The sequence below is a fragment of the Pan paniscus genome, chromosome X (assembly GCF_029289425.2).
Source record: "Pan paniscus chromosome X, NHGRI_mPanPan1-v2.0_pri, whole genome shotgun sequence".
Taxonomy (NCBI): Eukaryota; Metazoa; Chordata; class Mammalia; order Primates; family Hominidae; genus Pan; species Pan paniscus.
This window is the reverse complement of record NC_073272.2, coordinates 22794970-22939148: the sequence shown is the minus strand read 5'-3', so window position 1 is coordinate 22939148 and position 144179 is coordinate 22794970.

Below are 144179 nucleotides of genomic sequence, written 5' to 3'. Positions count from 1 at the left end.
TGAAAGAGATTCTAAAATTGGGAGACGGGGCCAGACAGGTTCTTGGATTAAAATGATTAAGAGTACCATTGTCTGTTTATGTTTACATCCTTGAGCAAGCAACTCAATTCAATAAAAAGCAAAACATCTTGAGTGGAGGATATTTTTTGATATCCTGGGGAATAGATTTCATCCAGAGGTTGCACCAAGAAAAAGCGAATAGCTCTTTACAAAACAACCTCTAATAATATTTTATTTAATCTACTTCTGAAAGCCATCCAAGAGAGACTGGTTTTCTTTCCTTAATTGAATCTCATGTACCTTTGACCCATTCTTACCAGGATATCTTTCTACTTTGTGTTTACCTCAATTTTATTTTTATTAACTCTTAAAAGTTGTTTTAAAGTCAATCTCCTCACTTTTGTGAAGAGTTCTGAAAAACTGGTTCAACTCTTTCTCACCGCAAGATCTGCTGAGACACAGGTGGAATTGATGGATGGGCAATGAGAAGATGAAAGTTGACTACAAATTTAGAGCTTTGGACCAACAACATCAGCATCACCTGAGAATGTGTTAGCAATGCAGACACTCAGGCCTCACCCAAGAACTCCTGAGTCATAATCTGCATTTTAGCAAGATTCTAGGGTGAATTATATGCACACTAAAGTCTGGAAGGCACTGAACTACAACATTTGTGAAAAAGTCTCTCCTCTCTAGCTAACATCACGGAACAGTTAGGTACTTAATTTTCTTCCCCAAGTCTTTGTTCTTGGGCTAAGAACACTGCATTCAGTTTGCAATGCAAAAGACAATTATCGAACAAAGAATGAAAGAATAAATGAGACAAAAATCAAATAGCAAGATGGTAGGCTTAAATCCAAACATATCAATAATTACATTAAATGTAAAGGGACCAAACACTCCAACTAAAAGGCAGAAATTGTCAGACTGGATAAAAAAGCGAGATCCAACTGTAAGCCATTTATAAAAGATGTCCTTTCCAGCCTGGGTGACAAAGTGAGACCCCGTCTCTATAAAAAATAAACAAAATTAGCCAGGCATGGTAATGTGTGCCTGTAGCCTCAGTTACTCAGGAGGCTGAGGTGGGAGGATAGTGTGAGCCAAGGAGGCAGAGGTTGCAGTCAGCCAAGATCACACCACCATACTCCATCCTGGGCAACAGAGTGAGACCCTGTCTCAAAAAAAAAAAAAAACAAAAAAAAGAAACAAAAAACATAAAGTACCAAAAAGGTGACATTATTTCTTAAATTCTTTTTCCGGAAAATTTCAGGCAGGTCCTTTTTAACAACTATAGCAGTGGTAAATGGAACATATTTTTAAAGTTATGGATGCAAAATGAGAAATTAAACATTTTCCCCTGAAAAAAAGATGTCCTTTACATATAATGACACAGATAGATTGAAAGTGAAAACATGGAAAAAGATATAGTATATAAACATTAAGCATAAGAAGTCTGGTGTGGCTACATTGTCTGGTTTGCTACATTAATGGCAAAGTAGACTTTAAGATAAGATGTAATACCAGAGATAGAGGGTAATTTCATAATAATAAAAGGGTCACTCTACCAAAAAGGGTATAATGATCCAAAAATATATATATACCTAATAACAGAGTTTCAAAAATATATGAAGCAAAACTGATAGAATTCAAGGGAAACAAACAAATCCAGAGACGTTTTAACCTCTCTAAGTAATTGATAGAATAAGTACACAATACATATAATGTACAAAGATTATTAATTATAAGAATTGAAGAAATATTATTTTACTTTCTTTATCAGGAAATTCAAAGAGAAAACACCATTCAAAATCTGGTTAATCGATCAACACTAATTTAAGTCAAATATTAATATAGTTTTTACTGTGTGCCATATGCTATGTTGTCATTAGTGCAAAACAGTGTAGGGCATACTTTGTAAATAATTTTCAGACAAGGCTAGGAAGTTTTGTCTTCAATTATTTTGTTTTTAATTGAGAATTTGCACATCTAACATAAGAATCCTCTAATTCCCTGATTTGAAGACATTGTTCTAAGTGGGTTAGGTTGTCAAACCTCTCATAGAGGTTGAAGAGGCCATCTGAAACAGAGTCAAACTTTTGGAAAAGCTGAAATGGAACTTTTCATTCATTTCTTTTTCGAAGAGTCTAATTGGAGAAAAATATCTAAGAAATATATTACTGATGCAAAAATCTTCAAAACCAAACCAGTAGAAAACATTTTGAAAATGGTTTTAAAATGAGTCTGATAAAATGTACAAAACTCAAACAGTTTCTTCATGAAAAGAATGCAGCTGGAGGCAGCATTTACAGCTGGCAGGCAAGAAGTTTAGCTAGTCAGGGCAAACTTACCCAATTTCACATCAATGATTATTATATTATGGCATTTCAAAAACATTAAATGTTTCTCTTTGTAACTTTGCTATCTCTTCAGATATGAGAGAATATTTAGTATATCTACCACAATATGAAATAATGCTCCTGAAATGTAATCTACAACTTAGTCATCTTCAGCTGGACAAAGAAATCCTGCTGAAGCATTTGAGTCTCCTGTCTCTACCTTGAGCTCAGGCAGGTGGCAGGTCAACAGCAGCAGTGACAACTGGCTACTGAAGGGGCCATAAGTCCAAACTTATGATCATATTCTTTGCCATGGAGGGCCAGAGGCCTATTGTGCTTTTTCAACACAATCAAAGACAGCCAGTTTTCTGGGTGCTGCACTCGGATGGAATGAAGAACTCTTAAATGAACCATCAGTAACAGCAAAAATCCTGATTACATATAGAAAGAAAATAAGCAATGCAAGTAAAGACTAATTGGAACATAAGGCTCCGAAATAGAGTACTCTATTCTAAGGTATCATGCTTTCTAATTCGTGAATCAATTCTTTGTCACTCTGCTCCCTAGTTAATTGGACAGAATTGTTGTTTTTATCTTATAAAAGAGAGAAAGGCTAAATGACTTTCCCACATTTGCACTGCTTATCAACAGAAAAGCAAGTTGAATTTTAGCTTTTTGATTGCCCATGCAGCTGGCTGTATGCTTTTAATGTGCATAAATTACACATTTGAAGCAGCTCACTCAACAACTATTTACTGGAGCATTTAATGATCTCTTTATAATGCTTACTAATTGTTTCAAAATGTGTTGTTTCACAGCCCTCTCCCCAACTAGATGGCAAGCACCATGTGGACAGGGCTGGTCATATTTTACATGCTCTACAAATGCTGATTGATTAACAAGGAAAGATGAAATATTTGGAAAAGAAGAAAACAAAAGGAGTGGAACATAATGTAACTAAGAAAAAAGATACAGCTCCCAGAAGCTACCTCCTAGTCATTTAAATTTAAGGCATAATATGGAATATTATATTTGGAAGGGTCCCCAGAGGTAATCATCCCTAACCTTTTACCTATTGAGGAATAGTTTCTATATAACCCTTCATTGGTAATCTTGTAGTTTTATTAAAATACTCTACACTGAGGTGGAGTTTATTATATCCAATTGTGTGCACTGTTACACTGATCTATTCCTTTAAAAGGTTTTCTTTAACAGCTCACAATTATTTTCATTGAGCAACTGTGTCTCAGATGGCATGCTAGATACCAGGGATACCAAGAAGAACAGGTCAAGTTCTCCCTCATATAAAGCCCAAATAGATGTTACTGTTTGGCAAGCAGCTCTCTTCCAAGTGTTGCTTCATGTTGCTACCATCTTGTGGCTTTCCTATGGAAACTTACAGCTTCCAAGTTTATCATGCTCATCTGGCACAAGCCAAAAGTGTTGGGAAGGGCAAGAAAGATGTGTGTGGGCGTTGTTAGGAGTCAGGCCCGAAAGTGATGCACATCACTTTTGCTCATATTCCTTGGCTATCAATCACAGATCCACACTAAACATCAAAGGAGGATGGGAATAAGAAGAGAATGAAAGTTTGGTAATTGTGTAGCAGTTTCTGCCAGAGTGCTTTCATTATTTAGAGCCAGGATTTAAATATTAATAATATTGTAGTTAATTACAATATTAATGGCCAACTAGAAAAATTAACATTTAAAGTTACTTTTACTTCAAATGCAGCAATATTATTTACAATACTTTAGTTTTTAAATAATGGCAGTTCTATTATAGCATTGCCTTGTTTTAAGTGTTATTTATATAATTGTCTGTTTTCTCACACTAATTTTTAAGCATCTAGAAAGGTCTTGTATCTCCCACAGCCCCGAGTAATTTGCTTCCCCAGTAGCAGGCATTCAAAAACTATTGGTTTAATTGAATGCGAAAAAATGTGCAATAATGTTTCTCATTAAATTGAAGATATATGAAGAGCAACTTTGAATGGCAAAACTTTTCAATTATATATTTCATGACTATTAAAAACTTCACAGAAGGAAAGAATTAATATCTTCATTGTAAATAGATAGCAAGACTTAAAAACTGCTATTTATAGATGTGAAACTTTACAATGAGACATTTAAAAATATTAGTTACTTTAAAATCCACACAGCATTCTATTTTTCTTCCAGAAATAATTTTCTCAATTAGCTAATAAATAACACATAAACTGAAATGTATTAAAATGCAACTTTCATTATTGTATTTCAAAGGTTCTAACGGAATTTTAGAATATATCTGTGATAAGAACTCATAATTGATTAAGGGTTACCTTCTTTTCTCAGAGAACCATTAATGGCAAAGAACCCTGGCATGGCAGTCAAAAATACCTGTGTTCAAACTCTAGCTCTATCACTCATTAACTATAAAATCTTGAGTGAGTATTCCAATTTTTCAATGGTAAAATGGAGAAAACAATACTTATGCTTCAGGGGACTGATTTCAGGATAAATTATAAATATGCAAAGAATTTTAAAATGTGCATGATTAGCTTTTAATAAAATTGCAATTTGTATTCCTGAAAAAAAAAAGAATTTATCTGTAATATTGTGAAATACGGTTCTGTTTCCTGGTACACAACTCTTAAAATTCTTGGAATCTCCAAAGTGATAAGTGTCTTTTTCTTTGCTAATCAGTTGACCCATGGCTGGCAGTCCCTAGCTAGCTCCAGGATGAGGGGGCTGCTCACAGGAAAAACAAAGACATAATTGTAGGGCTGGGACTTTTAGCCCTACCCCAAAACCTCTTGGCTGGAGAGAGGGGATGGAGGTTAAGTTGATCACCCATGGCCACTGTTTTAATAAATTATGTTTAGTAATGTAGCCTCCAAAAGGACAGGATTTGGATGAGCTTCTGGGTTGCCAAACAAGTAGAGGTTCCTGAAGGATAATACACCTAGAGAGGGCAGGGAAGCTCCACACTTTTTCTCGCATACCTTGCCCTATGCACCTCTGCATCTGTATTCTTTGTAATATCCTTTATAATAAACCAATAAATACAAGTAAAGTGTTCCACTGAGTTCTGTGAGCTACTCTGGCAAAGTTGAACCTGAGGAGGGGGTAGTGGGAACCCCAATATATAGCCAATCAGTCAGAAGTGTAGGTGACAATCTATTACTTGTGATTGTCATCAGAGGTGGGGGCAGTCTTGTGGGACTAAGTCCTTAATTTTTAGGATCTATCACTCTCTCCGGGTGGATAGTGTCAGAATCAAATTGAGTTAGAGGACACTCAGCTGGTGTCCACTGCAAAACTGTTTGCTTGCTTGGTGTGTGAAGAAAAAAAAACCCACATCTGAGTCAAAAGTGTTCGGTACTATGAGAGTATAGTAGGAGAACCTGATTTTGTTCTTTCCTATATCCTGAGAATATCTAAAATAATTTTTGGTGCTTCAAGAAGTTATTGATTCTACATAAAAGTGTTTATCATGCAGGAGACTACCTTTGAAGAGTGATGTTTTCAGAATGTTGTTTACATGGCAGTGTCTCAGGTAAATTTTGCTGTTAGATGTGACTATTATTTTGTATATTTCACCAACTCCCTTCTTCTCTTACTCCCATAAATCAGGATATTGTGAAGATAAACAGAACACACTTTACCATGAATATATATGACAGCAAATAATCTCATCTATTTTTTCCATATTTCTATCTTCATCTTGAAAATCAAATTGAAGCATTTATCAATATAGTGTGGATTTCACTGGTGCAACTAAGCATTTCTTTATAACTAAATCAAATATAATTTGCTGTTATTAAATGAAGACTGTGACTCATGTGCTATTGACCAAGTTCTAATGGTTAATTAAAAGCAGTATATTATAGCCCCCACCCACCCACAGTCACTATTGTGGCTAAAGGAATTTTAATTAGCTGTGTGAGACCTTAGTCAAGCATACCTGTCAGTCAGTTCTTTTTTTTTTCCAAGTCCCTCCTCCTAGGTTTTGCTTTGGACTTTCTATTAGCCAGAGGTAGTAATTGCAGCTTTTACTGACTTACTTGTGCTTTTACCACCTTCCTTTCTCTTGCTTCTACTTCTCTACCTACATTTTCCTCTGTAGACTCTGACATCGATCACAAGTCTGATAATAAAACCAAAGGCTTTCAGTTTCTGAATGATAACCCAAACATGCCAACCTGGCCCCTTGTGAACCTGCTGAAGTTTCCCTATTTGTTCGGCCTTTGTTTGCAGTGGGGTTGCTAGAAAGGACCATTTTGGATATTGACTTGGATTTCCAGTTAACATGCTATTCATTGAGCCCAATTCTGGTTTCAAGGTAACTTTCTAATCCTTTCAAAGCAGTTATCTTTTTTTTTTGAGAAACAGGGTCATCAGGGTCATGCTCTGTTGCCCAGGCTACAGTGCAGTGGCATGATCATGGCTCGCTGCAGCCTCAATTCTAGGCTCAAGCAGGAGCGTAGCTAATCTTTTAAAAATTTTTTTGTAGTGATAGGGTCTCACTATGTTGCCCAGGCTGGTCTCAAATTCCTGGCCTCAAGCAATTTTCCCACCTCAGCCTCCCAAAGTGCTAGGATTACAGGTGTGAGCCACCATGCCTTGCCCAAAGCACTTACGTTACACATGGCTCGGAACAACGCACTTGGAATGATCTGGAGAGAAGTGGAATAGGAATGAGGAGAGAAGACCTCATCCTTCAGCTTATATTTCTGACTGTTCAGAAATACCTAAGCTGAGATGGATACATTTGTGGGTGAATAATAAAATTAAAATATTAAAAATAGAATGAGGTCTGGTTTGAGCTTAAGATGAGTGAGTGAATCATGTGCCTGATTAAATTAGCATTGCACAGAAGTGGAACCAGAAGGGGAGTAGAGTGTAACAGCTCTCTTCCCTCTGGGGTGACTTTTCCATCTGTACACAGCAGGCCTGCTACCAGATAATGAGTAGTGAGAGATCCCAAGATGACAGGTGGCAGAAGAATACAGAAGAATCCTATTAGCCAGCTTCTACAATATATATTCTGGGAGCTGCTACTTGAGCTTTTTTTTCCTTAAAGAGTACCTGTTAGCAGAAATTAAATATAGAAATAATCGTCTTTACCTCATGACCCTCTTGTAGGGCGAGGGGTATATTAAAGATACTCATGACAAAGTGTAAGGAAGCAAGGATAAAGTTTTTACTTTTTGGTAGCCAGGTTATTTATCATATCTACAAGGGCCTTTGGGAATTCTCCTATCTCCTATTTACAGCCCATGAACTTGAGGGTGGCACTGGAATAGATAACATACATGGCTAAGATTAAGCCAGTTAGCATATTGCATTTACCAGCACACAGTGGTAAGTGATGGTCCCATGCTCCTATGAATATTTTTAATAGAGATGGGGTTTCACCATATTGGCCAGGCTGGTCTCAAACTCCTGACCTCAAGTGATCCACCCACCTTGGCCTCCCAAAGTGCTGGGATTACAGGCATGAGCCACCACACCCAGCCAATCCGATGGTTTTATAAGCGTCTGGCATTTCCCCTGCTTCACTCATTCTCTCTCCCTGTGAAGAGGTGCCTTCTGCCATGATTGTAAGTTTCCTGTGGCCTCCCCAACCATGTACAACTATGAGTCAATTAAACCTCTTTTCTTTATAAATTACCCAGTCTCAGGTATTTCTTTATAGCAGTGTGAGAACGGACTAATAAAATGACCCAAGGTCACCCCCAAACTCTCAATTTCTGGTGTGTACATTATGCATTGTTTAAGCAATTTATGACATAAGTATTCTCATAGTAAGAAAAAGAAGCAGCACACTGACATTTATATGATATAGAATAATATGAAAAATCAGAATGTGGAACCTCATAAGGAATTGCTTAAAAAAAAAAGTAACTGGGAAACTCCAAGTATGAGGTTTTGGAATGTAACAATTTAATTGAGATAAATGATTTGCTTAAACAATTTTGAGCCAGTGACAGTAAAAAGATCAGTTGTTGCCAGGGGTTGAGGGTAGTAGGGGAGAGGGTTAAATAGGCAGAGCATAGGGAATTTTTAGGACAGTGAAAATAGTCTGTATGATACTATAGTGGTGGATACTCTCATTATACATTTGTCCAAACCCACAGACTGTACAACACCAAGAGTGAACCCTAATATACACTATGGACTTTGGGTGATTACAACATGTCAATGTAGGTTCATCAGTCGTAACAAGTGTACCTTCTATTGGGGGATTTTGATAACGGGGGAGGCTGTGTGTGTGGAGGAGCAGAGGGTCTGTGGGAAATCCTTATCGTTTCCTCTCAATTTTGCTGTGAACTAAAACTGCTCTAAAAATTGTCTTTAAAAAAAGATAACTGGGAAATGAGGCTTTGGAATATAACAATTTTATTGAGAAAAAAGATTTGCTAAATAACTTGGAACTCCTCTAAAAGTTGCAGTCTTTATTCAGAATTTCTTGTGCTTAAGTCATTTCAACTTTTAGTCAAATATTATGCTCATGTGGTAATAGATATTCATGATATATGGATTTAAGATATAACCATTGGAGTCACAGTGATTTTAAAGAAATGAATATTTATTTGACAAATACTGTATTTCTGAAAATACTGTATAGACTAGCGGTTTTTAGTTATTATTTTGCTTGGTCCTATTACTAAAGGATTAACCCCCAGTGGATGCATATGTAAGAAACCAGGTGCTATACCTACAAATAAAGAAATGTTAATGTTGCCCTTTCCAAGAGAGACAACAGACAATCATCATAAGAAGGTGGATTTCAATGTGTAAATATTGCAAAACTCCAGCAATCCAATAACTACCCAAGATATCATTTGAAGATGTCTTTTGAAGTAACTGAAATAAAAGGCCAGCCTTCAGTCTACAAAGCCCTTTTTTTCCCAACCTGGTGATTAAATGAGGGAGTTCCACCCTCTTTTTTGAGCAGTACTTCAACATTGATGAGATAATGAGTAGATCTGTTAAATAAACCAGAACATTGACATCATAATGAATCAATTATGTCCACAATACTTGAATGCGTCATTTCTGCTACTCTGTTAGCTCAGTTTAGATCTGCAAAGACAGTGCAGGAAATGAGTTGCTATGAGCTAACAACACACAGAAGTTTTGCTACATGCCCTGGAATCAAATGATCTCATTGGAAATCTCAACTCTACTACTTTCTGGCTACATGGCCTTGGACAGCTTACTTATCTTCTTCAAATAGATTTACAGATTCCTGATCTATAAAATGGGTCTAATAAATAATAGCAATTACCACCTAAGTTTTTTAGATTATAATTGTCATTTGTAAAGTTTTTCTCTGTGTCATGTGTTGCGCTAAGCATAAACACACACATGCACACACACATACATGCACACATACACTCTTAAAACTCTATGAGATAGAAAATTTTAATCCCCATTTTATAGATGTAGAGACTGAGGCTCAGGTAAATAAAAGTTAAATATCTCACTCAGAATCACATGGCTTGGAGGAGGTGAAACTTGGATTTGAGTAAAATTCTGTCTGATTCCATAGCCAATGATTCTAACCCACAAAAATAAATAACTCCTGTATGTAATAAGAAAAACAAACAACTTTGAACGTGCACTTTGACTCAAATAACAATTAATCCATAGTGTGGGGAGTGCTTGCTAATTTTGCCTATTTCTTAGATGGTTCAGGAGTGTATTAAAAAGAACTTCATACAAAAACTGTAAGCCACATACTGGCTTTGGGATGTAACTGAGATAGATCCTGTAGTTGTGAAACTGGAGGCAGAACAGAGAAGCTTGTGAAGTGTAAAGGCAAAGCAACGAGTCAACAGGATTGCATGATGTGGTTATGGCCACTCAGCAGACAACAGAACAAATCTCTGCTCACTGTGAAAAATTTCAGGTCAGAAAATACACCAAACTCCATTGTGACATTAGAATCCTCCTCAACCCAGAACTTCAGGCAACCACTGACACTGATTGAGATTGGCATATAATATGAAACTGGAGTTTGTGAACCCACAGGGGACATGAAGCTCCATTTATATGGGAAACCTTAACTCTGGTACAAAGCTGCTGAGCTGGCTGTATTGGTTCTAGAATTTTAGAAGCGATGATATCTAGGTGGATCCAAAGCTGGTATTGAAGACTGGGAGTCAGACTAGAATTTAGAAGAGGAAAAAAACCTGTGATTTCTGGCAGCATGTTATACCTTTGAGCTAGATATTCTAGTTTCATATTACTTTATGTTTATCTAAACTTTGCTATCCTTGAAACTTAAGTGAAATCTGGTTTAAGGAATTTGTTTAATTATTCTATAATTGTTTTCAGGAAGAGAGCAAAGTATCCAGATTTATTCAGGGAGTTAAATTCCATAGACCACATGATTGTCTCAGTGAGAATTACTAAATTCTCTGAAAGAAAAGTAGACCAAGAATAACATTGTTCAAACCTTTGAGATACAGTTGTTTCTTCCCATATGGAGATGTTCTGTGAATCAAACAGCACTTTTATTATGCTAGTCACCTCCTATTTACCAAACCAATAGGTTTTCAAATGTAATTTGAATCCTGCTTAGCATTTGACCCTGACAAATTCTTTCTCCTTCTTAAAATATTCTTCTAACTTGAATTCCTTCTCTCCTAGTTTTCTACCAAGTCTTTTTCAGACTCCTTCATAAGCTCCTCTTCTTCTGCCTGATGTTCAAATACTTGTTTTCTTTCAGGCTTCTCCATGCCCTGACCACCTTTGCCTTTATGTATACAGATTATACATTATATGTACCAAGTCTGGGTGATTCCATTGCTATGGTATTAATCACCTAAGTATCCAAAGGTTATATATTATCACGAGAAAGACACAAAACACTGAACCTTTACATAATGGACACAATGTGACCCTGTTGTTACTATACAGCAGAGGCAGAATGGCTGTTCCATCTAAAATTGGTTTGGAAATTTAGATTGATGACACCACACGTGTACCAAGTGGGTATGAAGAGATTTATTACTCATATAATGAAACTTTCTGAAGAGAGCAGGTTGGATTCCCAAACATGTCCAAAAATGGCTCCACAGAGCAGGAAAGAGTGACTGGCTTTGGAGTTTATTGTGGTTAAGTGGTGTGACTGTAGTGAAGATTCCCTTGCATGGACTGAGGCTTACATGGTTTGCATTTTCCCCTAACACCAAAGTAGGGGGCATCCAGGCTTTCTTTTCAACTTGCCCAGTTGTAGGAAAAGAGGGAGTGGTGTGGTTTTAAAGCTTTCAGCAGTCAAACATCAAAAGTGGAGTCAGACTCTTTATAATAGATTCTTGTCATAATTAAGTCATATTTAGTTTAGATTTGACTGCTACTTATACATAAATTCTCAAACTCAACATGTTCAAAACTGAGTTTTTATTCCAACTTAAGTTAATGACCACTCAATTTACCTAGTTTTCTAAATTAGAAACATGGGAGCTATCCTAGATGTTTCTCCCTTCTCTCCACTCCCCTGCTCTTTACTATTAGTTTTAAGGGCCTATCTTTGATGACCTTGCTGATTTATACCCTTCACTTCTTCTATGTGCCTATTACACTACTTCAATTCAGTCCCTTCAGTTTCTTAAATGGATTATTGCAATAGCCAGATTCTAAGGGCCACTGTGCTTCTAGTATCACCCTCCTTCATATTTAGTCCCTTTGCCCTGGACTCTAAATGAAAATATGACCATGTGACATGGTTTGGCTGTGTCCCTACCCAAATCTCATCTTGAATTATAGCTCTCGTAATTCCCATGTGTCCTGGGAGGGACCTGGTAGGAGGTAATTGAATCATGGTGGTGGGTTTTTCCCCTGCTGTTCTCATGATAGTGAATAAGTCTCACGACATCTGATGGCTTTGTAAAGGGAGTTCCCCTGCATACACTTTCTTGCCTGCCACCATGTAAGATGTGCCTTTGCTCCTCCTTCACCTTCTGCCATGATGTGAGGCCTCCCCAGCCATGTGAAACTGTGAATTTATTAAACCTCTTTTTCTTTATAAATTACCCAGTCTGGGGTATGTATGTCTTTATTAGCAGCATAAGAACACACTAATACATCATGTCACTTTTCTATTTAAAACTCTTGTTATTCTCAATCAGCCACAAGTTAATAAATAAATGTTTTAAAATGGCATACAAAAGCTTTTGTGTTTGGGCCTCTACCTGTTTCTTTGGCCTCATCTACCTACTCGTCTGTCCTGACCCCCATTCTTTTACATTTACTCTGAGTTTAAGCTATACCAGAACATTTTCAGTTCCTCAGATGATCTAAAACCACTTATTGTCTTTATTGCCTTTTCACATGTTGCTCATTTTGCCCAGAACACCCTTTATGCCCCTGTCTTCTAGGCAGCTCTATTTGTTTTACTGGTCTTAATGCAAATAATGACTCTTCTGTGAGATTTTTCTTGACTTTTCCAGGCCATGTTACAAGTGTAGCACCCTGTATATAATGACCATAGTCACCATTTATTCTATGACACTGTGCTAAGTTCCTGATATAACATTATTTTAGGCAATCTCTATGGTAACTTTAGGAACTAAACGTTGATATCATGTTTCAAAAATGAGGACATTAAGGTAAAGTGAGCTGCAATGACTTATCCAAGATCACATTGCCATCAAGTAGTGGATCTCAAATTTAAACCCAAACTATATCTCATCTAGACCAATAATCATCATCATGATGTTGCTTAAGTTTATAAGTTTAATGATCTATCTCCCACTGTAGTAATTTTTGTACTTCCTAGGTTTAACACACATAGATGCTTAACATACGCATGTTATATATTGACAAGACCAAAATCTGGGGAGGTGGGACTGAGCAAATGCCAAAGAACAATATTATGTCAGTACTATTTTCATATTAAAAAGTTAAATCAAACCATCATGTTTAAAATCTGGAAAAAAATTTAAAAAATACTGAAAATTGATGGTAATTTACCCTTTCTTGTTCAAATATAAATAAGGGAAAATGGCTATTACTTCTTCAAAACCATCAAATGATTGAAATGAAAACAATGTAACAGTCATATGTCATAGCATCCACCTCCCTCCCCTACATTTTGAATGGTACATAAAGAGAAATGACTTTGGCTTCTTCCACCTGTTCCCTGCATCAAAAATAAGTACTAGAAAAAGGACTGTGAGTGCATTTTATACAAGAACTGTTACACAAAGAGCAGACAGTAAGACTGAAATTGCAGCTCTCAAACTGAGTAGCTGAACAATAGCTAAAGATGGGAGAAATCCTAACATCTGGCAAGTCAGGGAAAGAAAGATGAGAAAATGAATTTCATTGTTTATCTAACTTCCAAAGATGAAGTCATAAAAACCGTACAACCTAATTACATCTCTGTTTTCATTCAAGTAGTATATTTTTGCCACTCAAATCTACACACCTGGGTTCCATTCTTCCCTATTGATCTTACTCATCCTTTATGATACAGTCCCAATGCAACCTCCTTTGTGAAACACCTCATGGTACTCAAGTCAGCACTGATAACCGACCATTTTTTGCTCACTAAGAACCCTATTTATACATTTTTTCCTTTTATTTTAGGAGCTAGGGGTCACACTATGTTGCCTAGTCTGGTCTTGAACTCTTCAGCTCAAGCCTTCCTCCCTCCTTGGCCTCCCAAAGTGCTGGGATTACAGGCGTGAGCCGCCACACCTAGCCCCTATTTGTATTTTAATTTAGCACTTTTTAGCTATTGGCAGGACCAAGTCTGAGCTTCCTGAGAGAAGAGAACAATTCTTTCATATCGTCTATGTCCACGACAACCACCTAGCACAGGGATGAGCTAACACTAGGCATTCAGTGAAGGCTTCTTGATATAAATCTGATGATGTTAAGGAATTACTCAATTATAAATATCTTTTTTACCAAATGACTTGTTCCCCTAAGGACAAGTTTGAAAGAATCAGAAGTCTCAAACAGCCTCTTTTGAGTCCTGTTTGTACTTGATTTTTTTTTTAACTGAAATTTTAGCCTCTGAAATTTTGTTAGCAAAAATGACTTTTTCATAGAGAAAGCACAGATGTTACATATAACTTTGGTTGAGTCATGCTTTAATGTCCCTTCAGCTTTCCCAATAGCCAATCTTGATTCTTTATTGTATTTCCTAGAAAGCATCTGCAGCAGCTACTGCTGCTACAACCACTATTTATGTTGCCCAGGCTATATTTGCTGCAACTATCAGGGGTCTAGGCAAATCAGTCTCTGATGGAAGAGAGGGCTCTGGTAGACGAAGCAGCCAGGAAGTGGACCTAAAATCTTGTGTGGGAAATGGAAAAGGAGGGGTTTGGGCAGAGAAAAAGAATGACAAGCTGATGAGAGAGAAAGACAGAGACAGATAAAGAGAGAGAAAAAACACAATTTGTTCTTTCCATCTTAAAAGTCTGTAAATTCTCATTTATTTATTAGCCTATCCATTTTAAACCTAAACTTAGAGATTTTCCTAAGGCCATTTTGAAAAATGGAAGAAAACTAAAATTTATTAATATTATGGTGGCATATAAGCACAGATAGAATGGCTTAATCAGCACCAGTTTTCAGAGTTATGTGCTACATTGTCACATACATTAGAATGTTTTGGGCTGCAAGTAACAGAAAACTGAACTTAAAATGACTTAAGCCACAGGGCATTTATTATTTCACATGATAAACTATCTGGAGGGAAGTTGGGTCCATGATTTATTATTTCAATTGTTCAATGGACCCAGATTCTTAAAGTTCTGTATGGTAGCTCCCATCAAGATTATAAAATGGTTGCAGTAGCTCCACCATCACCTTTTGGTACACCAGAGTTCAGAGGCAGGAAAGGTGTCTACATGTTTTTACTTTCCCTTTTTAAGAGGTAAGAAACATTTGTCAAATATATCTCTGCCCCACTTGACCACAAGATTTTCTTTCATATCTCACTGGCCAGTCACTGGCCAGAATGAGATGATGGCAAAATCACTATGTTTGGCTTTATCAACTCAAGAGTCATCCACTGAGGCTAGGGATGGAGCCAACCTTCTCTGAAGCACTGAAGCACCATGTGGAGGAGCCAGGTAGCCATGTACTCCTTGAAAGGATGAAGGGAACAAGTCTCCTACAGAGACAACCCAAACCGGATATTACATTTCCTTTCTTGTGTCAAAAGAAATTACCAGTGTATTCGAAGAGCTCACATAGACTTCATTGCCATTTAGGATAGCTCTAAACATGGGTGCCTTGATTGCTCATTGCCAGAGAGAAGATGAGAATGTTCCAGGATGATTGTGGGGGGAGAGGGGGATGATTGAGAGGGTAATTGGTCCTGGGAAGGGTAGGAGAAAGGAGTTGATAAAGAAATAAATGATCATCAGGAAAAGAAATGTAATGTGAAGCAGGAATAAACTGATGTATGAGGTAAGTAGGATCTTCATCATAATCACATAATAGAACAAGGGCTAGTTCTGAACTCAAATGGAAGTGTTGAGCATACTTTCCAGTGCTAACCAGATAACTTTTTAATTAAAAAACTTTTTAAAATTTTAATAGCTCAGAAAAAAAGAAATACCCCATTCTGCACAGTAGCTTCCTATAAGGTTAGATATAAGAAAGAATTTCCAAACAGTGAAAGTTGATTATTTTAGAATCTCCATTGGATGTATTTCCAAGTAGCAAACCTTGTTGTTCAGCCTAGATTGGGTGCTATCTAGATTGTTCAGCCTAGATTGTTCAGCCTAGAATGGAAGGTAGGCCATCTGAATTTGAAGGTATTATCCAGGCATAGGTTTCCAGATTGATTGATTGTACTTAAGACTAGTCTTACACCATACTTAAAATCCCACTATTCTATACTGATTTCTTTTAACTTTCCTGAGGAGAGTTACAATAGAAGTGGTTTCCTCTGTTTATCCTTATCCCTTTTCCTCATCTCTACATGCAAAAACCCAGTGCTATTTTGAGAAAAAAAGTATGTTGGAACATCATTTCAGAAGCTCTTTCTCAGAATTTTCCCAGGTGGAATGGCATTGTTTTTAACAAACATTACTCACCACTATATCCAAGGGAAAGGAAGAAGAGAGGCAAACATCAGTCGTAATATTTATTAGTTTCTGTAGAACTAAGGGCTAGCCCTATCATGCTGTTTCTTCCAATACTTCTTGCTTCAGGCAGGGAGGGGAAAGAGAATAAACAATTCTACTAACAAAACTATTTTATTGACTATTTCTTGTCATTTTTCTCCCACCAAAGATGCTATGTTGTAGACACTGTGAGGGGATAATTTTACTGTTTATACGGCAGTTAAGAGAGAACTGGGAACATCTTTACACTTAGAATACAGTGCAGAGTTTCTTTAAACAGCAGGATGCTATTGCTTTATGAGAATATATAGGTTTTTTTAAAGTAATGAAATAACTTACACATTTCTAACCTTCATTAGCAAATTTTAAATGTTATCATTTATTAAGATACAAAATAATTATAGGATTAAAAATAATGTATGTAATCCCTGTATCTGTGTACCCTCAAATTCTTCAAACTTTGGAGATTACCTTGAATTTAATACTTAAATAAAATTACTTGAGTTCATATCCCATATTGTGGGACACAGTATTTCCCAATATTTCTAAGAATTCTATAAGATGGACACATTTCTACATGTCATCAATTGATCTATTCAACACTGATTAATAGAAATATTTTAAATTACATCTGTGGTTTCATCATATGAAGACCACATATGTAATTTAAAATATTCTGATAACCATATTAAGTAAAATTAAAGTGAAATTAATTTTAATATTTTATCTTTTAAAACCCAATATGTCCAAAATATTATCATTTCAACATACAGCACCAACCACAATTCAAGTGCTCAATATCCACATGTGGTTAGTTGTCTGTTGGCCAGTGAAGCTCTATATCCTCACATGTCAGTTCCAATAAAAGGCCTCTTCCCTCTCTGCCAATCCTAACATGGAACATTGAACTGTCTCCTCATTTCCCAAAGCAACCATGAACTATAGCTTTTGTTTGTATCACACTTTATGGTTTAGGGAGAATACAAGATGGTTATATTACACATTTTACCCAACCACTAAGACTTGACTACTGGCAATCCCAGGTCTTAATGTCCTTCTGCTATTTTTGTTATGGAGAATTTTTTTCTGTGCAATTTTTCCTAAGCCATAACCTCCCACCAGCTTCTAAGTATATTAATGGTAAAGGATCATGGGCATGAGGTGAATGTGTTGCAGGACTTTTTTAAACAAACAGACAACAATTCTGCCCATCTCAATGTCACATCTCAGAGGAAGCCTTTTCTGACTCCAACAAATAAATATAAATCATTATGAAAACTTCACTGAACTTTTCTTAAGACTATCAATGTATTTTGCCTTGTAATCACTACATATTTATTTGCTTAGACCCTACCTTGCTCCCCAGGGAATTTGAGGCCTGCCTTGTTTTTAAGGAATGACTTCTATTACTGAATCATGCGTCCATCCTATTTATGATAGCTCCTGACTGTCTCTGACTTGTGCCAACACAGGAACTCTGATCACTCACATCCACTTCTATTTCTTGCTTTGGATGGTCACGCCACTCTTCACTGCTGGTTTCTTTAGCCAAACCACTGTCACCACCTGATTCAGATTAACCTATCTTGGTGCCTGCGTGTGTAAACAATCTGCCTGTCTCATGTCTGCACATTCTCCATACCTCTGCCATTCCATCCATCTTTCAGGGCACTTCGTAGGAGCCAAATTAGCTGAGTTTGAGCCAAGATTTGGTAATACTTAGCATCTTATTTATCTAAACTACAGCTGATATAGGCTTGAGAATAAACTCTGACTTATAAGACAAAAATCTCAAATCAACTGGAGATGAGACACTAGCTAATGAAAACCAAATTCTAAACTAAAGAAAATATTTTAGATGGTTGCAAAGCTTGGCTGTTCACAGCTCTGGATATTTAACTCTTCCCAGCGCCATATGCTACCCCACATGCTTGCCCCACTGCGCATGATGAGCCATTATAACTGTTGCTTTGGTGACAATTTTAATTGCAACACATTGAAGTATTTAAACAATAATCTATATCTGTAATTATGAAAAAATAAAGGAACAGATAAAAATGCAGGCATGGTAGGAGGCTTTAAAGTGTTTTTATGGGAGGGGTCTTTACTGTTCTTAAGGAGTTTGAAAATTCCCAAACCTCTTGACTTGCAAATACTATTATATGACCAAGATAATACAAATATGTTAAACATTTTGATAATCACTCAACATAAAATACAAAATTTTAAAGAGAATTCATCTCTTAATGATAAGAATGAGGCTTTTTTTTAATTTTAATGTGTGTTTAAAGATGATCATTACTTATTGCTGGAATGACGGAAGGGCCAGCATCAATCGTCTTCCAGTTTTATATGTTATGTATGTATGCACCATACAGAGGTAGATAAGATGAAAAAGAGTTTAATTACAGCAATGTCACTCGTTTTTTGAATATCTTCTGGATGCTATACCACAAACGTTACATGTGCTTTATCATCAAAAGCTACTTTTATTGATCTATCAATGAGCAACTTGATTAAGTTTTTTTCAGTTTTGTCAAAAGCACAGAGTTAGAAACTGACTTGACAAGGGATTTGTTAGCTTCTCATTAGAATCATTCACTTTGGCAACAATAAAATCAATATTTTGAATTATCCTTTGCTTGGCAATAGGAAAGTTTCCACACCCAGTGCAATCAGTGCCCAATAATCAGGTTCAGGATGATTGAGAAGTAAGCTTTTCTTTTTGTAAAATGGAAAAAGTATGATTTCAAAGCAAAAGTCGGAAAAGAACAGCAGAATTATGGCAGGCACATTCTCCATTAGATTGATTTTAGGAAAGAATACATAGGAGAATTGAGGATTTGGAAATTGATTTATTTAGTTACCCATGCCCACATTCCCTTTGGATATTTTTTGTGTACCTGAAGGGATCCATAAAGTCCCTAAGTCTAAAGCCCTCTGAAGTGCAACGCACAAGACTCACTCTAACCTTGGAGTTCCTTTGGCATTACTGAATAATATTCAACTGGTTAACTTGGAAATTTTCTTGTATTTTTGATTTAGAATTCTATGTATGTCATAATTGGTTATTTAATTTTTCCCCCAAGTATATATTAGCTCCTGTTTTCTTAAATAGATTATAAACTATTTGAAGATTGGGACTAGATATTATTTATTGCCTCATTCATCACAGTACCATTCACAAAACTAAAGTTTGGTTTGATTGGTTATTGGTGCCTGCTAACCCTGGTTTTGGCTTTGTTAAGCAAGTTTCTCCCTCCCCTATACCCTCCTTTCCTTCAAAGCACACTTCTGTAAGCTTGTTTATACCTAAAAGCAGTTTCTACAAAAGGAGAGGTTCAGGTCTCTATGATTGTAATTTGACTATCTACTTAGATCCTGTCTAACCCCAGTCTACAGGCTGATATGGCAGTCAAAGAGAAACTCTGGCAGCCTGAAGTGAATATGGCACTTTGTTTGGAGTATTTGTACTATTTATTATGACTTATAGATGGTCCACTGCTGCATTTTGGGGGTAGTTTATTAAACATGTACAAATTTTAAATTGTTATATATTATTGAAAAAGGAAGGCTTTTGCCCATATGTGGTGATGTAGTGATTTGAAATAACCTTCCCTTCTTATCTTACAGACCAGAGATCAGCAAACGTCTTCCATAAAGGACCAGATAGTAAATGTTTTCGGCTTTGGGGGCCCTACAATATTGTCAGAGCTACTCAACTCTCCCTTTGTAGCATGAAAGCAGCCATAGATAAGGTGTAAACAAATAGACACCGCTGGGTTGCAATAAAACTTTATTTGCAAAAAGAAGCAATGGCTAGATTAGGTTGTAGTTTGACAACCTCTGTTATCGACTGTTTGACTGATATTAATAGGACAAGCCCAGGTTTACTTTGGTTACTGTTTTTTATTTCTTTTATGTTCTTTTACTTGCACCCTTTCCATAATTTTCTGTTTCAGTTCCACCTCTTGCAAACAGCATACAGCTAGATTTTTTTTTCTCAGTTACTCTGAGAGTCTCTGTCTTTTTATTAGCTAACTAATATGTTTGTGTTAATGAGATTATTTATATATAGGGCTTACTACCACAATCTTACTTTTTATTTCTATTTATCCTACTGTAGTAGAGGAAAAATACTTTTTTTTCTGCGCATCCTAAGTTCATTGGTGGGGCCCCTTGAAAAAAGGATAGATTAACAAGAGAAAAGTAAACAGAAGTTTATTAGCATGTATATTTTATATACACATGGGAGATACCCAGGAAATAAGTAATTCTCAAATAAGTAGCTTAGAACTCTGGTTTATTTAGCATCTTTAACAAAGAATAGTAAATTTTTAGAGCAATGACAAGACAAAGAAAAAGGAGTTTAATCTCTAGGAGTGACAGATTGTGGGAAGGCAAATATATTAGGTAAAGCCTAGTTAATAAGTTTGCCATGTAGTTTCCTCTGGTGCCTTCTTCAGACTGATAAGCGTCTAAAGTTGTCTTTGGTGATCAACCTTTGTCTTTCCTGGTAGAGAGAAAAGACACTTTTGCCTTTGTAAATTTTTGTCCTGATTTTAGGACAAATGAAAGGAGAACAGAGGGCTTTTCTTGCATCTGTTTCTTCTCAATTGCCTTTAGCTCAAAATTATCCTTCTGCCAAAGGAACATATTTTGTGATGGATATTCTGGTTGCCTACACTACTTGGAAAAAAAGTCTTTTTTTAAATTGTATGACCCGTTTTTGAATAAAATATGATTGAGGGAATTCATACTTTTCTTTGTCTTCTGTCATTTTCAAACTCTATCTCTTATTCGTTTTGGGGTTACCCTTGAAATTTTACTATGCATATTTAATGTAAACTTTTATTTAAACACCAATGTGAATGATAATGGGAACTTTAGAAGTTTAATTTCAACAATCCCCCTTCCTACTTTAATTGCTATTACTGTCTAATATTTTAGTTCTGTGTTTTTTTTCAGCTCATCAAATTATACATGGCTATGGTTATTTTATAAAATAATAATTATTTAAATTTGGTTCATATTCACCTTTTCTCCTCTTGTGATTACTCTGCATTTCAAACTTTCCTTAAAAATTATTTTTCTTCTTTCTGAGGTACGTCATTTAGAAGTGCATTTGGTGTAGGTCTGTTTTAGTAGACTCTTAATTTTTCTTTCTGTCAGTATATTTCAAAGGAGTACTATTGGCATTTTGAGTGAAATAAGCCATTGTCATTCAAGAATGTTTTCATATTGCAAGATATTTAACATCCCTTGCTATCACCAACTAAATGCTGAAAGCAAAATCTCTGGATGTTTTAACAACCACAAATTCTTCTACACAAATCCCCTGCAGAGGTGTCAGGAAGTACCCCATTGTTGAGAATCTCTATATGCATACAAATGTCTTTATTTTTACCCCTTTCCTTAAATAGTGTTGTGTAGTATAGACAATTTTAGCTTGACAGTTTTGACTTTATCAAAATTAAAAACTTATGCTCTGTAAAAATCCTGTCAGGAGGATGAAAAGATGAACTACAGACTAGGAGAAAATATTTTCAAACCACATATCCAACAAAGGACTCATGTCTATAACTCATAAAGAACTTTCAAAACTCAACACTTAAAAACCAAATGATCCAATTAGAAAACAGGCAAAGACATCAAGACATTTCACTGAAGAGGATATACAGATGGCAAATAATCACATGAAAACGTGTTCAGTATCACTAGCCATTAGGGAAATGTAAATTAAGACCACAGTGAGATATTACCACACAACTATTAGAACAGCTAAATTTGAAAATAGTGACAACACCAAATTCTGGAAAGGATGATAGGAAAATATGGGTATGCAAAATGGTACAGCCACCCTAGAAAACAGTTTGGCAATTTCTTTAAAAAAAAAACTAAACATATATTTATCATATATTTATCATGTGACCCAGCAATCACACTGCTTGGCATTTATCTTAGAGAAATAAAAACCTATATCCACACAAAGAGAAAAATCTATACATGATTGTTTGTGGCAACTTATTTATAATAGCCAAAAATTAGAAACTGCCAAATTGTCCCATAATTGCTAAACAAACTATGGTACATCTATACCATTGAATGCTACTCAGCAATAAAAGAGAATGAACTATTGGTGCACACAGCAACTTGAATGCATCTCAAAGGCATTATGCTGAGTGAATAAAGCAAAACTCAAAAGATCACATACTGTACGATTCCATTTTTTATGACATTCTCAGAATTACAATGTTATAGAGAAGGAGAACAGATCATTTGTTTCTAGGGGTTAGGAAAGGGGCAGGGTGAGGGGATGCATATGATTATAAAAGGGAGTTCTTTGTGGTAATGGAATAGTTCCGTATCTTGATTGCCATCGTGGTTATAGATTCAATATCTTTGATTAAATGACATAGAACTTTTTATTTTCTTTCTCCCTGAAATACATGCTTTATACCAATATGAATTTCCAGATTTTGACATTGCATTATAGTTATGTAAGATGTAAATATTGGGTGAAATTGGGTGAAGGGACCCAATATGGGACGTCTCTGTACTACCTTCACTATTTCCTGTGAATCTATAATTATTTAAAAAGAAAAGTTTAAAAATCCGTTTTTTATTTTTCACTTCTAGAAGTTCTAGTTGGCTGTTATCATATCTGCTTTCACCTTGTTCTTTTATCTCTATAAACATCAATATTTTCTACTTTGTATTTGATAAATCTAATATCTCAAGCTTCATGGTGCCTGTCAGTTTTTCTGATTCTCACTTATGATACTTTGTTTCCGGTATATTTTATGATTTTTAACTCTGAAATGTTCATTTTCATTTAAAACTTTGTATTTGCTAATTCTTAAAAGTCTGGATTGAAGTTGAGTTCTTCTGGAACAAATTTCTATTTGCTCCTGCAGTCTGTTGGGAATGGTGCCAAACCTGTACTACAGTCAATTTAATTTCCCACTTGAGGTTTTTGGACAATATAAGTAGTATGAATTCTTAGGAAGTATTTTATGTTCTTATCAGCTAGTAGTAGTTTAATGATAGCCAAGTTTTATTTCTGTCCTTTGGAAAGGAGTTTAATTTTCAATTCACCCTTATTTCATGGGTATGGTGGGTGTAGTCCTTTGGAGCCCTATGCATATGTGGGGAATGAATTAGAGAAAACTCCATTTGAAACTGCCCTGGTCCTATCCTCTACATCATATGCAGTCCTGAAAAGAAGAAGCTCAAAGTCTCCAAAGTTTGGCAAAAACTCAAGGTTGAAAATTGCCTTTAGCACTCACTCCACTCCCATCTCCTCTGGATTCTTGGTGTAGCTTTTTTTTTTTTTTTTTTTTGGTTCCACTGATTTTCTACTTTTATTTGAGCTCAACAATGAGGGTGCCCTTTCTATTTAATCAAGAATTTTAGTGTTTCAGTAGAGAGGGTAGTTCATGCTATATAATCTGATATACAACCTGAAATGGAAGTCTGCTCTGCTAAATTATATTTTCTTGCGTATGTTTTTAAACACCCTGCTTTGTAATCTCTAGCCTTCCAAAAAACACCGCATCCGTAATCCCTCCACCCCCTCCCCCAAAACCCCAGGAGTCACAAAACAGTGCTTTTGGTCTATTCAGTGTATTAACTATTCCTTGTTTAAATTGTGTACCCCTAAAACCTGAAACTGAAAATGAAATTACTATCAACGGATAATGTGTAAAATACCACAATGACAATTATAAAAATATTTTTTAAATAGGTTGATGTGAGTATAAACAGATATTAACGGCAGGCAAATCTGAATTTTAAAAAATCTTTGCTAGCTTTCAAACAGGCTCATTGAGCATATTTGTACAGTTGACAGAATGCTTGGCTTCACTATTTCTGGGGAGGTAAATGAGGTCCAAAGTGCCATCATTTATATCTCTCTGGGAAAATTCTACCTGTGATTTTTCCAGGAGACTAATGTGGAATGAGATTTCTTACCAGGAGAATCTAGCAAATTTGTTTGATTCTCTGAATTATTATCTAGGATGAGCCTCTCTCTGGCGTGTAGTGAGTAGTGTGGTTGGACTTAACTGGAGGTAAAATGAATTATCATTAAGCCCTTTAAGAGGGAAACAGCATAAGTAGCTCAAGTTACTGGTTTTGTAGATCTTTCTTTTCTTAAAAGAGTTATTGGGAGTTTGATTAATGTCTTGATTAAAATGGTCTTCCCTTCTTATAAGAAAAAAAAGGAGTCTATTCATGTTTCAAAACAAAGATTGGACTACCTCTCCTTTTGCTTTCTTCCTTTTGCTTCAGGTACACGGCTAATGTTTGCTATCTGCTAGGAATTTGTTTGATTAATGCGAAACATTCTCTTTTCTCTGAGGTTCAGAAAGTCCTGGAACGTTTGTTAAGATTTAACTAACTGGGAGATACATACTGACATTACATAGGTCTTTCAGTTACATCACCTCTAATCACAATTCTGCTGTTGCCCTGAATGCCTCTTTTTCCTGATAACAGGTCTCTAATACCACATATCAGATGGCACTGTCTGATACTTGTGCATGCCCTCTCCCTGTGATGAAATGAGCACTTGTTTAATAATGGACAATCATGAAAAATAGTAGGGTTTTACAAATAGTAGTACATAAAGCAGAAAAGGAAGGTGTATGCAAACATTAAAAGAATAAGTAAACGGTGCTGGAAATGTTATTTAAAATTCCACACAACTTTAATTGGAATGGAACACTAAACTGAGAGATACTAAAAAAGAATACAGAAAGCTTCATGGGGCAATTATGTAATGAGACCATAATTGGCAACCCAGAAATAAATCAGAAAACAATGATTTAAAGACATAAACCATGAATTAAAGTTGGATAAAGTTATAATAATAATAAAATAACTAACATGTATATAATTATTTATAGTTTCCAAATAATTTACTACATATATTATTCAGATGCTTGAGTTACTGTGCTCATGAGATAATTATTTAGAAACAAACAAAAATGAAAGAAGTAAAGAAGAGTTGAAAAAACTAGTAAGTTAAATGATGTTAGAAACACATCATGAAGAGAAAGTGTGTTCTCTATCCAAATCACAGTTCTAATCATGTTATTTCAGGGCAAAAATATTCCTCTGAAGTCCTCTACTGCCAACAGGGTCAAGTTGTACGTCTTTGATGAAGCAGAAGGTATATAATCTGTTTTCAGCTTACCATTTTAGTCTTATCTCTAAACATTCCTTTCAGCTCAAGAATCTAACATCCAGCCACACATTTCTCTATTAATTGACCCCAGAACAGGTCATACTTTTTCCGTTTTCTTTGTTACTCTTTTTTTATTATAAAACAATATAGTCCTGCTGTTAACAAGTAACAATGTATAGAAGAAACATACAATAAAAAAAAGCATGTCTTCATTCCTCTCCAATATTCCCACTCAACCTAATTATCTAGAAGTAACCATTTGTGGCTATCAATGGTTTGTTGGATACTTTAAAAACATTTTCTATGCCTATAAAATATATGTAATAAAAAATACAATATTAACCCTAACCCTATATAATAAATAATATAATATTTAACACATATATATCCTACAAATTATATATATATCTCTCTCCTACAAATAAAACAAAGCCTTTTTGCTACTACCTTAAACTGGTCTCATCACAACGTCATATCCATAAGAAATCCAAATTTAACTAGCTAATGCTTTAAAATCTAATATCTGCTTTTACTGAAGCAGCTTGAACAGAGAATGAGGAGTGGGAAATAATACCCCCATACTCTCTATACACACAGGAATTTCCAAAAATTCCTCTTTAAACAATTCTCTCCTTCAAAGTCACCATGATGTCTTTTTTCCTCTCTCAAAAAATTCCAGCCTACCTATTTCTTCTTTCCTCAGGTAGCTCCGTACTCTGCCTATATGAGAATCAAATTAGAGTTTCTAAGCTACCCTTAATTGGCATTTTCACCTATTATCTCTAAACACCACCACAAAGATTCAGGATCAGAGAGACACAAACAAATAAAAATCCTCCTTAGGAAGGAGATAGTATTGTGGGGTGAGGTGGCAGGTAATGGCTTTTGTATTTACATTTTAATATATATTAAAGTCTAAGTCTATGTGTATGCATATTATAGAATTATTCTAGATTCTATAACTTTTATTCTACATCCTGAATCTTGATGTTTGATGTTTTGCTTAGCAGCCTTTCCAAGTTAGTATAGATATATACACTTCATTTTCTGAAAGCATTATATATTTGATATATTACCATGTGTGGAGGCCCCATAGTTATTTAACTTTTTCTACTGGTGGATGTTCAGGTTTTTTCATTTTTTTTTTTTTTACAATTATAAACAATGCTACTTCACTGCACATATATTTTGGCTCTCCTTTTTTTTTGGAATAGTGTCCAGTTTGTCCTTCTACTACTTCCATATGTCAAATGCTCCATAAAACTTATGTTGAAAAATATTTCTGTTGTCTGAATTTTCATTAGAGTTCCAAAGCTGAGGACCATAGCTGTTAGCTATCTATCCCTACATTCTAATGTCAGGGCCAAGATACTTCCAGCCATCCTCTCAGAGCTTAGTAAAAGACTCCTACTCCCATTACCCCAATCAATCCATAGAGAAGTAAGTTCACTAAATAAAGATCTTTTGTGAAGAAGAGAATATCTTATATATATTGTTTAAAATTTTTGCCATAGTCACCCTGTTGTGCTAGCAAATACTAGTTCATATTCATTCTTTCTAACTGCTTTATTGTACCCATTAACTATCCCCACTCCCCCCAACCCCACCCCCACTGCTTTTCCCAGCCTCTGATAAGCATCCTTTTACTCTCTAACTCATACTGCATTTTATTTATTCATTTGTCTGCTGACGGACAAAGGATGCTTCCAAATCTTGGCTATTGCGAATAGTGATGCAATAAACGCAGGAGTGCAGATACCCCTTCCATATCCTGATTTATTTTCTTTGAGGCACATACCCAGCAGTGGGATTGCTGGATTGAAGGATAACTCTACTTATAGTTTTTTCACTATGCTCTCCATAGTGGTTGTACTAATTTACATCCCCACCAATAGTATACAAGGGTTCCCTTTTCTCCACATCCTCACCAGCGTTTGTTATTGCCTGTCTTTTGGATAAAAGTCGTTTTTATTGGGGTGAGATGCTGTCTCACTGTAGTTTGATTTGCATTTCTTTGATGATCAATGATATTGAGCACCTTTTCATATTCCTGTTTGTTATTTGTATGTCTTCTTTTGAAAAATATCTATTCAGATCTTTTGCCCATTTTTAACCAGATTTTTTTTCTTATAGAGTTGTTTGAGCTCTCTGTGTATTCTGGTTATTAATCCCTTGTCAGATGGGTAGTTTGCAAATATTTTCTCCCATTCTGTGAGCTGCCTCTTCACTTTATTGTTTTGTTGTTGTTGTGGTTCTTGTTTCTGTGCAGAAGCTCTTTAATTTGATGTGATACCATTTGTTCATTTTTGCTTTGGCTGCCTCTGCTTGTGGGGTACTACACAAGAAATTTTGCCCAGACCAATGTCCTAGAGAGTTTCTCTAATATTTTCTTGTAGTAGTTTCATAGTTTGAGGTCTCAGGTCTCACATTTAAGCCTTTAATCCATTTTGATTTTGTTTTTTAGTATGGCAACAGATAGGAAGCTAGTTTCATTCTTCTACATAGGTATATCCAGTTTTCCCAGCACCATTTATTGAAAACACTATATTTTCCCCATTGTATGTTCTTGGCACCTTTGTAAAAAAAATGAGTTCACTGTAGTTGTATGGATTTGTTTCTGGGTTTCTTATTCTGTTCCATTGGTCTATGTCTCTGTTTTTATGCAAGTGCCATGCTGTTTTGGTTATTATAGCTCTGTAGTATAATTTGAAGTCAGGTAATGTGATTCTTCCAGTTTTGCTCTTTTTGCTGGATAGCTTTAGCTATTCTGGGTCTTTTATGGTGCCATATAAATTTCAGAATTATTTTTTCCATTTCTGTGAAGAAAGGCATGTGGGTAATTTGATAGGGATTGCGTTGAATCTGCAAAATGCCTTGGGTATTATAGACATTTTAACAATATTGATTCTTCCAGTCTATGAACATGGAAGAGCTTTCCTTTTTTACATTTTTGGTGATCTCTTCAATTTCATTCCTGAATGATTTGAAGTTTTCATTGTAGAGATCTTTCACTTATTTGGTTAATTCCTAAGTATTTTAGTGTATTTGTCTCTATTCTAAAAGGGATTATTTTCTTGACTTATTTTTCAGATTGTTTGCTGTTGGTATACAGAAATGCTATTGATTATTGTATGTTGATTTTGTGTCCTGCAACTTTACTTAATTTGTTTACCAGTTCTATTCATTTTTAATGGAGTCTTTAGGCTTTTCCAAATATAAGATTATATCATCTGCAAACAAGGATAATTTAAATTCTTCCTTTCCAACTGAGATGCCCTTTACTTCCTCCTCTTGTCTGATTGCTCTAGGTAAGTCTTTCAGTAGCATGTTTAATCACAGTTGTGAACATGGGCATCCATGTCGTGTTTCAGATCTTAGAGGAAAGGCTTTCAGTTTTTCCCTATTCAGTCTGATACTAGCTGTGGGTCTGTCATATATGGCTTTTCTTATGTTGAGGTAAGTTCTTTCTATACCCAGTTTTTTGAGGGTTTTTATCATGAAGGGATGTTGAATTTACCAAATGCTTTTACAGCATCAATTGAAATGATCATATGGGTTTTATTCTTCATTCTGCTGATGTGATATATTATATTGATTGATTTGAATATGATGAACAATCCTTGCATCACTAAGATAAATTCCACAGTGCAATCAAACTAGAACTCAGGATTAAGAAACTCACTCAAAACCACTCAACTACATGGAAACTGAACAACCTGCTCCTGAATGACTACTGGGTACATAACAAAATGAAGGCCGAAATAAAGATGTTCTTTGAAACCAACGAGAACAAAGACACAACATACCAGAATCTCTGGGACACATTCAAAGCAGTGTGTAGAGGGAAATTTATAGCACTAAATGCCCACAAGAGAAAGCAGGAAAGATCCAAAATTGACACCCTAACATCACAATTAAAAGAACTAGAAAAGCAAGAGCAAACACATTCAAAAGCTAGCAGAAGGCAAGAAATAACTAAAATCAGAGCAGAACTGAAGGAAATAGAGACATAAAAAACCCTTCAAAAAATTAATGAATCCAAGAGCTGGTTTTTTGAAAGGATCAACAAAATTGATAGACCGCTAGCAAGACTAATATAGAAGAAAAGAGAGAAGAATCAAATAGACGCAATAAAAAATGATAAAGGGGATGTCACCACCGATCCCACAGAAATACAAACTACCATCAGAGAATACTACAAACACCTCTATGCAAATAAACTAGAAAATCTAGAAGAAATGGATAAATTCCTCGACACATACCTCCTCCCAAGACTAAACCAGGAAGAAGTTGACTCTCTGAATAGACCAATAAAAGGCTCTGAAATTGTGGCAATAATCAATAGCTTACCAACGAAAAAGAGTCCAGGACCAGATGGATTCACAGCCGAATTCTACCAGAGGTACAAGGAGGAGCTGGTACCATTCCTTCTGAAACTATTCCAATCAATAGAAAAAGACGGACTCCTCCCTAACTCATTTTATGAGGCCAGCATCATCCTGATACCAAAGCCGGGCAGAGACACAACCAAATAAGACAATTTTAGACCAATATCCTTGATGAACATTGATGCAAAAATCCTCAGTAAAATACTGGCAGACTGAATCCAGCAGCACATCAAAAAGCTTATCCACCATGATCAAGTGGGCTTCATCCCTGGGATGCAAGGCTGGTTCAACATATGCAAATCAATAAATGTAATCCAGCATATAAACAGAACCAAAGACAAAAACCACATGATTATCTCAATAGATGCAGAAAAGGCCTTTGACAAAATTCAACAACACTTCATGCTAAAAACTCTCAATAAATTAGCTATTGATGGGACGTATCTCAAAATAATAAGAGCTATCTATGACAAACCCACAGCCAATATCATACTGAATGGGCAAAAACTGGAAGCATTCCCTTTGAAAACCGGCACAAGACAGGGATGCCCTCTCTCACCACTCTTATTCAACAACACTTCATGCTAAAAACTCTCAATAAATTAGCTATTGATGGGACGTATCTCAAAATAATAAGAGCTATCTATGACAAACCCACAGCCAATATCATACTGAATGGGCAAAAACTGGAAGCATTCCCTTTGAAAACTGGCACAAGACAGGGATGCCCTCTCTCACCACTCCTATTCAACATAGTGTTGGAAGTTCTGGCCAGGGCAATCAGGCAGGAGAAGGAAATAAAGGGTATTCAATTAGGAAAAGAGGAAGTCAAATTGTCCCTGTTTGCAGATGACATGATTGTATATCTAGAAAACCCCATTGTCTCAGCCCAAAATCTCCTTAAGCTGATAAGCAACTTCAGCAAAGTCTCAGGATACAAAATCAATGTACAAAGATCTTTTTATTTTTTTAAATTTAACTTTTAAGTTCAGGGGTACATGTGTAGGTTTGTTATATAGGTAAACTTTTGCCATGGGGGTTTGTTGCACAGATTGCTTACTCACCCAAGTGTTAAGCCTAATACCCATTGGTTATTTTTCATAATCTTCTCTCTCCTCCCACCCTCCAACCTCTGAGCGAACCCAATGTGTTATTCTACTCTATGTGGCCATGTGTTCTCATCATTTAGCTCCCATTTATAAGTAACAACAAGTGGAATTTTGTTTTCTGTTCCTGCATGAGTTTGCTAAGAATAATCACCTCCAGCTCCATTCATGTTCCTGCAAAGGATATGATCTCATTCTTTTGAATGGCTGCATAGCATTGCATGGTGTATATGTACCATATTTTCTTTATCCAGTCTTCAGGACCTGAACTCAGCACTGGATCAAGTGGACCTGATAGACATCTACAGAACTCTCCACCCTAACAGAACATACATTCCCCTCATTGCTATATAGCACATACTCTAAAATTGATCACATAATCAGAAGTAAAAACTCCTCAGCAAACACCAAAAATCTGAAATCATAATGAACAATCTCTTGGACCACAGAACAATCAAATTAGAAATCAAGACTGATAAATTCACTTAAAACTGTGCAATTACATGGAAATTTAGTAACCTGCTCCTGTTTGACTTTTGGATTAAATAATGAAATTCAGGCAAAAATCAAGGAGCTCTTTGAAACTAATGATAACAAAGATACAACATACCAGAATCTCTGGAACACTGCTAAGGCAGTGATAAGAGGGAAATTTATAGCCTTAAATGTCCACGTCAAAAAGTTAGAAAGATCTCAAATTAACAACCTAACATCACAGCTAAAAGAACTAGAGAACCAAGAGCAAAGAAATCCCAAAACTAACAGAAGACAATAAATAACCAAAATCAGAGCTGAAATGAAGGAGACTGTCACATGAAAAAAACATTCCAAAGATCAACAAATCCAGGAGCTGGTCTTTTTAAAAAAAATTAATAAACTAGATGGACCACTAGCTAGACTAATAAAGAAGAAAAGAGAAAAGATTCAAATAAACACAATCAGAAACAACAAGGGGGATATTACTACTAACCCCACAGAAATACTTACAGCCATCAGAGAATATTATGAACACTTCTGTGCACATAAACTAGAAAATCTAGAAGAAATGGATGAATTTCTGGACAAATAGAGCCTCCCATGACTGAACCAGGAAGAAACTGAATCCCTAAACAGACCAATAATGAACTCTGAAATTGAGTCAGTTATAAATAGCCTACCAGCCAAAAAAAAAAAAAAAAAAAAAAAAGCCCAAGTCCAGATGGATTGATAGCTTAATTCGACCAGATGTTCACAGAGGAGCTGGTACCATTCTTGCTGAAACTATTTCAAAAAATTGAGGAGGAGGGACTTCTTCCTAACTCATCCTATGAGGGCAGAACTATCTTGATACCAAAACCTGGCAGAGACACAACAAAAAAAGAAAGCTTCAGACCAATATCCTTGATAAACATCAGTGCAAAAATCTGCAACAGAATACTTACAAACTGAATCCAGCAGCACATCAAAGAGCTAATCCACCATAACCAAGTTGGCTTTATCCCTGGGATGCAAGGTTGGTTCAACATAGTCACATCAATAAATGTGATTCAACACATAAGCAGAACTAAATACAAAAACCACATGATTGTCTCAGTACATGCAGGAAAGGCTTTTAATAAAATTCAACAACATGTCATGTTAAAAACTCTTAATAAACTAGGTATAGAAGGAACATACATCAAAATAATAAGAATCATCTATGGCAAACCCACAGCCAATATTATACTGAATGGACAAAAGCTAGAAGCATTCCCCTTGAAAACTGGCACAAGACAAGGAACCTCTCTTAGCACTCCTATTCAACAGAGTATTGGAAGTCATGGTCAGGGCAATTAGGCAAGAGAAAGAAATAAAGCGCATCCAAATTGGAAGAGAGGAAGTCAAACTATCCCTGTTTGCAGATGATGATTCTATTTTATTTTCATTTTTATTTTTTGAGACTGAGTTTCACACCAGTCTCCCAGGCTGGAGTGCAGTGATGTGATCTCAGTTCACTGCAACCTCCGCCTCCCCGGATCAAGCGATTCTCTTGCCTCAGACTCTCTAGTAGCTGGGATTACAAGTGTGCATCACCATGCCTGGCTAATTTTTGTATTTTTAGTTGAGACGGAGTTTCGCCACGTTGGCCAGGCTGGTCTCAAACTCCTAACCTCAGCTGATCCGCCTGTCTCGGACTCCCAAATTGCTGAGATTACACGCTTGAGCCGCCAAACCCAGCCAATAATTCTATACCTAGAAAACTACATAGTCTCAGGTCCAAAGCTCCTTAAGCTGATAAACAACTTTGGCAAAGTCTCAAAATACAAAATCAACGTGTAAAACATCTTTTAAATATGTTTTTGAATTTGTTTTGTTAATATTTTTAGAGGATTTTTGCATCAACATTTATCAGTGATATTTGCCTATAGTTTCGTTTTGTTTTCTCCTGATGTTCCTTTATCTGGTTTTGGTATCAGAGTAATACTGGCATCACAGAATGAGTTTGGAAGTATTTCCTCCTCCTCAATTTTTCAGAATAGCTTGAGCAGTATTGGCATTAGTTCTTTAAATGTTTGGTAGAATTCAGCAGTGAGGCAAACAGGTTCTAACTTTTCTTTACTAGGAGACTTTTTATTATGGCTTTGATCTTGTTACTTGCTCTTGGTATGTTCAGGTTTTGGATTTCTTCATGGTTAATCTTGGCAGGCTGTATGTGTCTAGGAATTTATCCACTTCTAAATTTTCCAATTTATTGGTATATATATTTGAAGTTTTTTTTTCTTTTTTAATGTAGGTGCTTATAGCTATGGACTACGCTCTTAGTACTGCTTTCACTATATCCCATAAGTTTTGGTATGTTGCGTTTCCATTATCATTTTTTTCCAAGAAATTTTTCTTTTTTTTATTTTATTATTATTATATTTTAAGTTTTAGAGTACATGTGCACAACGTGCAGGTTTGTTACATATGTATACATGTGCCATATTGGTGTGCTGCACCCGTTAACTCCTCATTTAGCGTTAGGTATATCTCCTAATGCTATCCCTCCACCCTCCCCCCACCCCACAACAGTCCCCGGTGTATGATGTTCCCCTTCCTGTGTCCATGTGTTCTCATTGTTCAATTCCCAACTATGAGTGAGAACATGCGATGTTTGGTTTCTTGTCCTTGCAATAGTTTGCTGAGAGTGATGGTTTCCAGTTTCATCCATGTCCCTACAAAGGACATGAACTCATCATTTTTTATGGCTGCATAGTATTCCATGGTGTATATGTGCCACATTTTCTTAATCCAGTCTATTATTGTTGGACATTTGGGTTGGTTCCAAGTCTTTGCTATTGTGAATAGTGCCGCAATAAACATACGTGTGCATGTGTCTTTATAGCAGCATGATTTATAATCCTTTGGATATATACCCAGTAATGGGATGGCTGGATCAAATGGTATTTCTAGTACTAGATGCCTGAGGAATCGTCACACTGACTTCCTCAGGGACTGTAAACTGGTTGAACTAGTTTACAGTCCCACCAACAGTGTAAAAGTGTTCCTATTCCTCCACATCCTCTCCAGCACCTGTTGTTTCCTGACTTTTTAATGATCGCCATTCTAACTGGTGTGAGATGGTATCTCATTGTGGTTTTGATTTGCATTTCTCTGATGGCCAGTGATGATGAGCATTTTTTCATGTGTTTTTTGGCTGCATAAATGTCTTCTTTTGAGAAGTGTCTGTTCATATCCTTCACCCACTTTTTGATGGGGTTGTTTTTTTCTTGTAAATTTGTTTGAGTTCATTGTAGATTCTGGATATTAGCCCTTTGTCAGATGAGTAGGTTGCGAAAATTTTCTCCCATTCTGTAGGTTGCCTGTTCACTCTGATGGTAGTTTCTTTTGCTGTGCAGAAGCTCTTTAGTTTAATTAGATCCCATCTGTCAATTTTGGCTTTTGTTGCCATTGCTTTTGGTGTTTTAGACATGAAGTCCTTGCCTATGCCTATGTCCTGAATGGTATTGCCTATGTTTTCTTCTAGGGTTTTTATGGTTTCAGGTCTAACATGTAAGTCTTTAATCCATCTTGAATTAATTTTTGTATAAGGTATAAGGAAGGGATCCAGTTTCAGCTTTCTCCATATGGCTAGCCAGTTTTCCCAGCACCATTTATTAAATAGGGAATCCTTTCCCCATTTCTTTTTTTTTTTCTCAGGTTTGTCAAAGATCAGATAATTGTAGATATGTGGCATTATTTCTGAGGGCTCTGTTCTGTTCCATTGGTCTATATCTCTGTTTTGGTAGCAGTATCATGCTGTTTTGGTTACTGTAGGCTTGTAGCATAGTTTGAAGTCAGGTAGTGTGATGCCTCCAGCTTTGTTCTTTTGGCTTAGGATTGACGTGGTGATGAGGGCTCTTTTTTGGTTCCATATGAACTTTAAAGTAGTTTTTTCCAATTCTGTGAAGAAAGTCATTGGTAGCTTGATGGGGATGGCATTGAATCTATAAATTACCTTGGGCAGTATGGCCATTTTCACGATATTGATTCTTCCTATCCATGAACATGGAATGTTCTTCCACTTCTTTGTATCCTCTTTTATTTCATTGAGCAGTGGTTTGTAGTTCTCCTTGAAGAGGTCCTTCACATCCCTTGTAAGTTGGACTCCTAGGTATTTTATTATCTTTGAAGCAACTGTGAATGGGAGTTCACTCATGATTTGGCTCTCTGTTTGTCTGTTATTGGTGTATAAGAATGCTTGTGATTTTTGCACATTGATTTTGTATCCTGAGACTTTGCTGAAGTTGCTTATCAGCTTAAGGAGCTTTTGGGCTGAGACAATGGGGATTTCTAGACATGCAATCATGTCATCTGCAAGCAGGGACAGTTTTACTTCCTCTTTTCCTAATTGAATACCCTTTATTTCCTTCTCCTGCCTGATTGCCCTGGCCAGAACTTCCAACACTATGTTGAATAGGAGTGGTGAGAGAGGGCATCCCTGTCTTGTGCCAGTTTTCAAAGGGAATGCTTCCAGTTTTTGCCCATTCAGTATGATATTGGCTGTGGGTTTGTCATAGATAGCTCTTATTATTTTGAGATATGTCCCATCAATAGCTAATTTATTGAGAGTTTTTAGCATGAAGGGTTGTTGAATTTTGTCAAAGGCCTTTTCTGCATCTATTGAGATAATCATGTGGTTTTTGTCTTTGGTTCTGTTTATATGCTGGATTACATTTATTGATTTGCGTATATTGAACCAGCCTTGCATCCCAGGGATGAAGCCCACTTGATCATGGTGGATAAGCTTTTTGATGTGCTGCTGGATTCAGTCTGCCAGTATTTTACTGAGGATTTTTGCATCAATGTTCATCAAGGATATTGGTCTAAAATTCTCTTTTTTTGGTTGTGTCTCTGCCCGGCTTTGGTATCAGGATGATGCTGGCCTCATAAAATGAGTTAGGGAGGAGTCCGTCTTTTTCTATTGATTGGAATAGTTTCAGAAGGAATGGTACCAGCTCCTCCTTGTACCTCTGGTAGAATTCGGCTGTGAATCCATCTGGTCCTGGACTCTTTTTCGTTGGTAAGCTATTGATTATTGCCTCAATTTCAGAGCCTTTTATTGGTCAATTCAGAGAGTCAACTTCTTCCTGGTTTAGTCTTGGGAGGAGGTATGTGTCGAGGAATTTATCCATTTCTTCTAGATTTTCTAGTTTATTTGCGTAGAGGTGTTTATAGTATTCTCTGACGGTAGTTTGTATTTCTGTGGGATCAGTGGTGACATCCCCTTTATCATTTTTTATTGCGTCTATTTGATTCTTCTCTCTTTTCTTCTTTATTAGTCTTGCTAGTGGTCTATCAATTTTGTTGATCTTTTCAAAACACCAGCTCCCGGATTCATTAATTTTTTGAAGGGTTTTTTGTGTCTCTATTTCCTTCAGTTCTGCTCTGATTTTAGTTATTTCTTGCCTTCTGCTAGCTTTTGAATGTGTTTGCTCTTGCTTTTCTAGTTCTTTTAATTGTGATGTTAGGGTGTCAATTTTGGATCTTTCCTGCTTTCTCTTGTGGGCATTTAGTGCTATAAATTTCCCTCTACACACTGCTTTGAATGTGTCCCAGAGATTCTGGTATGTTGTGTCTTTGTTCTCATTGGTTTCAAAGAACATGTTTATTTCTGCCTTCATTTCGTTATGTACCCAGTAGTCATTCAGGGGCAGGTTGTTCAGTTTCCATGTAGTTGAGTGGTTTTGAGTGAGTTTCTTAATCCTGAGTTCTAGTTTGATTGCACTGTGGTCTGAGAGACAGTTTGTTATAATTTCTGTTCTGCTACATTTTCTGAGGAGTGCTTTACCTCCAACTGTGTGGTCAATTTTGGAATAGGTGTGGTGTGGTGCTGAAAAGAATGTATATTCTGTTGATTTGGGGTGGAGAGTTCTGTAGATGTCTATTAGGTCCGCTTGGTGCAGAGCTGAGTTCAATTCCTTGGTATCCTTGTTAACTTTCTGTCTTGTTGATCTGTCTAATGTTGACAGTGGGTTGTTAAAGTCTCCCATTATTATTGTGTGGGAGTCTAAGTCTCTTTGTAGGTCACTAAGGACTTGCTTTATGAATCTTGGTGCTCCTGTATTGGGTGCATATATATTTAGGATAGTTAGCTCTTCTTGTTGAATTGATCCCTTTACCATTATGTAATGGCCTTCTTTGTCTCTTTTGATCTTTGTTGGTTTAAAGTCTGTTTTATCAGAGACTAGGATTGCAACCACTGCCTTTTTCTGTTTTCCATTTGCTTGTTAGATCTTCCTCCATCCCTTTAATTTGAGCCTATGTGTGTCTCTGCAAGTGAGATGGATTTCCTGAATGCAGCACACTGATGGGTCTTGACTCTTTATCTAATTTGCCAGTCTGTGTCTTTTAACTGAAGCATTTAGCCCATTTACTTTCAAAGTTAATATTGTTATGTGTGAATTTGATCCTGTCATTATGATGTCAGCTGGCTGTTTTCCTCGTTAGTTGATGCAGTTTCTTCCTAGCCTTGATGTTCGTTACAATTTGGCATGTTTTTACAGTGGCTGGTACTGGTTGTTCCTTTCCATGTTTAGTGCTTCCTTCAGGAGCTCTTTTAGGGCAGGCCTGGTGGTGACAAAATCTTTCAGCATTTGCTTGTCTGTAAAGTATTTTATTTCTCCTTCACTTATGAAGCTTAGTTTGGCTGGATATGAAATTCTGGGTGGAAAATTCTTTTCTTTAAGAATGTTGAATATTGGCTCCCACTCTCTTCTGGCTTGTAGAGTTTCTGCCGAGAGATCCGCTGTTAGTCTGATGGGCTTCCCTTTGTGGGTAACCCGACCTTTCTCTCTGGCTGCCCTTAACATTTTTTCCTTCATTTCAACTTTGGTGAATCTGACAATTATGTGCCTTGGAGTTGCTCTTCTCGAGGAGTATCTTTGTGGCATTCTCTGTATTTCCTGAATTTGAATGTTGACCTGCCTTGCTAGATTGGGGAAGTTCTCCTGGATAATATCCTGCAGAGTGTTTTCCAACTTGGTTCCATTCTCCCCATCACTTTCAGGTACACCAATCAGACGTAGATTTGGTCTTTTCACATAGTCCATATTTCTTGGAGGCTTTGTTCATTTCTTTTTATTCTTTTTTCTCTAAACTTCTTCTCACTTCATTTCACTCATTTCATCTTCCATCACTGGTACCCTTTCTTCCAGTTGATTGCATCAGATACTGAGGCTTCTGCATTCGTCAGAAGCATGTCAGGTAGCTCTCATGCCTTGGTTTTCAGCTCCATCAGGTCCTTTAAGCACTTCTCTTTATTGGTTATTCTAGTTATCCGTTCGTCTAATTTTTTTTTAAAGTTTTTAACTTCTTTGCCATTGGTTCGAATGTCCTCCTGTAGCTTGGAGTAGTTTGTTGTCTGAAGCCTTCTTCTCTCAACTCGTCAAAGTCATTCTCTGTCCAGCTTTGGTCCATTGCTGGTGAGGAGGTGTGTTCCTTTGGAGGAGGAAAGGTGCTCTGATTTTTAGAGTTTCCAGTTTTTCTGCTCTGTTTTTTCCCCATCTTTGTGGTTTTATCTACCTTTGGTCTTTGATGATGGTGACATACTGATGGGTTTTTGGTGTGGATGTCCTTCCTGTTTGTTAGTTTTCCTTCTAACAGACAGGACCCTCAGCTGCAGGTCTGTTGGAGTTTGCTAGAGGTCCACTGCAGACCCTGTTTGCCTGGGTATCAGGAGTGGTGGCTGCAGAACAGCGGATATTGGTGAACCCCAAATGCTGCTGCCTGATCGTTCCTGTGAAAGTTTTGTCTCAGAGGAGTACCTGGCTGTGTGAGGTGTCAGTCCGCCCCTACCGGGGGGTGCCTCCCAGTTGGGCTACTCGGGGGTCAGGGACCCACTTGAGGAGGCAGTCTGCCCGTTCTCAGATCTCAAGCTGCGAGCTGGGAGAACCACTCCTCTCTTCAAAGCTGTCAGACAGGGACATTTAAGTCTGCAGAGGTCACTGCTGTCTTTTTGTTTGTCTGTGCCCTGCCCCCAGAGGTGGAGCCTACAGAGGCAGGCAGGCAGGCCTCCTTGAGCTGTGGTGGGCTCCACCCAGTTCAAGCTTCCTGGCCACTTTGTTTACCTAATCAAGTCTCGGCAATGGCGGGCACCCCTCCCCCAGCCTCACTGCCACCTTGCAGTTTGATCTGAGACTGCTGTGCTAGCAATGAGGGAGACTCTGTGGGCGTAGGACTCTCCGAGCTAGGTGTGGGATATAATCTCCTTGTGTGCCGTTTTTTAAGCCCGTTGGGAAAGCACAGTATTAGGGTGGGAGTGACCCGATTTTCCCGGTGCCGTCTGTCACCCCTTTCTTTGACTAGGAAAGGGAATTCCCTGACCCCTTGCGTTTCCTGGGTGAGGCGATACCTCACCCTGCTTCGGCTCATGCAAGGTGCTCTGCACCCACTGTCCTGCACCCACTTTCTGGCACACCCCAGTGAGATGAACCCGGTACCTCAGTTGGAAATGCAGAAATCACCCATCTTCTGCGTCGCTCATGCTGGGAGCTGTAGACCAGAGCTGTTCCTGTTCGGCCATCTTGGCTCCTCATCCCAAAGACCTCCAAGAAATTTTTCTACCTTGTTCTTGATTTCTTCATTAACCCACTGGTTGTTCAGGAGCATGTTGTTTAATTTCCATGTGTTTGTATAGTTTCCAAAATTCCTGTTATTGATTTCTAATTTTATTCCATTGTGGTCAGAGTTGATGCTTTACATTATTTCAAATTTTGAGGATGTTTTAAGCCTTGTTTTTTTACCTAACACATGATCTATCCTTGAGGATAATCCATGTACTGAGGAAAAGAAAATGTATTCTGTAGCCATTGGATTAAATGTTCTGTAATTATCTGTTAGGTCTATTTGGTCTGTATGCAAATTAAGTCCAATGTATCTTTGTCGATTTTTTGTCTGGAAAAGCTGTCCAGTGTTGAAAGTGGAGTGAAGTCTCCAGATATTATTGTATTGAGGTCCATTTCTTTTTTTAGCTCTAATAATATTTGCTTTCTATATCTGGGTGCTCCAGTGTTGGGTGCACGTATATTTACAATTGTTACATCCTTTTGTTGAACTGACCTGTTTATCATTGTGTAGTGACTTTCTTTGTCTCATTTTATAGTTTTTGTCTTGAAATCTATTTTTTTCTGATAGACTTCAAGACAAAAGCCATAAGTATAGCTACTCCTGCTTTCTTTTTTTTTGGTTTTCCATTGGCATGGCATATCTTTTTCCATCCCTTTATTTTCAGTCTACATGTGTCTTTATAGGTGAAGTATGTTTCTTAAGGCAACAGATCACTGGGTCTTTTTTTTTTTTTTTTGGTACATTCAGCCATTGTATGTCTTTTTTTTGGAGAGTTTAGTTCATTTACATTCAATGTTACTATCAGTAAGTAAGAACTTACTCCTGTTATTTTGCTATTTGTTTCCTGGTTGTTTTGTAGCCTTCTCTTCCTTCTTTCTTTTTTTTTCTTTCTTTTAGTGAAGGTGATTTCCTCTGGTGGTATCATTTAATTTCTTGCTTTTTATTTTTTGTGTATCTGTTGTATGTTTTTTGATTTGAGATTACCATGAGGCTTGCAATGATTTGAAGTTACCATGAGGCTTGCAAATGCTATCTTATCACCCATTATTTTAGGCTGGTAACAACACTACTTGCATAAACAAACAAATAAAAAATAAGCCAAAAAAAAAACTAATAACAACTCTACATCTTAACTTTGTCTCTCTGCTTTTTATCTTTTTGTTGTTTCTATTTATAACTGTTGTACTGTCTGTCTTGAAATGCTGTTGTAGTTATTATTTTTGATTTGTCTATGTTTTAGTCTTTCTGTGAGTAGTTTATGCACCACAGTTACAGGGTTGTAATATTCTGTTTTTCTGTTTGCTTACTGTTACCAGTGAGTTTTGTATCTTCACATGACTTCTTATTGCTTATTAACAGCCTTTTCTTTCTGACTGAGGTACTCCTTTTTGCATTTCTTGTAGGACAGGTCTGGTGTTGATAAAATTCCTTAGCGTTTGTTTGCCTGAGAAAGGCTTTATTTCTCTTTAATTTTTGAAGGAGATTTTTATAGAATGTAGCATTCTGGGTTAAAAACTTTTTCCTTCAGCAAGGTTTCCACTGAGAAGTCTGCTGGCAGAGATATTGGAGCTCCATTGTATGTTATTGTTTCTTTTCCTGTTTTTAGGATTCTTTCTTTATGCTTGACTTTTGGGAGTTTGATTATTAAATGCCTTGTAGTAGTCTTCCTTGGGCCATATCTGCTTGGTGTCTTATAACCTTCTTGTACTTGAATGTTGATATCTTTCTCTAGGTTTGAGAAATTATCTGATATTATCTCTTTGAATTCACTTTTTATCTCTGTCTCTTTCTCTACTTCTTCTCTAAGGCCAATAACTTTTACACATGACCTTTTGAGGTTATTTTTTAGATCTTGTAGGGGTGCTTTGTTCTTTTTACTTTTATCTTCTCTTAATGTCTATTTTCAAATAACTGTCTTCAAGCTCACTAATTATTTCTTCTGTTTGAACAATTCCTCTTTTAAGAGACTCTTATGCATTCTTCAGTATGCCAATTGCATTTTTCATCTCTAGAATTTCTGCTTCTTTTTTAATTATTTCAATCTCTTGGTTAAATTTATCTAATAGAATTCTGAATTCCTTCTCTGTGTTATCTTGAATTTCTTTGAGTTTTCTCAACACAGCCATTTTGAATTCTCTGTCTGAAAGGTCATATATCTCTGTTTCTACAGGATTGGTCCCTGGTACCTTATTTAGTTCGTTTGGTGAAGACATGTTCTCATGGATGGTCTTGATGCTTGTGGATGTCTGTCTGTGTCTGGGCATTGAAGAGTTGGGTATTTACTTTAGTCTTCAGTTTGGGCTTGTTTGTGCCCATCCTTTTTGGGAAGGCTTTTCAGGTATTCAAAGGCACTTGGGCCCCCATCCCAGCAAGGTTGTGGTTTTTGAAGATTCATAGAAGTACCACCTTGGTGATCTTAGATAAGATCTAGAAAAATTATCTAGATTATCAGATAGTGTTTCTTTTTATCTTCCCTTACTTTCTCCCAAACAAATGATGTCTCTCCCTCTCTCTCTCTCTCTCTCTAAGCTGAGCCACCTGAACCTGGGGATGGGGTGACGTAAGCATGCCTGTGGCCACCACCAGTGGGACTGTGCTGGGTCAGACCTGGAGCAAGCACAGCACTGGGTCTCACCCAAGGCCCACTGTGACCACTAACTGACTATGACCCTGGGGCTCTATGACCCACAGGTGGCAAAGCCAGCCAGGCTTATGTCCTTCCCTTCAGGGCAGCAAGTTCCTTCAGGCCCTGGGCAGGTTGAGAGATGCCATTCTTGAGCCAGGGACTGGAGGCAAATACTTTAGAAATTTAACTGGTGTTCTATTGTACTGCAGCTGAGTGGGCACTCAAACCATGAAACACAGTTCTTCCCACTCTTCCACCTCCTTTCCACAGGGAGAGGAGTCTCACTCTGTGGCCATCACCACCACAGGCCCATGGGGAGTACTGCCATGTTACCACCAAAGTTCACTTAAGGCACAAGGGCTCATCAGTTAGCTTGTGGTAAATGCTGCTAAGCCTGTGACTCACCCTTCAGGGTAGTGGGCTCCCCTCTCTCCCCAGGCAGGTCCAGAAATTCTGTCCAAGACCTAGGCCTAGAATGAAGGGCCCAAAGAGCCCCTTTGTGCTCTACCCCACTGTGGCTGAGCTGGTACCTAAGGTGCCAGACAAAGTTCTTCTCTTTACTCTTTCCTGTGCTTTTCTCAAGCAAAAGGAATGTCTCACCTTAGCCACCACAGCTCGGAGTGTGCTGGGTCTCATCTGAAGCCAGCACATCTCAGAGTCTCACCCAAGGCCCATAGCATACTGTCTGGGTATCACTGCTGGTTACTCAGGGCCCAAGGGCTATTTAGACAGCAGGTGGTGTATCCTGCCAAGACTGGACCCTTCCCTTTAAGACAGTGGGTTCACTCCTGGCCCAGGATGTGTCTAGAAATTGTTGTTTTGGAGCTAAGACTTGGAAAGGGGGTCTCATATCTGTGACTGGTGCCCTGTTTGATATGGTTTTGCTGTGTCCCCACCCAAATGTCATCTTGAATTCCCACATGTTGTGGGAGGGACCCAGTGGGAGGTAATTGAATCATGGGGGTAGGTCTTTCCCATGCTGTTCTCTTGATCGTAAATAAGTCTCATGATATCTGATGGTTTTAAAAATGGGAGCTTCCCTGCACAAGCTCTCTCTCTCTTTGCCTGCTGCCATCCATGTAAGACATGACTTGTGCCTCCTTGCCTTCTGCCATGACTGTGAGGCCTCCCTAGACACGTGGAACTGTAAGTCCATTAAACCTCTTTCTTTCATAAATTTCCCAGTCTCGGGTATGTCTTTATCAGCAGCATGAAAATGGACTAATACACTGTTCTACTGTGTATTAGTGGGTGAGCTGGTATCCAAGATCCAAGACAAATTCTTCTTTACTCTTCTCTCTCCTGTCCTCAAGCAGAAGGAAGGAGTCTTTTTTGACCCATGAGCTGTGCATCCTGGGCTTGGGGCAGGAATGGCACAAGCACTCCCTTATCTGCTTTGTGTGCGTGTGTGTGTGTGTGTGTGTGTGTGTGTGTGATGTAAAAACTTTATTTACAACTGAACCAGAGCACTGTCATTAAGAAGTGTTACAGATCTTTCTTAGGTATTTCACCATGTGACTCCACATAATCATTTTAGAAAACCCTACCAAAGCTAAACACAGAGGACCCAGAAATTCTACTCTTTTCCATGCCCAAGAAAAATGAGCACATGTGTCTACAAAAAGAGAAATATAAGAATATTTATAAGAGCCTTATTCATAATAGCCAAATCCTGGAAATAAGCCAAATGCTAGTCAACAAAAGAATGAGTAAGTAAATGGTAGTGTATTCATACAATGGAAATCTATATAACAACAAAAAGAACAAGCTGCTGATACACATAACAACATGGATCCACTCCACATATTTTACATTGAGTGAAAGAAGCCAGATACAAAAGAATGCATATGTATGATATCAATGATATCAAATTCAAGAAGAGGTGAACTAGCTGATGAAGATAAGAGACAGAATATTCATTATCTGGGGGTGAGTGGATATAGGAGTATAGAATGGGAAGGCAGAGGAAGGAATTTGGAAGGGTAGTGGAAATACTGTATTCCTTGACCTAGCTGCTGTTTATAGGAAGGGGAGAAGGAAGGTTGGGGGAAATGTGTATGTATACAGTAAAAATTACCAAGCTGCACACTTATGATTAGCACATTTTGCGTAGTTTACTTTATTTGTGTTATAACGCAAAGAAAATTAACTCCAACATAAACTGTTATAAAAATACAGAAGCAATTTTCCTTAAGCCATTTATATTCAAATGGCTAAAGCCAGATGTGTTTCAATGTTCAACACATGTGCTTGTCTAAAATGATTAACCTTCGACAGACATGATTGGTTGTCATAACAAAAATGATTGGTAATTATACAGTCATTCTTTTGTTCAAACAGCTCAAAGTCTTTATAAACTTATCTCACAATGTGAGCATAATAAAAAAGGTAAGTCTAATTCACACACTTATTTTGTATCCCCAAAGAGTTAGTTTTATAAAAAAATGAAGTCTTAAATCTAAATACAGACCCCTATTTTGTATTTATCTTATTATTCTACACAGCAAAAGTGCCATGAGGATTATCATAGGCCTTAAAGAAATCTTGAAAGGCAATATAGCCTGGTTATTAATAGACTCCCCCATTTCCCAGAAGTATAACGTTGAGCAATAGCCTTGGTTTGGAAATAATAGTTCCAAGTGACTAAATATATTATATGTTTATAAGGCTTGGAGTAGTATAGTGCCTGGCACATAATATGTGCTAATACATGTAATACCTTCATCATTTAAAAGAAATCGGATGGCAAGCATAGAAGAAATTCAACTAGCTTGATGTTTCCTTTCCAATACAGAAGAGTCTCAACTTTTGTGACTTATCTTTGTAAATAAAAATGCATTTTTCCAAAACAGCTATATTCTCTCTTGTCTAAATTCCTTTAAAAACAGAGACTCTGGAGTTCTGTTGCACAGTAAGATGATTATAGTCAACTATAATGTATTGTATATCTCAAAATAGCTAGAAGAGAGGATTTCGAATGTTCTCCCCACAAAAAAATGACAAGTATTTGAGGTGATGGATATGCTAACTACCCTGATTTGATTATTACATGATCTACATACATATTGAAACATCACACTGTTCCCCATAAATAAGTATACTTATTATGTATCAATTAAAAATGAAATAAATCTTATAAAAACAGTTACTCTATGGGTATAATAATCTTAGGGCAGGCATGTATGTCCTAAGGCTGAGAAATAAGCAGAACTCCCCTAGCTGATCTGCAAATCTGTGGTGGGAGAAGAAATGCTTATTGTTGTATATCACTGAATTTTGGGGTGGTTTGTTAAATAACATTATATGTCAACAACTGACTAATTCACTTGGTAGCTTATAGTCTAGGACAGAGGTTGGCAAACTATGGCCTGTTAGCCAACTCTGGGCCATGGCCTATTTTTGTATAGTTCATGAGCTAATAAAACCATTTTAAAAACGACGATTTTTAAAGGGTTGTATAAACAAACAAACAGAGAAGAATATGCACCAGAGACCTTATAGGACCTGCAAAGCCTAAAATTTTTATTGTATGCTTCCTTATAGACAAAAAAAAGTTGCTGATTCCTGTCTAGAGGAAACAGTAAGGAAGAGAAAAGAGAAATTCTCATTATAGCCATGGCAAAGGAAGGGACATTTTTATGGACTACATCTCTGCCTGGATGGCTGTCTCTAACTGGATTTTGCCAATATATGCTGAGTAAGTAGAAGACCACTGCATTTTGGAGTGGTCGTATGTATATGTGTATGTGTATGTGATATGGTTTGCTTCAGTTTCCCCCCCACACACACACAAATTTCTTCTCAATTTGTAATCCCCACGGGTCGAGTGAAGGACCCGGTGCAAGGTGATGGGATCATGGGGGCAGTTTCCCTCATGCTGTTCTCGTCATAGTGAATGAGTTCTCTTGAAATCTTACGGTTTTAAAGTGTGGCACTTTTCCCCTTGCTCTCTCTCTCTCTCTCTTCTGCCACATTGTGAAGGAGGTGCTTGCTTTTACTTCACCTTCTACCATGATTGTAAGTTTCCCGAAGCCTCCCCAGCCATGTGGAACTGAGTTAATTAAACCTCTTTTTCTTTATAAATTACCCAATCTCAGGTAGTTCTTTATAGTGATGTGAAAATGAACTAATACAGTATGTATGTGGAAGGACAGGTAATTATAGTGGGTTCTGTAGCCCATTGACATAAACAACTGCTGGCCATGAGCAGTATTCCTAGGAAGAAGCACTGTTCACATGGATAATTGGGGGAGAGACCAGCAAAAATCTTATAAACTGGAAATAATTTCTGCAGGTCCGATAGCAATTCATGGCCTCTCTCTTTCACTACATTTATTTAAGAACAATTCCCAAGCCCTTCCTAGTTTTTTCCCTCCTCCAGAACTATTTATACATTTGTTGTTCCTTGATCTACACTGGCAGTGCTGGCTCTCATTGGACAGTAGGCTACTGGAAAATATGATGAAAAAATGTCCTACAGCAGACTGAGCATGTGCTAGTACATGCAGCTCCTGCCATCTGTTTGTCTGCTTTGACAGATGTTATTGAATGAGCAGGTAAAGATAGTGAGAAGTGAAGCAGAGACATTTAATAGACAGCATCACATTAGCAGATCCATAAACAGCTGGCAATGAAAAGTAGCCACTGTTTGTATCCAGATGTCCATATTAGGAGACAAAATAGTTCTATATATACTACCACTCTAATGGTGGAGAAAGATCCTGGAGGGACACGGGTCATTATCTGGAGTACTTACATGATATAGACCATCAGTGTTTTTGCAAAAAAATACTTTAACTTTAACCTACCTTTGGAAACTAACTCTAACCTACCTTTGGTACTTCGTCTTACCAAAATGTTATGTACTGGGGTGCATGTGAGTGTTGTAATACTAGATTTGTTTCTTTATCAAAACATACAACTTATATTGATTATGTTTATGATATATTATTTTGCCTAAATGTAATGTGAAAAGGGGTCTGAAAATCAAATTCCTAAATGGGAAAGAGATTCACTGTAGGAATATATATATATATATAGGAACATATATGTATAGGAATATATATATATAGGAATATATATGTATAGAAATATACATATAGGAATATATATGTATAGGAATATATATATAGGAATATATATGTATAGAAATATATATAGGAATATATATAATTCCAATAATAAAATATATATATGGTTTATCTTTGAAGTATATATATGTATGTTATGCCCAAGAAATCAATGTCCCTTTTAAAAAATCTAGAAAGCAGAGTTTGCTTGGGTCATAAATATAGTTGTCTGCATCTCTCTGCCTAGAAGGTCTCCCATTATTGTTATTTTATACCTCATTCTAGCCTTTGCTGACACTGATTTGTCAATATGGCATTGAGCCTTAAGTTTGTTCTGATAAAAAAAAAAATCTGGAGCTATATACTTGTTATTTGGATATTGTACTTTTATTTGTAAGAAGAGAAGGAAACTGCAAAATAGTTATTGACCTGAAAGCAACATATATTTTTAAAAACAGGGACTGTGTGGATATAATAATCTTAGGGAAGAAGTGTATATTTTTTAGGTGAGTCTGATAGCATTTATGAAACGCTTTGATCTGGTTCTATGCTTGTCTCTGAAGCTCTTGTTACCTCAGTTAAGTCAGCTTACCTGGATTTTTCTGTAAGATCTATCTCAGGCCTTTGTGAGGTGGTATGAGAGATACCAAGAATGATCCTTTCACCCAAAAATATCCCATCAACTAGATGCTTGAAGTGCAGGTAGTATTTGGGGAAAATGACAGAGCCTTTTCACAGTCATGGAAATACTCTAAAGATAAACCTATTAAGTTTCATAATTTTGACTGGAGTCGGTTTCAAGGGTCATGGGAAGTGGACATAAAAACTTGACTTTAAACTTTCCCCTTGGAAATAAGACATTATTTGTGAAGTGGCTTCAGTTCTCTAAAGAGAAATCACATTAGGGCAGGAGGAATATTCTCAATAGTGGAACACCTTTGACATCAGGATGGACAGTTTACTGTTCTGTGAAGATAAGAGTGCAGCCTTCCTCAAACGCAAGGAAGTAGGCTTGGTAAACTTCAAATGGCGATTCTGCTTCTTAAGGCATGATGTCTGGGCTCCTAAAGGATTCTATTAAATCACAGCTTTCAATGTATATTTAATCACATTTTATAATAAAACATTTTATTTAACATGTACTTGACTGACTTTTGGCCTTTTTATGTTTTAATCTAGCTTCCCATTCCATCTCCATGCAATTTCATCCCATCCCATCCTATCATATTCCATTCTTTTTCATTCTATTCCATCCCATTTCATTCCATCCCTCTCCACAACTACCTGTTGAGTACCTACTTTGTACAAAGCATTGTTAGGTGCTCTGAGTTAGAAGGTGAAGTGGACATTGTAAACCTTCAATGAGCATAGCATCCAATTGGAGAGACCGATCATATGAAACAAATAGTAAATAACATAAAGACACATAAAACTAAGTGATCATTTATGAATACACAGTATTCAAAAGAAAGGAAATGTAGGCTTAAGTGACTAGATGTGGCTTTAGGCAAAAGGTGAACTTAAATTCAGACCTGATAGATGAGGAAGTTTTGTAAAAACAGAGAGGAAGAGGGAGGGATTTCAGGATAAGGGAAGCAAATGAGTAAAGAAATGTACAGTTGAGGGGGGAATCAATTGTCTCTCTCATATGCTTGTCACAGTCCATAAAATGGTAACCTCTACTCTGCTGAGAGTATTGAAGAGAATGTGTTCATTCTTTTTTATTCTTCTTACACAATGTTCTCCGTGTGAACATAAATTACTTACCTGAGTGGTGAATTTTTAGACTATGACAACCCTGTGTCCATGCTTCTCTACAGGACTGCGCTGATGGGTTAGAAATCACTGGGTCTGTGTGACATTTTTTTTATTGGCCTATCTATGCTTGACAAAGTGTGAGGCAGGCCAAGTTTCCCTGTCTAGCTGAGCACCTTCTTTGCAGATCCAGTTCCCCTTGAGTGGATCCCAAGCTCTAGATTTGGGGTAAAGAAGTAGAAAGTCCATTCTGGCTTTAGATTTCAGCCATACTTGCCAAGGCCTCTTTAGTTAGAAATGAAGCTGGTATTTTGAACCCTATTCCATTCCTATATACTTTTACCAATTGTTCCAAAATTCAGAGGGACAGACTATAAATAATCATCACTTGTGGACCACAGCATAAGGGATTCATGAACATAGAATGTTTGAGGCGGGTGGAAATGAAAGAGACAAAGAACAGAGAAGACTAGTCAGTCAGAGAGCTCGTGGCAAAAAAAAAAAAAAAATAGATGATGAGCTTGAATGGGAAGGAAGGAAGGACAGACTGCAGAAGGCCTTGGTTGCTAAAATATGGATGGGAATGGTCACAGCGTAGCTGCTACAAGAGAGGTATAAAATTAACTTCAACACAATGAGCTATTATAAAGATGCTTTCAAAGAATGGGAGAGGCTAACTCTGCTTGAAAAGTGTGTGAGGAGATGAAGCCTGAGGAGGGTGGAATAATCTTGGAAGGTTTTACAGAGGCGGAACATTCCAAAAGCCAAAGATAGTCCTGTGTGTCAGCAGCATCTCTCCCCACTGCCCACCACCATCTCCAGCCCAGCAGCTGCTTGGGAGACAGCAAAAGATGAGCATGAAAAAGCAGGAAGAAGAGAGTGTTAAAGAGGTTGTGTTAGGTGCTGGAGGCAGAAAGAAGCCTATGGAGTTTATTTCATCATACAAATTTGTACATTGTGGTACAGCAAATTTAGGAGCCATGAGAATGTGTCAGGAACAGACACACCCACCATGTGAAACCTGAAATGACCTTAGTTGGAAAGAGTTCTTCGAAGAGGAAGAGAGGCTGCTTTGCTCTGGATTCTACATGCCATAAGGATTTCTCCACTCAAGACTTTCCTCGGAGGTGCCTGCTTGTTATTCTTTTAGTGGGCACCTGCTACTACTGGTGCCAGGAGAAGCTTTAGAAAGAGTACAGTGTCTGCGGAGAGGCTGCAGTGAAGATATATTTTTGGCTACAAACAAAGAATGGAAGCAGAGATGGGGGAAAGGGAGAATTTGCTGCCTAGCTTCACAACTCAGTCATGATTGGTTTCTCTTTTCCTTTCTATTATTTTCCTAGCTGTCTCTATCTTATAGCTTAATCAGTGGGAAACATTGCTGAGAGTCCTTGAATATTAACAAAAGTCCCTTCCTCTGGAAGACAGGATCTGGAAGTGATTTTAAAAATCTTCAAACTTGGTGATTATCTTAAAATATCTTTAAGGGGAGAATGGAGGATAAAACAAGAAACCTGAACTCTGCTCATACATCACTTTTCCAGTGACCACCTTATTTAGCAGGGCACTCCCCAACTTCTTCATCTCACTTCCTACTCCAGTCCTTGGCCCTTTCCAATAGACTCTATGATTTATTATGTTATTTACTATTTCTCTCTCACCTGAATATAAATTGTTTGAGAGCAGGGATTTTTGTGCTTTATTCATAACTGTAATCTCTGTGCCTAGAACACTGTCTGGTACATGGAAAACATCAATTAATATTTGTTATATTTGTTTCCTTTTGTATGAGTGTAGAAAGTGCAGGAGACACAGTCAGCCCCCTCCCACCCCATACCCTCAGTGTCTACCCTTCAGAGAATACTAGCCTGACCTACAACTGCCAGCACTTGTATGTCTTTACCTGAGGGATTTCCTTGACCATCACAGCCTGTTCTTCTCTGCAGCACATGACAGGCCAGAAAGCAAAGAATTAACACTCTCCAGGAGGAGCCCTCAGCTACTGGCTGACTGATGGGAGTTGGTGAAATAAAACCTCAGCTTCCCTCCATCTTCTCATTTGGTAAAACTCTGAGGTGTATAACTCTGAGGTGCGTGTTCTACATGAACTTCCTTAGTGCAATTAAGCTGTAGTTGCCTACAGGGCCACTTTCTTGAAACACATATCTTGTATTAGTTTTCTTCCCTGCCCTGTCTCATTTTCCCACTCTCCTATTAGTGTTTCCTGGGATCACCTCTCAAATAAACCATTTGAGCTCTGTCTTATTTCAAGGGCTAATCCTAAGGGAACCCAAACTAAGATATAAAGTGTTCAAAAATGTTTAAACTAATTAATGATTATGTTCTTATATATCTTTTATGCCTATTGGAGTAGGCAGGAAACTGATAGGTTGCAGCTGAATTTTGCCTGAAAATGTTGTGTGTGTGTGGCAATATTTGAATACATTCCCATATGTGGCATGTACTTGACATTCACATATTTTCCCAGAGTTTCCACTGTTCTCTATTGTATTACCTCTACTGACTTCACAATTTCACCACCTGCCTGGATCTTATAGGCCAGAGGTCTACAAACTTTTTCTATAAAATATCAGATAGTAAATATTTTAGGTTCTGTGGGCCTTGTGATCTCTGTCACGCCTACTCAATTCTGTCATTGTAGTGTGAAAACACTCATATAATACCTAAATGAATGAACATGGTTGTGTTCTAATAAAACTTTTTTATGGACACTAAAATTTAAATTTCATATAATTTTCCTGTGTCACAAAATATTATTCTTTTAATTTTTTTCAACCATTTAAAAATGTAAGAGTTATTTCCAGAGCTGTACAAAAAGAAGCAAAAGGTTGGTACTAGCTGGTGAGCTATAGTTTGCCTACCCCAGCTATAGGCATTCACATTGAAATTATTGGCTCTGGGGAGTATGTTCTGAGAGGTAGCACACTGAATTAAGAAGCACAACTAAAAATGCTTTGATGTTATATCCATACAATGGAATATTATTCAGCAATAAGAAGACATGTATTTACACATGCTACAACATGAATAAACCTCGGAAACATTATGCTAAGTGAAAAAAGTTAGTCACAAAAGACCACATATTGTGTAGTTCTGTTTCTATGAAATGACCAGAATAGGCAGATCCGTCCAGACTGAAAGTAGATTAGTGGTTGCCTAGGGCTGGGGGTGTGTGGAATGGAGAAACAAGAAAGTGATGATTGAGGAGAGTAGGGTTTCCTCTTGGGATAATGAAAATGTTCTGAAGATTGTGGTGATGGATAAACTCTGTAGACAGGTTAAGATCCACTGAATTGCACACTTTAAATGAGTGAAGTGTATGGCATGTAAATTATATCTCAATAACACTGTTTCTAAAGAAGGCTTTGATGTCTAGCAAATTTGGGGTTGAGTTCTTACTGTTTACTATGCTTGCCATGTATGAGCCAAATGAGTTGTACAGGTAAATCTAAGGAGGAGGGGGCGGAAGAAGGATGAATCCCTTGTGTCTAGTTCCTCATTCAAGTGAGAGCATAGAAGTGAGGGTGAGAAGTATTTTAGTCTGGGGAGCAAGGAGAGTAAAGTACAGCAATGAATAATAATAACTTTTCCTTATGGAGCACTTGCTATATACACCACCAGGTCCTGTACTAGGTATTTTGGCTCCATTATCTTTTATTTTCCAATTCTTTATGGTAGTTATTATTATCTCTGTTTTGCAAAAGAAAAGGCCAAGACCCGGAAGGACTAAATGATTCACCCAAGATCACCCAGCCTAGTGAGTCCAGACATAGGCTCCAAATCCAGGTCTGTCTTCATCCAGAGATTTTACAACTTCCAATAATAATAATATATTAATCATTGTAAACACTTGAATAAGGCTTGTTGTGTGCCAGGCATGATTCTAAGCTGTTTGCATATATTAGCTCATTTAAATAACACTAAGAGAATGCTGGCTGAAAAAAATTAAAGTGTGTTATGGACTGATTGAAAAATGGAGATTTGAAAAAGGTATTTCTTAAAGTTCTCTAAGTTTCCTAAAATTGAAAAATCAGATATCCTCATTATCTGTCTGTGAATTAGAATTTTCCTTGGCAGAATATTATTAGAGTTATTTTCCTTAGCTGGCATGGCTAGAAAGAATTAAAATATTAGGCTGTTTGTAAATTGCTGAAATTAGCCAATAAACCATTTTACAATATTTTTGAACTTTATCTTGTAGCCAAAGAGCAGTACTAACATTTATAGCAAAGGCCATACTAATGTTTAGGTTTCAGATAGTAAATAAGCTTGGCTCAAACGTGTGTTATACATTAAAGATAACTTTGGTCAGCAATGCACATTCTGAAAAATATGCTTTGATTTCTTAAAAGTGTCCCTAAAAGTAAGATAGGGAGTCGAGATCCCCTTTTACCATATTTCTAGTACTGAGTCTTAGAATAAACTCAGTAAAGGAGATTTGAGTCCCTCTAATTCTTAAAAGCCTGTGGGAGAGGGACCAGGTAAAAGCTAGCTTTGCTCTAATGAGCGGGAACCTTGCAGTTCTATGCACTATAAAATGTCTGAGTCATTGTCATAAACTGAGAGTCATAGTAAGTTTTTTAGCCTTTCAGTTAGGCTCATGCTTTGAGTGTTAAAGCCCTAACCTCTGGCTCTCCATAACCTGGAAGAGATAGGGGTTTATCCATCAATATCACCCTGGTAGCCATAAGCCACACCCATCCTCCAGAGGAAGAATGCCAGAGTCTAAGTGAATCTTCAAACTTGGAACCAGAGCTCTGGAATTTCATGCCACTTCTTTTTTCCTGTCTGGTCTACTCATTCAATATATAAACCCTCTCCTGCTTTTAAGTACTTGGTATCAAAGAGAACTGTTGGTATGGCTAAAGAGAATTGAAATGTTATGCTGTATATAAGTATATAAATTACTCAAGTGAGCCAAGAAACCATTTTGCAATATTTTGAACTTTATCTTAAAGCCAAAGGGCAATCATTGAAGTTTTATGAATATGGGACTGACATGATATGTTTTAGAAATATGAATCTTTGTTCTGTGTGAGTAATAAATTGGAAGGTATATTAGAGAATAAATGTGGGAATAGTACTGCCTGGCTATTATTGCAATGTTCCTAGTTTGATGATATGTACTGCAGAGCCAGGCTGAGGCAGTGAATATGGAAAAGAAGGGCAAGATCTAAGAGATATTGTGAAGAAAGAGCTAGTAAAAGGACATGTTTGGGGAGAGCCTGGTAAGAGATAGATATCAAAGGTGGCTTTGACATTTAGAGCCTGGGAAACTGTCCTGCCATTTCCCACCCTAAAATAACCCTAGGAAACAACTTGTTAATAGATAATTTAGCATTTTGATGTCTCCTAAGGGGTAGAGAAATTGACAAGTAAACTTAACTCTTCTGAATTATGACATTAAACATGCTCTTGGGGGCATGTACAATGTTCTGGTTTGCAGCCACGAGAGACCTATGCTATAGTTCTTCTATTCAGGGCATTATTACAAATGCTTTGAGTGGTTAGAACATTCAGAAAATGATAGACTAACCTCAAGAGATAAGCTCCTTGGTGTTCAAATGATAATCCATTTGGCTGTACTTTCTGAAAGTGGTGATGAAGAGAATGCTCATTGTGAGATTTCTAGAAACACATGTTACTTCTCAATCTTTGCAAAGGAAAATTAGTTACCTTTGCTGGTTTTCTAACTCTCTGGGTATTTGGGAGAAAAGAGAAGAAGCTGTTACTTTTGTTTGTCTCTGCTTAAAACTAGATGGTTTCGAGTTTTCTTAACTGCATTTGACTACTCGTGGTGTCCTAAATCCTTTGTAGACACTGTGGTGCAGTATGTATTTATTTTTCCTCTTTTTTAGGATTTATCACAGGCCCTAAGCTCCTTTATTTTTTTTCTATCCTTCTAAGAATCAAATATTTTTCTCCTTCTCTGTCTTAGTTGTTAACTATAATAGAATAGACTATTAAATTCAACTTAATGTCCCTGGATAGTTGATGTCCTTGCATTTTCTTACTTTTAAAAAGGTGATTTCCTCCCATTTTCAATGTAATTTTTGTGACATTAGAAATTTTACGATGTTGAATTGGGTACTGTGTCATGTAAATTGCAAATCTTGTAGAAATGAGAAAATGAGAGCTCACTTAGGAATGTACAATTAGATGAATGGGAAAGCATTTAGAAGACTAGAATGAGAAAAATATGTACATGAAAATACTACTATCAAAAGTCGGGGGCAGAGAGAATAACTCTTTCAATTGGGGAAGAAAAAACAAAATAAAATAAGTGTTTTATGCTACCCAAAATGTTAGCTTTCCAAATTACCTGGTATGAATGATTCTCCTTAGGTGTGAACACCTATCTGTTTCTATGATGTAAGTTGAGGAACAGCAAAATGCATAAGAGGGTTACTGTCCCCTCATGTTCTGACTCTGACATCATTCCAGGTATCTATACCCTGTTGGTACCTGGCAATACTGCAATGGAATTGGCTCTCATGGTGACACTGATTCCTTGAAGCCAGGATACTGATGTTCAGTTTATGTTTGTGGGTCTGAAGTTGAAAAGTCACTAGAATTGAGGGGTCAAAAATTGCACAGAATAGGTTGTTAGATGGGTCATCCACAAGGACTCTGGGGTCACCCAAGAGGAAAACATGATTTGGGAAAGAAAGGCTGAGCCAGATGTCAAAGTTTTTAATACATGGAAAGTTATACTCAAAGAATCAGTTGTTAGCAGAGATGATGAGGAAGAGATGGTTTTATGAGAAGGGGAAGATTATGACATTTATTGTAAATGAGGGAGCAGAGAGTCAGGCTTCTCCAGATTTATTTATAGGGATTGGATCATGTGATCATGCGGGTCGATAAGTCCAAAATCTGTAGGGCAGACCAAGAAGCTGGAAACTCAGCCAGGAGCTGATGCAGTAGTCTTGAGGCAGAAATTCTTTTTCTCCAGGAAACCTTATTTTTTACTCTTAAGACCTTCAACTGGTTAGATGAGTTCCACTCACATTATCTAGAGTAATCTCCTTTATTTAAAGGCAGCTAACTATAGATGTTAACCACATTTACAAAATACCTTCACAGCAACAGCTAGGATTATTGTTTGATTAAATAATGAGATTCAATAGCCTAGTCAATCTGACACATAAAACCAACAATCACAATGACGAGGGAGAAAGAAGAGCTTATAAATAAGATTGAGGGTTAGAGAAAACAGTCTGAGAATGTTTTCGTTGTTTCCGTGGCCTTACTCAAAGTAAAAGTACCCTCTTTTTCTGTGTTATATATTTCCCCTCTACTAAAAATCGAGTTAGCAATCTTCCCATCAATTTCTCCTTTGTTTCATTATTTTATAACCTCTGTTCACTAATACACAGAAAACAATACAGAAAGATATTAAATCTGTCCTGATGGTAATCAAATTTCAAATGCACTGAAATTGTAAGAAGTATCTTTATAAAGTTAATCCTTTATAAAGGTATTTGGTGGTCTGTTTCTGGAAATACAGCTGACTAAAAATCCTGAAAACTATTGTATCACAAAAACCTAGATATCCCGGATAAATATATCAAACATTTTACATTCACATGAAAGCTAACAAGAGATGAATACAAATGTCAAAAAGTCAGACAATAAAAGCTGAAAAACAATGATAAACCATTACTTACATTTGTTGGGTATATATGCTAAATTTGCAAGGATATCAAGAAAAGAATAGAAAAAAGAATTTTTTTCATTGAATATAGAAGGAAAGAGATCTAAAACTCAATAATTAAAAAGATATATACAGAGGAATGATGTCAGCAAGATGGCAGAATAGGAAGTCTAAGACATTGTTCTCCCATAGAAACATCAATTTAATAATGATATATGGGCCAAAATACTTTTATGAGATTTGAGAATCCAGTTAAGAAGCTATAGTACCCTAGGCAAGCACAAAACCAAGAACAGCTACATTGAAATAGATAAGAAGAGCCCTTTTATTTTACCAATGTCAGCACTTCCCTAAGTCAGTACAGCTCACTCCTGAGACAGAATGTTCCAGCTCATGGAAGAGAAGAGAGGACTGTGTCCAGTGTTCTAGCTTTTGAAGGGCTGCTCAAGGTGCTGGTTTCTGTCTTGCCTCATTTGGAGTGCTAATAGAACTGGTATCATTTAGATGCTTGGGGACTGCTGAGAACAATAAAAGCAGGGAACAGTTTGCTGCAAAGGGCATGGCTTGACACAATTTGGAGAAGTTGCACAACTTGAGACTTCTCCTCAGGAGACAGAGAGAGGAGCAATGGAGCATTGTTCAGCATTCTGGCTTTTTAGAGGGCTATTTGAGGGATTGATATCTGTATTGACTGACTCAGGATGTGGCCAATTGCCTGGTGGTTGATGTGAACAGGAGAGAGTAAAGTGACTTCCTGCTGTAGAAATAGAGAACTTTCAGTGCCACAGATAGACACAAATCTTGAGCCAAAATGATTGGCAAGGTTCTTACCTTGTACAAAGCCAGTCTGTAAACACTGGGAGAAATGGCCATTTTTTCAAATGTGCAGATCCTGACAAAAAGTTATAAAATACAAACAGACAAACAACAACAACAACAAAAAACAGGGAAATGTGGTCCAAAAGAGGAACAGAACAAATCTCCAGAAACCAACCCTAAAGAGTTGAAGATACATAAACTATCTGTCAAAAATTCAAAATAACCATTATAAAGATACTCTATGAGCTCAAGGAAATGATGCATGAAGAAAATGAGAATATCAACAAAGAGAAATAGAAAATATAAAAAGAAACAAACAGAAATTTTGAAGCTGAAGAATACAATAATCAAACTGAAAAATTCACTAGAGGGATTCAACAGCAGCATTAATAAAACAGAAGAAAGAATCAGTGAACTTGAAGACACTCCATATGAAATTGCTCAGTCAAAGGAAAAAAAAAAGAATGAAAAAGAGTAAAGAAAGCTCTAGGGACTTGCAGCATATTACCAAGCCAATCAATTTATGCAGTATGGAAGTTACAGAAGGAGAAGAAAGACAGAAAGTGCCATAAAGATTATTTAAAGAAATGATGTCTGAAAACTTCACAAATCTGGAGAAGGAAATGAACATCCATATTCAAGAAGCTGAAAAACTCCAACTAAGATAAATCTAAAGAAATCCCTGTCAAGACACATTATAGTCAAATTGTGAAAAGTCAAAGAGAAAATGTTGAAAACAGCAAGTAAAAAAGTGACCCACCATGTACAAAGGAATAATCATAAGACTATCAGCAGATTTTTTATGAGAAACCTTGCAGGCCAAGTAAGAGTGGGATGATATAGTCTATGTGCAGAAAGAAAAAAAAAACCCATCAACCATGAATACTATATCCAGCCAAACATTCTTCAAAAATGAAGGATAAATAAAGACATTCCCAGATAAATAAAAGCTGAGGGAGTTCATTATCACTAGGCCTGCCCAAAAAGAAATGCTAAAGAAAGTCCTTCAAGCTGGAATGAAAGGACACTAAACAGCAACATAAAAGTATATAAAAGTATAAAGCATTAAGTACAAAGTATTACAGAATACTGTAATACTGTAACAGTGGCATGCAAATCGCTTTTAATTCTGCTATAGAATTAAATGACAAAACTATAAAGAATAACTATACCTTTAAAATATGTTAATGAATATGTTATAAAAAGTAAAATTTGTGACATAGATAGCATACAGAGTGGGAAGAGAGATGTAAAAGGGTAGAGTATTTTCATGTGATTGAAGCTGTTATTAACTTAAAATAGATTGTTATAACTATACAATGTTTTATGTAAACCCCATGGTAAGTACAAAGAAAATACTTATAGAATATATACAAAAGAAAATGAGAAAGAAATAAAGCATGCCATTACAAAATTACAAAAATTTCAAAGAAACACAAAGGAAAACAGCAAGAGAGGAAAAGAATAACAAAAAAGCTAAAAGGATAGACAGAACACTTAACAAAATATCAGTAGTAAGTCGTTTCCTATAAATAATTACTTTAAATAAAATGAATTAAAACTCCCAATCAAAATAGAGTGGCTAAATGGATTAAAAATGATCAAACTCTATGTTGTCTATAAGAGATTTATTTTAGATTTAAGGATACACAGACCCAAAGTGAAAAGATGCAGATGACATTACTGTATATTTAGAAAACCCCTTTGTCTCAGCCCAAAAACTCCTTAAGCTGATAAGCAACTTCAGCAAAGTCTCAGGATACAAAATCAACTGGCAAAAATCACAAGCATTCCTATACACCAATAATAGACAAACAGAGAGCCAAATCATGAGTGAACTCCCATTCACAATTGCTACAAAGACAATAAAATACCTAGGAATAAAACTTACAAGGGATGTGAAGGACCTCTCCAAGGAGAACTACAAACCACTGCTCAAAGAAATAAAAGGAGACACAAACAAATGGAAAAATATTCTATGCTCATGGATAGGAAGAATCAATATTGTGAAAATGGCCATATTGCCCAAAGTAATTTATAGATTCAACACTATTCCCATCAAGCTACAATTGATTTTTGTCACAGAATTAGAAAAAACTACTTTAAATTTCATACGGAACCAAAAAAGAGACCATATAACCAAGACAATCCTAAGCAAAAAGAACAAAGCTGGAGGCATCATGCTACCTGACTTCAAACTATACTACAAGGCTACAGCAAACAAAACAGCATGGTACGGGTACCAAAACACATATATAGACCAATGAAACAGAACAGAGGCTTCAGAAATAATGCCACACATCTACAACCATCTGATTTTTGACAAACCTGAAAAAAATAAGCAATGGGGAAAGGATTCCCTATTTAATAAATGGTGTTGAGAAAACTGGCTAGCCATGTGAAGAAAACTGAAACTGGACCCCTTCCTTACACCTTATACAAAAACTAACTCAAGATAGATTAAAGACTTAAGCGTAAGATCTAAAACCATAAAAACTAGAAGAAATCCTAGGCAATACCATTCAGGACATAGGCATGGGCAAAGACTTCATGACTAAAACACCAAAAGCAATGGTAACAAAAGGCAACATTGACAAATGGTATCTAATTCAACTAAAGAGCTTCTGCACAGCAAAAGATACCATTATCAGAGTGAACAGGCAACCTACAGAATGGGAGAAAAATTTTGCTCTCTCTCCATCTGACAAAGGGCTAATATCCAGAATCTACAAGGAACTTAAACAAATTTACCAGAAAAAAACAAACAACCCCATCAAAAAGTGGGCAAAGTATATGAACAGACACTTCTCAAAAGAAGAAATGTATGTGGCCAACAAACATATGAAAAAAAGCTCATCATCACTGGTTATTAGATAAATGCAAATCAAAACCACAATGAAATACCATTTCACGCCAGGTAGAATGGCAATCATTAAAAAGTCAGGAAACAACACATGCTGGAGAGGATGTGGAGAAATAGGAGTGTTTTTACACTGTTGGTGGGAGTGTAAATTGGTTCAACCATTGTGGAAGACAGTGTGGTGATTCCTCAAGGATCTAGAACCAGAAATACCATTTGACCCAGCAATCCCATTACTGGGTATATGCCCAAAGGATTATAAATCATTCTACTATAAAGACACACACACGTATGTTTATTGCAGCACTATTCACAATAGCAAAGACTTGAAACCAACCCAAATGCCCATCGATGATAGACTGGATAAAGAAAATGTGGCACATGTACACAATGGAATACTATGCAGCCATAAAAAAGGATGAGTTCATGTCATTTGCAGGGACATGGATGAAGATGGAAATGAATTCTCAGCAAACTAACACAGGAACAGAAAACCAAACACCGCATGTTCTCACTCACAAGTGGGAGTTGATCAATGAGAACACATGGACACAGGGAGGGCAACATCACACACTGGGGCCTGTCGGGGTGGGGGGCTAGGGGAGGGATAGCATTAGGAGAAATACCTAATGTAGACGATGGGTTGATGGGTGCAGCAAACCACCATGGCACGTGTATACCTATGTAACAAACCTGCACGTTCTGCACATGTATCCCAGAACTTAAAGTATATAAAAAAAGAAAAACATTGAACAATGGAATAGAATACAGAAATAAATCCACGCATACACAGTCAACTACTTTAACAAGGGAGCCATACTATGTGATAGGGAAAGGACAGTAGGTTCAATAAGTGGTGTTGGGAAAACTGACTATCCTCATGCATAAGAATAAAATTTTACTCTATCTTACACTGTACAGAAAAATCAATTCCAAATGTATTAAAGACAAACACAAGAATGGAAACTGTAAAACTGCTAGAGGAAACATAGGGAAAAATCTTCATAACATTGGTCTTAGCAATGATTTAGTAGATATAACACTAAAAGCACAGGCAACAAAAGCAAAAATAGACAAGTGGGACTATATCAAACTGAAGAGTGTCTGCACAACAAATGAAACAATCAATAAATTGAAAATGCAACCTATCGAATGGGAGAGAATATTTATAAACCATGTATCTGATAAGGGGTTAACAACCAAAATACATAAGCCCTGTAACTCAGTAGCAATAAAACAATAACCCAATTAAACAATAGGCAAATGGCTTGATTAGACACTTCTCCAAAAAAGACATATGATGAGCCAACAAGTATATGGAAAGACTTTCAGCATCACTAATCATCCAGGAGATGCAAATAAAAACCGCAATGAGATACCTCCTCACATCTGTTAGGATGGTCATTATTCATTATTTAAACACACACACACGAACATAGACACACACATATGAGAGAGAGAGGGCGGGGGCAGAGAGAGAAAGAGAGAGAAATCTGAAAATCCCAAGTGTCGGCAAAGGTATGGAGAAATTGGAACCCTTGTGCACCATTGGCTGGAATGCAAAATGGTATACTCACTATAAAAAACAGAATGAAGTTTCCTAAAAAATTTAAAATAGTATTACTATATAATTCAGCAATCCCACTTCTGGATATTTAACCAAAAGAATTGAAAACAGGATCTGAAAGAAATATTTGCACTCCCATGTTCACTGTAGCATTATTCACAATAGTCAAGAGGTAGAAACAACCTAAATGTTCATTAATGGGTGAATGAATAAAGAAAACGTGGCATACACATACAGTGGAATATTGTTCAGCCTTACAAAAGAGGAAAATCCTGTGATATGCTACAATATAGATGAGCCCTGAGGGCATTATGACATGTGAAATAAGCCAGTCACAGAAGGACAAATAATACATGATTCCACTTATGTGGGATATTTAAAGTAATACATTCACAGAAGCAGAAACTAGAATAGTTGTTTCCAGGGGTTAGGGTGGAAGGGGAAATAGTCAATTTCTTTTTAGTGGATATAGAGTTTAGTGGAAACAGAGTTCATTTTTTAATTACCAAGTTCAATTTATTTAGGGATACTGTTTAACATTTGAAAATCATTTAATAAATTCAAATTGAAGGAATGAAATTACATGATCATTTCAATGGAAGGAAAAACATTTTGATAAAATTCAAAGTCCATTATAATAATAGCTTTTAGCAAACTAAAAATATAACTTTGTAATTCTGACAGAGGATAGCTATACTAAATCTATGGTGAATGTCTGATTTAATATTTAAAAATAAGGATAATTTCTCTTTTTTTGGCTTTAAAAAAATATTTCCATAGGTTTTGGGAGGAACATGTGGTATTTGGTTACATGAGTATATATGAGTAGCTTCTTTAGTGGTAATTTGTAAGATTTTGCTGCACCTATCACCCAAGCAGTATACATTGAACCCAATTTGTGGTCTTTTATCCCTCACACCCCATCCGTACCCCCGAGTTTCCAAAGTCCATTGTATCATTCTCATGTCTTTGCATCCTTGTAGCTTAGCTCCCACTTATGAGTGAGAACATGTGATGTTTGGTTTTCCATTCCTCAGTTACTTCACTTAGAATAATAGTCTCCATCCAGGTTGTTGCAAATGCCATTAATTCATTCCTTTTTATGGCTGAGTAGTTTCCCATCATATATATACCACAATTTCTTTATCCACGCATTGATTGATTGGCATTTGGGCTGGTTCCATATTTCTGCAATTGCAAATTTTGCTGCTGTAAACATGCGTGTGCAAGTATCTTTTTCGTAAATGATTTCTTTTCCTCTGGGTAGATACCCAGTAGTGGGGTTGCTGGATCAAATGGTAGTTCTACTTCTAGTTCTTTAAGAGATCTCCACACTGTTTTCTATAGTGGTTGTACTAGTTTACATTCCCACCACCATTTCATCCATGCCAACATCTATTCTTTTTTTATTTTTTCATTATGGCCATTCTTGTGGGAGTAAGTTGGTATCACATTGTGTTTTTTGCCTTTCCCTGATCATTAGTGATGTTGAGCATTTTTTCATATGTTTGTTGGCCATTTGTATATCTTCTTCTGAGAATTGTCTATTCATGTCTTTAGCCCACTTTTTGATGGGATTGTTTGTTTTATTCTTGCTAATTTGTTTGAGTTTCTTGTAGATTCTGGATATTAGTCCTTTGTCGGATGTATAGATTGTGAAGATTTCCTCCCACTCTGTGGGTTGTCTTTGTACTCTGCTGTTTCTGCGTTTGGTCATTTACAATGAAAACGTTCTGTAAATTTGTTATACTTATAGTTCAGTCATTTAAGATAAAAATGTTCTGTAAATTTGTTGTACTTATAGTTGACAATACAATACTGTACACTTAAACTTTGAGTGTGAATTTCTATTTTTTTACTTGCTTTTTACCAAAATAAAAATAATAAAGTGAAATAAGTATTATAAATAAATTACTGCTTGCCAAAGAAGGCACAATCTAGAAAAAAGCAGAAACACAGAGAAACAAAAAACAAATGGTAGAAATAAATCCAGATATATCAGAAATCATAATAAATGTGAATGAAGTGAGTTTTCTGGTTAATATATATGGAGATTTCCAGATTCAATAAAAAACTAAGAGCCAGCTATATACCCTGTAGGAAATAAATATCTAAAATATAATAATACAGAAAAGTTGAAATAAAGGAATGGAAAAGTGTATACTGGCCTATAGTATCAAAAGAAAGCTTGCATAGCTACATGATTTCCCATTTAAGTAATATTTAAGGTAAAAATTATTACTAGGATTAAAGAGTGCTTCTAAAAGTTTAAAATTACCCAAAGGAAATAAAAGCATCAAAATATATAGTGCAAAACTTGACAATCTTTTAAATTGAAATTTGCAACATCATGATAGAAGAGTTTTACTCATTTATCAGTAATTAAGCATAAGCAGAAATAAATAATTAAACTCATAGATGATTTGAAAAATAGAATTCAACAATCATGATCTAAGAAATTTATGTTAAATTTTACAATGAAGAGACTAGTGCAAAATATGGTAAAATAAAATATTTCATTTATGAAAATGAACCATATTCTGTGATATAAAGCAAGTCTCAACACATTTCAAATAATCTTAGCTCATAGAGCCGTCATTCTCTGATCATGACTCAATAAAGTTAAAAATAAGTAAGATAACTAATACCTCCAAACTTCTGGAAATTAAAACACACACATATATCCATAAACATACACTATTCTAAACAACTTACAGACAAAGGAGAAATCATAAATGGGTATTAGAAAATGCAACTAAAAATGAAAGATTTTATATTAAAATATAAAAATGATGAAATGATGGATGCAGCTAAAGCAATGTGTAAAATAAAATGTATAATGTTAAATCAGTACCTTTGAAAAAGAAAGAGGGAATAAAAATGAGCCAGATGAGGGTCCAACATAAGATATTTAAAAAAAGATAACAGAATATATCCACAAAAAATATAGAGAAGAAAATCAGAGAAATGTGAGTGAATGACATTAGCCAGACAGCCAACTAGAAGCTCTTAGCACTCTCCGCTCCACCCCCACACACACAAAAACAATAAAACAACAACATTTTGACCAAAATAACAGGGCGAGAGCTCTGGGGAACAGCAATGATGCATCAGAAATCCTGTAAAGTACAGAAACCCAAGATGGCTACATAGAGAAGGGGAGGAAATACTTTGCCTCTGTCACCCCATTCCTTCGATTAGAATTACCTCAGAACCAAGTGGGATTCCTTCCTGCAGTGCAAAGGTAAGCAAGAGGACCCCAGCAGTTCCCATCACCACTGCAGACACCTGCCATCTTCACTAGCAGAAACTCCCGCAGTCCTCACAGGCTCTGGGCCTAGCTGAGGGAGGTTCCTAGAGCTACCCTCAGAGAAGGAGCTGATGCTGTGTCCTACCACCTCCCCTCTCCCTGTGGCCTGTGCTGCTACTGTGCTGCACCGTCTTGGAACTGGAGCCACTACTAGAGTATGTCCTGCTCTGGGGGTGAGTAGCCATTGCACCCCTCCATCTCTGAGGTTTTGCTGCCACTCCAGCACACTTGCCCAGTAGCATACCATCCTTGACTCAAGGTGCTGCTATGTATTACCCCCTAGGGCCAAGCTACCATGAAGCTGCTTCATTCCACCCCCATCCCAGCCACTGATACACCCTCCATTTAGGGCTGAGCTAAATTGGAGCTCAGCTTCCCAGAGACCGCTGGTTTCCTGCACACTGGAGCAGTTGCACTTGTGGCACCACAGCCAAGGCAGCATCCTGTCTCTCAGGAGCTCTGAGCCCCCAGCACACCAGAGGTTGCACCCCCAGTGCAACAGCTAACATAGAAACCTCACCTGGGATCTGGAGGCGCCACCAGCCCGTGTAGCCACACTTTCTGGGAACAAGCAGTTTCAGTGCCTTGTGTCCCAGGAAATCAAATCTTGGGTAAGATGTCCTAGGCCACCCTCCAGACCAAACAGCCACCGTGCTTGCCTCCCTGGAAGTGACTAACCCCTCACAGCCTGAGCTGCTAAGGTGCCCTGCCTCTGAGCAGTGGGGTCATTGCTTTGCTTCTTCTCCCGGGCCCAAACCACAATAGCATCTTGACATTCTTGGGTCTGTGCTGCTGCTGCACCCAGCCTCACAGAACTGGAATACTGCTGTGTCTCACCCTTTTAGGGTCCAGAGTTACCACTTTGACTTTCTTTTTAAGTTTTTCTTTAATTTTACTCATTTATTTATTTTAATTTTTATTTTAGATTCAAAGGGTTCATATGCAGGTTTTTTACAAGGGTATATTGCATGACACTGAGGTTTGGGCTTCTACTGCACCTGTCACCTGTAGTGAATATAGTACTCAATGGGAAGTTTTTCAGCTCTTGCCTACCTCCCTCTTTTCCTGCTTCTAAAGTCCCCAGTGTATATTATTCCCATCTTTATGTCCATATGGACCCAATGTTTATCTCCCACTTATAAGTAAGAATATGTGATACTTCATTTTTTGTTTCTGTGTTAGCTTGCTTAGGATAATAGCCTCTAGCTGCATCCATGTTGTGGCAAAGGGCATGATTTCATTATTTTTAATGGCTGCATAGTATTTTATGGTGTATAAATACCACATTCTCTTTATCCACTTCACCTCTGATGGGCACTTAGGTTGATTCTATCTTTTCTTTTCTTTTTTTTTTCTTTTTTCTTTCTTTTTTTTTTTTTGTTTGAGTTGGAGTTTCACTCTGTCGCCCAGGCTGGAGCGCAGTGGTGCGATTGCGGCTCACTGCAACCTCTGCCTCCAGGGTTCAAGCGATTCTCCTGCCTCAGCCTCCTGAGTAGCTGGGACTACAGACATGTGCCACCATACTCAGGTAATTTTTTTGTATTTTTAGTAGAGACAGGGTTTTGTCATTTTGGCCAGGCTGGTCTCGAACGCCTGACCTCAGGTGATTTGCCCGCCTCAGCCTCCAAAAGTGCTAGGATTACAGGCATGAGCCACCATGCCCAGTCAGATTCTATGTTTTTGCTACTGTGAATAGTGTGGTGATAAACATACATGGGGTACATGTGTCTTTTTGGTAGAAGAATATATTTTCCTTTGGGTATATGCCCAGTAAAAGAATTGCTGGATTTAATGGGAGTTCTATTTTTAATTCTTTGAGAAATCTCCAAAACTGCTTTCCACAGTGGCTGAACTAATTTACATTCCCATCAACAGTGTATAAGCATTCTCTTTTCTCCACAATGGTGCCAACGTCTGTTATTTTTTCACATTTTACTAATAGCCATTCTGACTGGTGTGAGATGGTATCTCATTGTGGTTTTGATTTGCATTTCTCTGATGATTAGTGATGTTGAGCATTTTTTCATGTTTTTTGGCCACTTGTATGTCTTTTTCTGAGAAGTGTCTGTTCCCGTCCTTTGCCCACTTTTAATGGAGTTATTTGTGGTTTTTTCCTCATTGAATTGTTTACTTTCCTTCTAGATTCTGGATAATTTTATTTGGATGCACAGTTTGCAAATATTTTCTCCCATTCTGTAGCTTGTCTGTTTACTCTGTTGACAATTTCTTTTGCTGTGTAGAAGCAGAGCTACTACTTTATGATATGTCACCCTACAGGGTCTGAGCTGCCACCGTGCCCTGTTCATTCTGGGTCCTGAATTGCAATTGTACCCTGTTCTCCAGGGCCCAACCTTCTGGGGCACCCTTTCTTCCCTAGAGCTGTGACATTGCTGTACCCGGCAGGGTCAGAATTGCAGCTACATTCCGGTCCCCTAGGCCTGAACTGTTGGGGTGTGTCTCAGAGGAACAGCTTAGTTACATCCACCCATGCCTTGGAAAGTGAACCTGTGCCTCAAGTCCCAAGTGATACAGTAGTTTCACAAGCCCAGGAACCCAGCTCCATAGCTGCTCTGAGCACCTGTGCTCTGGATCTCCTTGCCACTTGTGGCTGCCTTTGGAATATGGCAGACCTGAGACCAAGAGAGATTATCTCAGCTAAGACTTCCCACTGTGGGGAAAATAAGAACAGAAGAATCCCTAAAACCCTTGTCCTAATAACCTACACAGCCACCATCACTGCTACAAATCTATGCAGCTTAGAACACTGAGTCACCTGCAGTCATTGATGACATTGATCACAGCCAAAGGAACTGCATAAAGACAACACTACTGCATTTACGCATTATCAGAACCACTGCACCTTTCCTAATCAGCACTCTCAGGCTTGTCTGCAGGTGAAAGTCTTTCCCTATGAAAGCCACTCTATAGAGTCTGGAAGAGGTGACTGGGTCACCAGATGTGCAGATATCAACACAATGATACAGGAAACATTTAAAAAGCAAGGGAACATGCCACTACCAAAGGAACACAATAGTTCTCCAGTAAGTGACCTCCTCCCCCATGGAAATTTGTGGATTGCCTGAAAATGAATTCAAAATAATGATCTTAAGGAAACTGAGTGAGATATAAGAGAACACAAATGGACAATTCAGTGAAATTAGGAAAACAATTTAGGATCTGAATAAGAAATTCAACAAAGACATAGATATGATTAAAAAAAGTAAACAAATCTTGGAGCCGAAGAATTCATTCAATGAAATAAAAATTCAACAGAGAGCTCTAACAGCAGACTGGAGCAAGCAGAAGAAAAAAATCTTGAAAATAGGTCTTTTAAAATTACTTAGAGTGAAAAAAAGAACAAAAGAGAATGAAGACAGCTTATAGGACATATAGGACACCATTAAATGAACATATTTTCACATTATGGGAGTTACAGAGGAAAGGAGACAGAGAAAGGTACAGAAAAATTATTTAATGAAATAATTGCTGAAAACCTCTCAAGTCTTGGGACAGATTTAGACATCCAGATCCATGAAATATAAAAGCCCCCAAACAGATACAACCCAAAGAGATATTCTCCAAGGCATAATATAGCAAACTCTAAAAAGCCAAAGACAGAATTTTTAAAGCAGCAGGAAAAAAGTGTCAAGTCAGATATAAGTGAATACCCATTAGGCTGTAAGTGGATTTCTCAGCAGAAACATTGAAAGCCATTAGAGAATGGGATGATATATTCAAAGTGATGAAAGAAAAAAAAACCCTACTAACAAATAATATTGTACCCAGCTAAGCTGTCTTTCAGAAATGAGGTAGAAATATTTTTTCAGACAAGCAAAAGCTGTAGGAATTCATCATCACTAGACCTTCTCTAGAAGAAATACTAAAGGCATTTCTTTAAGTGGAAATGAAAGGGCAATAATTACTGTCATGAATAGATATGAAAGTATAAAACTCATTGGCAGAGGTAAATACATAGTCAAATCCAGAATATTCCAATACTGTAATGGTGGTGTATAAATATCTCTAGTATGAAGGTTAAAAGTGGAAAGGGTAAAAAATAACCAAAGCTACAATAAGTTGTTAAGAAATACACAATATAAAAAGGTATAAATCATGACATCAGAAACATAAATTGTGCCAGCCTGGGCAATAAGTCTCTACAATTTTTTTTAATTACCCAGGCATCATGGTACATTCCTGTAGTCTCAGCTAATCAGGAGGCTGAGGTGAGAAGATTGCTTAAACCCAGGAGTTTGCGGCTTTGGTGAGCTATGATCCTATAATCGTGCCACTGTACCCCAGCCTGGGCAACAGAGAGAGACCACATCTCTAAAAAAAAAAATCTGTGAGTGGGGTGTAAAAGTCTAGCATTTTTATATGCAATAGAATTTAGGTTGTTATCAGCTTAAAATAGTTGATTATAACTCTAAGATGTTTTATGTAAGCCTTATGTTAACCACAAAACAAAACACTACAGCAGACATACAAGTGGTAACGAGAAAGGAAATGAAGATTTGCACTACAAAAACTTATCAAACTACAAAACTACAAAGGTAGACAACAAGAAAGGAAGAAAAGATCTGCAAAACAACCAGAAAACAATGAACAAATTGGCAATAGTAACTCTTACCTATCAATAATAACCTTGAATGTAAGTGGATTAAACTGTCCAATCAAAAGACATGCAGTGGCTGAATGTACAACAAACCAAATAGACTATATGCTGCCTACAAGATATCCACTTAAAATTTAAGGGTGCACATTGGCTGAAAATGCAGGGATGGAAGAAGATATTCCATGCAAATGGTTACCAAAACTATCACGAGAGACAGAGTCATTATTTAATGATAAAGAGGTCAATTCATCAAAAGGACATAACAATTATAAATATATAGGCACCCAACATTGGAGCATCTAGATACATAAATCAAATATTAATGTACATGGAGGAAGAATAGCAATATAATTCAATACTTCAATTTGAATAATGGGTAGATCAACCAGAAAAAAAAATAATGAGAAAATATTGGACTGAAATGTACTTTGACCAAATGGACCTTAACAGACATATACATAATTGTCCATTCAACAATTACCTCAAGGAACTAGAAAAAGAAGAACAAATTATCCCAAAATTAGCAGAAGGAAGTAAGTAATAAGAATCCAAATAGAAAGAAATAAAATAGAGAACAGAAAAACCATAGAAAAAAATCATAAAACTAAGAGTTAGTTTTTTTTAAAAAAAATAAACAAAATCAACACACCCTTAGCTAGCCTAAGAAAAAAAGAGAGAAGACTGAAATAAATACAACAATAAAGTGAAGAAATTACAAAAAAATGCCTCAGATATAAAAAGGATCGTGACAGACTATTATGAAAAATTATATACCAACAGATTGGATAACCTATAGGAAATGGACAAATTCTTAGAAAAATAAAATCTATCAATTGTGTCAGGAAGAAATAGACAGTGTGAACAGACCAATAACAAATAAACACATGAAAGAAGTAATAAATAAAACCTTCCAAAATGAAAATCTCAGGACTACATAGCTTCACAGCTGAATTCTATCAAACATTCAAATAATTACTACTAATATTCCTTAAACGTTTCCAAAATAGAGTTGGAAGAAATACTTTCAAAAACATTTTATGAAGTCACCATCACCTTGATAACTAAGTCAGACAATGATATCATAAGAAAATAAAACTACAGGTCAGTCTCTCTGATAAGCATTGATGCAAAAATCCTCAAAAAATATTAGCATACTGAATTCAACAACACATCAAAAAGAGTACACATTATCATCCAGTAGAAACAGAATAGACAGCCCAGAAATAAAACTAAATGTATATAGTCACCTAATTTTCAATAAGGTAAACCAGAAGACACAACGGGGAAAGGGTGGTCTCTTCAATGAACAGTGCTACAAAAACCAGATTTCCACATGCAAAAGACTGAATCAGACTCTTATCTTACACCATACACAATAATCAACTCTAAATGGCTAAAAGACCTAAATGTAACATAAAACTGTAAAACTCCTAGAAGAGAACATACAGGAAAAACTCCTTGACATTGGGCCTGACAATGATTTTTTGGATATCACCCCAAAAGTTAAGTCCGCATAAGCAAAAATAAATAAATGAGACTACTTAAAACTAAAAAGCTTCTGCAGAGCAAATGAAACAATCAACAAAATGAAGCAGAAGCCTATATACCAGAAAAAATGCAAATTATATATCTGATAAGGGTTTAATGTCCAAATTTTATGAATATCTCATACAATTCAATTGTAGGAAAACAAACCAATTAAAAGATGGAAAAAAAGAATTAAATTGACATTTCTCCAAAGACATAAAAAACACCAACAGGTATATGAGAAGGTGCCCAATACCATTAATAACTAGGGAAATGCAAATCAAATACACTATGAGATTTTACCTCACACCCATTAGTATGGCTATTATCAAAAAGCCAAAAGATAAATGTTGGTGAGGGTGTGGAGAAAAGGGAACTCTTATGCACTATTGGTGGGAATGTAGATTGGTACAGCCATTGTGGAAAACAGTATGGAGGTTTCTAAAGAAATTAAAAACAGAACTACCGTATGACTCAGCAGTCCCTCTTCTGGGCATATGCCCAAAGGAAGTGAAATCATCACCTTATAAAGATGTCTGCACACCCATGTTTATTGCATCATTACTCACAATAGAAAATATAAACAACCTAAGTGTCCATCATCAGATGAGTGGATAAAGAAGATGTAGTATATATACACAATAGAATATTATTCAGCCCTAAAAAAGAATGAGATCTTGCCATTTACTACACGGATGAGCCTGGAGGACATTATGCTAAATGAAATAAGCCAGGAACAGAAGACAAAATATTACATCACCTCATTTATATGTGAAATCTTTTTTAAGAATTAAATATACAGGGAATAGAGAAAAAAAGAGTGGCTACCAGGGGCAAAGGTGGGGAGGTTGGGAGGAAATCAGAAGATATAAGTCAGAAGATACAGAGTAGCAGATATGTTATGCTGAAAAAGTCTAGAAGTGTAGTGTACAACATGAGAACTATAGGTAACAAAATTGTATTGTATTTAAGATTCATGCTAGATGAATAGATTTTAGCTGCTGGTGCCGAAATACAAAAACAAAAACAAGAAAAGTGGCTATGTGAGATGATGGATATGTTAGTTTGCTTCACTTTAGTAAACGTTTTTTGCTATATGTATGTATCTCACAACCATCATGTTGTATACCTTAATAATGCACAATACGAATTATTTTAAAAAATTAATTTTAAAAAGAAAATTCCAACAAGGAGTTTTGTAAAAATAGACAAGCCTTATAGTAAAATTTATATGGAAAGGCACAGGCCCTGAGATAGCTAAAAGAATCTTGAAGAAAAGAATAAAGGGGGAGGAATCATTCTATCCAACTTAAGGCTTACCACATAGCTACAGTAATCAAGACAGTGTGGTACTGGCAAAAGGATAGGCACATAGATCAAAGGAATAAGATAGAGAACTAAGAAATAGGACTATTGTCTAGAATATGTAAATAACTCTCAAAACTTAATAGTAAAAAACAAATAATACAATTAGAAAATGGGTAAAAGACAGACATTTCACTGAATAAAATATACAAGTGGCAAAGAAATATATGAAAATATGTTCAACTTTATTAACCATTAGAGAAATGCAAATTAAAACCACAAAGAGATATCACAACACCATATTAAAATGGCTAAAAAAAAAACACCAAAAAACTGTTGACAACACCAAATGCTGGTGGACATGAGAAGAAACTGAATTATTCATCCGTTGCTGGTGGGTATGTAAAATGGTACACCCAATCTAGAAAGTAGTTTGACAGTTTCATAAAAAAACTAAACATACCTATATCACATACATCCCAGAAATTATACTCTTCGGTATTTCTCCTAGAGAAATGGAAATTTATTTTTCCCCAGAAATCTGTACACAAATCTTCATAGCAACTTGATTTATAATAACCAAGAACTGGAAACAACACAGATGTCCTTCAACATTTTCTCCATAAAGTATTTCTAACTCTCTTCTGCCATATGAAGTTTTCTGACACCTCTAGAATTGCAGCAGAGGAGGGGATAGGTGACAGGAAAAAGAAGAGTAAGTTCTTTATTGATTAATACTATTAGGAACCAGCATCAACGTTGTCTGGACGTAGCTGATGTTTTATCATAGCCGATAGGAAAATTTATTTTCTTATGGGATACTGCTGTAGGTTTTTCTGAGACCTTCCTGTTGTTCATATTTATCAAATAGAGTAGAAAACCAGTGTATTATGTCTCCTGAGATCTAGGTGACAATATCCAGCTTTCAAGTGGTTCCCCTGAAGCTCCTTCCCCTAGGTTTAAGGTGAATGTGAGCATTGCCCCCAATCCCTGGGAGAACTTCAGACTCACAGAACACCTACAGCTTTCTTCGAACTCCTTCTGAACTTTAAGCCTTTTTTTCTTCAGCCTTTCCAGCTTATTTTAGATGTGGAGATTGGTAGTCAGCAAAGGGTCACAAAACCAGTTTGCAATTACCTCCTTCACAAGACCAGCATCGTGGTCTCACATCTTATAGTGGAATATGTTGTTTGTTGTCTTGGGGTCTCAGCCAAAACTGAGATGGAAATAGTTTCATTTTAAAATCCTGTTTCACAAGGTTGGCTTGCCATTAGGAAAATCCATTAGTGTAATTCAGCATAATAAACAAAGGAGAAAAAAGTATTATTATCTCAATAGAAGCAGAACAATAATTTGATAGAATCAATATTTATTACTCTTAAAAAGTCTTACAACCTAGCAATAGAAAAGAATTTCATAATCTGATTAAAAGCATCCATCAAAAACTTCCACACTAAACATCATATTTAATGGTGAAGTGCTAGCAGACTTTTTTTTTCAGTGTCGTGGGTATTGCTTGTTTAAAAAATGCAGTATACCAATCAGTGACCTATCATCAAAGGAAATCCTTTGACCCTACATCAAAGAACTGGTCAAATAATGTATACTCAGCCATTTCAAGTTAAAATGAAATGCTGAAAAAGTGTCTCATATTATACATCACCACTTTATATTTTCCTTATTAACCAACTGCTATTTATTCATTACCGCATATTCTTATCATTTATTCATGATGAGAATACTTAAAACCTACTTTCTTAACAATTTTTAAGTATATAAGTTATTTTATTATAAATGTATTATAAATTGTTATACAATTTATTGTATACTTGAAAATTGTATATTTCATTGTTTTTATGTATAGCACATTTTCTTAATCCACTCATCCATTGATGGGCACTTAGGTTAATTCTGTATCTTGGCTACTGTGAGTAATGTGGCAATGAACGTGGAAGTATAGATATCTCTTTGATATATGGATGTCATTTCCTTTGTACATATACCCAGTAGTGAGATTGCTGAATCATATGGCAGTTCCATTTTTAATTGTTTGAGAAACCTCCACACTGTTTTCTATAATGGCTGTACTAATTTACATTCCCACCAACAGTGTACAAGGATTCTCTTTTCTCCACCTTCTTGCCAACACTTGTTCATTCGTCTTTTTGACAATAGCTATTTTAACAAGGTGAATTGATATTTCATTGTGATTTTAAACTGCATTTTCCTGAAGATTGGCAGTGCTGATCATTTTTTGATATACTTGTTAGAGATTTGTATGTCTCCTTTGGAGAGAAATGTCTATGTAGGTCTTTTGCCTGTTTTTTTGTTTTTCTTTGAGGCAGAGTCTCTGTAGCCAGGCTGGAGTGCAGTGGCGCAATCTCGGCTCACTGTAACCTCCGCCTCCCGGGTTCAAGCGATTCTTCTGCCTCAGCCTCCCCAGTAGCTGGGACTACAGGCATGCACCAGCACGCCCAGCTAATTTTTGTATTTTTAGTAGAGACAGGGTTTCACCATGTTGGCCAGGATGGTCTTGATCTCTTGGCCTCGTGATCCACCCACCTCAGCCTCCCAAAGTGCTGGGATTACAGACATGAGCCACCGCGACCGGCCTTTTGCCTATTTTTTGATTAATCTGATTAGGTTATTTATTTTACCATTGAGTTGTTTGAATACCTTACATGCTTTAAATATTAACCCCTAAACTAAAAAATAGTTTTGAGAAATAATATACAGAGACCCCAAATACCCTTCACACAGTTTCCTTAATGGAATATTAACCTCTTATAAACTCCATATGACTTGCAAATATTTTCTTTCATTCCTTAGGTCATCTCTTAACTCTGTTGATTGTTTCTTTTCCTGTGCATGAGCTGTTTAGTTTGGTGGAATCCCATTTCTCTTCCTTTGCTTTTGTTACTTGTGCTTTGGGGTCATATTTAAAAAAAAGTCATTGCCTAGATCAATGTCATGAAACTTTTTCCTATGTTGTCTTCCTGGAGTTTTACAGTTTCAGGTTTTGTGGTTAAGTTTTTCATCCATTTTGACTTGATTTTTGTGTATGGAGTGAGATAAGGGTTCAATTTCATTCTTCTGTATGTGAATATCAAATGTTTCCAACACTATTTATTGAAGAGACTGTCCTTTCCTCATTGTGTGTTCTTGGCATCTTTGTCAAAAATCAATTGATCATCAATGCCTGGATTTACTTCTGGGATTTCTATTCCACTTAATTGGCCTATGTGTTTGTTTTTACACCAGTACCATGCTGTTTTCATTGCTTTGTAGCATATTTTGAAATCAGGTAGTATAATGCCTCCAGGTTTATTCTTTTTGCTCAATTGTTTTGGCTATTAGAGGTTTTTTGTGTTCCATATGAATTTTAGGATTTTTTTTTTCTATTTATGTGAAAAATGTCGTTGGAATTTTGATGGGAATGTCATTGAATCTATGTGTCACCTTGAGTAGTATGGACATTTTAACAATACTAATTCTTCCAATTCAAGAACACAAGATGTCTTTCCATTTATTTGTGTCTTCAGTTTCTTTCGTATATGTTTTGTAGTTTTCAGTGTACAGATCATTGACATCCTTGGTTAAATTTATTCATAAGTATTTTATTTTTTGTAGCTATTGTAAATGGTATTGTTTTCTTTTCAGAAAGTTTATTATTAGTGTCTAAAAATGGTACTGATTTTTGCATATTGTTTTTGTATACCGCAACATTACTAAATTTATTTATAAGTTCTAACATTTTTTGGGGGGGAGTCCTGAGGGTTTTCTATATATACGATAAGGTCATTTAGAAGCCTTGTTTTTTTCACACTAGGGAAATTGTAGTTGTGTCCATAAAAACTTTAATAATGACATTCATTAATTTATTTCTCTAAGTTTATACTTGTGGTACTCTATCATTTCAGAATAATTGTGTTTTTTGTGATGCAAATCTTTTCCACTAGTTCAAACTGAAAGGGCAAATTTTAACCTGCCCTTTGTGATTTCAGAAAACATTTACTCATTCCCTTTAGAATATTAGTTTATTTCCAAGTATTATTTAGTCATTTTAGTTTTCTTATAAATGATAGCTGCATGTAAAATATAAAACCGATTATAATCTCTTATTGTTAAAAATTTCCCCCAAATTTTAACATGAAATAGTCCTGCAATTCCTGGTGCTTATCTGAACCAATAAATATAATCATTTTACTATTTATGTATCTACTTTGAGTTATGAATAAATCTAGGAGCCATATCTTACCTTAAAATTCATATTCAATTATCTAGCAGCCTTATTTTTTAAATAAGGATTAAGACAAATGTACTGCTATTTTTACTTCATTTCAACATTTTTGTGGTGATTCTATCCAGCATGGTAAGATAAGAACTAAAAAAAAAAAAATAGAATTTATTAGATTGGAAAAGTAAGAAATAAAACTACCACCATTTACAGAATACACAATTGCCTACACAGAAGACCTGAAAATGCTTATAGAAATATTACTAGGATTGGTAAGGAATTTCAGCAAATTCACTAAAAATAAGATATATACATTAAAATCTATTATATTTAGAAAATGTAAATTTTATTTTTTATTTTATTGATGTATTTATTATTTATTTATTTTAAAGCTTCTATTTTAGATTCAGGGGTACATGTGCAGGTTTGTTATATAAGTAACCTCCTGTCACTAGGGTTTGATGTACAGATTATTTCGTCACACAAGTACTAAGTCTAGTACTCAATAGTTATTTTTTCTGACACTCTCCCTCCTCCCACACTCCACTCTCTGGTAGGCCCCAGTGTCTGCTGTTTCCCTCTTTGTGTCCATGTGTTCTCATCATTTAGCTCCCACTTATAAGTGAGAACATGTGGTCTTTGGTTTTCTGTTCCTGTGTTTGTTTGCTAAGGATAATGGCCTCTAGCTTCATCTATGTTCCAGCGAAGGACATGATATTGTTCTTTTTTATGTCTGCATAGTATTCCATGGAGTATATGTACCACTTTTTAAAATTTAGTCTACCATTGTTGGGCACTTAGGTTGATTTCATATCTTTGCTATTGTGAATAGTGCTGCAATTAACATATATGTGCATGTGTCTTTACAGTAGAATGTTTTATATTTCATTGGATATATACCCAGCAATCCCAGTTAGTTCTGTTTTTAGCTCTTTCAGGAATCGCCACAGTGCTTTCCACAATAGTTGAACTAATTTACACTCCATGGTGTACATGTACCACTTTTTGAAATATTAAAACATTTTCTCCCATTCTGTATGATATCTTTTTACTCAGTTGATAATATCTGTTGCTGTGCAGAAGCTCTTTAGTTTAATTAGATCCCATTTGTCACTTTTTGCTTTTGTTGCAATTGCTTTTGGCATCTTTGTCATGAAATCTTTGACAGTTCCTATGTCCAGAATGGTATTGCCTAGGTCGTCTTCTAGGGTTTTTATAGTTTTGGGTTTTACACTGAAGGCTTTAGTCCATCTTGAGTTGATTTTTGCATGTGGTGTAAGGAAGGGCTCCAGGTTCCATCTTCCGCATATGACTAGTCAGTTATCCCAGCACCATTTATTGAATAGGGAGCCCTTTTCCCATTGCTTGTTTATGCCAGCTTTGTCACAGATCAGATGGTTATAGGTGTGAGACCTTATTTCTGTGCTCTCTATTCTGTTCTATTGGTCTATGTGTCTGCTTTTGTACCAGTGTGATGCTCTTTTGGTTATTATAGCCCTACAGTGTAGTTTGAAGTTGGGTAGGGCGATGCCTCCTGCCTTGTTCTTTTTGCTTAGGATTGTTTTGGCTATTCAGGCTGTTTTGGTTCCATATGAATTGTAAAGTGTTTTTTTATAGTTCTATGAAGAAGTTCACTGGTAGTTTGATAGGAATAGCCCTAAATCTGTGTTGCTTTGGGCAGTATGGCCATTTTAACAATATTGATTCTTCCTATGCATGAGTATGGAATATTTTTCCATTTCTTTGTGTTGTCTCTGGTTTATTTCAGCATTGTTTTGTAATTCCCATTGTAGAGATCTTTCAGCTCCTTGGTTAGCTGTATTCCTTGATATTATTCTTTTTGTGGCAATTGTGAATGGTATTGCGTTCCTGATTTGGCTTTCAACGTAGCTGTTTTTGGTGGATAGAAATGCTAGTGATCTTTGTATATTGATTTTGTATCCTGAAACTTTGCTGAAGTTGTTTATCAGCTTAAAGATATTTGGGCTGAGACTATGGGTTTTTCTAGATACAGAATCTATCATCTGCAAACAGGGATAGTTTGACCTCCTCTCTTTCCATTTGGATGCCCTTTATTTCTTTCTCTTGCCTGATTTCTCTGTCCAGGACTTACAATACTATGTTGAATAGGAGCAGTGAGAGAGGGCATTCTTGTCTTGTGCCAGTTTTCAAGGGAAATGATTCCAGCTTTTGCCCATATGGTATAATTTTGGTTGTGGGTTTGTCATAGATGATTCTCATTATTTTGAGGTATGTTTCTTCTACACCTAGTTTATTGAGAGTTTTTCATATGAACAGGTTGTTGAATTTTATCAAAAGCCTTTTCTGCATCTATTGATATTATTATGTGGCTTTTGTCTTTAGTTCTGTTCATATGATGAATCACATTTATTGATTTGCATATGTTGAACCAAGCTTGCAAGCTGGGGATAAAGCCTACTTAATCTTGGTGGATTAGCTTTCTAATATGCTGCTGTATTTGGTTTGCTAGTGTTTTGTTGAGGATTTTTGCATTAATGTTCTTCAAGGAGTTGGCCTGAAGCTTTCTTTCCTTATTGTGTCTCTGCCAGGTTTTGGTATCAGGATGATGCTGGCCTCACAGAAGGAGCTGTAGAGGAGTCCCTCCTCCTCATTTTTTTAGAATAGTTTCAGTAGGAATGGTACCAGCTCGTCTTTGTAAATCTGATAGAATTTGGCTGTGAATCCCTCTGGTCTAGGGCTTTTTTTTTTTTTTTTTTTTTTGGTAGGCTATTACTGATTCCATTTTGGAGCTCATTATTGGTATGTTCAGGAGTTCAATTTCTTCCTGGTTCAGTCTTGGCAGGATGTATTTGTTTGGGAATTTATCCATTTTTTCTAGATTTTTCTAGTTTGTGTGCATAGAGGTGTTCATAATACCTTCTGATAGTTATTTTTATTTCTGTGGGGTCAGTGGTAATAACCCCTTTGTCGTTTCTAATTGTGTTTATTCGGATCTTCTGTCTTTTCTTCTTTATTAGTTTAACCAATAGACCAACTATCTTATTAATTTTTTTAAAGAAAGCATCTCCTGGCTTCGTTGATCTTTTGAATGTTTTTTGTTGTGTCTCAGTCTCCTTCAATTTAGCTCTGATTTTGATTATTTATTGTCTTCTGCTAGCTTTGGGGTTTGTTTGCTCTTGCTTCTCTAGTTCTAGAAGATGTAACTTTTAAAAGGTGCCATTTTCAGCAGAAATTTTAAAAGATACAAAGTAATGGATCTAACAAAAGATGTATACAACTTTTATGGGGGAAATTACAAACTGTTATCACATTACTTTAAAGAAAAACCAAAGAAATTGTGAGAAATGTTTATGGAGAGAAAGATTCAATGATTATTAATGTTAATTGTCCCAAAATAAACCTAATAACTTAATATAGTTCCAATTAAAAAACATTCATAGAAATGATAAACCCAAATTCTGGAGTCGGGGAAATGTGAGAAGGGACATAAAAGCTTTTTATTGTTTTGTACTTTTTTTCTTAATCTAGGTAGTTGGTACACAACTGTTAATTATATTCTTTTCCTTTTTTATTTCTGAAATATTATGTTTAAAAGAGGAGTACTGAGTGTATGACTGTGGCATTTTACTGGTGTCTACAAGCCAGCCTCACAGAGTAACTGCTAATTTAATATAGCCTCATATCTATATGCATTTTCACACTGGATTCTCTATTTCTTACTTCTGTGTGAATTAAAGCAGGTCACTTACTCTCCGAAATCCTCAGTTTTCACATTTATAAAATGTACTACAGAATTCAAAATTTCTAAAAAAAAGTTTTTAAAGAATAGGACGAAGTATGCTCTCAGTAAATTTTAGTTTGTTTCTTTATGAGGGGAGATTGTCAATCTTATTCAGATAGAAGCATCTGGGATTCAGTACCCTTTGAGAAACACTATGAAATCCTGACATATTTAACTCAATCTTAGAAAGTAGGAGCAATTTTATACAAACTGAATATGGCATAGGTATGCAATATACAACGACCTGCAGAAGAGGGGGCCTGAGGGTCAAAAAAAAAAAACTAACAGAGAGAAAGCAACAACAACAACCACAACAAAAAAGACCCCCACACAAAAACCCCATCCAAAGGTCATCAGCCTCAAAGATAAAAGGTACATAAATCTATGAAGATGAGGAAAAAACAGTGCAAAAATGCTGAAAATAAAAAAAAAAAACAGAATGTCTCTTCTTCTCCTGCCCAAACAGCCACCCTAGTTTTGTGCTTGAAACCCAGGGCCCTGGTGGTACAGGCTCATGAGGGAATCTCCTGATCTGCAGATTGCAAAAATCCATGGGAAAAGCATAGTACCTGGGGCAGATAGCACAGTCTCTCACTACTTCCCTTGGCTGGGGGAGGGAAGTCCCCCGGCTCTTTGCATTTCCTGGATGAAAGGATGCCCCACCCTGCTTCTGCTCACTCTCCATGAGTTGCACCCACTGCCTAACCAGTCCCAATGAGATGAACTGAGTAACTTAGTTGGAAATGCAGAAATCACCTGCCTTCTGCATTGGTCTCACTGGGAGCGGCAGACTGGAGCTGTTTCTGTTCAGCTATCTTGGGCTCTCCCCAATAAACCTTTTAAAGAAAGGTTTGATATGTTAATTAAACTATTAGGCATGTTTAAAGATGTTTTCATTGTGCTGGGCAGGGCCCCTATGTCTTCCTATTCAATGGCTTGTTTGCTTTACATTCCAGGGCTTATCCCACCCCCGCCCCCACAACAAGACCAATTGAAGGATTTTCAACTAAACTCTAATACTGGTGCTTTTTTTCTCAACTCACAGGGAGGAAATGTTAGGCTAATACATGGACATTTTTCGATCTTATAATTGCATCTATAAATTTTTTTCACACTGGTTGCTAAGAGTGCTAGCAGATGACAAAAATGATTGAAGTGGCAGCAATGCAGACCAGTAGAGTAATTTAGAAACTTTTATGCATATGTGTGATTCTTGGAGATGTACAAAGAGACTTAGACTCCCACACAATAATAGTGGGAGACTTTAACATCTCACTGTTAATATTAGACAGACCAATGAGACAGAAAATTAAGAAGGATATTCAGGACTTGAACTCAGCTCTGGATCAAGTGGACCTGATAGATATCTACAGAACTCTCCACCCCAAATCAACAGAACATACATTCTTCTCAGTGCTACATGGCACTTATTCAAAAATTGACCACGTAATTGGAAGTAAAACACTCCTCAGTAAATGCAAAAGAACAGAAATTGTAACAAACAGTCTCGCAGATCACAGTGCAATCAAATTAGAACTCAAGATTAAGAAACTCACTCAAAACCACACAACTACTGGAAATTGAAAAACCTGCTCCTGAATGACTACTGGAAAAATAATGAAATTAAGGCAGAAATCAAGAAGTTCTTTGAAACCAGTGAGAACAAAGAGACAATGTACCAGAATCTCTGGGACACAGCTAAAGCAGTGTTAAAAGGGAAGTTTATAGCACTAAATGCCCACAACAGAAGGCAGGAAAGATCTCAAATTGACAATCTAACATCGCAATTAAAAGAACTAGAGAAGCAAGAGGAAACAAATTCGAAAGCTAGCAGAAGACAAGAAATAACTAAGATCAGAGCAGAACTGAAGGAGATAGAGACAAGAAAAACCCTTCAAAAAATCAACAAATCCTGCAGCTGCTTTTTTGAAAAAATCAACAAAATAGACCACTAGCTAGACTAATAAGAAAAGAGAGAAGAATCAAATACACACAATAAAAAATGATAAAGGGGATATCACCACTGATCCCACAGAAATATAAACTACCATCAGAGAATACTATAAACACCTCTACACAAATAAACTAGAAAATCTAGAAGAAATGGATAAATTCCTGGACATGTACACCCTCCCAAGACTAAACCAGGAAGAAGTTGAATCCCTGAATAGACCAAGAACAAGTTCTAAAATTGAGGCAATAATTAATAGTATACCAACCAAAAAAAAAAAAGCCCAGGACCAGAAGGATTCACAGCCAAATTCTACCAGAAAGAGGAGCTGGCACCATTCCTTCTGAAACTATTCCAAACAATTGAAAAAGAGGGACTCCTCCCTAACTCATTTTATGATGCCAACATCATCCTGGTACCAAAACCTGGCAGAGACACAACAAAAAAAAGAAAACTTCAGGCCAATAATCCTGATAAACATTGATGCGAAAATCCTCAATAAAATACTGGCAAACTGAACGCAGCAGCAAATCAAAAAGCTTATCCACCACATTCAAGTCTGCTTCATCCCTGGGATGCAAGGCTGGCTCAACATACGCAAATCAATAAACGTAATCCATCACATAAACAGAACCAATGACAAAAACCACATGTTTATCTCAATAGATGCAGAAAAGGCCTTCAATAAAATTCAACATCCTTTCATGTTAAAACCTCTCAATAAACTAGGTATTGATGGAACATATCTCAAAATAATAAGAGCTATTTATGACAACCCTGTAGCCAATATCATACTGAATGGGTAAAAGCTGGAAGCATTCCCTTTGAAAACCTGCACAAGACAAGGATGCCCTCTCTCACCACTCCTATTCAATATAGTATTGGAAGTTCTGGCCAGGGCAATCAGGCAAGAGAAAGCAATAAAAGGTATTCAAATAGGAAGAGAGGAAGTTAAATTGTCTCTGTTTCTAGATGACATGATTGTGCATTTAGAAATCCCCGTCATCTCAGCCCAAAATCTCCTTAAGCTGATAAGCAAATTCAGCAAAGTCTCAGGATACAGAATCAATGTGCAAAAATCACAAGCATTCCTATATACCAACAATAGACAAGTAGACAGCTAAATTATAAATGAACTCCCATTCACAATTGCTACAAAGAGAATAAAATACCTAAGAATACAACTTAAAAGGGAAGTGAAGGACCTCTTCAAGGAGAACTACAAACCACTGCTCAAGTAAATAAGAGAGGACACAAACAAATGGAAAAACATTTCATGCTCATGGATAGGAAGAATTGATATTGTGAAAATGGCCATACTGCCCAAAGTAATTTATAGATTCAATGTTATTCCCATCAAGCTACCATTGACTTTCTTCACAGAATTAGAAAAAATTACTTTAAATTTCATATGGAACCAAAAAAGAGCCCATATAGCCAAGGCAATTCAAAGCAAAAAGAACAAAGCTGGAAGCATCATGCTACCTGACTTCAAACTATACTACAAGGCTGCTACAGTAACCAAAACAGCATGGTACTGGTACCAAAACAGATATATAGACCAATGGAACAGAACAAAGACCTCATAAATAACACCACATGTCTACAACCATCTGATCTTTGACAAACCTGACAAAAACAAGCAGTGGGGAAACGATTCCCTTTTTAATAAATGGTACAGGGTAAACTGGATAACTATATGCAGAAAACTGAAACTGGACCACTTCCTTATACCTTATCCAAAAATTAACTCAAGATGGATTAAAGGATTAAATGTAAAACCCAAAACCATAAAAACTCTAGAAGAAAACCTAGGCAATACCATTCAGTACATAGGCATAGGCAAAGACTTCATGACTAAAACACCAAAAGCAATTTCAAAAAAAGCCAAAATTGACAAATGGGATCTAATTAAACTAAAGAGCTTCTGCACAGCAAAAGAAACAAGCACCAGAGTGAACAGGCAACCTATAGAATGGGAGAAAATTTTTGCTATCTACCCATCTGACAAAGGTCTAATATCCAGAATCTCCAAGGAACTTAAGCAAATTTACAAGAAAAAAGCAAACAACCCCATCGAAAAGTGGGCAAAGGATATGAACTGACACTTCTTGCAAGAAGACACTTATGTGGCCAACAAACATATGAAAAAAAGCTCATCATCACTGATAATTAGAGAAATGCAAATCAAAACTACAATAAGATAGCATCTCATGCCAGTCAGAATGGTGATTATTAAAAAGTCAAGAAACAATAGATGCTGGCAAGGATGTGGAGAAATAGGAATCCTTTTACACTGTTGCTGGGAGTGTAAATTAGTTCAACAATTGTGGAAGACAGTGTGGCAGTTCCTCAAGGATCTAGAACCAGAAATACCATTTGACCCAGCAATCCCATTACTGGGTATATACCCAAAGGATTATAAATCATTCTACTATGCAGACACATGCACATGTATGTTTATTGCAGCACTATTCACAATAGCAAAGACTTAGAACCAACCAAAATGCCCATCAATGATAGATTGGATAAAGAAAATGTGGCACATATGCACCATAGAATACGATACAGCTATAAAAAAGAATGAGACCATGTCCTTTGCAGGGACATGGATGAAGCTGGAAGCCGTGATTCTCAGCAAACTAACACAGGAACAGAAAACTAAACACCATATCTTCTCACTCATAAGTGGGAGTTGAACAAATAGAACACATGGACACAAGGAGAGGAACAACACACACTGGGGCCTGTCAGGGGGTGGAGTGCAAGGAGAGAGTGCATTAGCACAAATACCTAATGCATGCGGGGCTTAAAACTTAGATGACGATTTGATGTGTGCAGCAAACCACCATGGCATGTGTCCGGGAACTTAAAGTAAAATAAAAAAAAAAATTAAAAATATCTCTTGCTTTTTGGTGAAAATTTCTTTACTATCAGGTATTAGGTCAAACATTCCTTCATTTAAAGACAAAACTGCTGTTCTAAAATCCAAATCAGGAACTCTTTGAAATACAGTTGACACTTGATCAACATAGACTTGAACTGCAAGTGTCTACTTATATGTAGATTTTCTTTTGCCTCTGCCACTCCTGAGACAGCAAGATCAACCCCTCCTCTTCCTACTCCTCAGCCTATTCAACATGAAGGCAATGACGATAAAGACTTTTATGATGATCTCCTTCTACTTATTGAATTGTAAATGTTATTTTCTTCATAACATTTTCTTTTCTTTGGCTTACTTGATTGTAAGAATGCAGTATCTAACACATACAACATGCAAACTTGTGTTAATCAACTTTTATGTTTTCAGTGAGGCTTCTGATCAATGGTGGGCTATTAATACTTAAATTTTCAAAGAGTAAAATGTTATGTGCAGATTTCGACTATATAGAGGATTGGTGCCCCGACCCCTCCCTGTGCTGGTCAAGGATGAACTGTGCTTGCATCTTCTAAGATTAAATTTTAAAGGACTATCCACAAAACTAATTCAGATAGTGAGTTGTATCAAGTGGGAATCAGAGAAACTGCTCCTTAATGTAGGAATTTAGAATGCCCAGGCATTCTAGATGTGGTTGTGTATAAATTTTAATCAAAGATCCTTGTAAATGAAGTCTTGCTCGTGCCCAGACTTTTTCCATTATGACTTAAGGAAATAAATGTAGTAAATATATAGATATAGATAGACTAGATAGATAGATAGATAGATAGATAGATAGATAGATAGATAGATAGATTGATAGATATAGTATTGAAAGAAAACAGATGTTTCTATCCACCTTTTCTCCACAGGCTGTTCAGGATCTATTAAGATAAGAACAGGCAGTCACCTTTCCCAAGATTGTTCAGAAAGTTATGGACTTATTAATTCAATAATATTTATTGAGTACCTTCTAGGTTACATCACTGTTCTAGATGCTGGAGATATAGCAGTGAACAAAATAAAGTTGATAATGGATGTGTAGTATGTTAGTGATGTTATGAAAAGGAAATTAATCAGCACATGAGAATAGAATGGTGGTTGATGACATGTGAGAGTGGTCAAGAAAGACCTCAACTAGGAGGTGACATTTGAGCAGAGACCTGAATGAAATGAGCACTATCAAGACGTTAGGGAAGACAGTCCATGACAGAGGACAGATTGCCAAGTGCAAAAAATCTGAGGTTGGAACATGTTTTTTGTGCGAGAGCAAGAGCAGAAGGCCAGTGTGTGGCTTGAGCTAACGAAAAAAAAAAAAGAGCTAGTAGCAGGAAATGAGGTAGGATAAATAGCCAGAGACCATAAAGTGAAGGGATTCATAGGCCACAATAAAGAGTGTAGATACTATTTTAAGTGCAATGGGAAACCACTGGAAGGTATTCAACATGGAAATGACATACACTGACATATTTTTAAAAGGGTCATCCTGGAAACTCTAGAAGAATGAACTATAGAAGGGTAAGAGTGAAAGGGAGGAAACAGAGTAAGAGGTTATTGCAGTCTCATGTCTACAGTCCAGGTGAGAGATCATGGTGGCTGAGACCTGGACTGTGCTGGTGGAAGTAGTGAGATGAGAGCAGAACCTATAATATTTGCTAATGGATTAGATGTGGCATGTAAGAGAAGGAAAGAGATGACTAACTTTTGTGACTTTAGCAAATGTATAAGCAGTGACATCATTTACTGAGATGGGAAACACTGAAGAAGGAGCAGTTTTGTGGGAGAGGGGGAAATCTAGGGTTCATTTTTGGAAATGTTAAACTTGAGATCTCTATAAGAAATCTGAGATCAGGTAGCAGACATGAGATTGGAGTTCAGGGGAAGGTTGAAACTGAAGACATCTGGGAGATATCAGTTTATAAATTGTATTTAGAGCAATGAAATCATCTAGGGAGAGAGTGTAAATAGAGAGGTTTAGGTGTCTGAGGATTAATACTAGGGCATTACAACCTATGGAAATATGGAACAACAACAACAACAACAACAACAAAACAACAGTAAAGGAGACTCCAAAGGGGTAGCCCAGCAAAGAAGAAAAACCAGTCCTACAAGCCAAGTGAAAAAAGTATTTCATGAAGAGAATGATCAACTTTAATGAATGATGCAGAGAGCTCCAGGAATATGAAAATTGAGGATTGACACTGAATTTGGCAATGTGAAGGGGACTTAATGAGGCAGATTTCAGTGAAGTGCTGATGACACAAGCCACATTACAGTAGATTTAAGTTATAGTTGGAAGGAAAGAAGTGAAGATTTTATAGTCAACACTTTCAAAGACTTTGGTTGTGGGAATTTTGAAACAAGGAGTATTTTCATGATTGGAGATATTAAAGCATGTTTGTATGCAGATGAGAATGATAGTAAAATTGATGCTGCAGAGAAAAGAGGGATAATTACAGAGCATTGTTCTTGAGGTTGTGAGAAATGTATGAGTAACAATACACAAAGTGGGAAGTTGGCCCTACATAGGAACCAGACAGTTGGTCTTTTATAATTGGAGGGAAGGGAGAGTATATGGGTGCCAATGCGATGAGGGTGGAAGATGTGATAGTGAAGGATATAGAAGTTAGAACTATTTCTGATCAATTTTTCAGTGAAATAAGTCAGCTCATCAGCTAAATGAGGAGTAGGGAAAAGGTGTTGGAATTTTGAGGCAGGAAGCAATTGGATGATATAGTAATCTTAGACAATGGGAGAATTATTTGACCTCAGGGAAGGGTAGTAAGTCTGTCCAGCAGCACTGAAGGTCCACATGTGGCTCATGGTCATAAATTTAAAATGGGCCCACTATACCTTATTACCAATTATGTTCAGAAACTGAGGCGCAGGCATGTAATAGGTGGCAAGATGAACTTAAACCAAGGTTGAGGTTTTGTCTATGGCTACAAGCTGTCTTGGTCCAATTCAGGACACTTCTCTTGAGTTCACATAAGAAGCAACAGAGTGAAATGCAGTAGGTGGACTATAAATTCAGATAAGCTAAAACAAGGATTGCAGGAAGAAGGAGTGGCTAGAGATAAAGCTGGGGAAGCAAACAAAAACACCATAGGGAAGATAAAACACTTTATTCATTCCTCAGGCTTTTCCATATGAATCCATCTTCTGAAAAATCTCCAAATTTTGTGATGGGTCCTGATTACTAAGAGGAGAGAGAGAGGCAAATTTGAGAGAATCCATGTTATAGTATTTATTTCCAATTCCCCCATCATTCAATAAACTATTGCCACCAATAGCCCCAAAGCAATAAGTAGTATAAAGCTATCATACATCTGGATATGAACTTAACTGATCTGTATATGAACTTAACTGTGTGAGAAGAAACAGGAGAAGGCAGTATTACTCAACAACCCATGAGACCTTTGGCTGTTCTTCAGGGCATCTCTTCTCTTCCTTTTCAGATGGGACATACTTTGATACAATATAAAAAGGAAAGCTCAGCAAGGAAACGTCCAAAAGGATGTTTAAAAAGTTTTATGGGGCTGGAGAATGGCAGTTACAGAACTTTTACGTTGTGATCTGTTTTCCAAGAAGTTAGGTTAGGGGTATTTTCTGAGAAAATCTTTAAACAAAAATCAATTCACTGGGAAAGAAAACTCTCTATGTGGAAAAATAAAGTCTCTCTCTCTCTCTCTCTCTCTCTCTCTCTCTCTCTCTCTCTCTGTGTGTGTGTGTGTGTGTGTGTGTGTGGTTTGTTATAGCAGGCATGGATTCTGGCTATGGATATAACTATGAATACTGCCACCACAGTTCTTTGCTAATTTTCCAGTTAAATACATTCTGTGTGTGATAGGATCCCTTTCTCAGATTCTGCACATTGGCAGCTGGTTTGCACACTGGCAGCTGTTAAATTTTGTAATTACACAAGTGATAACAGCAGCCTAAATAGGTTTTCATGTTTTCCAGTTCTTCCTTAAGGAAAATGAGCAAGCATTTCCAATGATCATACATAGAATCCAGACTCCTAGTAAAGAATTTTGGGATCCATATTATAAGGAATCATGTCGAGATGAATCTTAGAAACCAGATTAATAAGCATGGACCTTATCCTAAAAGCAAATGAAGAGGGCAAGTAATGAAAATATTTTTTAAAATTTTTGGTATAAAACAACATTGATCCATTATCTCTCATGAACCTGTTGAGTGGTCCTGCTGGTCTTGCTTGGGCTAACTCCTGAAATGGCATTTAGCTGTAGGGTTTGAGATGGCCTCAGTCATATGTCTGGTGGTTGGTGCTGGCTTCTCACCCTCCACATGGGTGCTCATCTTCCAGTAGGCTAAATTGCTTTTCTTACATTTTGGCCTCAAGGAAGTATCTAAGAGGAGGAAAGTACAAGCTACATGGTGCTCAACATCAGTAATATCAGGAAAACACAAATTAAAAGCACAATGAGATATCATTTCATACCTAGTAAAATGGCTATTTTCAAGAACATGAAAGATAAAAAGTACTGGAAAGGACATGGAGAAAAGGAAACCCTTGCACACTGTTGTTAGGAATGTAAATTATTACAGCCACTGCCATTATGGAGAACAGTGTGGTGGTTCCTAAAAACAAAAAATGGAACCACCATATGATTCAGCAATCCCACTACGGGTTACTTACCCAAAGAAAACACTATGTCAAAGAGATATATTAGCACCTCCATGTTCGTTGCAGCACTACTGACAATAGCCAAGATATAGACTCAAACTAAGTGCTCATCAATGAATGAATGGATAAAGAAAATATGCTGCATACATAAACAATGGAATATTATTCAGCATTTATAAAGAAGAAAATCCTGTCATTTGTGACAGCCTGTGTGAACATGGAGGACATTATGCTAAGTGAGATAAGCCAGGCATGGAAAGACAAATACTGCATGATCTTACTTATATGTGGAATCTAAAACAGTCAAATCCATAGAAGCAAAGAGTAGAATGGTGGTTACCAAGGGCTGGGGCGGGGGAGGTTGGGAAGATATTGGTCATAGGATACAAAATTTCAATTAGAAAGGAGGAATAACTTCAAGAGATCTGTTGTACAACATAATGACTATAGTTAAAAATGAGGTATTACATTTTTGAAAATTGATAAGAGAGTTCTCACAGCAAATAAATATGTGAGGTAATGGATATGTTAATTATCTTAATTTGGCTATTCCACAATGTGTACATAGATCAAAGCATCATGTTGTACACCATAAATGTATAAAATTTTTGTTTGTCAATTTAAAAAGTAAATAATTTAAAATCATGTGTACAACTTAAATATATATATATATACATAATTTTTCTTTGTTAAGTATACCTCAATAAAGCTGATAAAAACAAATGGATGGAGAAACTTCACTGTTTAGAGAAATAGCATTCATGAAGATCCTTATATTTAATATCTTTAAGGAAATGATTTTTATACTACTTCTTTTGAGATTCATTGTCAACACTTTTCCTTCAATTTATGGTGCCTTCCGTTAATTATAAGCCTCAATTTGAAGTTGTGCTTCTCCCAGTCTTTTAGATGCCAAAGAAAAGCTTTCAGCAACTGCTTGAGCTTGATGGTGTACTGTAGGAGATGCTAAGGAGTGGCTTACTCTTCCATTCCAGCTTTTTTCTAGTGTGGGTTTCTGTACTTCAAAGACTGAAAAACTCCCTTGCAGCCAAGATTTGGAATGTGATTCATGCTCCACCAATCAGATACTATCGTGTGAAACTTTAATTGAGAACTGAGTTAAGTGTAAAGTGTAGATTTTACAAACTTGACTGCTTTCAACAAATATATTCACAATTTTATGATAGTAAATTCACTTATTGCATTCAATTTAGTTTTAAATAATATTGTAACAGAGGAGTTTAAGAATTTTTACCAATGAAGTAGGCTAGGCCATTTTTTCAGATAGTTCTTTTTGGTTATGTTATGCTCACCATAATAGATACAAGGTTTTAAAATGTGTTTATCATTTTATTTCCAAAACATATACACATACCTTAACACAATGAACTCTTTTGTTTTTATTTTTCAATTGTTTTTAATAATTAAGAGACTTACTATAGTAAAATACAATTTTTACATTCATATGGTGATATGGTTTGGATCTGTGTCCCCAGCTAAATCTCATGTTGAATTGTGATCCCCAGTGTTGCAGATGAGGCCTGGTGGGAGGTGATTGGATCGTGGAGGCAGATTTCTCATGAATGACAGTACCATGCCCTTGTACTGTCCTCACAATAATGAGTGAGTTCTCATGAGATCTAGTCATTTAAAAGTGTAAGGTATTTTCTCCCTCCTCTTGCTCCTGCTCTGGCCATGTGACATGCTTGCTCCCATTTCATTTTGTGCCATGACTGTATGCTTCCTGGGGCCTACCCAGAAGCGAAGCATATGTTAGCATCATGCTTCTTGTGTAGCCGGCAGAACCATGAGCCAATCAAACCTCTTTTCTTTATAAATTACCCAGTCTCAGGTATTTCTTTATAGCATTGTGATAATGGACTAGTATATATGGCAAAGGTAGTTTCTTATATTGGTGTCAACACTATATTTGTAAAAAGTAAAGCCTTCTTGCCAAAAATGTATGGAAAAGCATGAAATGGAATTTTGCTGGTTTTCTCACCAGGAAAATTGTTTTCTGTTCCAGCCATATAAGCATCTTTTAAAGTAGCATTGCCTCTAGTTTCATCATTTGTAATTTCAAGATTATAAACTGTCTTTGTGTGGTCCCCTTATAACTTGCTGCATTACTATGAGTTTTAATGATAGGTTTCTTATAAAGAAGCTAAAAACAGTTGACTGACACCGATGGACTAGAATTTGTACAGAAAATACACAACTATAACATTAGCTTATTTTTGAGGATCTAAAAATCAAATCAATTGAACTCATAGAGAATAGAAGGATGGTTATGAGAAGGTGGGAAGGGTAGTGGGGGAAGGTGGGCATGGTTAATGCATACAAAAAATAGAAAGAATGAATAAGACCTATTATTTGATTCCACAATAGGGCAACTATAGCCAATAATAACTTAATTGTGTGTTCTAAAATAACTGAAATAATATAATTGAATTGTTTGTAACTCAAAGGATAAATGCTTGAGGGAATGGACACCCCATTCACCATGATGCACTTATTTCATATTGCATGCTTGTATCAAAATATCTCATGTACCGCATAAATACATACACCTAATATGTATCCACAAAAGAAGTTTTTTTAAAATTAAAAATTATAAAAATGAAAAAACATATAAAAATATTTCTATGTGATAATGGACTAATATATATTGCAAAAGTAGTTTCTCATATTGGTGTCAACACTATATTTGTAAAAAGTAAAGCCTTCTTGCCAAAAATGTATGGAAAAGCAGGAAATGGAATTTTGCTGGTTTTCTCACCAAGAGAATTGTGTTTTCTAGTTTTCATTAAGGAAATCTACATATTGTAAAAGGAATCTACATATTGTAAAATTCATTAAGGCAATCTACATATTGTAAAAGTCTTTAGCTATCTTGATGTGTCTTGAATACACAAATATTTTTAAATTATTTTTCTCAGCATTGATCACCAACGACACAAAATATATAACTTGGTTAGTTTTACACTATTTATCTTAGATCCTGAGTTTTGTTCAAATATTTCTTTTAAAAAGTGGAAATCTACTATTGGTCATAAAAATTAATTTTCTAATCTGTTTCTTCAAAAATTTAGTCTTCAATAGTCCTCTCAGGAGATATCAAGGAACTTACATCAATACATTAGTATATTTATGATGTAAATGCAATAATGTATATGGAACCTTTAAAATCAATATAAATATGCTATTTTTATTAATATACATCTTGAGGTGGTTAAGGAATGTTAAAAACCTTGCTCTTAACTCCAGATGGCATTTTATTGTGTGTGAATAATGAGTCTCAAAGAAGACAGCAAAACATTCTTATCAACTTTATAGCAGTAAAAAAGCACTAGCTAGTGGGTGTCACCTTTTCCTAATTCTTTCTTTTTTAAATTAATTAATTAATTTTTAACGGTTATACCATAGTTGTACATAATTTGGGGGTACATGTGATATTTTGATGCATGTTTCTAACCTTTTGAAAATCTAAAATTTGGAGATAATTTCTGTTTCAGTCTTTGTTGAAGATAGTGGATTATACATGACTAGGCTAAGGGTGTCCTTCACTCCGTATCAGGATACCAGAAATAAGGATAGAAAATACCCTTGGTTTTTATTAAGAAGTAAATTTAAAGTCAAAAGGGGTATTGGTTCTTCATTATTATTATTATTTGGAAATTAAAGCTACATTTATATTATTAATCATAAAGTCCCCTTAACAATAATAATAAAATTGTTATTGATAACACAACAATAGGAAATAGTCATACATAGGCCTCAAGTCTTTGTCCTTTTTTTCCTTGGGCGGGGTGAAAAAATGGGGGTGGGAGGACAACATAGCTATCTGAAATACTTCCAGAAACATGATTTTCAGTGTTTTTGTTTCATCCTCAATGAAGATTGAATAGTTCCTTGGAACAGATGATTTAGTGTAATAGAATGGGCATGGGTTTTGGAGTTGGCCAACCTGCTGCAGCACTAGCTTGGCCACTGGGCTAGATGAAAAATGAAGCCTCTGCTTCTCTGATGTTTTCTTTCCCCTTCTGGACTTCAGCCACACTGGCGTCCTCACCATTATTTAAGTATATCAAATATGCTCCTACTTCTTGGCATTTGCTTTGCTGTTCTCTCTGCCAGAAATGCTCTTTCCTCAGATATTTTACAGCTTCTTCGTTTACTTAATTGAGATCTATGCAAATGCTATCTCCTCAGACTAGCCTTCCCTGACCTTTCTCTCAAAAATAGCTCTTGATTCTATTTTACCACCCTGTTTTATAATTTGTCATAACATTTTCAATCATTTAACATTATGTTGTATCACATTATATATATTACTTTATATCATACTTTTATATCTATTTATACAAATTGTGTAGCTATTTACTTTCTGTCTCCTTCACCAGAATGTAAGCTTCATGAAGTCAAGTTGTTTGTCTTGTACACTGCTGTATTTCCAGTGCCTTAAACAGTGACAGGTAAATAGCAAAGACTCAAAAAGCATACGTTAAATGAATCAATAAATGCATGAATAATATTGATTTTGCAGGATTCCTTTAGAGAACTAAATAAGACAACTTATAAACAAGATAGCAGTAGACGTTCAATCAGTGTGAGCTGGCTTTGTTCTGTGGTGGGAGAACAATATTGTATTGTATTATCCCCTTTTTATTTACATCAATAAAGATGGTAAGCCAATATATCTGTATGAAATTCTTCTATAAACAGTTTTGTTAACTTGGTACTACGGTGTTGAGAGGTATTTTTTATTGTGGCAAAAATCACATAATATGAGATCTACCTTCTTAAATTTTTAAGTGTACAGTACAGTACTGTTAACTACATGCATATTGCTGTCCCGTAGATCTCTAGAACTTTTTCATCTTGTGTGACTAAACTCTACCCATTGACAATAATTCCCCATCTCGCCAACAGCTCCTGACAATCACTGTTTTACTTTCTGCTTCTATGAGTTTATCTACTTTAATTACCTCATATAACTTGAATCATGCAGCATTTGTCCTTCTGTGACTAACTAATTTCACTTTGCATGATCTCCTCAAGATTCATCCATGATGTAAAACATGATAGGACTTCCTTCTTTTTAAGGCTGAATAATATTCAATTATATGTACATACCATATTTTCTTTATCCATTCATTCACTGATGGACATTTATGTTGCTTCCACCTCTTGACTATTGTGAATAATGCTGCAATGAACATGTGAGTATAAATATCTCTTCAAGATCCTATTTTCAATTGTTTTGGTTAAAAACCCAAGAGTGAGATTGCTGAATCATACAGTAGTTCTATTTTTAACATTTTGAGGAAACTCCATAGTGTTTGCCATAATGGATGCACTATTTTACATTCCCACCATAGTGCACAAGGGTTCCAATTTCTTCACATTTTTACCAAAACTTATTATTTTCAGGGCTTAAAAAAATTTTTTTTAATAATGGCCATCCTAAAAGGTATGAGGTGATATCTCATTGTGGTTTTGAATTACATTTCTTTGATAATTAGTGATGCTGAAAATAATTTCATATTTTCGTGCTGGCCATTTGTGTGTCTTCTTTGGAGAAATGCCTTATCAAGTCATTTGCCTATTGCTTAATTTTTTTTATTGCTATTGAGTTATAGAACAGGTTATATACCTATCAGCTATTTGTATGTATTCTGTGGAGAAATGTGTAATCAAGTCCTTTGCCTATTGTTTAATTGGATTATTATTTTGTTATTATTGAGTCATAGGACTTGTGTATTTTGGATATTAACCCCTTATCAAAAAGATGGTTTTCAAATATTCTCTCCCATTCTGTAGGTTGTATTTTTACTCTGCTGATTTTTTCCTTTGCTGTGCATGGTCTTTAGTTTAATGTAGTCCCACCTGCCTATTTTTGCTGTTGATGCCTGTGCTTTTGTTGTCATATCCAATAAATTATTGCCAAGACCAATGTTATGAAGATTTAATCTTATGTTTTCTTCTAATAGTTTTACAGCTTCAGGTGTTATGTTTAGCTCTTTATCCATTTGGAGTTGATTTTTGTATAGATAAGGGTCCAGTTTCATTCTTCTGTATGTAGATATTCAGCTTTCCTAGCACCATTTATTGAAAAGACTATACTTTCCCCATTATGTAGTTTGGCACCCTTGCTAAAAATTAGTTGGCTGTGTATGCATGGGTTTATTTCTGGGTATTCTATTCTGTTCCATTGTTTTATATGTTTTTCTTTATCTAAGTATTGTTTTGTTTTCACTAGTGCAGCTTTGTAATGTGTTTTGAACTCAGCAAGTGTGAGGGCTCCAGCTTTGTTCATCTTGCTCAAGATTGTTTTAGGTATTCAGGGTCCATTGTGGTTTCATATGAATTTTAGGATGGTTATATTTATTTCTGCAAAAATGCCATTTGGATTTGATAGGGATAGCATTGAATCAAGAGATTGCTTTGGGTAATGCTGTTGTCTTAATGTTGGTGCCCCCCCACCAAATTTATATGTTAGGACTTAATACCTGATATAGTTTGGCTGCGTCCCCACCCAAATCTTATCTTGAATTCCTACGTGTTGCAGGAGGGACCTGGTGGGAAGTAATTGAATCATGGGGGCAGGTCTTTCCTGTGCCATTCTCATGATAGTGAATAAATCTCATGAGATCTGATGGTTTTCAAAAGAGGAGTTACCCTGCACAAGTTTGCTCTTTTTGCCTCCTATCATCCATGTAAGATGTGTCTTGCTGCTCCTTGCCTTCTGCCATGATTATGAGGCCTCGCCAACCATGTAGAACTGTAAGTCCATTAAACCTCTTTCTTTTGTAAATTGCCCATCATGGGTATGTCTTTATGAGCAGCATGAAAATGGACTAATATAGTAAATTGGTACCAAGGGTTGAGCGCTACTGAAAAGATACTTGAAAATGTGGAAGCAACTTTGGAACTAGGTAACAGGCAGAGGTTGGAACAGTTTGGAGGGCTCAGAAGAAGACAGGAAAATGTGGAAAAGTTTGGAACTTCCTAGAGACTTGTTGAATAGCTTTGCCCAAAATGCTGATAGCGATATGGACAATAAAGTACAGGCTGATGTGGCCTCAGATGGAAATGAGGAACTTGTTGGGAGTTGGAGCAAAAGTGACCCTTGTTATGTTTTAGCAAAGAGACTGGCAGCATTTTGCTCCTGCCCTAGAGATTTGTGGAACTTTGAAATTGAGAGACATGATTTAAGGTATCTGGCAGAAGAAATTTCTAAGCAGCAAAGCATTCAAGATGTGACTTGGGTGCTGTTAAAGGCATTCAGTTTTATAAGGGAAGCAGAGCATAAAAGTTTGGAAAATTTGCAGCCTGACAATGTGATCAAAAAGAAAATCCCATTTTCTGAGGAGAAATTCAAACTGGCTGCAGAAATTTGCATAAGTAATGAGGATCCAAATGTTAATCCCCAAGACAATAAGAAAATGTCTCCAGGGCATGTCAGAGGTTTTCACAACAGCCCCTCCCATCACAGTCCCAGAGGCCTAGGAGGGAAACATGGTTTCATGGGCCAGGTCCAGGGTCCCCATGCTGTGTTCAGTCTAGGGACTTGGTGACCCATGTCCCAGATGCTCCAGCCATGACTAAGAGGGGCCAAGGTACAGCTTTGGCCATGGTTTCAGAGGGTGCAAGCCCCAAGCCTTGGCAGCTTCCAAGTGGTGTTGAGCCTGCAGGTACACAGAAGGCAAGAATTGAGGTTTGGGAACCTCTGCCTAGATTTCAGGGGATATATGGAAACACCTGGATGTCCAGGCAGAAGTTTGCTGCAGGGGTGGGGCTCTCATGGAGAACCTCTGCTAGGACAATGCAGAAAGGAAATGTTGGGTGTGAGCTCTCACACAGAGTCCCTACTGGGGCACCACCTAGTGGAATTGTGAGAAGAAGGCCTCTGTCCTTCAGAACCTAGAATGGTAGATCCACTGACAGCTTGCACTGTGCACATGGAAAAATCACAGATACTCAATGCCAGCCTGTGAAAGCAGCCAGTAGGGAGGCTGTACCCTGCAAAGCCACAGGGGCGGAGCTGCCCAAGACCATAGGAACACACCTCTTGCATCAGCATGACCTGGATGTGAGACATGGAGTCAAAGGAGATCATTTGGGACATTTAAGATTTGACTGCCCTGCTGGATTTCAGACTTGCATGGGGCCTGTAGCCCCTTTGTTTTATCCAATTTCTCCCATTTGGAATGGCTGTATTTACCCAATGAGTGTACCCCCATTGTATCTAGGAAGTAACTTGCTTTGATTTTACAGGGTCATAGGCAGAAGGGACTTGCTTTGTCTCAGATAAAACTTTGGATGGTGGATTTTTGAGTTAATGCTGAAATAAGTTTAGACATTGGAGGACTGTTGGGAAGACACGATTGGTTCTGAAATGTGAAGACATGAGATTGGGAGGGGCCGGGGTGGAATGATATGGTTTGGCTGCATCCCTGCCAAAATCTCATGTTGAATTCCAGCATATTGTGGGAGGGACCTGGTGGGAGGTAATTGAATCATGAGGGCAGATCTTTCTCATGTTGTTCTTGTGATTATGAATAAGTCTTATGAGTTCTTATGGTTTTAAAAAGAGGAGGTCCCCTGCACAAGTTCTCTCTTTTTGCCTTCTGCCATCCAGGTAAGATGTGACTTGCTCCTCCTTGCCTTCCACCATGATCATGAGGCCTCCCCAACCATGTGGAACTGTAAGTCCATTAAACCTCTTTCTTTTGTAAATTGCCCAGTCTTAGGTATGTCTTTATCAGCAACGTGAAAATGGACTAATACAGTACCCAACGTGATAATATTAAGAGGTAAGGGCTTTGGGAAGTTATGGAGTCACAAGGGCTCCTTCCTCATGGACCCTCATAAGCAAGGCTTGAGGGAGCTTCCTTGTCCCTTCCACCATGCAAGGACACAGCAACAAGTTGCCATTCCTGAATAGTGGGCCCTCACCAGACACCAAATCTGCTGGCACCTTGATCTTGGTTCCCAGCCTCTAAAACTGTGAGCACTAAATTTTTGTTGTTTGTAATTTACCCAGTGTAAGGTATTTTGTTATAGTAGCCAAATGGACTAAGAGAGGTAGTATAGACATCTTAACAATATTGTCTTCCAATCCGTGAAACATGAGATGTCTTGTCATTTCTTTGTCTCTTCTTTACTTTCTTTCAGCAAGGTTTTTCAGTGTACAAGTCTTATATCTCCTTGGTTAATTTTGTGCCCAAGTATTTTATTTTTCTAATGCTATTGCAAATGGGATTTTTTAATTTTTGGAAGGGATTATTTGTTGTTAGTGTGTAGAAATGTAAGTGATTTTTCTACATTGGTTTTGCATGCCTCAACCTTGCTAAATTCATTTATTAGTTTTAAGAGAGGTGAATATTTTTAATGCAGACTACTTGTTCCTATTTGAATCTGCCAAGTGTCCTTCAGCCTGGTCTGTTTATCCTTCTGTGTTTCTGTTTTTAAGTAGCGCTTCTTGTCTGCTTCTCCAGGCCTCTAAGATCATTAAAGACAACTAGCTAGGCTGTCTTTGACTCAGCTAGACTGAGTCAAGCTGCTGAGGTACTTTGGAATCACCTGTACTTAGACATTTTAACAGAACAAGACAGAACCCAAAGCTGGGGTCAGGGCTGATCCTACCCTGGCTGATGATGTGAGTCTAGCCATGAATTTTGGTTGTCCTGGGGACCAGGAAACAGAAATGGCACTACACAACCTTTCTCTGTCCTAGCAAACCCAAATTTCACAAGGCATTGCCTCTGTTTCCTCAGTAACAGCCACCATAAAAATAACACATCCCGATAATATTTTACATGTTTCAGGCTCTGGATTACTTCAAAGAGCTTCTCAGGTATGCATTCTGTGAGCTCTACAATAGTTGCACATTGTTTTGTTTTGTTTTAACTATATAGTGATTCCCTTGGATGAGGGCAATTTACTACATTTCACACCAGATTTTCCAATGTAGTTGATATAAAACGCTTTTTTCTCAGTTGAGGAGGACCATTTAAAATGAGATTTAGATAAAGCTTGGTTTCGGGTGAAAAAAGTGCCCTCCCTTGTCAAAATACAAGAAAAATTACAGCAATATATTACACCTATCAACTTAAAAATGTTTATGCATTGACATAATATCATGTGAAGAAATAGAAGCTAAAAAAAATAACCTGAACTACAGAAAATGTTTATGTTCATATACATTTATTGTAACATTATTCATAATGGTAAAAAACTAGAAAACTTATGTATCCAACACTAGAAGGATGGTTCAATTATACACTAAAATTATGCCCATTAAGAGATTATGATAGAATTAAAAAGTACTTATGTGATAATATTAAGAGGAGAAAGGGAAGGTGGAGCAAGATAGCAGAATAGAAGGCTCCACCAGCCATCCCCCGAACAAGGACACCAATTTAATAACTATCTACACAAGAAAAGCACCTTCATAGGAACCAAAAATCAGGTGAGCACTCAAAGTTCCCAGTTTTAACTTCCTATCTCTGAAAGAGGCACTGAAGAAGTAGAAAACACAGTCTTGAATTGTTGATGCCACCCTTCCTCCCCCATCCCATCCCCACAACTCTCCCACCCCCCAACAGCCACAGCATGATGTCGTGGGCATTTCTGTGTCTTGGGAAGAGGGAGAGCCAGCAATTGTGAGACATTAGACTCAATGCTGTCTTGTTATAGCAGACAGGAAAACTGTACCAAACTCAGCTGAGGTCCAACCATGGAGACAGCATTTAAATCAGCCCTAGCCAGAGGGGAATCATTGATCCCAGTGGTCAGAACTCGAGTTCTAGCAAACCTAAAGCTAAATTGCTATGGGGAGCTAAATGAACTTGAAAGACAGTCTAGGCCACAAGGACAGCATTTTAGGTGAGAGTCCTAGTACTCACCTGGGCCCAGAACCAGGAGTCTGCGGACAACACATAACCTACTGAGACACCAGCTGGGGTGGCTAAGAGAGTGCTGGAATATTCCTCCCCTAGCCCCAGGCTGCGCAGTTCATGGCTCCAAAAGAGACCTCTTCCTTCCAGTTAAGGAAAGGAGAGAGAAGAGTGGGAAGGACACTGTCTTGTGTCTTGGATACCAGCTCAGCCACAGTAGGATAGGGCACTCGTCAGAGTTGTGAGGCCCTCTTTCCAGGTCCTCACTCCCATACATTTCTAGACATGCTGTGGGCCAAAAGAGAACCTGCTTCCTTGAAGCAAAAATCCCAGTTCTCATAAGATTCATCACTTGATAACTGAAGAACCCTTAGGCTCTGAATAACCAGCAGTTATACCCAGGTACTACGCTGAGGGCCTTGGGTGAGCCTTTGAGACTTGCTAGCTTCACTTGAGACTCAGCACATTACCAGCTGTGGTGACTATGGGGTGAGACTCCTACTTGAGAAAAGCAGAGGGAAAAGTAAAGGGAACTTTGTCTTGCACCTTAGGTACCAGCTCGGCCACGGGGGAGTAGAGCACAAAGCAGGCTCTTGGGATCTCTGATTCCAGAATTTGGCTCTTGGACAGCATTTCTTGACCTGCCTTGGGCCACAGGGGAGCCCACTGCCCTGAAGGGTGAGTCCCAGGCCAGGCAGTATTCACCACAAACTGACTTAAGAGACCTTGGGCCTTAAGGGAACATCAGCAGTAGTCTGGCAATACTCACTGTGCTTGCAGGGCTATGGGGTCAGGCTCCTCTGCCTTTGGAAAGGGGAAGTAAGAGTAGGAGGGACTGCATTTTGTTATCTGAGTGCCAGCAGTAAAATAGAACACCAGATAGACTTCTAAGGTTTTTGACCCTACTCCCTGGCTCCCAGAAAGCACCCTTGGACCCACCCAGGAAATCAGAGGATTCACCATGCTGAAAGGAAGACTGACTTTGCCACTGACTTATTGTTGAGCCCCAGTGAACATAGGAAATAGCCAGGGAGTTGTTACAGCAAGCCTGGGGCCAGACCCAGTGCTGTGCTGGCTTCAGGTCTGACCCAGTGCAGTCATAGTTGTGGTGGCCATGGGGTGCTTGTGTTACTTCACCCCCAGGTTCTGGTGACTCTGAACAGAGAGAGAAATTCCATTTGTTTGGGAGAAAGTAAGGCAAGAGAACAAGAGTCTCTGCCTGGTAATCCAGAAAATTCTCTCACATCTTGTCTAAGACCATCAAAGTAGTACCTGTATGAGTCTGCAAAAACCATATTATTACCGGGCTTTGGGTGCCCCCTAAAGCAGATACAGCTTAGATCACAACTCCCAAGTCCTTTCAAAAATCTGAAAAGCTTCTCAAGAAGGATGGGTACAAACAAGCTGAGACAGTGAAGACTAAAATAAATACCTAACTCTTCAATACCTAGAAACAGACAAACATCTACAAGTATCAAGACATTCCAGGAAAACACGACCTTACCAAATGAACTAAATAAGGCACTAGGGACCAATCCTGGAGAAAAGGAGATAGGTGACCTTTCAGACAAAGAATTCAAAATAGCAGTGTTGAGGAAACTCAAAGAGATTCAAAATAACATGAGAAGGAATTCGGAATTCTATCAGATGAATTTAGCAAAGAGATTGAAATAATTTAAAAGGAGAAATTCTGGAGTTGATAAATGCAATTGGCATACTGAAGAATGCATCAGTCTTTTAATAGCAGCATTGATTAAGCAGAAAAGCAAATAGTGACCTTGAAGACAGGCTATTTGAAAATACAGTCAGAGGAGTCAAAAAAAAAAAAAAAAGAATAAAAAACAATGAGGTACACCTACAGGATCTAAAAATAGCTTCAAAAGGGCAAATCTAAGAGTTATTGGCCTTAAAGAAGAGGTAGAGAAAGAGATAGGGGTAGAAAGTTTATTCAAAGGGATAATAATGAGAACTTTCCAAACCTAGGAGATATAGCAATATCCAAGTACAAAAGAGTTATAGAACAGCAAGCAGATTTAACCCAAAGAAGACTACCTCAAGGCATTTAATAGTCAAACTCCCAAAGATTAAGGATAAAGAAAGAATCCTAAAAGCAGCAAGAAAAAAGAAATGAATAATATTCAGTGGAATTAGAATATATATGGCAGCAGACCTTTCAGTGGAAACAGGCCAGTAAAGAGGGACATAACATAATGGAAACAGGCCAACAGAGAGGGGCATGACATAATTAAGGTACTGGAGGGGAAAAAAAAAACAAAAACTTTTACCCTAGAATAGTACATATCTGGCAAAATATTCTTCAAGCATGAAGGAGAAATTAAGACTTTCCCAAACAAAAGCTGAGGAATTTCATCAACACCGGATCTATCCTACAAGAAATGCTAGAGGGAGTACTTCAATTAGAAAGAAAAGGATGTTAATAAGTAATAAGTGGTCACCTGAAGGTACACAACTCACTGGTAATAGTAAGCACACAGAAAAACACAGAATGTTATAACTGTGCTGTGTTAACTTTACTTATTCTAAGTAGAAAGACTAAACAATGAACTAATCAGAAATAATAACTACAACAGCTTTCAAGACATAGACAATACAATAAGATATAAATAGAAACAAAAAAGTTAAAAAACAGAGGGTGAAGTTAAGAAGTAGTTTTTATTAGCTTTCTTTTTGCTTATCAGTTTCTTTGTTTATACATTGTTATCAGCTTGATTCTATTTGTGAGCCTTATGGTAACACGAAACCAAAAAACATACAATGGAGACAAAAAAAAAAAAAAAAACCAAGAAACTAAATCACCAAAGAAAATCACCTTCACAAAAGAAGGACAAGAAGGAAAAGAAAAGAGAGAAGACCACAAAACAACCAGAAAACAAAAACAAAAAGGCAGGAGGAAGTCCTTATTTATCAATAACATTGAATGTAAATGTACTAAACTCTCCAATCAAAAGACATGGACTGGCTGAATGGATTTTTAAAGACCCAGAGATCTGTTACCTACAAGAAATATACCTCACCTGTAAAGACACATATGGACTGAAAATAAAGGGATGGTAAAATATATTCCATGTCAATGGAAACCAAAAAAGATCAGGAATACCTATACTTTTATCAGACAAAATAGATTTCAAGACAAAACCTATAAGAAGAGACAAAGAAGGTTACTACATAATGATAAAGGGGTCAATTCAGCAAGAGGATATAGTAATTTTAAATATAGATTTACCCAATACTGGTCCACCCAGATATATAAAGCAAATATTATTAGAGCTAAAGAGAGAGATAGACCCCAATACAATCATAGCTGGATACTTCAATGCCCCACTCATAATTGGACAGATCTTCCAGACAGAAAATAAACCAAGAAACATCAGACTTTTAACCTGCACTATAGACCAAGTGGATCTAATAGGTATTTAGAGTACATTTCATCCAACAGCTGCAGAATACACATTCTTTTACTCAGCACATGGATCAATCTCAATGAGAGACCATAAATTAGGTCACAAAACAAGTCTTAAAACATTCAAAAGAATTGAAATAATATCAAGCATTCTCTCTGACCACAGTGGAATAAAACTAGTGATCAATAACAAGAGGAATTATTGAAACTATGCAAATACAAGGAAATTGAACAATATGCTCCTGAATGACCTGTGGATCAATGAATAAATTAAGAAGGAAAATGAAAAAATTCTTGAACAAATGATAATGGAAACACAACATACCAAAACCTGCAGGATACAGCAAAAGCAGTACTAAGAGGGAAGTCTATAGCTATAAGTGCCTACATCAAAAAAGAAAAAAACTTCAAATAAATAACTCAATGATGTATCTTAAAGAAGTAGAAAAGCAAAAGCAAACCAAAGCCAAAATTAGTAGAAGAAAACAAAGAATAACAATCAGTGCAGATATAGATAAATTTGAAATTAAGAAAATAATATAAAAGATCAACAAAATGGAAAAGTTGGTTTTTTGAAAAGACAAAAATAATTGACAATCCTTTAGCCAGACTTCCTAAGAGAAAATGAGACAATACTCAAATAAATAAAATCAGAGATGAAAGGGTCATTCTTTGCATTTCTGTATTATCAGTTGTAATATCTCTTTTTTCATCTCTGGTTTTATTTTTTGGGTATTCTCTTTTTTTTCTGAGTCTGAATAAATGTTTGTCAATTTTATTTATCTTTTCAAAAACCCAATTTTATGTATCGTTGACCTTATGTATTGTTTTCTTTGTTCCCATTTCATTTACTTCTGCTCTGATCTTCATTATTTCTTTTCTTCTACTAATTTTGGACTTGTTTTGCTCTTGTTTTTTAATAATTATTGTTATGTTGGCTATTTGAAGTATTTTTACTTTTTATCAAAGAGTAATAGGCACTTATAGCTATAGTATTTCCTGTTAGTACTGCTTTTGCTGTATCTCATAGCTTTTGATATATTGTGTTTTCATTGTCATTTGTTTGAAGAAGTTTCTAAATTTTATTCTAAATTTCTTTATTGACACACTGGTAAGTCAAGAACACGTTGTTTAATTTCCATGTGTTTTTATAGTTTTCAAAATTCCTCTTATTACTGATTCCTAGTTTTATTCCATTGTAGTCAGAGAAGATACTTGGTATAATCTCAAAGTTTTAAATATTTTAATACTTGTTTTACTGCTTAATATGTGTTCTATTTTTGAGAATGATCCCTGTGCTCAGAAGAATTTATATCTATAGCCATGGAATGAAATGTTATCTAAATAGCTATTAAGTTCATTTTTTTCTATAGTGCAGATTTAGTCTGATATTTCCTTGTTAATTTTCTGTCTGAATGATCTGTCCATTGCTGAAAGTGGAGTGTTGACATCCCCAGCTATTATTGTACTGTTATTTGGCTCTCTCTTTTGCTCTAATAATATTTATTTGCTTTTATATCTGGGTGGACCAGTATTGGGTGAATCTATATTTACAATTAACTATGTCCTCTTGCTGAATCGACCCCTTTATCATTATATAGTAACCTTCTTTGTCTCTTATTATAGTTTTTGTCTTGAAATCTATTTTGTCTGACATAAGTATAGGTATTTGTGATCTTTTTTGGTTTCCATTGGCATGGAATGTATTTTTCCATCCTTTTATTTTCTGTTTATGTGTGTCTTTATAGGTGAGGTATATTTCTTGTAGGGAACAGATCTTTGGGTCTTTTTAAAAATCCATTCAGCCAGTATACGTAATTTGATCGGGTGGTTTAGTCCATTTACATTCAATGTTATTATTGATAAGTAAGGGCTTACTCCTGCCTTTTTATTATTGTTTTCTGGTTTTTTTGTGGTCTTCTCTTCCTTCTTTCATTCTTCCCTGTCTTCTTGTTTGAGTCTTTCTATTTGTTAAATTTATCTGATAGGATTCTGTATTCGTTTTCTGTGTTATTTTGAATTTCTTTGTTTTCCTTAAAACACTTATTTTCTTTTTTTTTAATTTTTATTTTTATTTTAAGTTCCAGGGTACATGTGCAGGATATGCAGGTTTGTTATATAGGTAAACGTGTGCTGTGGTGGTTTGCTGCACCTATCAACCCATCATCTAGGTATTAAACCCAGCGTGCATCAGCTATTTTTCCTAATGCTCTCCCTCCTCACGCCCCACCCCCCAACAGGCCCCGTGTGTGTTTTTCCCCTCCCTGTGTCCATGTGTTTTCATTGTTGAGCTCCCACCTATAAGTGAGAACAGGCAGTGTTTGGTTTTCTGTTCCTGCATTAGTTTGCTGAATATAATGGCTTCCAGTTCCATCCATGTCCCTGCAAAGGACATGATCTTGTTCCTTTTTATGGCTGCATAGTATTCCATGGTGTATATATACCACATTTTCTTTATCCAGTCTATCATTGATGGGCATTTGGGTTGATTCCATGTATTTGCTATTATGAATAGTGCAAAACAGCTATTTTCAATTCTCTGTCTGAAAGATCATATATCTGTGTCTCTCCAGGATTGATCCCTGATACCTTATTAAGTTTATTTGGTGAGGTCATGCTTTTCTGGATGGTCTTGATGCTTGTGGATGTTTGTTGGTGTCTGGGCATTGAAGAGTTAAGTATTTATTTTAGTCTTTGCAGTCTGGCATTGTTTGTACCCGTCCTTCATGGGAAGGCTTTCCAGGTATTTGAAGGGACTTGGGTGTTGTGATCTAAGTTTTTGGTCTCTGCAGCCATATCTGCATTAGGGGACACCCCAAGCCCAGTAATGCTGTGGCTCTTACAGACTCATAGAGGTACTGCCTTGGTGATAATGGATAAGATCTGGAAGAATTTCTGAATCACCAGAGACTCTTGTTCTCTTCACTTACTTTGTCCCAAACAGAGTCTCTCTCTCTCTCTCTCTCTCTCTCTCTCTCTCTCTGCTGGACTGCCTGTAGCTCGGGGAGAAGTGACACAAGCACCCCTGTGGCCATCACCACTGGGCCTGCTCTGGGTCTGACCTGAAGCCAGCACCATATTAGGTCTTGCTCATACATTGTAGTAACCACTGCCTGGCTACCACCTATGTTCTTTCATGGTCCTAGGGCTCTACACTCAGCAGGTAGCAAAACCAGCCAGGCTTGGTGTTCTTTCCCTTTGAGCAGCCAGTTACCTTTTGCCCTGGGTGGGTCCAGAGATGCTGTCTAGAAGCCAGGGTCTAGAGTCAGAAACCTTAGGAATCAACCAAGTGTTCCATTCTACTGAGGCTGAGCTGGCACCTAAGCCACAAAACAAAGTTCTTCCCACTCTTCCCTCTCCTTTCCACAGGTGGAGGAGTCTGTCTCTGTTGCCACCATTGCTCCAGGGCCATGAAGAGTACTGCCTGGCTATTGTCAGTGTTCACTCAAAGCTCAAGGGCTCTTCAGTGACCTTGTGGTGAATGCTGGCAGGCCTGGGACTCTCCCTTCATGGTGGTGGGCTCCCCTCTGTCCCAGGGAAGGTCCAGAAATGCTGTGTAAGAACAAAGGCCTAAAATCAGGAAGCCCAAGAGCCCACTTGGTATTCCATCCCACTGTAGCCAAGCTTGTACTTAAGCTGGAAGACAAGTTCCCTTACTCTTTCTTCTCCTTTTCTCAAGCAGAAGGTGTCTCTCCCCATAGCCAAGACAGCTGGGAATGTGCTGCACTCACCTGAGAGTCAGCATGGTTCTGAGTCTCACCCAAGGCCCATGGCAAGTACTGCCTGGGGATTGCACCCCATTTTTCATAGCCCAAAGGCTCTTTATTCAGCAGGTAATGAATCCTACCAGGACTGAGTTCTTCCCTTCAAGGTAGCAGGTTCCCTTCTTGCCCAGGTTGTGTCTAGAAATATCATCTGTGAGCTGGGGCCTGGAATGGGGGCCTTATGACTCTCCCTGGTACCCTGTTATTGTGGCTGAGCTAGTATCCAAGTTGCAAGATAAAGTTCTCTTTACTCTTCTTTCTCCTCTCTAGAAGTGTGGGAAGGAACTGTGAGCTGTGCTGCCTGAGGTTGGGGATAATTTTAATAAACACTCCCAATTCTACCATCCAGAAACAACCCCTGCTAATATTTAACATAGAAATTAACTTTAATTTTAATTGAACATTATCAGAAGGAAATAAACTGTAGTAAAAATAAATAAATTAAATAAGCAATATCTTTTCTAAGGTGATTTTTTAAAATAATGATAAAAATTGTGAACAATGGGAAGAAGTTGGATTATTATTAGATTTTTAAAATCCCTAGTGCTTGTTCATAGGCATAAAGATAAGTCTACAGGAAGCAAAAAGCCAGCTGTCTTATTAAAAATAAAAACAAATACTACTAGCAGAAAGCATCAGGATGATACCAAATGAAACCAAACCAAGCAATAACTATTCATTTTTTAAGAACTATTTGCACCAAAACCTACTTTTGAGGTGATCCTTTCAGAGATGTTTCTGGGGAAGAACTGATTTATAAGCAAAATGCACCACAAAATGACAAATAACTTTCAGGTATAAACAAGCACATCCTACAAAAATGGCTAGAACTATAATTTGTTGTAACCCCAAAATGATTATATAAGAATTCAGAGAATCAGTTGGCCCTTCCCTCGTTCCTAAATCATCAGATTAGTGAAGGTGTAGCTTTTTCATATCTTACTTATTTGTACTAAATCATACTTCATCTTAGTGTAATTTATATTTAAACTTTGACTTTCTTGTAAAGTTATGTTTTCCTCACATATTGCCACTTTGTATTCTTAATTAGAAGAGTCTGATTTCTTCATCTAATTAGCAATGAGCCATAGGTGCACTTCCATCGTCCTAATCATGTAATTACTATTACTAGAATTTGTAAATCGTATTGACATTCTTCTTGAAAAGCTCATTCCACAACTTCTTTTTTACTCCACTCCAGTGGTGATGGCAGAGTCTCTAGTGATACCCAAATTCACAGCTCTATGCTATCTCCTCCCTTTACCCCACTTAGTCTTGGGAATTACGGGTATGATTGTGAGACCTTAGGCAAGCCCCTTCATCTCCGTCATTTTCAGCTTCTGCAATAGATAAAATGGGAGTATTAGACGAGAACAGTGTATTTTAAACCTTATCACTATAACTGTTATTATTGTTTATGCAATAATACTTCTTCACAAGTGTTTTACATATGCACAATACAATATGTAAAACATATTACAACACAATATCTAAAAAACTGAGTTAAATGTTCAGTGGGCCTGTAAATCACAGAACACTGCCCACTCGACCTCATCCTTTACCCATATGTGCTATTCATACATTAATTTGAACAATTTATATTGAGAACTTACATACTATGTGTCAGGAACTCTTGTAGATGCTGGAGATACGTTGGGAAATGAAATAGACATAAATCCCTGCTCTAGTGGTGCTTCCATTCTAATAGAGGAAATAGAAAATAAATAACAAAAATAAATAAAATATTTAATTTGTTAGATGGTTATGATTTCTAAGTGAAAAATAACGCAAGGAAGGGAGAAAGGAAGTGCTGTGTGTGTGTGTGTGTGTGTGCGTGTGTGAAGAAGGTATGGATTGAAACTTTACATAGGGTTTCAGGAAAGGCTGCAATAAGATGACATTTTATTAGTGACTGAAGGAGCTGAGGGATATATCTGGAGAAAGAATATAGGGTTTGGGGATGGGTTCGAGGCAAGTGCAAATATCCTGAGGCATGAGTATGCCTGGTGTTGTTGAGAAACAGCCAGGAGGCCAGTATAACTGAAGTTGAATAGACAAGAAAAACAGCAGGAGAGAATTAGGTTAGAGAGACAACAGAAGATCAGATCATGGAGAGCCTTGTGGATATCATAAGGACTTTGACTTTTACTCTTGAGTAGATGGGAAACAACTGGAGATTTTGAGTAGAACAGTGATATAATTTGACTCATCTTAACAAAATCACTCTGGCTACTATTTGGGAAATATACTATTAGGATGCAAGAGCAGAATCAGAGAGACCCGTCAGGATGTTACACATTAAACCCACGTGAGAATTTATGTGACTCAGATAGCCTGGAGTAGTATCTATGGAGGTAGTAGGAAATCGTTGGATCTGGGTATATTTTGAAGGCAGAACCAATAAGATTTGCTGATGGATTGGGGATGACATGTATATGCAGCCATGTGCCGATAAATGCTGAACAACCAGATTGGCATGAGAAAGGGGAAGGGAGGCCTGATATGTAAAATGTATTGATTTTTATGAAGTAGATATTCCTACAATGGCTGATTTCAAGCTACCAATATAACATTACTGAGCACAGAGTTGGGAAGACATGTGCACCATTGGCTCTTATGTGCCCATTTGAGCTGGCTTCAGGACACCACTAGCTATTAGAGAAACATAAGAGTGAAGAATTATTCCAAGTTTTTTGTTCTCAGCAAGTGGAGGGATAGTGTGGTCATCAAATAAGATAGAGAATGCTATGGACTCATCAAGTTGGGGGAGATTGAATATCAGGAGTTTAGAATTGGACATTTGTTTTGAGATGTCTCTTAGACATCCATGTTGAGATATCAAGTGCCTAGTAGTATATATGATTCTGAAGTTCACAGAAGACATTTGAGATGAAAATATGAATATGGGAGTCAAGGGCATATAAATTGTATTTAAAGCCATGAAACTAGATGAGAACATCAAGGAAGTGAGGGTAAATAGAGAAGAGATGAAACCCAAGGACTAAGATGTGGACACTCTGATATTTAGCAGTCCATGAGGTGAAGGAAAATCAGCATGGGAGACAGAAATACCAGCCAGAAAGTTAAATGGAAAACTAAGTGAGTTTAATGCACTGGAAGTAAAGGAAGTATTTTGGTAGAAATAATGATAAACTGTGTCAAACTCTATTAATGGATCAAGAAAGATGAGAATTGAAAGTCAACATTCAAGAAAACACCACAGAGCCTGGAGCTTGGAACACTGTTTTAAAACTACTTAACTAAAATTCAGTAACTCTTTTCTAGTCTCAATCTCTTCATGGAGTCCACTTCCATGTGATCCATCATGAGGATTTTTATTTTTTGCTGCCAGAGCATTGTCTATCACTTTGCTGACCTCCCTGAACCTGGCCACCCTTCTATACTATAATGTATCACTTGTTATTATACTCTCACCTAAAAGCATTTACCTGCAAGAATTAACTTTCTTCCATCATCTGTGGTTGTGTTCAATATTGCCTTTAAACCTAGGCAAACTGAGCCTCTGCCCCCAGGCCCCCAGCTTAAGGCTACACAGAAAGTCCAGTGCTTTAGAATGCCTTCCTTGAAAATTTCTAAGAATCCTTCTGGTCACTGAAACTGGCTGGGGCTGTCTCCTCTGTGAGTGACACTACTGGACTAGACTAAAAATAGATATTCCTTCTGCTTTTCTCACTCTGCCCAAGTGTACCTTGCCCATCCTTCCCATTTGTGGTGATGTGTTGTACGAAGGGGTACAGTCATATTCTAGAAGTGTAGTGATTGTAGAGTAAATAGTATGAGAAAAGACATGGTTGGATATGTATTTTTTCTACATTTACTCTATAAAATTCTCAAATGTAAGTTTATCATGACCAGAAAATGAATTACTGTTCACGTTTTCCTGCATACACTGGGTAAGATTTACATGAATAATCATCATCAATAAAGCACAGTAACAACTTTTAAGACAGTCACTGGAAGCCAATATTCATGGGCAGCACAATGGAGATACAGAATTATGAGCAGTGATATATCCTCCATTAAATAAAGGATAATAGAGAACTACAGATATAAGAAGATCTATATTATTTCAATACAAAGAGTGAAAAGTCATGGTGTTGTGAGTAAAATAGTGTTGTTACCTTTTCCTTCTAGGGGGAGATATGAAATTATCCAGGAATGGCAATTTGACCACAAAATACATGAACAGATGGTTCTTGCCTTTGAATGGGAAAAGATGCTGCCTAGGTAACACAAAGAATTTTTATATACTGTGATTGGACAATGAACAAATATGTAAGTGCCTCTTCTGTACCCATAATTCTGAGTATTCATCATTAAATTAGATGGGTCTATGAATTTTGTCATATATTTTTAACCAAACTGTTTCTATAGACAGAAACCCAACAAAAATATTTACTCATGACCCCATATGCCCTAGGGGAGACCCTAAACATATTTATCACCAGCATTTGTCCCCCCTGCATTTTATGGGGCATATCAACTTTCCAGCTTCTACACCACTAATGCCAAATAACCTTGAAATATTTTTTCTGACAGTCCATCTTGTATTGGAAAATGTTGTGACTCATAGTGCAAATTTTACACTTTTGGATGCATTTGGATTTCTTGGATGTTGTAAGGTAAGAGCATCTACCTGCTTCCCCCATCTCTTTCTAAGGTTGTCATCTATTAAGGCAGCCTTAGCTCTTAGAAAGATCTTATTACAGTTAAGGTCTGGTTCTGTTAGTCCTTTAAAAATCAGATTACCTTTACTAAGTGCCTATATGTGTAACAAAAATTCTCTTTTGCAAACTAGTTGGTGGAATGCAAGGAATAATTATTTCTAGACAACCTGCTAAATAAAGATGTTAATCACAGTCTAAGAACAGTAGCAACTCAAATGTAACTGTAGGTGAAATGGTTAAGATTGCTATATTCACTTGATAGCATTTTATGCCACATTTTATAAAATATATCAACAAAATTTTTGAAGCTCCTGTCATAAAAAGGTGGGGTCTAATTTCCCTTCCCTTGAATACAGGCTGTATAAATACAGACTCATTTATAATAAAAAAAAAGTAGTGGAAGTCATGCTGTGTGACTTACAGAGCTAGATCATAAAAGCCAATGCAGCTTCTATCTGGCTTACTCTCATGGGAAGCCCACCCTTGGAATATAGCTACCATATTTTGAGGAAGTTTAAGCAACATGGAATGGTCGCATGTGGCGTTTCTGCTGACAGGCCAAATTAAGGCCCCAGCCAACAGCCAGCATCAGCCAAGATACCTGTGCATGAGCAAGCCATCAGTTGATTCAGCCCCCAGCCTTTGAAATGCCTCAGTTAGTACTGAGAGTAGCAGAGTCCAGCTGTCCCTGCCAAGCATTCCCAAAATTGCAGATTCTTAAGCCAAATTAATCTTCTTGTTTCAGCCACTAAGTTTTGGGGTGATCTGTTATGAAGCAATAGATAGCCGTAACAGATTGTGAAAAACTGGGAAAATAAAGCATAGGATATGTTAGGTGAAAAACTTAAGAATCAATATGTAATTATACTTATCTAAATGATTCTATGCATAGTCCAAAGACCAGAATAAGATACCTAAATGCTAACAGGGTTTGTTTTAGGGTGGGGATGTCTACAGGTATTTCTTTCTCCTCTTTAATTTTTCAAAATTTCACGTACATATATTAAACAAAACCACTAAGCTCATTTGTTACCTTCTTTTTAGTTTTTCTGATTTAAGTAATTTAAGGAACCATTAAAACAGTGAGCCTTCTACCTATGAGCTGACTCAGTCTCTCTTTGTGTGCCAAAACATTCCTGGCAGCTTTTATTGTTGATCAACCAAGCATACACTGAATGCAAGGCAGACATGATTGAAACGTATTCATTTATCATAAATTAAAGATCTTAATTGGAAACAGACACCCAATGCAGACATCTCCCATCTGCTGTTGGTAATGTTGACATTAAAAATGTCAGTAGAATGAAACTCATTAATTGCATATTCTGGGGATCACAAAAGCATTAACTTCCAACTGAAGGGGTTCAGGCAATCACCTCTCACATTTTGATGGCAGGACCAGGGAGCCCTGCTCACACATACAGATGACACTTGGGATTTTCTGAGAAATAAATGGTAAGCAACTAGGATCTATTTTCTTAAGCTCACTCACCTCCTCTTATCAACAAATTCCAAGGAGTATTCATTAAATACCGACCAAATTTGGAGCAAGGAACAAAATCAGAGCTCTCTTGAATAAATTCTCTCTTCTAAAAAAGTTCTGAGCCAACATGCTTTGGCCATGACAACAGCACAATTTTCAGCAATAATTAAATATGAGCGTTCATCCCTGCTTCAGCATAGCATGAGGGTTAAAGATCAGGTCTACACAAAGTGTGGTCTCTTGGCCAGCAGCATCAGCATCAGCATCACCCAGAATCTTGCTAGAAATGCAAAATCTCAGCTCTACTCCAGACCCACTGAATCTCTGTGGTGAGGCCCAGGGATCTGCATGTTGACTAACTGTGCAGGTGATTTTAATGTTCACTAAAGTTTGAGATAATCTTCGCTCCAAAATGTATCTTTAAATTTTTCATCTAAAGACACCACCAATAGATGCATGCCCATGTTTTGATACCCTTGCTCCTCCTCACCCCCACTACACCCACACATAAACATGGTATTCCTGGGCGTGGGCAAGCAGAGTGATGATGCAGAAGCAGTATTGTTTGTCAGCAAGCAAAATTCTGAAGGTGGTCAAATGTGCTTTTGTTTCCTTTTGTTTTTGTTACTCTTTTCTTCTCCTCCCCTTCTACTGTTTCTTTTAGATACATTTTTTCAAGTATCAGGTTTCTAGAGTCCCGGGCTCCCCTAGATGCCTACAATGAAAGATGATACTCAAGTCTGTCTGGAACCCTTGACAAAATATAACTGTCCTAAGTTTATTTTGCTCAGTGCCCTGCTTACTAAATGATAGCAATTGGTTTGTTAGTTAAATAAAGTTTTGGTAGAAGATACAAATAAGTTTTATTTCAAATGAACTTTATTGGAGATTAATTTACGTATAATAAAATGTGCCAATTTAAGTGTACAGTTCAATGAGTTTTGATATATTTTTAAACATATGTAGGAACCATCACAATCAAAATGTAGAACATTTTCATTACCACAAAACGTTCCTTCAAGCCTCCTTTGCAGTCAATCCTCCCCTGGCTCTCGGCAGCCACTGATCTGCATTCTATTATTGATTAGATTCCCCCTTTCTAGAATTTCATATAAATGGCACATATAGTACATAGCTTTTTGTGTCTGGCTTCTTTCACTTAATATATTTTTGAGATTCATTCATGTTGATCCTTTGTATAGTTGTATAGTATCTCATTGCGTGTATATACCTTGATTTGCTTATCCATTTAATTCTTAATGGACCTTTGGGTCGCTTGCAGTTTTATAATTTTTAAAATTTTTAATTTTTCTGAGTACATAGTAGGTGTATATATTTAAGTGGTGCATGAGATTCTTTAATAAAGGCATAATATGATAATAATTATATCATGGAAAACTGGGTATTCATCCCCTCAAGCACTTATCCTTTGTGTTACAAACAATTCAATTATACCCTTTTAGTTATTTTAATATGTACAAGTAAATTTTTATTTACTATAGTTCTGCTGTTTTGCTAGCAAATGCTAAGTCTTATTCATTCTTTGTATTTTTTTTGTACCCATTAACCATTGTCACCTTCCTCCCAGCCCCCCACTACCCTTCCCAGTTTCTGTAACCATGCTTCTACTCTCTATCTCAATGAGTTCACTTGTTTTGATTTTTAGATCCGACAAATAAGTGAGAACAGATGATGTTTGTCTTTCTGTGCCTGGCTTATTTTCACTTAATATAATAACCTCCATTTCCTTCTATGTTATTGCAAATAACAGCATTTCATTCTTTTTTATGACTGAATAGTACTCCATTGTGTATAAGTACCACCTTTTCTTTATGCATTCACCTGTTAATGGACAAATAGGTTGCTTCCTAATCTTGGCTATTGTGAACAGTGCTTCAACAAACATAGGAATGCAGATATCTCTTCAATATACTGATTTCGTTTCTTTTGAGTATGTACCCAGCAGTGGGATTGTTGGATCAGATGGTAGCTCTATTTTTAGTTTCTTTTTTGAAGAACCTACAAATTGTTCTCCATAATGGTTGTACTAATTTACACTCCCACCAGCAGTGTACAAGGGCTGCTTTTTCTCCACATCCTCACCAACGTTTGTTACTGGCAAACTTTTAAATAAAAGCCATTTTAATTTGGGTGAGATGATATCTCATATGTCAGGTAGTTTTGATTTGCATTTCTCTGATATTGAACACCTTTTAATATACCTATTTGCCATTTGTATGTCCTCTTTCACCCAAGCTAGAATGAAGTGGCATGATCTTGGCTCAATGCAACCTCTGCCCCCGGCTTCAAGCGATTCTCCTACCTCAGCCTCCTGAGTAGCTGGGATTATAGGCGCCTGCCACCACACCCAGCCAATTTTTGTATTTTTAGTAGAGACAGGGTTTCGCCATGTTGACCAGGCTGGTCTCAAACTCCTGATCTTAGGTGATCCACCTGCCTCAGCCTCCCAAATTGCTGGGATTACAGGTGTGAGCCACCATGCCCAGCCATGTATGACTTCTTTTGAGAAATGTCTATTCAAATCTTTTGCCCATTTCTTGACTGGATTATTAGATTTTTCCCTATAGAATTGTTTGAGCTCCTCATGTATTCTGGTTATTAATCCCTTGTCAGATTGGTAGTTTGCAGATATCTTCTCCCATTCTATGGGTTATCTCTTCACTTTACTGATTGTTTCCTTTGCTGTACAGAAGCTTGTTATCTTGATGTGATCTCATTTGTCCATTTTCGTTTTGGTTGTCTGTGTTTGCAGGGTATTATGGAAGAAATTTTTGCCCAGAACAGTGTCCTGGAGAGTTTCCTCAATATTTCTTGTAGTAGTTTCATAGTTTGAGGCCTTAGGTTTAAGTCTTTAGTCCATTTTGATTTGATTTTTGTATATGGCAAGAGGTAGGGGTCTAGTTTCATTCTTCTGCATATGGATATCCAGTTTTCCCAGCAACATTTATTTAAAAGACTGTCTTTTCCCCAGTGTATGTTCTTGGCATAATTGTTGAAAATGAGTTCACTGTAGGTGTGTAGATTTGTTTCTGAATTCTTTATTCTGCTTCATTGGTCTGCGTGTCTGTTTTTATGCCAGTGCCATACTGTTCTGGTTACTATAGCTCTGTAGTATAACTTGAAGTCAGGTAAAGTGATTCCTCCAGTTTTGTTCTTTTTGCTCAAGATAGCTTTGGCTATTCTGGGTCTTTTGTGATTCCATATAAATTCGAGTTTTTTTGTCTATTTCTGTGAAGAATGTCATAGGCATTTTAATAGGGATTGTATGGAATCTGTAGATTTATTTTGGTAGTATAGACATTTTAACAATGTTGATTCGTCCAGTCCATGAACAAGGAATATATTTCCATCTTTTGTCCTCTTCATTTCTTTTTCTTCAGTGTTTCATAGTTTTCATTGTAGAGGTCTTTCATTTCTTTGGTTAAGTTAATTCCTAGGTATTTCATTTTATTTGTGGCTATTGTAAGTGGGATTATTTTTTATTTCTTTTTCAGATTTTTCAGTGTTGGCATATGAAAATGTTACTGATTTTTGCATCTTGATTTTGTATCCTTAAACTTTACTAAATTTATCAGTTCTAGTAGTTTTTTTTTTTTGGTGGAGTCTTCAGATTTTTTTCAAATATAATGTCATATCGTTGCTTACAGTTTTTTGCTTATCATGAATACAGCTATGAATTTTCATGTTTGGAATGTCTTGGATTTTCAGGTGTGCATTAAGTAACACCTGTACTGACATCTGAATAATACACTGCATTTTCCAGTGGTAAATGCTACAAAGCAATGACAAAGGGTGGGACATTTAGATACAAACATGGGAATTGAAGGGTTGAATTTTAAACGTACAAAGATTACTGCTCTTTATGGCAACACATCTCATTTTTTTCGTGCTGTATATTTTTAAGGGACACAGTTATGTCCAGGCTCTTCAGCATTATTCTGCTCATTTATTCAGATACAGCTGAAGACAGTCCTTATACCTTGTCTTCCCACTGCCTTGGTGAATCTGTTTTGCCAGTATGATGTTCAAATATTAATGTGGCCCCAGTGGCAAGCATAAAGAAGTCCAGATGAAATGCCAAGGGTTACAAATGACTTTTGAGCAAGACATGTTCAAGTGGACCTGTTTCATTTGAAAAAAAAAAAATTCCCCAAGCTGTTTCAATAGTTTATTTTGTGAATGTACACAGTTGGCCTGCAGGGTATCCTTTTCATTTGTCAACACTAGGCCATAAAAGCTGTCATTATGTAGAGGCTTTGAGAACATTAGTTCAAAATTTTTCATTTTTTATTTTGTGCCTAATATTCTACATCAAGATTGTACACTCTCAGGCATGAGAGCTTGCTTTCAAGAATTATGTACTTTGAGAGGAGAGGAAGGAAGTATATAAAATGAGATACTTTTCATTTTATTTTGTTTCATTTTTGTAAAAGACAGCAGAGTTTAAAGCATCTAAAGGTTCTAGGAGAGCTGCACCAAACTCAGTGATTTGGGAACTGACAGAGAGATCAATGTGAATTCATTACTAGATTCATTTCTTCATTCACTTACTCCAAGGAGATTACTTTGGTTTGTGACCCTTCCAGAAGGCTCTGCATCAATGGCTCAAGTGCAAGTAGTTTGTCTGGGAAGTGATCGCAGGAAGACTTAGTAGGAGAGTAGGAATGGAAACAGGGAAAAGAAGGAAGTGAATGCAGAGTACTTTATTAAACAAATTGTCACTATGAGCAACTGAGGTTCAATTCCACTGAGAAACTCTGGGAGACAATGTAGAACAATCTTCCAAGCTGTCTACTCCTTACCCCACTCTCAAAGGGCAAGGAAGCTGAGGAGTTTATTCTCCACCTCCTATTTGTCATTGGATTAGCCCTGAACACCCTTCACATGCTCTGGAACAGCATGTGCCAAGGGGATATGGTCTATCACCAACAGCATCTGCTAGAGAGCTCATTTTCTGCACTGTATGTTCTTTTTCATTTCAACCCGTTTCAAAGTGAGCATTGTAAAAGAGTCAGTAACTCTATACATTTTATCAGAAACATATTTTCAAGTGTCTCCCACCACTATGTTGTATTGATCTTGCCAAAAGACATGTAATAATTTTTGGTTCTGAGTGTTACTTAATTCTGAGGGATATCCTTCAAGATGTGATTTTCACAATATAAAACAAATATCCCCAAAGTAACTGAACTTTTCAGATATCATATTGCCCCCTGTGGAGAAACTATATTGCATCATTTAAGAAAATTATTCAAGCATTAATTCTCAACTGCTTCATAGATGACTAGTCAACTCTATTTGAATTTTATCTGTAAACAAGAATGCAAATCACTATTTTTTAGCACAAGGATTCTTTTTAAGATTTAGGATCTGCAATAGAAATGCAACTTGAAAATATGCATTTCTGTAAAGTTAGAGAAAGGATAAAACATACACTAGCATAAATATATTGGGAAAACTATAAATACATGACTGCATATACAATTTTACACAAAGCTTTCAGGGAAAAAAAAAGACACAACTTTTAGTCTTAACCTATTCTATTTTTACCATTCATTTTGTGAACTATTTAAGGGCAAGGTTTTATGAAAGAGGTACTTGTGAGAATGAAAGAGAGAGTGGGAGCAATTTTCAATATATTGATCCTTTCAGAATACTCTTATTAAGGGAAGCTAAATATCTGAGAGCAAACAAAGTGATAAATAATATGAAAATGCACTGTAATGCAGTCCTGCACATGTTTTTCTGTAAGTCTTAATGCAAGATCCCATGAAGCCATTAATGAATGTTGGAATTTATACCAAAGACCCTTTGCTAGAAGTTATTTCTCTGTAATTCCCAACCTATGAGTTTTCTCTTTAATGATCACTTTTGTGTCTGTATGAACGATTTTTCTCCTTGGTTTTTTTTTTTTTTTAGTTTTGCTATCTCTGTGTTAAAATACATGTAAATATTAGCACATCTTCAGCACATATTATTTACCGCTTTGTTAATGGTTCTCAAACAGATCCGAAAATCCTTGTGTCTCAACATCCTCTATTCTTCCTCATATAATTCAGGTAAAGACAGTGCTGGATTGCCAGTAATGAAAGGAAGGGTTACAGCAAGGTTTTCTATTTATCACTCTGGCAGCCAACTTTCAAAAGTGATATGCAGATGATAGTTTTATGTGTACATCAAATGATTAGTTAGACTAAGGCTGTTTCATGAGACACTTCCAACTTAAGCTGGGACTAAGAGGAGGCAAGTGAGGTGAGTGAGGCACTTACCTAGGATGCAAAATTTATGGGGATACCAGAATTCTCAGTAATCAAATGAGATATTTTAATGTGGTACCTTAAAAAACAAAAATTGATGCAAAATTCCATCTTGAAGGAAATGTAGTCATTTTTTATCAAAGAAAGAAGGAGTATTACTAATTTTTTTTTTTTACCTCAGGCTCTAATACAGCTGGGAAAGGCACTGTTACTGATCTTATCTTTATTTAAAACATTCGTATTTAGTTCTGCAATCCCTCAGGATGTTTTGCTTATTTAGAGTGTATTGAACCTTGGGTCCTCTGGTTCAGGCATCCTCTTTTATCCTTTAATTAACCTGTGGCCAATTTGACCATATACATTCATGTCTTAATAGTTCTTTTCATCAAGTTACTGACCAGCATAGCACAAACAATTGCCAGGCAGAACAGAGGCTAGCCATTTGATCATATGAGTATACACGAGATGAATGTCATCCATGATCACATAACCAGGTGCATTCCAGGTATCCTAAAAATGTCATGGATGACTAATTCATGAATTTAGTAAAATTTCACAGGTTCTCATATCTTAGATCTTAGGTTTTACTTATTACCTTCACTTTATTAGTCCATTTAATAGCTTTTTGTTTTTCTAATACATGAAATGTATATATTGTCAAAAATCAAATAAAAGAACAAAGAATAAAATTACAATCAGTAAAATCTCACAATGCAGATTTATACTCTCTTAATGTTTCAGTGGATAATCGTTCCAAACATATTTCTGTGAAGATAGAAATATGTATGTAATTTTATATAAGCAGGATCATATATGATGCTTGTTAATATGCTTTTATATGTCATTCTATGTTATGGACATGTTCTATGTCCATAAATCTAAATCTAAAAAATCATTGCATAGCGTTCCATTACGTAAAGTATAGCTGACACTGTCAGTGGGTTGCTCTCATTCCCTCAGATCTTTATAACTTGTTATATTTACCCACCCCCTAGCTCCCGTGTGCTTTGCTTCTAATGGCTTGCACCAGTGACCATTTTTTTTTTTTTTTTTTTTTGAGACGGAGTCTCACTCTGTTGCCCAGGCTGGAGTGCAGTGGCGCAATCTTGGCTCACTGCAAGCTCTGCGTCCTGGGTTCACGCCATTCTCCTGCCTCAGCCTCCCAAGTAGCTGAGACTACAGGCGCCCACCACCACACCCGGCTAATTTTTTGTATTTTTAGTAGAGACGGGGTTTCACCGTGTTAGCCAGGATGGTCTCGATCTCCTGACCTCATGATCCACCTGCCTTGGCCTCCCAAAGTGCTGGGATTACAGGCATGAGCCACTGCGCCCAGCCACCTGTGACCTTCTTTAGAGTGTGTCCTTGGTCTATAGGAACTTCTTCACCAAGGCAATGGAGAGCCAGAAATTCCTGAGTGTTTACCTCTCCTCAGGGTGACCCTTGAGTTTCAAGGACTGCTTGATGTAGGGATAGGAAAGCCCAGCTCAGTTTGCCTCAAGGTGGGACAAACTCTGAGGTGTAATTCATGCTCCAGAGCTTCCTGCAAGATCAGGCTGAGACTGAAACTTATCTGAATCATACACTTGCTTGGTTTCTTCTGATTCCCCTTCCTGCTTTTCCCAATCTTTCGCCAGATTCTTCCAGAAACACTTCTTTAATAAATTGCTTGCATAAAAATCCTTGTCTCAAGGTTTACTTCTGGAGTGGTGCTATTTCTAGAAATATAATGCAAGCCACAAACACAAGCCATATATGCAATTTAAAATTTTCTGGTAATCACATCAAAAAGTAAAAAGAAACAGATGAAATTAATTTTAACAATATATTTTATTTAACTTAATATATAAAAATTATTATTTCAACATGGAATTAAAATAAAAAAATTATTAATAAAATAGTCTCTATTCTTTTCACAGTACATCTCTGAAATTGGTTGTGCATGGTGATATGGGGTGAAATTAGGTGTATAGCCATATTTCAAGTGTTCAGTAGTTATGTAGTTATGGTCAGTAAAATGGCTACCGTTTTAGACAGCACAGATATGGAAAATCCAAACTAAGACATAAAACATCATATTTTACTTAACTGGTGCCCTATTGATGAATATTGAGTTTGTTTCTATTCCTCTTCCATTGTTTAATATTTTGATAAATATTCTTGCGCCTACTATATCTATGTGATTAGTTCCCAAGACAAAATTTTTTAAATTGGTTTACTGTATTAAACTGGCCTCTAGAAGGAAAATTGTCCATTTCCCCTCACCCTCTACAACACTTTCTTAGTCTTTTTCATATTTGTAAATCTGATAATGAGAGTTTAGACTTTAAATGTTTCTTCACCTTTTGGCAAACCAGAGATTTATTTTTCCCTTCTTAACGTTGAAGACAGTAGATTAATAGGGAACTCCGACTACTGTTCTCATACCAGGCATGGGAAAGTCCTGCACACACATAAATATTTAATATTACAGCACATAAAATAAAATTCTATACTATACTCTCAGCCTCCATTAAACTAAATTAGGGAGTAATCTAAAAATGGTCCTTGGGACTTTTTCTATGATTGATTCCTCTAGCCCAGCATACCTGTGAATGTCTGATTGTCAAAGAGAGAAATAACAAATCTAGAGGCAGTTACAATTTAAAAAATCAAGGCCACAGTAACAAGAAAATATGCTGAGTAATTTCAAAATACCTTACAAGCATTCCAATTTCATGGGCTGCTTGTTGATATTACCTGTTCTAAAAGAGAATTTATGTAAAGATCCATATGGATATTGATCTTTAAATAAGGAAGATAGCCAGATAAATTTAAAATAGCTTGCAAAACAATCTCTTGAGCTCTAAGTTGTTTATGAGTCATTTTGCAGTAAAAGTGAAGTCATTTATCATGACTCAGAATTGATGGTTTCTGAGGCCCGATGATGAGTAGAAACGCTCCATTCCTGATATAAAGGATGTTATTTTCACAGATACTCAAGGAAGCCTACTTTGGGGATGTCTAAATATTTAACTCTTACATTTCAAACAATTACAGCCACTGGATCAATGTGTCTTATTATTTGGGGAACATTTTGTAACTATTTTATCTTTCAGGACAACATGAGTATAGTTCCTAAAGGAGATGTCTCACAGCATTTCAGATTGAGAGGCAATAACTGGCATTGCAGCCTACACACACACACACACACACACACACACACACACACCAAACTTTGAAAATAAAACTGATGCTTATATCCTTTATATATTTTGCAAATCCTACTGTGAGTTTTCCTAGTGGTATCTGTGCATTTGTGAATTTATATATTTGAGATTATTTTGCCAAAATGAAGATGGTGGAAATATGTGTGGGGTGTGTTTGTGTGTGTGTGTGTGTGTGTGTGTATGAAACTTGCATACAAACACAATTATGTCATAAATGCTGAATGTGGCTGCTGAATTACAAAATTACTCTCATGTCTCAGCTAAGGAAGGGAGGTACAATATGGAAAAAAAAAAAAAAGACCTGCAGTAAAAAGCAGAAACGGGACATTAGTTTCTATAACTGCCCTTAATTTTTTAGATAATGGCCATTCATAAATAGATTCTGCATTTGTAGCTCCAAAATTATATTGCATGACACCCAGAAACACGAAGATATTTTTTGTATCTTTCTTGCAGGTTGGTGCTACCTAGTCAGCTGATTATTTTCACCAAGATCTTTGTTTAGTGTTAGGCTTGTTTCCTCCAAAGAACTTCTCAGAGGGCTGATATAGCTCATTGTTTTCTCTTTTCTTTCTGTAAACTGGACTTATTTTGGATGAAGCACTCTTGGTTTGTCACTTTTTGGCCTCTGAGTTTCCTTTGGCTTCACTTCCTTCTCACACAATATTACCATTTAATCAGAAAAGACATAACTGACAGATTTTACTTTTTAAAAAATATAAAAATAAATAAGGAGGGTTACTAGTAATTTCTCAAATGTGTCACCTTCTAGTAGCTTAAAAGTTTATCTGTCCATATGGCAAAATACTTTTCTACTTTTTCTCTGATGCTCTCTACTGCATCTTCACGACTTTGCCTTGAATAGATTGACAGTAACGATTTCCCAGTTTCTACAAGTTAATTTTGTTGATATAGTCAACTCTTGAAGTCAAATTCTTAACAGTCTAAGTTAACACATGAGGCTAGTGATCTTGCCACCATCATTTAAAAACCACTAAATCCTTGATGATGATTTTAAAAAATGGATACACAGAGAAAGAAATTGATTAGTAAGTAGAGATACAACAATAATTATAATAAACTTGAAGAGATATTAGTTAATTGATGGCTGGTGATTGAAATTATCAAAGGCTTTTTAACCCACATGTCTGGCACCTTGCTGGGATGCTATGAAGACTAAGACTGCCAACTGGAGCACCTCCATGTGGCTTGGTTTCTTCATAGTACAGGAGCCTCAGAGTACTCGAACTTCTTACACGGTGATTTAGGGCTCAAAATGCAAGTGTTCTGGTTGAAAAAAAAAAAGAAGTTGCACTGACTTTTATGACTTAGCCATAGTAGTCACATAATGTCACCTGTGACACATTCCATTAGCCAAAGCATTGGTAAGTCAGTCCCAATTCAAAGGAGAGGAATCAAACTCCACCTTTTGATGGGGGAAGTCACAAGATAACATCACAGAAAATTATGTTTAAATAGGAGATGTTATTGCAACCATCTCTGGAAAATGCAATCTGCCATAGCTTCATTCTCACAGAGCTTAGAGCTACTGGAGAATTCATATATTATAAAATAGTCACATAAATGAGTGGATTAAATGTGATGAAGAAAAGGAATGTGGTTATAAAAGTATCAAAGAACAAAAGATGTGACCCAGAATGAGAATTTTGCAAAGTTTTCCTGAAGTATTAACTCCTGAACAATTGTCTAAAGGAAGAGTAGGAATTAACCAGGTGGGATATTTGGAGAATGGAATGGAGCAGTAAGAGCATTTTAAATGAAGATAACACATGCAAAGATCCTGTGGCAGAAGAGACCATGGCCTATACAAGAGCCGAAAGGAAGATGCAGGTGGCTACAGCACAACGAAGACAACGTGAGATGAAATGAATCTAGAGAAAGAGACAGGAAAAAAAAAACTATATATATATATATAGCTTTGTAAGCTACGTAAAGGAGTTTGGTCTTTTCCCAAAGATGATCGCGATCCACTGGAATACTTTAATAAAGAAAGTAACAAGGTCAGAATTGGCTTTAAAAGGTAAATCTGCTTTAAATATGGAGAATTGATTGAAAGGGGGCAGAGATTCAGAGAAGAAGCAGACAGACCAGTTTGAAAACTCTTATAATCCAGGCAAGAGATGATATCAGCTTGGACTAGTTTTGTCACAGGATTAATGGAGAGATGTGAAATCACTCAAGGAATATTAGAGAGTCAAATTCACAGGATGTGAGAGTGAGGACAAATAGAGGTAAGGAAGTAGAAGGTGTCTAGGATAATGCCTAGTTTTAAGGATTGCACAACTGAAAGGATACTGATGCTACTTACTGTGATAAAGAACATAGCAAGATGCCATTTGGTTGTGGAAGATCAAGAATTTGGTCTTGGGCATGTTGAGTGTGATAGGGTTTTGGAACATTCAGTTGGAGATATTGAGTAGGCAATTGGATGCAGACAATTGGATGCTCACAAGAGGCATGCGATATGGAGATACACATTTAGAAGTTATCTGCATATAGAGGGTTACTAAAGTCATGGGCATGAAGGACATCAGACCCATCGTTTGGTTGAAATGTGTTGGAAACCTGAAATTTTTGACTGCTCAAGACATGAAAGGAAATCTTTTCTCCTTTCTCTCCTGCCTAAATGTGACTTTTGAGGAAAACATGGAACTCCACAGATTCAGCAGAGCCAAATTTGAAAGTCTAGACAAACTAAATCCGCTTGCTTCTTAGATGTACAAACAGATTTAGAGACAATAGTAGCTGAGGTGAAATTAGAACTTAGAACTCCTGACTGCTACTTTATCCAGTCACTGCTCAACATACCCAGAGTTACTGAAAGCTTGTAGGTTTTGTTTTCATTGTAGAAAAAGAGCTTAGTTACCTTGTCTATCTGAAAGTCTATAGAAAAAATTAAGCCTTCTCTGCAATCTTACTGAAATAACTTTCAAAACTATATTTATAAGATGAATCTAGAAAGATAAATATTTTTAATACAATGATGCAGAATGATAATTGAACAAACTTCTCTTTAATTTTCAGAGATAAGAGACACTACAAGAAGCTATTCACTCATTTGGTAATATCAAGGACTTTCCTTGCCACTCATTCTCTGAATCTGAGACAGACATAAATACACTTATGAATGTTTTAATTTCAATTACACCTCAAACAATAATGCAAATCTGAGACATCTATGGATCCCAAGATTGTTTATTTTAGACAATCCTAACACTGCCTGAATACAATAGGCTTTCCATGCTGCAACTTCATCAATACTTATTTGAACCATTATGTTGGAGGATGATGTTTTACCAAATGACTTTGCATCAATACAAAATAGATCATAGTTGAATCCATTACTGAGTTAGCTTCAGCCTTAAAACGTGTTGTGACAATGCACCAAAGAGTGAATTTTTTTGGTTGTTTTCTGAGATTGGTCTGAGGATCACTGGTGATCCATAAGGCTACTTATTGTCCTATAGTATGAATATTTTATAACTGAACAAGAACCATATTTTCCTTTTTTTAAAGAAAATCATTGGCCTCTTTAATGGAACATCAGATGCCAGCCACTACCACCCCCTGGCCCATGCACACGCAGGAAGGTCATGGTAAAATTGAAAATCAATGAGCAATTGATCTTAGGGGAAGCCATTGATTATCGCCAAAAGCCAAGGTGGCCATAAATTCAAATTTGCTCCTGTGAACCCCCGAAAATTTGAGACAGGTCCCAGTTAATTTAGAAAGTTTATTTTGCCAAAATTGAGGGCACGCTCATGACACAGCCTCAGGAAGTCCTGATGACATGTGCCCAAGGTGGTTGGGGCACAGCTTAGTTTTATACATTTTAGGGAGACATGAGACATCAATCAATATATGTAAGAAGTATGTTGGTTCGGTCTGGGAAGGTGGGACAACTTGAGGCAAAGGCAGGAAGACTCTAAGCAGGGAGGGAGCTTCCAGGTTTTGAATTTCTGATTAGTCTTTCCAAAGGAGGCAAATCAGGTATGCACCTATCTCAGTGAGCAGAGGGGGTGGGTTTGAATAGAATGGGAGGCAGATTTCCCCTACACAGTTTGCAGCTTGAGTTTTCCTTGGTGATTTTGGGGCCCCAAGATATTTTCCTTTAACATTTCCCCCTTTTCTTTTTAAAAATCTTTTGGAGAAAGCATTTTACAAGAAAATGAGTCTGCTCTCAGGTTTTGTCTGATCTTTCCTGGCTATGATGATTTATTTCTAGATGGGTAGGTCCCAAAAGCTCATTTTTAGCAGGTCGTAAAGTCTCATGTCCTGTGAAGAGAAAATAGGGAAGAGGAAGGAAGAAAAACAACAACAAACAGAGGAACAATCCTGGAAAAATTGATCTAGGACACGTTACTCTGAAATCCATACAATATTAGGCAGGTACAAAAGTGGCTGATGTATGTAAACAGGTTGCTGTTATTTTCTTCTGAAGTTTAAATTGTCTGGATTCTGTTCACAGGATTTTAAGGAAGCACTGCTTAGTTTTCAGTGACTCCAAATTAGGAAAGCTGGGAAAAAAAAGAAGGGAAAAAAGACAAAAATTGAAAACATCGTTTTGAAGACTTGTAGCCAACAAAAAATTAGAATTCAGCCCAAACTGTAGAAATAATGAAAATTTAAAATCATTAGGCAAGACTGGAATCTAACAACAGGTGTACAACATTTTTGAAACAATTTTTCTTTCTCCATTTTTCTATTTTAGTTAAAGACAAATCATGGTAGCATGGGTTTGCTTTATTATACTTGGCCTAATTGTTTGTATACAGTGCAGCAAGAATAATTATTTTTTACATAGGCTTTAAATTGGCTTTGATGAAACTTTGTTCCATAGAAGGAATCCCAGATAAAACTTTTTTAAAGCTGAGCCCAGCCATGGATTAGTGCCATCCAATATCTGTGAGTTGGGTGAATTTTCTCACCTCTTGAGGTTCAAGGATAAACCTAGGGCTTCTGCACCTGTCAGAAAGTGACATTTTTTATTTACTACAGGTCAGAAACCCTGTACAGGGACTGTCTACACAGAATATGAGGCCAGTTTTTCCAAGGGATTTATTGGCTCCATAAGTCAAATTTGATTCCTTAAAGGAAAGCACACCATTCCAGTCAAAGCTTTGGTAAAATAACCAATTTCTCCAATTGTGTCCTGTTACAAATGAAGACAGATTCTTATGGCACTTATGCAAATAACTGTAGTGCCATAAGTTAAGAATACTCATGAATAGTTTCCAATTCTGGAGAAATCAGGTAGAAAAAAAAATGCTCCAAATTTTGTTCATAGGAATATGCTAAATTGTTAAAAGCTGTCAATAGCTCAAAAGAAAAGTTTTAAGACTCTGAAAAACAAAACAAAGGATCAGCAAACATATTAAGTAAAAAGTCAAAAAGATTGTTTCAGTCCATGAAGTTAACTCCTGTTCACCTTGATACTCATGAGCATTTTAGCTCTCCATGAGTCCTGAAAATTTTTCCTCTATTCTGATGTCACAGTCTCCAAAGTTATCTCCAAAGTTATCAGAAACCTGCATTCAAGAGCAACTGCTGGAGTTTTATAGCTGATTATAAAACTGCCTTCTAAAGAGGACCAAAAGAAGACATAATTGTCCATGGATGAAAAAAAAGTTTAAAGGCAGCCATGGTTAAAACACACGATTGACCAGGAAATGTGCTACCTCTGTGGCACACAATAATTTTAACATGACAATTATGATTATTACAAATAATGTACACTAAATTACATCAGAATTACAGGAGTTTCTCATAATTTTGGAACAAATACAAATAACATATTTATAAATACAGCCTGAAGAAAACCAAACATCATTTCATATTTGGCAATGCTTCCTATATAATTTTTATACCAAATAAGCCAAATTATGTCATTTTTGTGCTTTAGGGGAACTAATATCTTAAAGGATTAGTTAGGTTAACAAAATACATAGTTTATAATTTGAATTTGAAAAGTTTGTCAAATATAAAAGGTTTAAAACACTTGATATTACAAAATAGGATTACAAGTAATTGTAAAGTCATTTATTTAACCAAAGTGATAATTCAAGGATCTCAAAAAGAAGTGACAAACGTTATTCTTTGACAGAGGAGACTTAATTTTCCGAACAATAAGCCCTAATAAGAACAGTATGAAGCCAATTAAATTTGTTTTTTGAAATTTTAGAAACAATCTATAAAATTTTAATCTTGATGATAAAATACAGCTTCCATAAGCCTTTTCTAACCTTTATTAAGGAGTTGGTTAGTACTTCAACAAAACCTTCTTAATGTGACACAGGTGCCCATATGCTGGTCTTGCATCAGTGTGCTTTGGCATTAATGATTGATTTATAGAGAAACTGAATGTATTTTATCTTTCAAAATTGGCCCTTACAATCTTACATGCCCACCTCTTCCACAACAGTCCCTGGGCCTTGAGAAGTTGAAACAGCTTTAATCTTTTGCCCTGTGTCTCAGAAATTCAGTTTATTTTTATTGGCATCTTCTATGGGGCCTAAAGATGAGGCTGTACTTGCTGTCAGTGTTTAAGATTTAGTAGGACTTGGTATCCTTTTTAGATCCAGGAGTCAAAGCCTTTTAACTCAATGTCACAAGGACTTTAAAAGCATATATAGGAACATACATGGATGTAACAACCTTAATTAAAAAAAAAATTTATCTCAGTTTTCTTTTCCTAAGCAAACCAAAACTTAATAATAATATTTGGACTTTCTGATTTGTCCTGAACATCCCTCCTTCTTAAATAACCAGTCATTTTATTTTAGGGCTAAAATTTATCATATTAAGATTCTTTCTCATATAAAATTATTTCTCTTTAAGCTTTCTTGCCACACACACACACACACACACACACACACACACACCTCTTTGTAACTTTCTTTACATCTCTTTTTATTTTCTGGTTCCTTTTACCTTGTTTTATACAGAACCTTTAAATAAGCTTTGAATTAGACAAAAACTTTTCACCTTTTTTTTAAAAGGACATGCTTTTTTTTTTGCAAGAATTTTTTTTACAATATATATTTATTGGAAAATACTCAAATAATGAAATATCTATTATTTAATTTAACTTCATATTCTAAATTATGACCAGCTTTTCTACAAGTATTTATCCCATTACATTAACCTAGTTATTTTTTTAATTGTTTACCTAGATTATTTATGAAAACTGTGATAGTCATGAATTTAAAGTTATGAAGCCACCATTGCAAAATTATAACTGAGACAGTGAAATAAGATTTGACTTAATGGACTCCATCTTGCTCTTAACCTCCAAGCTGTCTTTGTTCATTCCTGGGCATAGGCCAAACTAACTCTGGGAGGAACTTAGTTTATAGCTTAGCTTTGAAACAAAGATGTTAACAGTCCTTTCCCAAAAACAAACCTCCTTATTGCCTGTGGACTAGACTGCCTAAAGCCACAGGATTAGAAGTTACGGCAATCTTACTAAATTCAAGATGCAGCTATTTTCATTAAACCCATATGAATGTCTTATTTATTAAAAATTACACAGGCAAAAATCATTCTGTTTTGGACTGGTTTTATAGTTTTGTAACCCCTATACAAAGTTTTGACCCCCTGTAGTATTTGGTAGGGATAAGTATGAAATTGCTTTATTAATAAATGCAAAACAAAAAATGTATGCTGGCAATTCTTAAGACATTTCTAATATCACTTTACCAATAATTTTAAAACTAGCTTATTTATTAAAGATTTTCCTTAAGTGACATAAATTTGAAAAAGCATTTGACTAGTCTTTTCTTTTCTGGTATCTGATTTAAGTGCTTATATTTTTCCTTAAGCTAATTAATTAGAGTTCTGTTATGTATTTTTAGTAGTGAAACATTTTGTACACAACACATAAACACATATAAAGGTGTATTAGGCATGCCAATGGAGCTGCATTTTATAGATTTATAAAGAGCCCCCCCCTTTTTTTTCTATCTAGGCTTTCAAATTCTTGATAACCTGCTTCACAATCCTAGGCAGTTATCAGCTAAACAGCCTTGAATTTGCACATTAAAGGAAACAACTCAGGTGAAAATCAAATAGCAAAATTTACATCATAAGGTACAGAGAGTAAAAGTCTGGTGGTGCTAAAGGGTGACACTTTTATTTTTCTTTGAGCCAAATTGAACACAAAATTAAACTACGCTCTTTCTCAAAAACCCAAGAGTAGCCTCTGTTGCAATAACTATTTTAGTCAAAAAAAAAAAAAAAAAAACAGATGAAAACAGAATTCAGTCAACTGAGAAGAAAACAAAAACAAAAACAAACAAACAAACAAAAACTTCTGCTCAAAAACAAAGACAAGGTCCTAGGAGAAAAAAAAGAAAAAAACCCTAAAACATGAAGGCCTTTCAAATACAATCATGCACACATGCACACATACACACACACATCTTGGATGTTAGCCTTTTAATTAAGCTAACTTTGGCCTAACTCAGCTAACACTGAGCTCCTTAAAAAAAAAAAAAAAAAAAAAAAAAAAAACAACTCTGATTACTGTGTTTCAGCTAGGACAAAATGCTGCTAAACTAACAATGATCACACAAGTTATAGGATTTCTGAGTGCTCTAAGTATAAGGAGAAATTCGCACCAGCTGGTTGTTAAATGCTAACTTTAGTCATTTAAAAGAAATTTGCAAGACAAAATCCCAAACCAGTTTCTTACCTAGTGATGGGTCTCAGGCTGTAGACTGCTCTCTAGCATCCTAGAAACAAGAAAAAAAAAAAAAAAAAAAGAACAGCAGAAACAAAACTCACCTTACCTGCCTTCCATTGTCATGGAAGCAGGAAAAAACTTGCCTTCCTTCAGTTGGAAGCAAGTAAAAATCCAAAAAAGAGGAGTTGTACAGCGAAATAAACTTTAGATCTCAACCACATTTTGGGAGATGAGGGATTCTCTGGAGGGGGTACTCCCAGACCTCAGCAAATTGTCCTATTGGTTTGAGCCATAAAGTTAGCTCATGCTGGTACCAAGCACTAATAGGAGATTTGCCAAAAGTCAGGGGCATCTCCATTCAGAACCTCTCCATGGTTATCAAAATATGAACCCCGAAAATTTGGGACAGGTCTCAGTTAATTTAGAAAGTTTATTTTGCCAAGGTTGAGGATGTGCCCATGACACAGCTTCAGGAAGTCCTGACGACATGTGCCCAAAGTGGTTGGGGCACAGCTTAGTTTTATACATTTTAGAGAGACATGAGACATCAATCAATATATGTAAGAAGTACATTGGTTCTGTCTAGAAAGTAGGGACAACTTGAAGCAAAGGCAGGAAGACTGGAAGTAGGGAGAAGGCTTCCAGGTCACAGATAGGTGATACATTCTCTTGAGTTTCTGATTAGCCTTTCCAAAGGAGGCAAGTCAGATATTCATCTATCTCAGTGAGCAGAGGGGTGACTTTGAATAGAATGGGAGGCAGGTTTTCCCTAAGCAGTTTGCAGCTTGAGTTTTCCTTAGTGATTTTGGGGGCCCAAGATATTTTTCTTTCACACTCCAAATAGTCCTGGTTTATACAAATAGTCCTAGTTTATTAATAGTGCCTCTTTCACTCTCATATGTGCCCTGGATTAGATGATGTCTAACTATGCATTACTAATCTATTGTAATTAACTCTGCTCAAAGTTTGGGTATATTAGATTTTTACTCTCCACCATTTGAACTGGAAAATGAAATTAGACTTCTATGATTAACAGTGAAGGCTAAAACTGAAAATTCATGAAGTAGAGAGGAGTGGGAGGGTCATGTTAAGCCATGAGTTAGTCAATATTATTAGCAATTCAAATTTATTAATAAGTAGGGGCTCCAAACTTGAGAAAAGATCTGCGGAACATAGGGTGAGGAATTAGGATGGAGGAGAGAGGAGAAGAAAAAATCAACATGTTTTATGTAACAGTGGAACCTTATAGCAAATACTCATGAAATCCCATTGCCAAACTCATTTGCCATGAGACTGAGTTTCATTCCATTGTGCCAGTTATTGGATTCCTATGAGACTATTTCTCCCTTACAGGTTACCCTTGTTCTGTTTCCCCCAGAAGCAGACCTTAAGACAAGGGATTGAGTACTATTAGTTTACTTGGGAGATGATCCCAGAAAGCACTGGTAGAGGAGTGGAGCACTGAGACAAAGAAAGGAGGGAAGCCAATACAAGTGTGTTGATGAGCATATCATTGCTCTAGCGCTAAATCATACTGGGGATTCTTTTGGAGACAGGGTAAACGTTGACTTAGGGTCATCCACCCAAGGAGATAGAAAGCTGAGATATTTACCCACCATATCCAACTATCATCGGTGGAGGACTGTTTCCAGGAAAGTTAACTCCTTGGCACTTCCAGCCTGACCCTTATATGGGCTGGGCATTCTCCTGAGGCCAGATGAAATTCTCAAGCAGAAAGTTCCATGCGCTTTAAGTAAGACACCATTAAACAGAAACACTGAATACCAAAAAGATGTGGATAGGCACTGACAGAACCTGCTATACTGATCATGTTTCAGTAGTCTGAATATATTTCTCTTTATTGCTATAGAAATTGCCTAAGACAGTTCCCAATCACTCATTTATTTGATTCTTACATTTCCAAAATACTGACTGAGCAGCATCTGTCATACTATTTGATTTTATGAGTTTAATTGGGATAATGGAAATAAATAGGACAGTTCACTTTATTGGGGTTATTTGGCCTACAATAGGGGCCTCTGACTTTATAGAGTATATGAGAAAAACTTTCATTAGTGTGAACCACAATGATATTAAAATTTTCTTAAGATGCATATCTCTTTCTGTTCAGTGCTAATGAGAGTCATTGGCAAAGATTGAGCATATTACAGAGCCATGGAGTTTAAAAAGCCCTTAGAAGTTACCTAATATGGCTTCTTCATAGTGTAAACATTTGCTCTACATCAAGAGATGGACATCCAGTTTGGGCTTTAAGTAGCTAAAAATATTTTAGCAGAGTATTCTCTTCTGAGCAGGAGTAAGTTGAAACTCATTTATAGTGACATACTTTGGCTAGGAATGAGATTTATGAAACTCCCAGTCAAGCTATTAAAATACATTAATATATTCATCCAATTTTAATCATTTTCCCCCAACACAGTTAATTATTCTTTAAATTAAAAAAATGACATCAGTGTGGACATAAATGAGAAAAGCAGCCTCTCACCTTCTGAAGTAGGATGATTGGAGTCTTTATTATTAAAATAATATAAGTTTATTATGGAATAATTAACCATTTAAACTCAAACCACTGTTTAGAATTAATTTTGCTACATGATGAGCTAAGAGACACAATCATTTAAAATAATCAAAGCTATTTTACAAATAGAACACAATGAAATACACTTGCAGTAGATTTTTATAAGCTGAAGCAGTTCCAGTGGGTGATTAAAATTTTCTAATAAACAAATTTTTTAAACCTCATTTGTTGAGTCTTCTTCCTGCAGGTGTTCTCTGAAAATATACTTATATCTTTTAATTGTGGTAAAATGTACATTACATAAAAGTTAGCATTTTAACCATTTTTAAGCATACAGTTCAGTGGCATTAAGAATAATCACTGCAAATATCACCACCATTCAGCTTCAGAACTTTTTTAATCTTTCAAAACTGAAATTCTGTACCTATTAAACAATAATTTCCTAATTCCCCCTCCTTCCCCAGCTTCTGCAAACCACCATACTACTTTCTTCTTTATGAATTTGACTATTCTAGTGATATGGTTTGGCTGTGCCCCCACCAAAATCTCACCTTGAATTGTAGTTCTAATAATCCCCATGTGTCATGGAGGGGACCCAGTGGGAGATAATTGAATCTTGGGGCTGGTTATCCCCATGCAGTTCTCGTGATAGTGGGTGAATTCTCACAACATCTGATAGATTTATAAGGTGCTTTTCCCCCTTTGCTTGTCACTTCTTTTTCTGCCACCATGTGAAGAAAGATGTGTTTGCTTCCCCTTCCACCATGACTGTAAGTTTCCTGAGGCCTCCCCAGCCCTGTGGAACTGTGAGTCAATTAAGCCTCATTCCTTTATAAATTACCCAGTCTTGGGAAGTTCTTTATAGCAGCATGAAAATGGACTAATACAGTAAATTTGTACCATGCAGCATGGGATGCTGCTGTAAAGTTACCTGAAAATGTGGAAGCAACTCTGGAACTGGGTAACAGGCAGAGGTTGGAATAATTTGGAGGGCTCAGAAGAAGACAGGAAAATGTGGAAAATTTTGGATCTTCGTAGAGACTTGTTGAATGGCTTTGACCAAAGTGCTGATAGTGACATGGACAACGAAGTCCAGGCTGAGGTGATCTCAGATGGAGATGAAGAAGTTCTTGGGAACTGGAGCAAAGGTCACTCTTGTTATGCTTTAACAAAGAGACTGGTGGCATTTTGCCCTTTCCCTAGGGATATGTAGAACTTTGAACTTGAGAGAGATGATTTAGGATATCTGGTGGAAGAAATTTCTAAGCAGCAAAGCATTCAAGAGAAAGCAGAGCATAAAAGTTTGGAAAATTTGCAGCTTAATGATGTGATAGAAAAGAAAAACCCATTTTCTGGAGGGAAATTCAAGCCTGCCACAGAAATTTGCATAAGTAACAAGAAGCCAAATGTTAGTCACCAAGACGATGGGGAAAATGTCTCCAGAGCATGTTAGGGACCTTTGTGGGCAACCTCTCCCATCACAGACCTGGAAGCCTAAGAGGGAAAAATGGTTTCATGGGCCAGGCCCAGGACCTTGTTACTTTGTGCAGTCTCAGGACTTGGTGCCCTGCATCCCAGCCATGGCTAAAAGGGGCCAACATACAACTCGGGCCATTGTTTCAGAGTGTGAAAGCCCCAAGCCTTGGTGGCTTACATGTGGTGTTGAGTCTGTGGGTGCACAGAAGTCAAAAGTTGTGGTTAGGAACCTCTGCCTAGATTTCAGAGGATGTATTGAAACACCTCGATGTCCAGGCAGAAGTCTGTTGCAGGGGCAGAGCCCTCATGGAGAACCTCTGCTAGGGCAGTGCAGAAAGGAAATGTGGGATTGGAACCCCCACACAGAGTCCCCACAGGGGCAATGCCTAGTGGAGCTGTGAGAAGAGGGCCATCATCCTCCAGACCCCAGAATGGTAAATCCACTGACAGCTTGCACTGTGCACCTGGAAAAGCCACAGACACTCAACACCAGCCATGAAAGCAGCTAGGAGGGGGGATATACCCTGCAAAGCCACAGGGACAGAGCTGCCCAAGACTGTGGGAGCCCACCTCTTGCATCAGCGTGACCTGCATGTGAGGCACAGAGTCAAAGGAGATCATTTTGGAACTTTAAGTTGTAATCACTGCCCTATTGGATTTCAGACTTGCATGGGGCCTGTAGCCCCTTTGTTCTGACCAATTTCTCCCATTTGGAGTGGGCGTATTTATGCAATGGCTGTACCCCCATTGTATCTAGGAAGTAACTAACTTGCTTTTGATTTTATAGGCTCATAGGTGGAAGGGAATTACCTTGTCTCAGATGAGACTTTAGACTTGGACTTTTGGGTTAATACTGGAAGGAGTTAAGACTTTGGAGGACTGTTGGAAGGGCATAATTGTCTTTTGAAATATGAGCACATGAGATTTGGGAGGGGCCAGGGGTGGAATGATATGATTTGGCTGTGTCCCCACCCAACTCTCATCTTGAATTGTAGTTCCCATAATCCTCATGGGTTGTGGGAGGGACTGAGTGGGAGAAAATTGAATCATGGGGGCAGTTACCCCCATGCTGTTCCCATGATAATGAGTGAGTTCTCACAATATCTGATGGTTTTATAAGATGCTTTTCCCCCTTTGCTCAGCACTTCTCCTTCCTGCCACCACGTGAAGAAGGACATGTTTTCTTCCTCTTCCACCATGATTGTAAGTTTCCTGAGGCCACCCAGTCCTGCAGAACTGTGAGTCAAACTTCTTTTTTTATAAATTACCCTGCTTCGGGTAGTTCTTTATAGCAGCATGAAAATGGACTAATACATCTAGATGCCTCATATAAGTTAAATCATATAGTATTTGTCCTTTTGTGACTGGCTTATTTGAAAATGTGCTTCTTAACTCTTCCTTCCAAATTCACTAAAATTGATGCATGATATCAGGTGCTGCCACTTTCCTCTGAACTCAAGCTCTGGTGAAAATGCTTGTATACCCAATACATAGCTCACTGATGGTTAGGAAAGAAAAACACACATCTCATCCTCTGCCAAAAAAAAATTATTTCATTGTCCTTGCAGGAAGATTCACAGAAGGCCCATCCAGGTGCTTTATATAAAAATAACAGTTCCCTCCAGCTACCTAACCCAGATTTTAAGTTATGTAAAATGAGTTACTTAGAAGGAAAATTCTAAATAAACACATGGTAGCATTGTGGCAATGGAGTTAGCCTGATTTTTTTCAGGGGTACATCCATCCATTCCTCAAAAGATCAGGAGCAAATTTTGATTGGTCTCTGCAAATCTCTGTCATCTCATTCCCTTTCCAGTGATTGGTTTGGAGGAAAATGTAAGCCCCAGTTACGTCCAGTGACTAAGGGGAAGTTAGCAAAACAGCTTCTGAGAAAGGATGTCTTGCTCTTCACAAAGGTTCACATGGGAAATATCAGTCCTTTTCTTTTTCAGGAGATTTTTACACCTATCTGTGATGCTATCTTGTGACCATGAGGAGTGCTAAGCTGAATCACAAATCCACCATGCTGAGGACAGCACAACAAAGACTTGGGGACTTAATGGTTTCAACCAGTCACTGGGTTAACAAACCCTGGAACAATCCCACCTCAAAACTTCAGGTAATAAGCGATTACAATTTTTTTTATTGTTTAACCCAGTTGATATGGAGTTATCTGTTACTTGAAGACACTTAACTGATTGCATGATGTCACTTAACTGATTGCATGTAGATTCCATGAAGTCACAGGGTGATTTTCCTGGGAAGCAAATGCTGAGATGGAGTTTAGGTCACAGGATGATTCTTAAGGAGAGTCTTATGGGAGGGAGGAGAAGAAAGCAGAACTAGGCAGAAGAAATGAATCTGTGAGGTAAGCAATGACACATGGGCTACTTCATGGAAAGATCCAAGATGGGCCAAGATAATCAGGCCTTTTTACCCTCATCTCCATTAGTCATTGGAATGCATCCGCATGGGAAGGATATGACCTCAGGCAACTAATGCAATCTTTGCAATGATATTTGAAAATTATCTGCACCAATAGTACTCTCAGCAACTTGTGCAAGAAGTTCTTCACCAAAGAGGTATCTGGATGGTGCATGAGCGTGTCTACCACACATGATTACAGGAACCATTCAAAGAACAGACACCTACCCCAGACCCAGAAAAAATATATGTCCCTAAGACTCACAAGAGCTGCTTAACTTTTGGTAAGCTCTGGCTTATGCTAGTGATAGCAGTCACATGTTTTTGCTATACTTGCCTTAATTTAACTTCATTTTGCTTGGAGGTCAAAGGCTACTAATTGAATTGTCTGTAAATACCTATATATTACAACTAAGCTATTGTTCATTTGGGTTTAAGCCAATCAAATTTGTTTGGTGTTTACTGAATGACTAGCTAACCTTCCTTGACTTCCTTGCCAACCAGTCCCCTCTTATAACTCTTCCCTTAGCTTCTTATACACTACTCAATCTTTTGTCTGAGTTCCTCTGTCATCTGTTTCTCCGCTTAATCTTTAACCACGGGTGCTGTCTGAGGCACCATTCTCAGCACCAACTTGATTCTGTCATCAGTGTTTCACTTATTGAGCATGACCTGTCATGGTTTCTGCTCTCCTCCAAGCCTACAGAATTCTCAGGTGATTTCTAGCTCTAGCCTTTAAACCAATCATCAGCCCTGTATCTTCAGGAACCTCCCAGACATATTTATACTTTCAACTTCATGTGGTATAGAAATAATTCATTATCATTCTCCATAAAACAAACTCATTTTCCCAACTTTATAGTTCTCTTGGGTCAAATATTTATCAGTCACCATCATTCAAAATCTTGAATTCACATTTCAATGCCAGATATTAAAGACAGGGGAGAGTTAGTCATTTACCTAATTTGACTGCTTAATCTTTAAAATCTCTTTACTCTTGTTTTTTGCTCTCTTTTTCTCAGTACTTCCTCCTATTTTGATAATATTTTAAATATACTTCTGTGATCATAATTAGCATACTACATTCTAATTACTATATGTATTTTCAACATTTTTCAACATTTTTCCTGTACTAGACTGAAAGTTCATTGAAAGCAGGAACTACATCATTCTTCTTTGGATTCCCAATGTTTAGAACACACTTACTATATGGTGGATGCTTAATAAGTAGTTTTGGAACAATGACTAATCCTAGTCCAATGCTTTGTCACTTCCGCATTGCATCAGTGGCCTCTTTGTAGTCTCTGTAGGTATTTTTGGTGTCCCACATCATATTTCATCCAGATCAGACTACTGCCAACAGCATCCCACTTCAGGTACTTTGAGCTGCTCCAAGCCTTCCCACCTCTGGGCTTTCTCTGAAGTTTTTTAAAACTGCTCGTCTCAAGGAAGTACTTGAGAAAACTGCACATCTCAAGCCCAGATGTGTGGGGTTATTAACAAGTCTATATAGGAAGAAAAAATCATTCCCTTTACCCTCTTATGTTCAGTACAAAGGGCACTGCAAAATAAACTGACAAAAGACAGATTAACAGGAAAAAAGACACAAAAATTTTATGTATTTTTTCCAACTTTTATTTTAGATTCAGGGGGTACATGTATAGGTGTGTTACATGGGTAAAATGTGTATTACCATGGGTAAAATGTGTATAATTGGTACAGAAATTATTTCATCACCCAAGTAGTGAGCATAGTACTTTAAAGGTAGTTTTTCATTCCTCACCCTCCACACACCTTCCACCCTCAGGTAAGCCCAAGTGTATATTGTTCCCTTCATTGTGTCCATGAGTAATCAATGTTTAGCTCCCACTTATAAGTGAAAACATGCAGTATTTGGTTTTCTATTCTTGAATTAATTTGCTTAGGATAATGGCCCATAGCTTCATCCATACTGCTGCAAAAGACATAATCTCATTCATTTTTATGGCTGCATCGTAATCTATGGTATATAAGTACCACCTTTTCTTTATCCAGTCCTCTGTTGATGGACATCTAGGTTGATGCCATGTCTTTGCTATTGTGAATAGTGCTGCAATGAATATACACATGCATGTGTCTTTATGGTAGGATGATTTATACTCCTTTGGGTATATACCCAGTAGTGGGATTCCTGGGTCAAATGGTAGTTCTATTTTATTTTATTTTATTTTATTTTATTTTATTTTATTTTATTTTATTTTATTTTTTTGAGACAGGTCTCATTCTGTCACCCAGGCTGGAGTACAGTGGCATGATCTCGGCTCATTGCAAACTCTGCCTCCCAGACTCAAGCGATTCTCCTGCCTGAGCCTCCCGAGTAGCTGGGATTACAGGCATGCACCACCACACCTGGCTAATTTTTGTATTTTCAGTAGAGACAGGGTTTTGCCATGTTGGCCAGGCTGGTCTCGAACTCCTGATCTCAAGTGATCTGCCCACCTTGGCTTCCCAAAGGGCTGGGATTACAGGCGTGAGCCACCACGCCTACGCCCGGCCAGTAATTCTAAGTTCTTCAAGAACTCTCCAGACTACTTTGCACAGTGGCTGAACTAATTTGCATTGCAACCAGCAGTGTATCAGGGTTCCCTTTTCTCTGCAACATTGCCAGCATTTGTTAATTTTTGACTTTTTAGTAATAGCCATTCTGACTGGTGTAAGATGGTATCTCATTGTGATTTTGATTTGCATTTCTCTAATGATTAGTGATGTTAAGCATTTTTCATATGCTTATTGGCTGTGTGTATGTCTTCTTTTGAAAAGCATCTGTTCATGTCCTTTGCCCATTTTTTAATGGTTGTTTGTTTTGGGCTTGTTGATTTGTTTCAGTTCCTTATAGATTCTGGATATTAGACCTTTTTCAGATGCATAGTTTGCAAATATTTTCTCCCATTCTGTATGTTGTCTGTTTATTCTGCTGATAGTTGCTTTGCTGTGCAGAGGCTCTTTAGCTTAATTAAGTCCCACTTGTGAATTTTTGTTTTTGTTGCAATTGCTTTTGGAGCCTTCATCATGAAATCTTTGCCGGGGCCTATGTCAAAAATAGCATTTCCTAGATTTTCTTCTGTGATTTTTATGGTTTTAGGTTGTACATTTAAGTTTTAATTCATCATGAGTTGATTTTTATATATATGAAAAGGGTCCAGTTTCAGTCTTCTGCATATGGCTAGCCAGCTATCCTAATGCTATTTATTGAATAGGGAGTATTTTCTCCATTACTTGTTATTGTCGACTTTGCTGAATATTGGAATGTTGTAGGTGTGCGGCTTTATTTCTGGGTTCTCTATTCTGTTCCATTGGTCTATGTGTCTGTTTTTGTACCAGTACCATGCTGTTCTGGTTACCAAGGCCTTGTAGTATAGTTTGAAGTTGGGTAGTGTAATGCCTCCAGCTTTGTTGTTTCTGCTTAGGATTGCTTTGGACATTAGGGCTCATTTTTTACTCCATATGAAATTTACAATAGCTTTTTCTAATTCTGTGAAAAACGACATTGATAGTTTGATATGATTAACAATAAATCTGTAAACTGCTTTGGGCAGTATGGCCATTTTAACAATATTGATTCTTCCTATCCACAAGCATGAAATGTTTTTTCCATTCATTTGTGTTGTCTCTAATGTCTTTCAGCAGTGTTTTGTCTCTAATTTCTTTCAGCAGTGTTTTGTAATTCTCGTTATTGAGATCTTTCACTTCCCTGATTAGCTGTATTTCTAGGTATTTTATTCTTTTTGTGGCTATTGTGAATGGGATTGCTTTCTTGATTTGGCCCTCAGCTTGGACGTTATTGGTGTATAGAAATGCTACTGATTTTTGTACATTGGTTTTTCTGTCCTGAAACTTTGCTGAAGTTGTTTATCAGATCTAGGAGCTTTTGGGCAGAGACAATGGGGTTTTCTACATATAGAATCAAATTGTCTGTGAAGAGAGATAGCTTGACTTTCTCTCTTCCTATTTGGATACACTTTTTTAAAAATTTTTCTTGCCTGCTTGCTGTGGCTAGGCAGAACTATGTTCAATAGCAGTGGTGACAGTAGGCATCCTTGTCTTGTTCCGGTTCTCAAGGGGAATGTTTCCAGCTTTTATATACCTGTTCAGTATGATGGCTGTGAGTTTGTCATAGATGGCTTATATTAATTTGAGCTGTGTTCCACTGATGTCTAGTCTATTGATAGTTTTGGATGTTGAATCTTATTGAAAGCCTTTTCTGCATCTGTTGAGATGATCATGTGGCTTCTATTTTTAGTTCTATTTATTTGATGAATCACATTATTGATTTGCATATGTTGAACCAACTTTGTATCCCAGGAATAAAGTCTACTTGATCATGGTGGACTAGCTTTTTTGATGTGCTGCTGGATTCAGTTTGTTAATATTTTTGTTAAGGACTTTTTATCTACATTCATTAGGGATATTACCCTGAAGCTTTCTTTTTTG